Source organism: Lytechinus pictus, chromosome 16 (genome assembly GCF_037042905.1).
Source record: "Lytechinus pictus isolate F3 Inbred chromosome 16, Lp3.0, whole genome shotgun sequence".
Classification (NCBI taxonomy): Eukaryota; Metazoa; Echinodermata; class Echinoidea; order Temnopleuroida; family Toxopneustidae; genus Lytechinus; species Lytechinus pictus.
This window is the reverse complement of record NC_087260.1, coordinates 16,236,561-16,379,700: the sequence shown is the minus strand read 5'-3', so window position 1 is coordinate 16,379,700 and position 143,140 is coordinate 16,236,561. Positions and strand designations below refer to the sequence as shown.

The 143,140-nt window shown below is 36.7% G+C and overlaps 5 protein-coding genes across 17 annotated transcripts in view; 2 read left to right on the top strand and 3 right to left on the bottom strand.

Moving 5' to 3' along the window:
- LOC129279222 (ATP-binding cassette sub-family C member 5-like) overlaps nt 1-12,604 on the bottom strand; it is a 34,742-nt gene extending 22,138 nt beyond the window's left edge. The window contains exons 1-8 of one of the 8 annotated variants that reach the window (XR_010296029.1): nt 9,929-10,071; nt 7,965-8,066; nt 7,135-7,321; nt 4,728-4,886; nt 3,779-3,929; nt 2,907-3,140; nt 2,168-2,344; nt 196-343 (exon numbers count right to left, since the gene is read on the bottom strand). Coding sequence is in view for 7 of the 8 variants with exons in the window: in XM_064111112.1 (XP_063967182.1) it covers nt 196-343; nt 2,168-2,344; nt 2,907-3,140; nt 3,779-3,929; nt 4,728-4,886; nt 7,135-7,321; nt 7,965-8,055 (1,147 nt within the window). In the remaining variant the exon portion in view is untranslated. Of the gene's footprint in view, nt 1-195; nt 344-2,167; nt 2,345-2,906; nt 3,141-3,778; nt 3,930-4,727; nt 4,887-7,134; nt 7,322-7,964; nt 8,067-9,095; nt 10,228-12,288 lie in introns of those variants that run through there. The other 7 variants (XM_064111112.1, XM_064111116.1, XM_064111111.1 and 4 more) reach the window with 7 other exon arrangements.
- An 8,876-nt stretch (nt 12,605-21,480) lies between these two features.
- Nucleotides 21,481-70,743, bottom strand: LOC129279106 (MLX-interacting protein-like). Of its 5 annotated transcripts, none has more exons than XM_064110913.1 (18): nt 70,293-70,743; nt 60,616-60,743; nt 60,100-60,170; nt 51,377-51,487; nt 43,307-43,487; nt 40,720-40,818; nt 39,336-39,469; nt 36,524-36,985; nt 35,488-36,199; nt 34,876-35,069; nt 33,591-33,687; nt 31,741-31,808; nt 28,650-28,706; nt 27,849-28,005; nt 26,296-26,395; nt 25,689-25,812; nt 23,842-23,971; nt 21,481-23,273 (listed from the first exon to the last, which is right to left on the bottom strand). In XM_064110913.1, the coding sequence occupies exons 1-18, from the start codon at nt 70,640-70,642 to the stop codon at nt 23,146-23,148; spliced, it is 3,303 nt and encodes a 1,100-aa protein (XP_063966983.1). In that variant the 5' UTR covers nt 70,643-70,743; the 3' UTR covers nt 21,481-23,145. The 5 variants fall into 5 exon arrangements, with proteins under 5 accessions (XP_063966983.1, XP_063966980.1, XP_063966982.1 ...); XM_064110910.1 differs by having other exon boundaries at nt 22,461-23,273; nt 39,336-39,472; nt 70,293-70,730; XM_064110912.1 differs by having other exon boundaries at nt 23,046-23,273; nt 34,876-35,072.
- Nucleotides 70,744-81,681: 10,938 nt separating this feature from the next.
- On the top strand, nt 81,682-105,932 carry LOC129279043 (importin subunit alpha-3-like). Its single transcript, XM_064111004.1, has 11 exons — nt 81,682-81,856; nt 87,145-87,270; nt 88,251-88,432; nt 90,258-90,430; nt 91,571-91,785; nt 93,025-93,156; nt 94,111-94,239; nt 96,544-96,648; nt 97,656-97,890; nt 98,199-98,287; nt 100,283-105,932. Exons 1-11 carry the CDS (start codon nt 81,779-81,781, stop codon nt 100,382-100,384), a joined length of 1,566 nt encoding a protein of 521 aa, XP_063967074.1. The 5' UTR covers nt 81,682-81,778; the 3' UTR covers nt 100,385-105,932.
- Nucleotides 105,933-121,978: 16,046 nt separating this feature from the next.
- Nucleotides 121,979-129,751, bottom strand: LOC129278643 (aristaless homeobox protein-like). 2 transcript variants are annotated; one of them, XR_010296021.1, is made up of 5 exons: nt 129,056-129,751; nt 125,870-126,916; nt 124,450-124,495; nt 122,690-123,581; nt 121,979-122,498 (listed from the first exon to the last, which is right to left on the bottom strand). XR_010296021.1 is itself a non-coding variant. In XM_064111095.1 (5 exons), the coding sequence occupies exons 2-5, from the start codon at nt 126,508-126,510 to the stop codon at nt 122,491-122,493; spliced, it is 1,401 nt and encodes a 466-aa protein (XP_063967165.1). In that variant the 5' UTR covers nt 126,511-126,916; nt 129,056-129,220; the 3' UTR covers nt 121,979-122,490. The 2 variants fall into 2 exon arrangements, 1 of the variants encoding a protein (XP_063967165.1); XM_064111095.1 differs by having other exon boundaries at nt 122,876-123,581; nt 129,056-129,220.
- A 7,523-nt stretch (nt 129,752-137,274) lies between these two features.
- Nucleotides 137,275-143,140, top strand: part of LOC129279701 (protein artichoke-like) — a 13,492-nt gene continuing 7,626 nt past the window's right edge. The window contains exons 1-2 of the mRNA XM_064111324.1: nt 137,275-137,702; nt 141,417-143,140. The exon at nt 141,417-143,140 is cut by the window's right edge and continues 7,626 nt beyond it. Of these exons, the coding sequence (XP_063967394.1) occupies nt 141,501-143,140 (1,640 nt within the window). The 5' untranslated portion in view covers nt 137,275-137,702; nt 141,417-141,500. The remainder of the gene's footprint in view (nt 137,703-141,416) is intronic.

The following is a 143,140-nucleotide window of genomic DNA, read 5'->3' as shown; positions in this document are numbered from 1 at the left end:
TACTTTAAAAAGAGTATATACATGAAGTTTTTATTTCAGTAAAAACCGTTCATACAGCGTCATAGAAAACGCATTAATTAGATTAAAAGCAAGAATACATCAAGAATAAGAACGACTAGAATCAAACGCAACGTTTCGATTATTTCGAAAAAGTAGATTTGATCACGTGACGCTCTAAATACTATACCGGCCTACCTCCTATTGCCTTTGAGAATGGTTTCTCCCAGGCATACATCTTAATGAGCTTGATAAAGGTCAGGAGTTCATTCATTTTCTGAACACGAACATCGATCACCTTGATACATTTCATCCTCAGCTTCGAGATGGCCTTCCCTGCCACCGCCTGGAGATCGATTGAAAATAGAGACTTAAAATTTAGCATTTACTACGGGGGAACTCTCTACAACGCAATGCAATAAAACTCTTTTTTTTTTTAATTTATTATTTTTTTTATCAAAACGTCTTTATACAGGATAGCATGTTCTGATAAAATTTTCAACACGGTCCTGTTACACTGAAAATATCAAACAACAATAAAAATTCATACGAACTTAAGTTAAAATACTGGGTATACTTAATTTACAATAAAAGTTGCAAAAAATAGAAAGAGGAAGAACATATAGAGAGAGGTAAGATAGAGATAGTGTGGCTAAGTATATGACAGAAGTAGAGAGTGAGAGGGAGAGGGAGAGGAAAGAAATGAGTGCAAATCACAATGGAGAGCGGAGAGGCTTTTGTCGAAAGTTGGCGGACTGAGACAGCAGATCATCTGAAAATTTCATCGGACGAACAATTGCAAATGTGTCGGTGTCCAGAGTCAAGAGATTCCGTCGCGGTTCACCTACTTTCGACAAAAGCCCCTCAGATCTCCATTGTGATTTGATTTGTATTTTCAAAAGTATTGGTGCGTTGTAGAGAGTTTCCTAGTAGTAAATGTGAAAAGTCCGATTAATCATTTTAGTGACGTAATAAAATAAAATTGCATGTAAAAGGATTGTTTTTTAAACCAACGTTTGGAAAGTTGAATAGTCCAGTTTCAGTTTGGTTTATTCTTCATGTCTCACAAAGTATAACATTCGACAAGAGAGAAAAAAGTGCAATACATTAATTCAATATAAATAAGACAATAGCAATAACATTTGAAGATGCAAATTGGATACACAGCTATGAAGACGAGGATATAACATGTAAGACGGGGGGAAATTGTCAAAACCAGGGATTGTAAATGGTGGTCATGTTTATTTATGCTACACCACTGAGATCTCCCGTTTTTATGCTTTTCTTCTAAGTTCCGTTTTCTTCCTCTTATTTCCATTTTATGTCTCCTCGTTTTTGAGTGAGAGGGAGAGGGAGAGGAAAGAAATGAGTGCAAATCACAATGGAGAGCGGAGAGGCTTTTGTCGAAAGTTGGCGGACTGAGACAGCAGATCATCTGAAAATTTCATCGGACGAACAATTGCAAATGTGTCGGTGTCCAGAGTCAAGAGATTCCGTCGCGGTTCACCTACTTTCGACAAAAGCCCCTCAGATCTCCATTGTGATTTGATTTGTATTTTCAAAAGTATTGGTGCGTTGTAGAGAGTTTCCTAGTAGTAAATGTGAAAAGTCCGATTAATCATTTTAGTGACGTAATAAAATAAAATTGCATGTAAAAGGATTGTTTTTTAAACCAACGTTTGGAAAGTTGAATAGTCCAGTTTCAGTTTGGTTTATTCTTCATGTCTCACAAAGTATAACATTCGACAAGAGAGAAAAAAGTGCAATACATTAATTCAATATAAATAAGACAATAGCAATAACATTTGAAGATGCAAATTGGATACACAGCTATGAAGACGAGGATATAACATGTAAGACGGGGGGAAATTGTCAAAACCAGGGATTGTAAATGGTGGTCATGTTTATTTATGCTACACCACTGAGATCTCCCGTTTTTATGCTTTTCTTCTAAGTTCCGTTTTCTTCCTCTTATTTCCATTTTATGTCTCCTCGTTTTTTCATCACTTGGATTTTTTTAAATTTCAACTGTGATTATTGCAGCAATAATCGTATTGACTTGTATTGACTCGACTGTATTTCCTCGATTTCTATTTTGTTGTAAATGAAATAAAATGAAAATGATTTTGAAAAGAGAAGTACTGGATATGCCGGACAAAGATGGTCTTACCTGAAGGGGTATGAAGATGATGAACGTCGCTAGGGTCCCGATCAACGCACCGACACCGACGATGAACTGCGTGGCGAAGAGCGTCGATATGAGGAGGGCCGCTGACGACACGAGGAAATTTCCTATCACACATACATCAAACAGACGCTGGCTATCGTTAGCGCACACGTTGACGATCTGCAGGCATGAAAGTAAGAGACGATTTAGTGGATTTAGTGGTTATTTTACCTGTTTGTTACAAAGACATTAAACATGTTGAAAGAGATTAGAATGTAAATATCAAACTTACAACCAAATGTCGTTTCCGAGGGACGTGCTAATAAAGATTAATAAGGTATTAACAAATCCACATTTCGTTTTCCTCCTATATAGAGGAAAAAGTTATATATAAACTATCTATGGGTATGCTTAGACTTCTATGGGGAAACTCTTCTCTGTATTTGTTATATTTTTCTTTCGTTCACTTCTCTTTTCCCCTAATGTGTTGCAAGAAAGTTACGTTCAATTGCAAATAAAGCGTACATAGGTAGAATAACAAAAAAGGGTACTGAGGAGTTGTAAGAAAGTGGAGATGCAATTGAACGGAAATTAAATACAAATTTGCATTTATTCAATTGACTTGCACATGATTTTGGGACTTACTTTCGCTTTGAAAATAAATGTAAGTTTCTCGCACCCCCCCCCCCCCATCACTCTTCCTTTTTTTTGCTGTTCCAATGTGGCTACGCGACCAGCTTACCTCACCAACACTGTGCTGCTTCAAGCTTCTGAGGTTAGCCAGCTTCCGGAACGCCGCCGTGAGAACACCGCTCCGTAACCGTGTGGCCGTACGACAGCTGAACGTCCAGAAGAACACGTCGCCCGCTATTCGTACGATCTGAAGGAAGAAGATGCAGACGACGAGGACGATGCCGTACCACAGATCGACTTCCTCCTGCTCGGTGTATTCCAGAAGCCTCTGGACGACGACCGCCTGGATGAGAGAAATATGGGAGTAATAAAAAATACATCCAATTAGGGGTTAGCACTTATGAATAATTTTTTTTGTATACCACCTATTTCATTCTTTAAGGATTTGTCAGTATTAGACGGTAGTTTTTACGAAAATAATAATGAACCTGGCGTTATTCGTTATTATGATAAACAAACCTTCAGAACAACGAACCTTATTCATTTTCGGAATAACAACTCTTCATACGAACAAACGTTCAGACTAATGAACTACGGACCTGCAGGTTAACGATCTTTCGGTCTAAAGAATCTTCGGATATACGAACCGTCGGACTGGAATCTTCGAAATAGCGATATGTAATTTCACACCAACGAACCGACTCCAAACCGATCAAACGTTTTGCATTTGGTACACTGCAAAAACTCCGGTGTTGATTTAACACCAGCCCGGAATCTATACACCAGAAAGTATTGAAACAACACCACTTTGGAATCAAACCGATGCTGTTTTAATACTAATTGGTGTTGTACAAACACCTATCTGGTGTTAGACCAAAACCAAACTGGTGGTGTTTCAAGTTCAACACGTCTTCTCTAGATACCCGACTGTTGTTAAATCAACACCGGTGTTTTTGCAGTGTAGCATAGCCGTTTACTCACCGAGGTAAGGAATGAAGCCATCATTGATACGACCAAGACCGACGCTGATATGATCTGTCTCGTCCGTACAAACCGAAATGCTACTTTGCCCATGGATGCTTCCTCCTCGCTTCCCTTCAATGCAACCTCTTCAGCCCAAAGTTGCTCAAATCTAGAAAGAAAAGAAGAATTTTGTTTCATTTTGTTCCGGTTCTTAATTTGTTTTTTTGTTTGTTTCAATTCAATGCAATACGTTCTGGTTCTTTCTATCATCATCATCATCATAATCCTCCTCCTCGTCATCATCATTATCCTCATCATCATCATTCATCACCATCATTATCATCGTAATATCATCATCACTGCCACCACCTTCCCCTCCCCCGCCCTACCCGAAATTTTGAAAACTTTGAAAAATATGTTTTCACTGAAAATTTTAACAAAATCCACCAAAAGTGTGAATGAAATCCTTCAATTTCACTTTAGAAAATACAAAAGCGCTCCAATTGAAAGCTCCACTCCCTCGCTTTTTAGTTTTTTTTTAGATTTCTTACGCGTTCTGCCACCCCCCTCTCATGAAAAAAAAAATCTTCGTAAGGCAATGGTAGTGTTGTGGTTGTGTCGATGCACCTCCACATTACTACGAACACCATTAACATCAACATCACCATTCCAATCACCATCTCCACCACCACCATCACCGCCACCGTCATCATCATCATCATCATCTTTCTCATCACCATTGCCATCATCATTATCACCATAATCATAATCATCATCATCATCTTTCTCATCACCATCATCATCATCATCATCATCATCATCACCATCATCATTATCATCATCATCATCTTTCTCATCAAAATCATCATCGTCACCATAAACCATCGTCACCAACAGCACTATTGAATAGAAACTATGACCATATTCATGCTCATCGTCGTCGTCACCATCACTCTTCCCTTCCTACCTGTCGCCGTTGTAATCGCCTCTGTCGTAATCCGACATCGTCCACAGGTCCGAATACTCCAGCGTTCTCTTGTAAGCCTTCATGAATAAAGACGACATCCATGAAAGCCAAATGAACGATATCAGACCGCTGTGATCCATCGGTGAAAATTCTTCGTTTCTGTGAAAATTCCAAAGTGAAATATTTCTATAAATTGTGATGTTGACAAGTAGCACGTTTGTTAAGGTCTTAAACTGTAAACTCATGCTATAGCGTAACTCGCTCCCTAGCTTATTGAAAATATGTCCAGTGTGTGCGCGCACTGCCTCTGTGTTGTTTGGTACCATTTGTTTGTACACCAACGCACCGGATGCACGCATATGATCCACTGCATGTACACGTACACGATCGATCACCTATGATTTTCTCTAAATGAAAAATATGCTGCACTTTTTTTAAATCTCTTATTTTGTGATAAATAAGATGTTTTTTTTTTAATGGACTACAACCCCCCCCCCCCCAAAAAAAAAAAACTTAACCAGTTGAAAAAGCATAACCCATACAGAGTGTTTGTGCGTGAATATTTTACAAATTAGATTAACATACATTTAAAGAGTAAAAGCAGGGGCGGCTCTGAACATATTTTCGTTTGGAGGGGGGGGGGGGCAAAGACAAAAAGAGTACTTAGTATGTCAAGATTTGCATTTTGGTGCAAACATACATGTTACCATGACACTACCCTCTGCATGAAGTAGTTGGATGTTTTGTAGTAATTTATAGGTCTTTTGAACTCAGTGATTTCTGAGATATATAGGCTCTTTTCCGCGAGAGAGTATAGCATGCAAGCGCTTTGGAAAAATGTCAAATCTGAAGTTGCAAAATCCGCTTCATGGTGCTAATCAGTTATAAAATAAAAGGGCATTATTTCGAGTTATTTAAGTGCGAATCGCGACCTCAAAATTTTTTGTCACCAGAAACATGAATACCTTTGATGCTAGCGCGAAACGCGAGAAAAATTGTAAATAATAGAAACTTAGACACTGGACATTCTAAACATTTTGAAAACCGTAAACAGGATAAGTACTACCTTACTGAATAATGATAATTGATGGAGCGCGAAGCACGAGCCAAAAATTTAGTGATTTTTTAACCTTAAATGTATTATTTTACTTCTTAAAAAGTATATTGTTAGAAAAGGACATATTTCATTTAAAAAAAGGCCTCCATTTTGATGGTACCGTGTACGGTACTGAATTGATTTTCTCGCACAAACTCCCCATTCAGTGCGCGCGCGTACATTATATTTGCAATAGAACACTTTTTCGCGAACTTACCCGGCGAGTTACACGTTAAGCCCGAGTCGCTTTTAAGACCTTAACACACGTTGTCGGAGAAGGGTCGTCTTCTTTTAAGGGTCAGCATCCCATAACATATTTCCCATCATTTTCAATTTTCATTTTCATTTATTGATTTCTGTAACTTTCTCATAAACATATCAACAAAGAAAATACAATAAACAGAGTATGTAACAAAATATTTGACAAGAAGAACAATGGCCAAACTTATATTTTCTCTGAAAAGTTACAGGGTTTGCCACTATATAAGCATGAATATTATGTCAAAATCTATCAATAACTTGGAATTTTGTATTTAAAAAAAAAAATCATTTTTTGCTCGCTCGCTTCGCTTTCGTGCATAGCAACCCTGTTAAATTATCATGTGAGCTATTGTAGTCGAACTTCACGAACGCAACATGATTCTTTTCTTTTATTTGTTATAATATTCTTTTGCTGTAATTCATGATTGACTGAAGGTTTATCAAGTATAAATTATTTTGATCTGTCTCTATTTACACTCATAGCTGCTCACCGATGCAGGGAGTCTAACACACTTTACAAGCTTTGATATTTGGCTGATTTCCTTTAATTTTCTTCTTACTCTTCCTGTTTTTATCTATTAAAATTATATCTATTGATCTATTGTTTATAACAAAGTATAATGTATTATGTCTTATTTGTTGTTAAAGAGGAGAAATAAATCGAAACCAAAACTGAACATGATCATTATCAAATTGATCTCACATTTAACGGAAGTGAGCAAGACTTCCGTTTAAAAATATAGAATTCTTCAATATTTAATAGGCATTTAAAAAAAATTATAGTCTAATGTTACTACATTTTCTTTTGGAATTAAATTGAAATGTTTTGAGGCGTAAAAGACCCAAATAACTTAATATCATGACGACAATAATCGTTGTTTTCTATCACATTCTTTGAAAGAAAGTTAGTCGGGATTATTGTTTTTTTTCTCCTAAAGATCGCTGTCAAAAGGTTGTCTACAGATCATTTATTTTTCAAATCATTTCCAAACCAAATTCATATTAACCCTTTGAATGGTTTAATGGAGAATGATTGATGAATAAACTCACGTAGGCTTGAGACGAATTGGTATAAGAAGCTTCATGCTTTCTTTGTATTTGAAGCCCTCTTTCTCTCCATACTTAAGATGGGTCTTCTCAACGTGGTCATCATTGGAGTTGATCACCCCTACGTTGGTCGTTGACGCTCCTATGGTTGCCAAGGCAACCGCTGTGTTGTGAACTCCATCATCATGTTCTGTAAAGCCGAAGCCAGGCGCAAACACAAAAACTTTTCATAAATCACTTAACTTTGAAGTACTTAAAAAAACACTATCCAGTTGGGTAATAAATGGCCGGGACTTTCCGTTTCTTTTTATATTTCCTTCAACTTCAACCCATTTGGGAAGCAAGCAACCCTTCCCGTATACATGCTACAATGTTATTACAAACCCATAATTATGATAAGAAGCCAGGAAATATATATATATTTTCCACTATAAAATTATTTTAGACATATAATGTATGATAATCATTCGTTTATGTTTCGGTGGTAGTACCAATGTGTTAGTCCTCGCAATGGGTTATTTTTATTTTCATAAAAATAATTATATAAAGAACATTCTTAAAATAGTTGGGCAAAAAATGCCCAACTTTTAACCAACCCTGGGCAGCATACTGTCCACACAACTATTGGATAATAATTGCCCAGAATTTAAATATTTTTTACCAACATACATTACCCAAAACAGTGGACAGTATGTTGCCCAACATTTTAAGTGTGAACGAGAAATATACATGTATATATAAGTTGCAAAGGAACTGGCTGAACTCTTTTCGGGTGAATTGTAAATTTAATTTGTCGATAGTTTTTGTTTTAATTGCTGGTAGTGTTAACTCACCAGGTAACGTCACATCAATTCCGTCTGACGTCATTACATCTATCCTTTCTCCTCCTCCTTCTTCTCCTTCTTCTATCTGAGCATCGGGCATTTCTTAAGATTCTAAGGTAGATTGAGAAACATGGACATTGAAAATAACCTTAAACAGTAAAAGAACATCAGTGGTAATTCAACATCAACGTAGCTGGAAACCGGGTCATTTTCTATTTCTTTATTTGGAGCCACAAACTTGAGGCGTGTGGGGGGAGAGATGGCCCCGTGCCTAATCACGCAGGCATACTTTGTTTAAAGAATACAAAATTCTTTCCAGTGAAATAGCGAGATAACATAAACCTAGATATCATGAATAGATATGTATTAAAAAGATTTTAAAAAAAATGTATAACGTACTCATCCGTTCATCAACAGATCAATGTATAGGGGGCCTACGCATGGCATTTTGCTCAGTGAATTCTGCAATAAATACTTTCAGTCCGGACCATCCCATTAAGTCCATCGATAACCATTATGACGAATAATGCAATTAGCGACTGCGACACTTTATAAGAAAACCATGCACCCAAATTGATTGATTGATTGATTGATTTTATTCGTCAAGAATATCACAGGAGATTACAATGAAATTGAAGAATACCTTGACAGGATAGCCCATGAAAGCCGAAAGGCTTATTTCCAATGGGGTCCTATAGTTAGTATAAAACATTAACATATTGTAACAAAAAGTATAAACTACGACAAGTACTGGAATATGGAGAAAAAATAATAAAATACATACATATCCATCAGTCAAGTAATATGCAAACATCTGAAGCAAACAACAATCTTCCTAATATATGAAACAAGATTATATTTTAACTTCATATATATCATTCTAAAATAACTTCGTCGGGGGAAATGAAATGTCATATTTAACCTATATAAAAATATAGGTAGGCAATATCTAGGCCTATTATAATTTCCCCACCAGGGATACTAACATAATTATCTTATCATAATGACGAAACATGCTTTAAATCATAATTTCGACACTTTATGAAAAAGCCTATAAAAAAAATCCCTGCCCCGAAAACATATATGGTCTATCCCGGTCTATCATTAGTCAGATTATTTCAAAAGAAGTTAACACTATACCTTCTAAAGTTCTTGAGCAGATAAAATTCCAACGTCGATAAAATATCATGTAATGAAAAAAATGTCGCATGTGAGTGATATACCGGCAACCCGTAGAGTACAATTTCGAATTATTGTACAGACTTTATAAGTTCCTAATTATTCGCTTTGATCTGGTCAATTAGCTTCTAACTTGTAAAACTCATCCGGTCAGTTTTATTTGTCCAGTTCGCTCTGGACATACGGCTGGTCAACGTGTCTTTCCTATCCAATCTTGTTAACCATATAACTACATTTTAGTCAACCTCGATCGTCAGACAATGTTTTCCGTCCATTCTTTCTCTCTGTATAATCACAAGCCTCATACGGTCGCCAAAGGACTCCGGGAAAGGACTTTGCTCTAGTATGCTTCTGCAGTAGCTATAATTATGTCGTCATCTGGATAAGATTACATCATACATAGCGTTAAACTTGATAAAAACATATTGCGCTGACTCATTCAACGTGATCATAATATGTTAATGATGTGCTGCGATAAAAAAATTAATTATACCAGCAGAAATGCGTTTTTATCCCAACCGTATCATGATGGCTATATTATATACCCTTGTTCATTAGACTGTATACGGCTTATTTGTTGAAGAATTACGTAATACTTGTTATACAGTTGTCCATGATCTATAATGAATTCTCTTTACAAAATAGTGCGATCCGAGGACAGACGTAATAATCATCTAATCATTCATGAACTCTTATATATGCAGGTCTGTAGTAGACATACTGTGGCCTACTATATAAACCTACTATGTCGTCCTCTGGTTAAGATAAACTTGATAAAACAAAAATGCGCTTACTCATTCGACGTGATGACAGATAAACGATGTGCTGCGATGAAGAATATGATTATGCCAGCAGAGATGGGTTTAGAACAACCGTATCATACTCGTCCTCATTGAGCCGTTGTGGTAGGTCATATGGTGTATACATGGACCCCATGCATGGACCCTACTACAGGCTTCTTTGTTACGTAATGATTGTTTCTCTTTCTACTATGCGATCGGAGGGCAAACGTAATAATCACCTGATCATTCGAGACTTTAATATGCAGGGTAGTATCACTGGTCAGCATCGACCCCTATTCTTGTGCGAAGCCAATTTTAGTATACGGTACGGATGAAAACAAAATTAACTGTCTACCAAACATTCCGTGATAATAGCCCTATTTTAAAACTGTATATATTTTTTTCAATCATCTTTTATTCATCAAAAAGGGGAAATATTACAACAATATGAGCCCAGGTTATCTGTTCTAGACGAACATAATACAACAGGGCAACCTAAAATGAATACAGTACGGTAATTTACATAAACAAACATAAAACAGGAGATAATGATTATGTACATAAATTATCAAACGAGTCGATGCATGATTCATAACAAAATTCATAGTAAAGTAATGAGTAGGGGGAAGGAGGGTATATGCTATCTCGTGGTTTATGTTATGTTGTCGTGATTTTAAAATGAGTTCATGATAGTACTACAAAAATATATAAATTATGCATATATAAGTATATGAAAAAAATAAAGTGCAGATTCACATAAGTAGGCCTATATCCTGATTTTTCATTATATATATATTAGGTGTGATTTTGTTCGGTAAATTATAGTGGCCTACAATGTGGCATGCATAAATGAAATAAGAATGGTTGGAATGAAAAGAGATCACGATGGGGGAAAATGAGGAAGCAAGGACTGATAGGAAAAGAAAGAGTGTGGATCATGTAGATTGGGAAGAAGAGAGAAAAGAGGAAAAAGGGAGTGGGGAATATAGACAAAGAGAGAGAGAGAGAGAGGGGGGAGGTGGTCGAAGGACAAAGAGAAATCAGTCCTTACGCCATACTAACCTTAACAGCATAATCATGCAGGAAATTTAATAATTAATTATTTCTAAATTAAATGCCCAACAATCATATTGGGGAAATTCAGAATGAGAATCAGTGAAGAAGTGTGGCTCACTCCTTGGGTTATAAATCACTTATGATCCAATTAATCAGTGCCAATTTACTCGTTACATTATACCAAATAAAACAGATACAGGGAGGCAATGCCGCCGGTACATAATAGCCATTAATTCAGGGGCCGCGGAAGCGGGGGGGGGGAGGCTTCAGCCCCCAATTTTTTCTAAAACCGTGTACAAAAACGTAAAAATTACCATAAGATTGTGTTTTGCATGGTCAGCCCCCCCCCCCACTTTGAAAACCGTTCCGCGGCCCCTGAATTATAGCTTTCCGCGTGTGAGGGTGTTGGGGGTGTGTGTTTTAATCAATCGTTGTACTGAATATCGTGATTTTCGTTTAAAAAAAATCTGCACTTAATATCTATAGTTGATAATTATGACTTTCTAATCACCAATTCGTTACAGAATGCAATATCAATATACAAAAAGTTTAATACTTTTTGCTTGCTCCCATTTTTTTAAAGGACTCAGTACATCATATCCAAAACTCTGCTCCCTCGAATGGATCGATCTCTATGCAGAGAGAATAACGTTTGTTTTGATCTCATCAACTCCTTTAGTAGTCAACATTTTCATCAAATTAGCCTAATAATCTTTATTAAAATGCACCAGAAACACTGTGAACCAAGTCTGAAGTTTAATATTTCTATATTTCACCAATTTATTAGTGTACTTTACTAACCTTGTGTCTTTTTAATCAGTGATCAGTATCCATTGATACTTTCAGTTTTAACTATTCCTGTTGTTTCTCAAAGTTCACTTTACGGAAAATTTCAGTCGTGAAACAGCTAGACTTTTGAAGGACCCCCCCCCCCCCGAAAAAAAAACATACTCAACCTGTAAACTCTGTATTGGATGATCCTGATGATATTCTATGCTAAGTAAGCTGAAGTATCAAGTCATGTTCCAAAAACTGAAGTTCCCCTAAATAATGTATGTTGGTCTTTGAAGTTAACTTAAGATAGAATACTACGATGATCCTCTTTCATTTTTGTATCACTCGTATCATACCACGATATGATAATCACGATAACGGTTGCGAATATTAAATCATGTTTAAAAGCCAGACCAGAAAATATTGCATTTTGGCAATTAAAACTTTATCTCTTACAAAAAAAGCAGTTTGTAAATCAATACTTGATAAAAAGAAATAAAATAAAATAATAATGGACCAATATAGATCCATGAGGTACTCACATAATTTAGTTCCTGTAAACTTGATCGAAGAGCTTAATTCGTCGAATGCGATACCTAAATTGTACAGATCACTTCGAGCTCTCGTAGTTTTATAGCATTTTGGTGCGTAATCCCCCAAAATAAAAAAAAATTGGATGATGAAATAAATGTTCTGTTCGAGCCAATCAAAATATAGGCCTACCTTTTCGCTCGCTTACTAATTTTTTTCGTTTTTTTTTTAATAAAAGAAACTTTATATTTTTGTCCAGAGAATTCCAAAACCTCATTAGATCACAGTCACGGTGCTTGCTCGCGATATCCCACCTCCATTCAAAATAAGAATTTTACAAAAAAGATTATGTAATGGTTGCACACTCTAATTTAGACATACAATTTGACCATCAAACAATGATTTACAGGAACCGGGAGCTATAAACCAATTGGGAACTGGCACAAGTCGAGGACTTGAGCCGGGACACGAGCAATTATTACTATTAAGCCCCATAAAGTCAGACCTGTTTGATACACGTTTGGTGTGCCCCACTACCCTCATCCAGATCCTGCAGATGTTTTTGTTGTTTTTTCCAAGGATTTTCTTTTGTTTTCCTTTTCAAACTCATGTCTTTTTGTATCAAGCACCATTAAAAGAGCATATAGTCAATAATATATTCTTTTGTAACGATTTGCTTGAAATCAAGTTTTACGATGATAAGAATCGTATGCCCCATAACAGTTATCAAGTTGATGTAAATTTGACTTCAGAAATAAAGACAGAGGAAAATTATGATCAAGGTAAAAAAAAATTAGCATGATAAATGAAAGTTGGGAGAAAATCTATCAAATGAGTAGGGTTTTGATTAACGACGATTAATGTAAAAACGTTGATCTTTATTTTTGATAATGATGATGATCTTCAACATTTACGTTGCTCCATATTTTTGTTAGAAAAAAAACATTCAAATGGGCAGGTTCATCCATTTAAGTTAATCACGTCACATTTGCTGAAATGAGTTTATCAGTTTTGAAGGAGGAATTGTAGAGTTCAACGGAGCGGAAAAGGGAGGGAGTTTCAAGGAGGTGTACATGTCCCGAGATTCTGCTTTCTGTTTGTGTTCGTAATGAATGAACATCAATAAATTATTTTGTTTTGCGAAAATATCGAAAATATAACTTCATCATAAAATCGATTACCCTTATTTGACACGCGATTTCTTTTGAAAATCGCGTGATCTGTTCGTGCCATATGAGAGAGATTTCCTTGATGACTGCTATATACTTAAAGGAGTAATAAAATCAACTAATGACCATCAAACATTGGGCGTTGATTGCTGCCTTGGTCAGTCATTGCATGGAATAATTATTGACCCTGGTCATGATCAGATCTAAATTTAGTTGCCATTTCTGTGAAGAGCCCGAATTTACTATATATACTCATTATTATCCCGAACGTCGGGGGTATATAGTTTTGATACTTCATTCTCTTTTTATGTCCAATGTTATTTATTTACTATTTACACTTTGTTGATGAGTGAGACGATCTGGTATAATTATTTTGGCCGGAAAGCAAAGCAGCAAGTGTAGATGGTTTGTTTACCGTTCCCCACCCCCCGCATGAAAAAATGAATAAACAAACACATGAAGAGAGTCATATGTGTTAATCGAAAAATACTGAGCCATCATAATCGCAAAAATGTTTGTTTTTTTACTACAAGTTTACAAAGTTCCTTGGGATAATTTTAAGAAATGGGAGAGCTGAGATGCATTTAAGAAAATATGTAGGCCTATGGGAGAAAATCAAGAAATGATGGCAAAACTATGTTGCTATACAAATAGGATTGGTCTTAATGATCCAAATTATTCTTTTGTCAATTCAATAGAGAAAACAAGGGATAGATTTATTGCTCTCAACAGCCTTATTTTTAAAACGTTGTGAGGATGTTAGGGTGTGTGGGTGAGCGTGGGTGTGTGTGTGTTTATCTAAGGTGCACGAATTTGGATTCGCAATCATCGTAGAAGAATATCTTTACTTCACGATCACTGATTGCATTGATTTATACGACAACGTACAATCAATCGTAAAAATCAAGCGTACGATCAATCGCTAACCTTTGTGTTACTGGACCCAAATCGGATGAACAGAGAAAGACCATGAAAATGTGCAAGTCATGATATACGGTGAGTTGACATGGTGTGTACATACACGTGACAATGTTAACAACTAATCGATGCAAGTTTTATCTTATCTCTGTCTTCTTGTCTCGTTATGGAGTAAATTCTGTCAGAATTGAAAGGATCCGTGCACGTGACCCTTTGAATTTTCGAAACGTCCGCTTTTCTCATTCATTCACTTTAGAAAAAAAAATATATCAAATTATCCCTCAATTGTTTTCTTGCTTCTCCAAGAAATCAGATCATACCGCCATATTACGGGGCTTCTCGAACGGAAGTTTACATATTGAAGCCCCTTTTTCTGACAGAAGAGTAGAAGACAGGGGGAGGAGGGCTGGGGGAGGATGCGGTTCGAGAAATATCTCAAGACCAGACCCCCCCCCTCCTTCCCCCTCTAAAAATCCAAACCAAACTACCCCCCCCCCCCAAAAAAAAAATACAATGAAACTACCTAGCTTACTTTCAATCATGGTCGATGCAAATGGATTTTGATAGGATGGTATGATGACCTAAAGAAGCATCCCTCTAAACTAAATCCTCTTTTCAATACTCTTCTTTTACCTTTCTTCTTTTTTCCCTTCTCTTTCCTTCAATACAAAAGATTATCTTGTCGCTTATTTATACGAAGCAAAAAAAAATTACTAGAGAGATATCACTTTAAAATATAACGTTACGACAAACAAATTACCAATCATAACCATTTGGAAGGCAGGGCTGACATTAAATCAGATAATGAAGGCTCCGCCCCGAAAACATGTTTATATATGCTATTCGCTTGACTATAATGACAAATATATAGAGACATCGTAATATTTGATTGGCTAGTTACTGTTTTGTCAAAGAAATTCTGCATTTTCATACAAGACATTGATCGTCTAAATAAATGAAAATACATATATTTACGTAATTCCTTTTGTTTAGAAAAGTGAATTCCTTTCGATCCATTTTTTAAAACTATTAAAGTGAAAGTTCACCGTTATCATAAGTTGGAGTTATGAATTTTTAAACTCTTGATTTTATGTCATCGCAGACGAGCAGTCCCTCCGTATGTCGCGTGATATAAATCCCCCCAAAATGACGTTTTCTAAAAAAAATTGAAAGTAACTTTGTGGTGGATATGTCATCAGACACATCATTTCATATCCCCTTTATGAAAAGTACTTGTACCATTTTTTTCAAATTTATGGAATTTATATTGCATGATTTAGGGGTAAGCTGCTTGCATAATTATGATGTCACAAAGTTCAAATGTTAAAATTTCAGAACTCTCTCATTCCTAATGGATTTTCATCAAACCTTCGCCAATATTAATTTATTGGTTTATGAAAACAAACTTATCTTCAGGGTGAATTTCCCCCCTTTATTTAGTCTCATTCTCATTTAAATGTCCATTAAGTTTGTCTTCTTCCCTCTTGGTCCACATTGTTTTACTTTGTCAAATGAAAGTATGGTTCTGAAAGGACAAGTCCACCCCAACAAAAAGCTGATTGGAATAAAAAGAGAAAAATCCAACAAGCATAACACTGAAAATTTCATCAAAATCGGATGTAAAATAAGAAAGTTATGACATTTTAAAGTTTTGCTTAATTTCACAAAACAGTTATATGCACATCCTGGTCGGTATGCAAATGAGGAGACTGATAACGTCATCCACTCACTACTTCTTTTGTATTTTATTATATGAAATATGAATCATGCTAATTTTCTCATTGTCAATGGAAATAACGATTAATTCCTCCCTGAACATGTGGAATTTGGATGGTATAATACTATGTGGTTCAGTCAAGTTGGTCCTTATTGTCGAATAAGTAAAAAATGAAAAATTGTATAATTCAAACAATAAAAAACAAAAGAAATAGTGAGTTATGAACATCGACTGACCCATTTGCATGTCACTGAGTTGTGCATATCACTGTTTTGTGTTAGGCGAAACTTCAAAATGCCATAACTTTTTTATTTTACATCCGATTTTGATGAAATTTTCAGTGTTGTTTGTTTGATTTTTCTCTATTTATTCAAATCAACATTTTTCTGGGGTGGACTTGACCTTTAAATAATTTACATAACCATATGGTCTAAGTGGTGTACGATCATATCGATAATAGACAAAATGAGTATATCCAAAATGGAAATTATACAAAAAGTCAGTCAGATAAATGTGCAATATATATGCTTCATATATTGATTGATATAGGTTCTTACAAGAACAGATTAAACTTAGAATAAATTTCAATTAATGTACACCTACATTAAATTCATACGCCAACTCCATTCTTGAGGGATCCCTTCCCTCCGGAGTAATATCAAACTTTACACTTATGCACGTTTTACACTCTTAACATAAAAAAAATACAAGTAGACCGTTCACATTCACAATCAAGTCTTTTCTCCTTTTTTATTATAATTGAAATGGCATTTCAACAGTGCTCACAATAAAATTACAGGTGTATTTATTTCAACGCAAAACAATAATACTATAATGACGATACATTTCACATCACATACAGCATGATCGAACCGCCATTTCCCCGCTTTGAAATAAGGGAAGAATGGCACAAGAAAACCAAAAATATATTGCTATTTTTTACATTAGAAAAAAAACCCAAACACAGCCCCCCCCCCCACCCAAGTCCAAAACAATCAAAATCACAAATGCATATTAAGACATAAATACACATGCAAGCTGAAAACAAGACCGAGGCATGTTGCATGTTATATAACACTTACGCGGATGATATGAGTTAGGTTTTATCTTTCATTTTCGTGCACGGATCATCCAAAATTTTACAAACAATACTCGGTTTAATTGCAAAACGGGAACGATTTTGGTTGCATGTTGATACTAAAATATGTACAAATAAAAAATGTACCAATGAATGAATCACGATAAGGACAAAAGGGTATGGCCGTTTCTTTCGACATGGACAGAAGACTGGTCTGCGTACATTATTGATTAAGAGTAAACAAGTTGCAGTGATTTTTCATCCTCATGCATCACATCAGAGATGCAAAGAGGAATGGATATTAATATACAAATGCTGTTTATAATTTCAAGCATGCTGTTTAAGCCCATCACTCTAACAACTGCTGTTCAAACTTTTTAAACAACTGTTTAGACTTTTAAACAACTGTTTAAACTTTTTAAACAACTGTTTAAACTTTTTAACAACTGTTTGAACTTTTAAACAACTGCTTAAACTTTTTGAACAACTGCTTAAACTTTTTAAACAACTGCTTAAACTTTTTAAACAACTGCTTAAACTTGTTAAACAAGTTGTTTAAAAAGTTGTAACAACTTGTTAGAGTGACAGGCGTAAACAACGAGCCATTTTTTTTTTTACTGTGTAAGCGATAACATACAATTTTTTATTGTCTAAATAAAACACATTGCATGAATGGAAGTTTGGTGCTGGTGGTAGGTATTGAAAGCTAAGATCAGGCGACCGAATCAAGCTTGGGGGTTTAGAAAATTATCCCGACACAATAAATAACTAGGGTGTAAAATAACATTAAAAAAAAAAAACGATCTTGTACCCCAGAACGTATTTAACAAAAACCCAAGAGTTACAATTTTTGAGTGAAAAGAGCCATTGTAAATTGCAATTGAATGCAATGAATATATAATTGAACAGGTGCAGGAAAATTATAAATAAAATCTTCCTTTTTTGACTGCTGGGTATGTACAAGCCATGGGATGCTATGATTGGAAACAAAACTATGCATATTTCACATCAAACTATAGTTATGGCACATGATGTTACAAGCGCATACGTGAGAAAAGAAACCAACAAAATACAAAACGGGGTCCTGCATCACCAGGCGCAGAGACTGATTGTGGGGCTTGACTTGTCTTACTGATTGAATTTACTATTGTGTATGATCGATTGCAAACATCGGCCCCAAGATCAATCACTAAGCTTCATGACACAGGCTCAGGAAAAAAAAGGCGTAATGTGAATGACAACACATATATGGCACTGCAACGGCAAAAGAGAGAACAGAAAAAGTATATGTTGTTCACACTTACAGCAAAGTATGCCATGTTCACATGACAACAAAAAGTAAATGCAGCAAAATAATGTAAAAAAACCCCAAACCCCGCAGCACTGACACTGTTAGAACAGGTCTAAACATTTCATGTACAGGTAACTCTTAGTTCGCTTGGGGGAATGTCCTAATGTTATGACTCCGAAAAGGCAGCCGATCCAAAGTTATTGTCTCATGAATTTCTTTCCCGTCTTGCGCATCTTTATGGGCAAATGGACAAGGGGCCATCACAAGGTCAAAGCTCATTTTGAAATGGCATGTCAGATTAAGAATATCTTTTATTTTTTCTTTCTGGAATTTGTGCACCAATGAAAGAAAAATACTGATTTACATAAATTGCACTAAACACTGTAAATTTTATATTTCAAGCCATTAGACTTGACTTTCTCATTTAAATTTGAGCAACATTGAATTCTATAACACATTTTGTCATGAAACCAATGTAAAAGAATATAGAATAAAATAAATAAAAACCAGTATAATAATTTACAAAAGAATTACTTAAGTTTGACATTGCTTCGTAAACAGTAATGTTGGAAATACTTCCATCAACTTTTTTGTAAAGTTTTGGCATCTAGACACTTAAGATTAGGGAAATCAACCCCCCCCCAAAAAAAAAAAAAGGAAAAAATAATAATAAAAATAAATAAAATACAGGTATTTCATTTGAATAATTAAATATAATGAAATACAACAAAACAATTTTTCAGCAAAAAGAAAAAAAATATATCTGTTTCCTTTACCATTGTCTTAACATCTCAGGGAGAGGAGGGGTCTAAATTAACCTAAAGCCGGAATAATAGTATGATGCACATTATTATCATACCTGGAAATTACTACAGATAAATTTACTGTAGTTGGTGAAGCCATAAATTTGAGGAGAAATGAGAGGAATGACTGTCCGAAATAAATCAGTTTTTAGGCTGTCAAATGCCCCATCTGGCTCTCGGCAAATGAAATCACATTAACCCATTCCCTGCCGGAACTTGGTAGATTGTATCAACTGTGCATTAAGATTTCAGAATGTTGAAAGTGAATGGACTAAAACAAAACACTGCGAATACACAAGCTTGCACACGATACACAAATGATTTTTGCGCACCAAAGAACCATCACTCATCGCTATACAGCGCACATACGCAGCCATCCAAACACACACACAGGCAAACATGTACTACATACATGACCAACAAATATATATATATACATATATAGATATATCTCCACTCCTTTATTCCTCCAAAATATATAGTACTTGGAAATATAACTCTCTCTCTCTCTCACTTGTTTTTTTCATCATAGATTTTGCATGCATCTGTACATTATGATAAAATCCTACAAACGACAAAGATCAGACTGCAGCATTTAATAGCACAGATAAACTAAGCATGATCCCGGTCAAGCTAACGATCTTTGGTTTTTCGTAGAAGCACAAGTTATCCCAAGGGATAATGCTCATCTCTCGCGCAAGAAATACTGAGGGAATAGGTTGAAACTGATCGTTTTCCTTCCACTTTAATATGGGGAAAAGAAGAAGGGCTCAACCTTGTTCATAACATTCACTGTAATAACAATAGAAAGGCATGGAAGTGCAAAGCTGTGATTAGACTTGACCGAAAAAAGGAGCTTTGGTTAATACAACAGAAGAGAAGATCTGCTGTAACTTACTGACAAAAATCATTACTTTTTAGTTGAATTCCTTGAATTGGCAACTTCACGATTTCTTAAAGTGATGTTGTACCCGCATTCATCTTTCCTAAACATCGATATTTCACTGGCAATGGTACAGACACAGTGCAACTACCATGTAATCACTTGCATTGAGCTACTTCACAAACAGGGTAAATTTTTGTCTTTGCGCATATTTTCATTTCCAGGGGTGTGAGTGGTCACAAATAAAAAGATCTGAAAAAGCTGAAGAGTGTTGAAAAAGTCTGAAATAGAAAGAGCTCCCATACTTTTTGTACAGAGGAAAGCCAAAAATAAGCTAAAATTAAGCTGGAAAAAAAAAATCTGAACTCTCACACCCCTGCATTTCACAAATTGTCCAAATATGACATGATAAACAGGAGTTTCATTACAGTGCATAGTCGAGCTTGTCCATTTTGGGCTATCCACAGAAGAACCAAACTATGGGCCTAGTCTGCTGTGCAAACCCTTCACTCGAGTTAAGTTGTCTGAATACGTAGCCTACAATGACGTGTACTGAGGGCCCCCTCGCTCAACAGCAAGTTTTATATGTGCTAGTCTTGTGTGAAGACCCACTTGTTCATCAAAGTTTCAAACAGGGTCTGTGCCTGCAGACTACAATGGGCCAGCTTGGTATGTCTATATATGGGCCTGCATACGGGTAACTTTGGACTAGAGAGGGACTAGTCTTTTTCCATGTCATAATATGGAGGAAAGACTATGGCTGCACAATATTCCATATTTGATGACCGTTAATAATGCCACAATGTGGAGATATATTAACCCCCCCCAAAAAAAAAAAAAAAATAATTGCTATATAATGTCCAGCAATGTTTACATATTATTTTTTCTTCAGCCAAGGCCAAGGCATTTCACAGGAGCCCATCTTAGAAAGATACAACAGATTCGATTCAAACTCAAATTGCCATTGACCTAAATTTGTGTAGTTAACAAATAGGAAGTTAAGATCAATCACAATTAGAGTTTGATCTAATGCAACTCTTTGTAAGACAGGGCCCAAGCGTGTAGATGAGGTAAAAAAAAAAATCTGTTAGCGTTGTTGTTTTTACTTCTATCCCCCTTGGACCCTGACAGGTTAGATTTTGGTAAAGGCGATAACCTCTGGGATTCTCTACAACTCAAAGCAAATATCTTGTCTGAAACGTACTAGCCTCTTGTCGAGGCCCTGTCGGCTGCTTTCCGAGCGAACATGGCTAAGCGAGGGAGAGAGCGAAGCAGAGCGGCGCGAGACAGGGCCTCTTGACATCTGGGCCGAATTTCACAGACTTTCTTTTGTTTTTTGTTTTTACCAATATTCCGACCAAGAACAGGTCAGTGAAAATCATCCAATGAGAGCGCGGGCCGCTATGACGTCATATTGAATATTCATGAGCTCATCTTGAATGGCGACCCGTGGATTCTTGGCGAAGAGTGACAACGAAATATCAAAGAGCATTGAATATGCCTCTAAAATGCTGATTATTGACCGATTTAAAGATTTGCAAGTCGATGAAATTGAATCTGCACTGAAAGGAAGAGATGTTTTTATAAATCTACCCACAGGATATGGAAAAAATGTAATATTTCATGCGATTCCACTATGCGTTGATCTCCGCTGTGCAGTGAGGGAATGCTGGAGTGGATCGCTTCCCCTTGACTCGAGTCTAACCAGCAGCTGACCAGTATCTCCCGGCAAGTTTCAGGGCGGTGATGGGTCTGTACTAGTAGAAGCAATAGTAGTACCACTACTTGTAGCATTTTGCTGTTTATATCCCATTTAGTGTCCCGCAATTAAATGAATCCCCTGCAGAATAGTGGACTACTATAGTATTCCGAACCCCGGACGAAACAGCTTTGACATTTTATTGGTTTACTATAGGTGACCGGTAATATCATGACTCATGTATATTCATTAGGAAGACGTACCTCATGAATATATAATTCAGCTCAGATGTCAAGAGGCCCTGGCTCGTGCCAGGCCTAATTTGCTTCGCGAATTAGGAAATCCCTCACTTCGCTCGGGAAGCAGCCGCCAGGGCCTCGACAAGAGGCTAGAAATGTACATTCATTGGAACTTCAATCATTTACAATCTTGTGACAGGTGATCGTGGACATGATATTGTCTATTCATTACCTATTTACCTATATTAAATGCATGATGGTTTGGTACCTTTTATAATATGTATGCAATATTTAGGCACTATGTAAAACTCTAAAAATTGCACAGTTCAGCCTTTGGGCTCCTATGCAGTGGAATTGAAGTGAATTCTTTTAAAGAATAGAATGTCATAAATTTTTCCAATTGCGTGACTGATGATCAATTCCATCCACAACGGAATGAAACAAATAACACATCCAATGGAAATACTTCACAATAAGATCATAAGCATTCCATATGTTATTTCTTCTCAAAATTTTACTTAGGTAATAACTGATTTACTTCCCTATTAAACAATGATAAAACAAGAGATGAAGAGACTCAAGGTAGATTACCCCCCTGCTGTGTACATGCAAGAGGCATAGATTAGAAAATATATTTGTGCTCTCTCTCTTAATGATGATCATTTCTTGGGGTGTAATTTCCAATGCAGTGTCACTATGGAAGTACATCAACCTCGATAAAAAGGATCAGCAGTCTCCTTGGGTTCATCTCATGCATATAGAATGAAAAGGTTCACCTGCCATACTATGCAAAAAAAAATCACTCAAGCATTGTCTCTATTCTTTTCTGGCTGCAGCATTTTTTAAAGAAGTTTGGCGCCCTCTTGTGGCACAAAAATGTATAGCTCTCCCTCCTCGTGGTGTACATGCAATGCAGAGAGGAAGAGCCTGGCATGGAATTATAACCCGTCGACAACTAACATCCTTGGATTCCCATAGGCTTTGTACAGGGATCACTCTCTCCCGACATGCAATTGGTTTAATAGCTTTTATTTAGTCTATCTAGCACTAAAGCTACGAGGGTAGTTAATATCATGAGTGTTCCGAAGAGGGATTCTCGATCTCCTTCTTGATGATCTCGCGCACTTCCTGCGGCAGCTGGACGGGATTTTGAAGGACCGAGGTCCGGGTGCTGACTTGCCTGACGATAGTGTATACCACTGCAATGACGGAAGATACAGGGGGAAAAGAGAGAAGCATTTCATTAATATTGGTAAAAAGATTTTTGTGAGAAACGAATAAACTTCTGGGTATTGGGGACCCTCGCAGAAAGGTTTGCAATCAAACGCAACTCTAAAAATCCTATGCATCTTGACTTTCAACTAATCACATGCCCGCATCTGGGTCTTGTGTTTGATTTATTCAGTTGCATTTAAACGCAAGTTTTCCTGCACAAGGCCCTCTGATGAAACAAATCTAAGGAGGAGTTTTTATCCATTTTTCTCAGGATGTCAAATGATTAATACTCATAATATAGCAGGACAATTTCGATAGATTCATAACCACGACTTTGTTGCCATATCAAACAAAAACCAGTTGATACGATAATAAAAACAGGAAATCATTTATGGTGCAGTTAAAAGGATACGAGTAATGAGTCACATGACACTGAAAAGCAGTCATGTGATACTGGTAAGGAGTCACATGACATGGGCAAGGAATTACATGATATTGACAAGAAATCACATGGTATAGAAAAGGTGTCACGTGATTTTGACAAGCACTCACATTTTCTAAGTGGCTTGAGTCTACAACTTTCCTCGACCCAGTCTACAACTTCTTCATCAAAGTTTGCCCCTGGATTGGTGCACACTGCAGCGACGTATGAGACGAACAGTGGTTTAGCTATCATACTGAACTGTAAACAAAGTGCTCAGGAAAAGTAGAACTTCAAATATGGTGCAACAATCACCCTCCATTGTAGATACACAATGTCATACTTGTAAAATGATTCACATTTATTTGTTTCCAGGCAATCCCCAAAATGACTGCAGTGACAGAATGTTGCTAAGCTTTATTGTACTATGAGATTTGACTTCTTTGACCCAGAAATTGTGATTATTGCGTTTTCTGTTAGGTGTGTCGGTAAACTTTTGGTAAATATCTGCACGATCCATGACGAAAACCTTTCATTTGAGAATACTATACCCCAGTTTCCCTCAATCAATTCTCTTCTCCAAGTACGACAAACCATAACTGCCCCAAGCAAGCAATTTAAGTATCAAAACACCCGTTTCTTGACCTCGGTCCGAAGATAACACAACAGCCCGAGCAAAGCATGCCGTCATTTTAATTCACTTACTTTCCTTATTTTGAGGTCGATTTTCTTCGTTCGAAATTGAAAATGGACTAACATTGGATTTCTGAATACAATATGCCTTTGAAAACGTGATTAAATATCGAATACAATAATTTCATTCCGAAGGTCCTACTACAGGCAGAGAAGTCTTATGTAATAGCACAGCTGTTGTTTATCATTTCGTCCTTGGCTCAACGCTCATAATCTGGCCTGTGGAGGTAAAATTGAGACAGCGGGGATTACCTGGCCTAGCGGGGTTGATCAGGCGGGTGTTTCATAAAGCTGTTCGTAAATAAAGAGCGACTGGTGATCCTGTCTTGCGGTAAATGGTACACACCATTGGCAATGATTTAGCGCGCAAGAAAGGATCACCAGTCGTTCTACAAGTCGCTCTTAACTTACGAGCAGCTTTATGAAACGGCCCCCTGGGCTTGGAAATGATTTTGGGATTTACAAACGCAAAATGGGGTATAGAACCGCAGTTTGCAACCTGAACTGCGGTCTTTCTCCAAACGGGGGTTTGACGTAATGCTAAGAATTTTATGATTATCACATATTGTAGTTGTGCAATTTTCTACCAATTTAGTGCCATAATTTTGTAATTATTTGTTACAAATTATATATTGTATTCATAACCAACAATCAGAATATGGTTTTTATGCCAATATTGATTCACTTTTTACTTTGGGCATGACAATAGATTTTTTAATATCTGAATATACATATCTGAATATCTGAATTGGAATATGTTCTTCAGTGCTACGACAGCTCTATACATCATTTAGCACAAGAAAGGGTCACCAGCAATGAATAAAGTCATTTGTACGTTACTACGAACAGCTTTATGAAACACACACCTGATGTAAATAACTAATTTCCTACAAAGGTGAAGTTTCTTTGAGGAAAATTGTTTAAAAATCGGCAAACTTAGAAGAGAAATTACACAAAATAGGCAACAATTTAGGTTTGTTTATATTTTTTCTCTCAAATGTGAAGCTGCTGTATGAGGACACAACAACAGAAGTGCAATTTAATAACATAGTGAAGAAATTAACAATTTCACTTTGGCTAAAGCTAATCAAAATGATTATGTATATGATTTTGCATATAAAAAGGATTCAATAATTTGTAGCCATGCTCATGACTTCACAAACATCTTCATGAAAAAGCTTGTTCAGATATACAACTTAGCGCGTTAATAGGTTTCGGTCATTCATAAACTCATGTCCGATTTACAGCTCTAAATTTCCATTTCATTTTGACACATCAAGGATACAATCCACCACTTCCAGTTATCTTGCATTTGTTGATTAATATATTCATTGCACATCTGCTGGAGCTGTCTCTCGCTCTGTGAGTTGACTGGTGCTCCGGTATCAGGTAGACTGTCCTGACATTCACTGTAATACAAACACATAGAAAAAGGATACCAGTCTTTAATGGAGAACCCAAGGGGAGCTTATCATGAAACTAATAGTCAGTGATTTTATTTTGACTAATGTTATAAGCTACTACAAATTTTATGATTGGCTTAGAGATTGGTCAGTAAAAATCACGGATAAATTTTTTCATGAAACGCTCCTCAGTTGTTACACAGAAGATAATGTGGATTGTAAAATTTCATTAATTTCATTTAAAATTTCATTATTTTCATGTAACTTTAGAAAAAGTATGACATATTAAAATGATCAATTGCAATAGTATTTCTTCTCTAAGCAATCACATTATAACTATGAGCCAAAACAGCTAACATTGTTGATTGGCTCATAGAAGGGCATAAAGATTTCATTTAAATGTAGCTATGAGGCCGGCCTAACTCCATCCCTGTCTTAGAGTAGACACTTCTTCTTTGGTACCAATGCCAACAAAGAAAAGAAAATTACCATATTTCATCGTTGACTCTCTGGATCTCCTCTCTCGTTCTGTCCATTTCTTTTCGGAGGTTATTGGTCTCTTCCTTTAGATGTTGGATGTATTCATGAGCTGCAAGGAATAAGAATCAAAGGTATTGTCTGATATTCCTCAAAGTACATGCATGGTTATAGCTTACTGCCTGAGTGTATCATAACATATCATGTGGGGGCGTTGTGGTCTAATGGTTACGACTCTCGTCTCTCAATCTGAGGGACGTGGGTTCCAATCCCAGCCATGGCGTGGTTTCTTCAGCAAGAAATTCATACACATTGTGCTGTACTCAACCCAGGTGAGGTGAATGGGTACCCAGCAGGATTAATTTCTTGTAATGCACTGAGCACTGGAAGGCTGCTTGAGCTTAAGCCGGGGTAATAATTATAATAACAATGTGCCTCCGAATAGATTATTTCTAGCTAGATGGCGCAATATAAATGTCTATTATCATCATCATCATTATTAACAGAACCAGAACTATTTTCAATGAGGTGTTAAAGCCTTGTAACCAAAATTTACAAATTTTGAGGAGAGCTAACAAAAAGCTTGATATATGATCCTTCTTTGGCCTAAGATGAATTCTCTACAGGAATCAAAGGACTGTTTTCAGACAATGAGCTGGCCACTATTGCTATATTTCTAAAACATGGTGTTTTCTGAGCTGCCCTAAAAGGCAACGATATGGTACAATGGTATACTGACATTCAACAGCCAGTTCGTAGGGGGAGCAGAATCAGCCAGCCCCAGTATTTTTAGGGATTAAATCTTCTAATGCAAGAGATAATGTAGCCCTATGATATCTCACGGTGATATCTTTTTTAACATATAGCTGGATAAAAAGGTTTGGCTAAACTACATGTATGTAATGTAATGTGGAGCGTTGTGGCCCAATGAATTAGTCTTCTGACATTGAAACAGAGGGTTGTGTGTTCGAATCCAAGCCATGGCGTAATTTCCTTCAGCAAGAAATTTATCCACATTGTGCTGCACCACTCGGCCCAGGTGAGGTGAATGGGGACCTGGGCGCCGTAACACAAAGGTTAGCGATTAATCGCTAAATGAAATGACCAATCAAGATCATCTTTGCATGCGCATTTTTCTAAGTAGACTTACTATGAACCATTCAGAATTGTACTTTGAAATTAGCTATCACTCGCTAACCTTTGTGTTATGGGACCCAAGTAGGAAGAAATTCCTCGAATGCTTGAGCGCAGCCCAGCAAATCTACTGGAGGGAAGGCTCCCAGAAAGCAGTTGGCAACCAAGGCGGCCAGGAAGAGTGCCCCAGCCACCGGGGGAGTTAAAAAGCCACATAGGTACAGGCCTGGAACTGTCGCCCTGAGACAGCCTAGCTACAGCGGGGGTAATGATAATAGCAGGGCCCGCTGGGAGAACAGTTTTCAGAATGGAAGATGCTTCCCTGTGTAAATATACCTATATTGTTATCATTATTACAATGCTATTGGCGGTTTTGGCATGTGAAAGGTTACTCTACTACATGTACTCATTTGTCACTGTGGCTTCCTTACCTTTCTGTAGCATAGTTGCTGTGCTTATCTTTGAGGAGTTATCACTGCCGCCGTTATTCATACCCGGTATTAAACTCTGTATCTCATCCAACCCTGTCTGGATGTGATACCGTCTTTTATGCTCAGAGTGAATGTGCTTTATCCTCCTACGAGCCTCCTGAAATTCAAAACGAAAGTTAGAAATTTCAATTTAGTATAAAATTTTACTTATATCCCTATTAACAATATTAGTGCAGAGAAGCTCATTCAACTATATGTTCCAACTCCTACAGTGGGAAAGATGTATACAATCATCTCAATGGCCATACCAAGCTCAGTAGGGGGAAGAAAGCTGCCCCCCAAATAATAATGATAATAATAGTTAACAATAATAATAATAATAATAATAATAAACAATAATAATAATAATAATTAATAATGATAATAATAGTAATAATAAACAAATTTTGAAACAAATAATAAAGAAAATAAAAATTAAAGGAAATATAAATAAATAAAATGAATAAATAAATAAAAATTAAAAAATTATAGTTTCTTAAAAACCTGAACGTTTCTGACCTGCTAACAAAATTTGTGTATGGCCCTAGATGTAGCCCAAAACTTGTGACATGAGCCCAATCTCCCTCACCCCCAATCCACAATTGTGTTCGGTATGCCTGAGGAATAGTCTATACAAATATTGATAGACTTGGAAATTTTTCACTCTATTGCCAAGCAGTCGATAATAAGTACTATGACTGCAATTTTGACCAATCACTGGCCTAGAATATCAACATGCAGTGAAAAGTAAAAAGAACTTGCCTTGTCCTTTGATCCTGACTCAGGTGTCTTCTGCTTCTTGGCTCTGGGTGCATGGAACTACAATGGAATTACAAAACAAACATAACCCGTCCATAAAAGTATAAAATAAAAGCTATTTCATTGTAAAATGACTACAGATGATGGAAAGTAGAGGATAAGACAACATGAGAATAATAAGTAGAGAACAAAAAATATGAGGGAAGAAGAAGTCCTGCAGTCCAATGACAAAAGTAATTCTATGGAATTATATTCTAAGTAAATGAGGAAAATAGATTTTTTTTCGTGGCTACTTTGGAGCTCACCAGCCAAATCTTGCTACATGGTATTACAGTTTGTATTGGACTCTATAGGAACTTCAGGGGCTCTTATATTAGTTTTCCAGGGCCCTATCAGGGTTTTTGGGGGGTGAAAATGTGTCACTTTTTTTATGTGCCAATATATAGATTTCAATGCTCTTGAAACGTCCATATTGCAGAAAATCGAAGCCATGTGAATCCCATTCTTTAGCACCATGTTGAGCACACAGAAATTATCCCAAATCGAGAGAAAGAAGTATATTTTGAAGAACAAAAAAGAGTCGCTTCCTACTATTATAGGAAAGGGAGATTCAGAAGAATGAAAAAGAGGTGGAGGAAAGGAAAAATATGGAGTAGGGGAAAAAGTATTAAGAATCAGAAGAAATTGAAAGAGAAGGAGGAAGAGGAAAAAGGAAAAGGAGAAATAGGACACATTGTTAGGATCATATATGGCAATGAACTTGGATCTTGAATGGCAGAGCATGCTTTTTATAGGAGGGGAGGAGAGAAGGGGAGAGGGAGGGAGGAGAGAAGGGGAGAGGGAGGGAGAGAGGATAAGGAGGAGAAAGGGAGGCGAGAGGGAGGGGAGAGGGGGGATAAGTAGGGGAAAGGGAGGCGGAGGAGGATTGAGAGGGGAGAGGGACGAGGAGCAGGAGGAAGATGAAAAAAGAAGAAGACTCCCTTTTGACTAGACATTGAAAGAGGATGAAGTGGAAGAAGAGAAATAGGACGCTTTGTTACGATCACATAGGGCAATGAACTTGGGTCCTGAATAACACAGCACGTTATTTATAAAACAATAACTCTTTGCGACATTCTATGTTTACATTTTCATGGGTGTGCCCACAACTGTAAAATGCCAACGCTTCAAAAAGTCTTATCACATCAGACCAGTTGCTCACACACTCAATGATCATCTTTCTGTTTACTCAGCTTTCAATACATGTCAATCATCAAGATATGTTGACATTAAGCACCAATATAGACAAAACACAATAAAAACAATGAGGAATGGGGACTGGGATGGCGTGGGGGGGGGGTAGAGGGCATACATTTAAATCTAAAACAGTTCTCTGTTATCAAGTATTGAGTCTTATTGGTAGTTGCTTTTAATGACTAATTATGTTTTTACTGCAATAGGGTATAATTTTGGATATTCTTATATTTTGGATCTATTTGCTTATTATTTCTAAACACTCTTTTTTCTTATTGTTATCTTTACAACAAAATTTCTTCATATACTTAGTCATGGGCATCAAATAAATAAAAACATTTAGAGTACAAAGTTATCAGAAATAAGGTTTAAAAATTTTTGTTTTGCAGTCCAATAAAAGTGTGGGAAAATAATTCTAGCACCCTTTAAGACGTTATTGACAGATAGTAATTTGGCAGAATATACATTTTTGATAATACTGCAAGTAACACTCGGTGAAGAGCTGGGCAAAGTTCGTCCAGGGATAAAGCCCTCTAGAATAGACCTTGAACCACTGTACTTTCATAAGATGATTTAAGATAATATTGAATGTCTGAAATGGCCTTGTACATAATTTGGGCAAACATATATATATATCACTCGACCCAAGTCTACCAATCTATTGTATTCTCCATTATTTCATGCATATTCTGACTGGTGAGAGATGTGGCATGTCAAAAGTGAAGAAAGGTTTGCTTTTATTACAAGCAACGTTGCCAGAACTGGCATAATTATGCTTTCTGGCATAATTTCGACCCTTTCAGCAAAATTCATTATGCTGGCATAATTAGACTTTTTTAAGCAAAGAATCTGGCATAATAATAGCATATTTAGCATAATTTTGATCGATTTTTTTCCCCACATGTTCTTTTTCATTTTTCACATTTCTACTAACTAATGAACGGCGCCAGCACCGACAGAAGTGGGGAAAACGTTCACATGCATGCATCCACTCCTTAGGTTGATAACCTTTTTTTTTTTTTTTTGCTTGTCAAAAAATTTTGGTTTGCCACTCCTAAAATTTAGGTTGATAACCTTTTTTTAAATTTATTTATTTTTAATTTTATTTTTTTTTTGCTTGTCAAAAATTTTTACTTATAGCCACTCCTAAAATTTAGGTTTATAACTTTTTTATGATTTTTATTATTTTTTTTGCTTGTAAAAAATTTTGGTTAGCCACTCCTAAAATTTATGTTAACCTTTTTTTTTTGGGCTTGTCAAAAAAACCGGTTTGGCATAATTTTTCGCGATTTAGCATAATTTCGCTGCTCCTCTAGCATAATTTGATTTTTTTCGCTGGCAACGCTGATTACAAGTGACACTCAGGTGATATAAAAGAAGCCAAGGCCCTGAAAAAGAGAGAGAGTTGCGTTTAAAGGTAACTAAAAAAACAAAACAAATAATGCACAAGTCCCTAATAAGCCCATTTCATTGGTTAAAAGTCAAGACGTGTTTGTTTTTCGGAGTTGCGTTTGATTGCAAATTTTTTCCTGACATGGGCTCCTGAGACCAATATCACAAAGGTTAGCCATTAATCACTATTTTGCAAGAACCATTCTGATTGGTTCCTGGTCAGTCTACTGACAAAAATGCACATGCAACGATGATCGAGATAGGCCATTTCATTTAGGGATTAATCACTAACCTTTGTGTTACGGGGCCCAGATCACTAAAAAGAAAATAAAGACAAAAACTAAACATTGACTGAAACAGTATACATACATCATACATTGTGTAAACAGTTAACAGTTGCTAACAAATGTTGTCTAGTAAGACCTCTTTTATAATAAATAAATAAATAAAAAAGTGGCTGAAAACCAACCTCGAACTCTCGCATACTCGTGGGAGTTTCGGGATACTCTATCTGGCTGCCGGGCGATGAAGCCGCACCTGGAATATCCATGAAGAATCACGGAAAAGGGAGGAAGGACGAAAGAAGGAAAGAGGAACGGGAAGAAAATGGCGGAAAAAACTTGTTATTAAGGAGGAACCATCTGAGATACCATACATGCTAAAATAGATACATTTAGCATAAAGTAATGCAGGGATATTGTGCTGATCTGAAATGTATGTGACATTGTATTATGTGCCTTTAATAGAGGGAAGTACAAAATGATTGAATCGAGTGGGGAAAGATATGTTCTGGAATTACTTTCCATCATGTAACGTAACGTTTGTGATGAGTATATGGAAGATTGCCATTTGGTCTAATAGTGCTTTTTGGTCTAATTCCCGGTTGTCTAATTCAACATGGTCTTATCTGAATTCTTCAGTACATTGATAGTTTTCCGAATAGCCAGCTGTTCTAGTGTGCAACCACAGATATTTTGAACAGTGTTTAAATTGATATTGGAATACATCCTGTTCCTCCAATTCCCACTTGGTCCAATACCACTTGGTCTAATTGATTATGCAAACTGGTAAAGGACCAAATGGTCATTAGATGATGCAGACCAATGCCAATTAGACCAATTATTACTTATAGAAAACAGGTAATAAGCTGATCGAAAGGAAAGGACCAGGTGGCAATTGAACCAATATTAGCCCAAAACAATAGTAGCCCAAGTAAGCAATTCCTTTAAGAAATCGCTTTCCAATAGTCGCATTAAACAATTGGGAATTAGACCAACCAGTTTTAGACCAAAAGGATATAACCCAAACATTGGGCTTATAAAAACAGAGGAAAATGGAAATGGTTGTGTGTGAAAAATGTCAAAAATTATGTATATGTTGGCTTTTAGGTCCTGAAAAGCAATCAAAATATAGGAATCAATCTGAAATTTAGAGTATGTTTTAATAATAAAGTATAATTTTTCCTGTTGATGCAAAAAAGATATTCGGTTAGTGGGTTTTAAAACCTGTGAAGATGAACAATTAAAGAAGCATAGATATTAATGATTGTCATTAAAATCTCACAGCAAACGTACTGTACAGTGATGGGAGAACTTCATACTGAATCAGATCATCTGATCAACAGTTTTTTATAATAAGGTTTTACTGTTTTTGTCTTTGTAGCAGTAATTTTCATTCATTGATTCATAAAACAAAAATCCTTTTTGCAAGGCATTTCAATTGCTTCTTCTAATGCCTAGGAATGAGTAAAAATAATAGTGTCGTTTTGCTATTTAGAAAAAGCCTTCGTAATTTTTTGTGGGTTATCTTTGAATGTTGATTCTGTAGCTTAAATATGAATCGGTAAGGGTTTATAACTTGGAGAATGTTTGGTAAACAGCAAGTCAGTATATGCTGTTTTTAAAGGAGGATAAATGCCAATTTTATTTTCATGATTTATTACCGATCAAATATTGACAATAAGGAGCTATATTTATACCATTGGCTTTAGTTGTACTGAAATTTAGCACGTCTCAACATTGCAATGCATACTCCTTAAAGCTCTCCCATCACTTTGCAGACTGTGATAGAACAAAGGGAGTGCCACGGCGTCGACACTACGCCGCGGCTATACTTGCCGCAGTGCGAACATTTCAACGATAAACATCTTGCATATTAATCATAGGAGCACAGAATGCCGCCCTGAGCGAGGGTTGGCTAAGCGAGGGCCGGCCTGACTGACGGGACCGAGGTGAAGGGCTCCCCCATCTTCCCAAACATGGCCGCCTGTACTTTGGGAGGACCGCCCCCTCTCGCTCAAATTTCTTTTGTTTTACTCACTAGATGCAGCGGAGGCCTGGCAGGATGACGGGACTGATATGGTGAGATCACGGTCGGTGGAGGGACTACGCAACAAGCCAGGCTCTTTCACTTCAGACTATAGATCATAAAACATACATCACAATAGAAGGGGGAAGGACATAACCTTGTATTAGAACTCACAAGAAAGGGAAGAAGCGACAAGGGGATCGAGGCCACGCCCTTTACCTACCTAACCACACCCTTAGATTGGCCAACAACCCTTCGAGAAAGGAAATGTTGGTAGAGTTTCCAAGAGATTTTTGAGAGTGATTTGAGAGGTTTTGTTGGAAAGAGGTTTAATGTTTGCAGAATTGGGACGAGGGCAGGCCACGATCCCCACTTACAACTACTTACCCTAAAGGCTTACCAAAGAAACGCATCCCCTTCTGTGTGGTTAAATCAACCATCAACGCAACTCTGGCTATACGCCATGATGGCTTGCCTCTCATGTGAGAAAAACAATAAAAACAGAGAATCTCGAAACGTAAAAAAAAAAGGAAGAAAAAGACGTGAAACACCCATCTGCTTTTACAGTGCAGAGATGAAACAATCTTCGCAATGATGGTATGTTTTCTCATCAAAACATTATGCTAAATATTCTTTCAAATGTATCTTATAGACCACTAACATGAACATCACTTCTTCATGTCTGTTCTTTCTATCCTTGCAAGTGTGTGTTTTTTGTAATTTAAATGTATTTCCAAAGGTTTTTCTCTTGAAAGCAAAATTGCTGGTCGTGACTAAGTACAAGATACTCAATAGATGTGTCTAACATTGTAAAATGTTTTACAGTTTTAATTTCGATCAGAAATTGTTATGTCTGATTCTGTAAAGATTTTCCTGACCCTAACTAACCTCAAATGGTATTTCTACCTAAGGATTTTTTTTTTTTTTTTTGGGGGGGGGGTTAAAGAGGGATAGCTGCGGAGAGCAACATGAACTTATGAGGTACAAGCCAAAGTCTCTTCTCTCATGCCAATCAATAGGCTTCTGGAATATCAACAAGCATTTTGTCAATGTACTGAGTTGCATTGTACAAGAAGCCTTTGTATTTCTTGATGACTTATATCTCTAGGTCCCTGCAATGAACATCGTTATGTTAGGAAATAAACCTGATTTTCAATTTTCCAAAAGAGAAATATGCGATGTGACATCTGGGTTCAAAGGTCATATTGCTCTCAGTACGTCCCTCTATATCTTTTCTCATCGGAAGTATGAGGAAACCCAAGTCAGGTCCCTCTTTCCTGAGGCACACACCACCTACCTTCCCTTGCAGTGCAGCCTGGAGAGAGTCCTGGAAGTGGCCCGACAAACCAGCATAACTAGCCCTGGGGCTATTAGCCCTACTGCTAGCCCTGCTGTTGCCCCGGCTGCTGGGGCGGCTGCTGGGACGACTGTTGGCTCGACTGTTGGCTTTGCTGTTACTCCGACTGTTGGTCTGGCTGCTGTGGGTGACTTCTGCTGGGTAGGTGGGAGAGAAATTTGCAGTCCCAAAAACAATTTAAATGATGAGGGTTTAGCATTGGCATGGTTTGACAGATAAAAAACAATGACAAATTTTAAATCTGAGCACATGCTCTTAAAAAAAGAGAGGTACAATCTACTATTAAACATTTTTTATGAAGAGTGCAACAAAAGACAATGTATGCACATTTTAATGGTACACATCATCATGTTCTTGATTATTGTTGTCTTGTTCTGAATTTTTTTATCAATTCAAAATTTTCTGTTGAGACCAAAACACATCTACAACATAGGGAAATTAAAATTCTAAGAAGATTGTTGGATGATAATACCCATCATTATCATGTTAACAAGATGATATCATAAAAGAAAATAAGTATGTCAACCCTTAGGTGACTCTTTCAAATCAAACCTCTTTTAGGCTGGCGATAGGCATTCAGTCCGGACACTCCCACAACATTCAGGGCAGAATACTGCTCGAAGTCCATCAGCTCTTCCTGGGGCTGCGGAGATGCCACTTGATGCGACTGCGGAGACGCTATCGAATGTTGCTGCGGGGATGGCATCGAATGTTGCTGCGGGGATGGCACTGAATACTGTGGGGATGCAACGGAATGCTGTTGCGGGGACGCTACGGAATACTGTTTGGGCGACGGGACCTGATGCTGCTGCCCCGGTGATGGCACCTGATGTTGCTGATGATGTTGATGTGGTTGCCCCGACGACATGTTGCCGCCATACAAACTATGACCCAAGACGGTACTCTGGTCCATTTGGGCCATCGGGTCCATGGTGCAGCTGAGATCTGTCTGTATCTGCTGGTAGGTTAGAAACGTTGCATCAGACAGGGACGTCTTCAGCTGTTCAGTAATGTCCACATTGCTTTGGCTAGTTGGTGCCCAGGACGTCGTCCTCATGGGATGGGTGTACTGTGTGGTCCAGTCTGGGAGGATCTTGGATGAGGAAGAGGTCATCTGACTGGACAGGAGGTCGATAGCTTCGTTTATGACACCCATTGTTGTTGCATTGGGACCTTGGTTCATTGGTACATTCTGGATGCAAGCTGGGGGAGATGTTGGAGTAGGGCTTTGTGCTCCAAGTTTAGTGTGAGAAGAGGGATAGACCTTGACAAAAGAGAGAAAACCAGAGAGACTAGCTATAATTTGTTAATTAAAAACAAAACGAACAGCACACCAATTACTATACATTCCAAATTCAATGAAAGTTTAAAAAGGACTTCCCATATTTTTATGACGTAAAACTGATTCCAAATAAAACACCTCCAGTCGTCAGAGGTATAGAAATACTGCATTTGAAAAGCAACTCATATGATAGTGACAACAGAAAAGTAATACTCCGTACATGAGTGGACCTTGATTGCATCTAAAGCAAAGAATGTGCAGTGTACATTTCAACAAACGTAATTCTCTATTACAGTTCACTCCTACCTGGTTACTTGCCAGAGAGGTGGTTAGATGAGAAGACGTGTTGGGTTGTTGATAGGACAACGATGCCATTGGCAAGGACTGCTGGCTGGAATGCTGCCCTCTACTGCTGACACTGCAGGTCACGCCTTGCATTGGAATGTGGACCTGGGAAAGGTCAGGCAGTTGCATGTTTCTCCTACTGGCAGAAGACTGACTAGGGCTCTGTCCCTGGACCTGTCTGGGAGCCTGCCCAGACACTTGACCTGAAGACACTTGTCCTGCAGCTTGGCTGTAGGTCTGGTTTAGGGGTGACTGGGTGAAGTCTGATAGAGGTATGCTGCTGACCATAGGGTCATACTGGCAGGAGACGATGGTGGGTGGGGCCGTTGCAAAGGTCACGCTGCGTTGGTTGAGCACTTGCTTGCTGTTGTTGCTGCTGCCATTGCTTCCAATGATGGCGATGGGATAGGCATTCAGCAAAGACTACAAGGAAGAGAAATGACTTTACGGCTTATGCACATTCAAATGAAAAGGAAAGCAATGGTTCAGAGTTCTTTACAACATGTTATCACCCTGGGCAATGGATACCATTTCAAACTTCATTGTATGCACTATATAGCATATTACTGCACTGGTCAGGTAATCATAGTTAGACCACTGATTTAACCCTGTCGTGACCGGCTGCTCAGCGGATGTTTCGCCCTGGCTTACCGGGTCACATTCAGTGTTACATGTGCAAAACAACTCCATGATTTCCATGATGGATAGAGTGGTCAGAACAGCAATTTTGGCACATGTAGTCAACATAATATATATTTAGTACTCATAAACTTCTATGTCTTACCTTGAACAAAATGTATTTCCAATTATTTAGGTCAGGGGAAGGAAAATAAACATCGTTTTACCTCGCGAAACGAGATATTAACGCGTCTATGGGATTTGTGTACATTACGAAAATCTGTGCGAGCGACTCGATGCGACCTCGCACACAGAAACGATGGTGCTTGAAAACGGAGTAAAGACTCGAGACGCGTTTGATGACGTCACTCATAGCGTGGGCTACGTGTATTGTATGTGTACGTTGCCTGCTCGGACCAGGCAGAGTGCCTAATCCATCATCCGAAGAATCCTGAGTCCGCTCGTATTCAGGCTTTTCAGCAGCTCTCCGCCGACGTGCATGGAGTCTCTTCGGCGGGGAATGGCCCACAAGAAGTTCATCCTCCGAAGAAGTTTCCATCCTTTCAAACTCGGAATCACCATGAATTCGATCTAATGCGTTGTCAGAATGATCCGAACTTGATTCTGACATCGTGTCCGCGAAATACTCTCCGCGTTGCTCCGCCATCGTGGACCTTCTCAACGCTAAAAAGTGAAATTCTTCGATAGTTTCTCAAACTTTGATGAAGGATTGCGTAAAAACTTTCAATAGAAGTGTGTGTAGCGACAGTCACTGAACGAGAGGCCGGACAATGAGCTTTCGGATGATACCAAACTCGACTTGTAGGGGTGTTTGGTTCGTGAAATATTCTTTTTTTTCGGAGGGACTGATTCTCGTCGCAAAAATGTGACATTGGTAAATGGCGCGGGGTTGCCGCTTGTCGCAATTTGGCGACAATGGTCACGAAAGGGTTAAATCAGTATCTCAAGTTAGTACATGTTTGTAGAAATGGGGCTATGGGGTTTATGTCAAAAGACCAACAGCATCTCTAGGCACCGTATCGTGACACATCTAGAAAAGGACTTCCACTGATTTGCTCTTAACCAATCCAAGACAAGGATTTCAGCAGCTTACAAGAGCTACCATTGAAAATCATTGAAAAATTGTGACCTTGGGAGCTATTAGCCTGAAGAACCCACACTAACCCTGTCTGGGATATCCTGAAGTAGCCAATCAAACTAATGATTCCTGTCTCTTCTCTCCTATTTGCTGCTATACAGACTAATGACATAAGCTACAGAAATCCCGCAATTTGATTGGCTAAGTGTAACTTATCACAGCATTTCTCTAAGAGAACAAGTTTCATGAAAGAGGGTCCAGTTGTTACTATATTCCCAGGTTCAAATGGGATTAATTACCAAGGCAGCCAACAATATGTTGGCATATTAACAGATTTTAAGTTTTCATAGATGGCTCAATAATTTCCACATCTTCCTGTTCCCATAAATGTAGAGCTTTATCTTTATGACCTCAATAGTTGCACAAATTGTATGCTTATTAGGAAAAGGAGAGGAAAAGGGAATTCCAGTCTGGCCATCGATAAGGATTTATAATGGCCTATTGGCCAACAAGCATGCAGATTAGGATCTGAGGAGGTGCTGAGGGTGAGCGGTCTAACTTACGAGGCACATGACAGTCTAGGGTTCAATCCCCAGTACAACACTTACACCCTTGAACAAGGCATTGCATCTACAACTGAATGAAAATACTACTTTAATGGAGATCATGATCTTTTAGTAGAGTTGGGATTAGGTCTTGTTTCTCTGGCTACTAACAAAGTATGAATGCTTTAGGAACTTCTTAGAACTTCTCAAGTGGACTTGGTAATGAGGATCAATAGTGTACGGAATGGCACAAGCACATTTTGTTTGTTTGTCCCCCCATCATGGAATCACGAGACAAATGCAATGTCAACAGCGCTTTATCACACTTTCTGTAATGTGCAGAGGCAGATCAAGGCGGGAAGCAATGAAAACATGCCCCCTCTCTATTTCAAGAATCAGTCACTGAACATACATATTTATATCCCCCTCTATCTCAAAAACTCGCATCTAGCAATGCTTTGGCAGACAGAATGAGAAATGTCAACCAAAATGAAGAGAATGGATGACAAACCTTGGTCGGGTCTGTAATCTCCATGGCTTCGCTCAGTGAACCTAGAGAGGTGTCGGAGAGGAAGTTTGGTGGTAGACTGTAGTTCATCCCCAGGCTATCCGTGTCCTGTTTGGTAGGAGTCTTTGCCAAGATATCTGCTTGGAAACGAGGGCAAAGAAAATGATTCTTTTTTGAGAGGGTATCGACATGCAGTACAACATGCTCCACAAGATATCTGCTAGGAGTTGAAGGCAAAGAAAAATGATTTTTCTTTTTTTCTTGAGAAGGTATCATCATGCGGTAAACCATGCTTCACAGGATCTTATGAGGCTTGCTGCATGCAAGTCAGTGGGTCGTTTCATAAAGCTGTTCATAAATTAAGAGCGACTTTAAAAACTGGTGATCCTTTCTGTTGGGCGCTTTTGGTAAATGATATTCACCATTAAATGTTCATTGGTGATTACTAAGTGCGTAAGAAAGGATCACCAGTCGTTCTTAACTTATGAAAAGCTTTATGAAACACACACCAGGTGGGTGTTTCATAAAGCTGTTCGTAAGTTAAGAGCGACTTTAAGAATGACTGGTGATCCTTTCTTGTGGTAAATATGCACCATTCAATGTTCATTGGTGATAGCTTAGCGTGTAAGAAAGGTTCACTAGTCGTTCTTAAAGTCGCTCTTAACTTACGAACAGCTTTATGAAACACCCTCCAGGGGCCCGTAACACAGAACTTAGCAATGATCGTAAAATATTTTGCTGCAATTGATTGCATTGACTACAATGTACAATCAATCGTCAAAATCAAGTGTACGATTAATCGCTAACCTTTGTTTACGGGACCATGGTCAGATAAATATTTTCACATTTCATTAGCTGTACAAGTAAAGACTATTCAAATCAGGGGCCTCTTCCATAAAGAGTTACAACAATTATAACTTTGCCAAATATGGCGACTACCATAGAAACAGGGCTCTGCTGCAAATTAAAATCAAGATTTTCATGGAAGTATAATACACTATTTGGCTTTTAAATTTACAATAGTCGTGAGGTTTTATGAATGAGCCCCTGATCATCAACATGAACGTAAGTTAGGGATGTACATTTAGGTTTCGTTTGAAAAAATCTAAATTGCTAAAGACAAAATATGCAAACTTGTCAGTTGTCGAGAACAACTCATGAGAAAATATGAATAGATTTCAAAATGGGTTCGTGGACGAGTGAAATATCAGCAGCACATGCGAACTGATGCAACTGATAGAAAGAGCATACACAAGCTCTGATTGGACAATCTAGTCTAGTCACCAGACTTGATGCAATGAATAGGAAATATACACACACAGAAATACAAATATACAAATGCGTGGATTGGATGATCTAGTCTATAGTTCCCAGACTCAATACATACCTTGAAGAGAATCCAGGGTTTCCATGAAATCTTCATCAAAGTCAGGCTCCAGCTGCATAAGTCCGGGCTGTATGATATCACTGTTGTATACATGGCGAGCTGAAAAAAATTAAATCAAAGAAAAGGAGAGAGTTTGGTAAAATTCTTGTCTGATCACGTGATTTCCATGCTAAGGAAACAGGTTACATGAACATATACCTAGGTAAAAGGAAACCATTTTAAAATAACCTATATGTAACCTTTTTCACACATTATAGTACAAGTATGACGCTTGAATTATATATATTTTTTTAATCTAACTCAATTTCAACTAAAGGCACTGTGCTACAGAGAGAAACAAGTACATGGCACTACACATAACTCCCTGGTGCAAGTTCAGTTCAAATATTTCAGATCCATTTTTCGTCTTATATTCTTTTTGAGAGTATTTGAAGATCAATCATTCTATCATGCATCATTTAACTACATGTAATATTACATTCATAACAATTAGCATGAAATGATCTGTAAAATCCAATGGTTTTGAACAATAGCATTCTAATTTGCACCCACCACTACTGTTTTTAAAGGGGAAGTTCACCCTGAGAAGCAGCAAAAATCATTAAAAAAAATATTGGAGGTGCAAGAAAATCCAAAGATTAATAAAGTTATTCAATTTATTTTCATTTTTGGATTTGTGATGTCATATGCAAGCACCTCCCCCATACATGTACATCGCGTGATTTTTTATTTTACTGTCAGTATCTTAAAGCCCCCATCACACTTATTCGGAATCAGCAGGAATCAAGCAGAAGCTGGAAAGAAAAAAATATTCAAAAAATCTAGAAATTTTTGGGAGGAACTTATGAATTCACCAAACTGGAGTTGAAATTCAGTAAATTGACCAGGTGTATCATCATACACTAGTCAAAATGAACCGCAATGGAGTCAGATTGATAATTCGTGCTACGTTCTTGGACATTCTAGGGGCATTCTAAATATCCTGACTGCATTCTGAGTGCATTCGAAATATTTTTGTCATTTCTTTTGGCCGTCCCGAAGGTTTTGGTCATGTTCAAAACATTCGAGGGATATTTTCGAACGGTGTTCGAAGTAGATTTAAAAGACCAACTGGTGGTCAAACAATAGTCCTTTCATTCAGGCCAATTCTGCTTGATTCGGAATAAGTGTGATGGGGGCTTAACAGACAACTCATTTCACACCTACTACTGAAAGAAAAAAAAAAGGTTGTGTAATAATTAACATTTAAAAATGGAAAATTTGCATTTTATATTACAAAACATATGAAGCAGCTGTTCGTATATGACATCACAAATCAAAAACTTACAATTCTAATAACTTTCTTAATATTTGACAGATTTTCCTCAAACTTTCACCGGTATTTTAAAATGATTTTTTTTTCTGATATTTTTCCACAAACTTTTCTTCAACACAACTTCCCCTTTAATGCCAATTACCTTTTCTCCAATTTGCAATTGTACAATTGAAATAAAATTGAATGCAATGCAATGCAATTGACTTCCAGATACAATACACTTAGAATCAATCATATTTCAGTTTAACACAATACAAAACAATACTTTATTTCATTCCAACTCTTGAGGGTATCACGTTCCGATCCTAAGTGCATTTCCAGGGTGTATTTTCCTTGCAGAGACACAACACTATCAAAATCTTGCTTTTTCATAGGAGAGCACCACAAAGCTAGTCTAGAGCCACAGACCCTGATTGATACTTGTTCATTAAGAGGGTCTTGAGACAAGAATAGCATAAGTATGTACAATAGGATGTTGCAGAGTGTGCTTGTAATACAAACTACATTGCGGAAGTTACAAATTGATGCAGAGGTTCAAGGTTCAAGCTCTGGTCACATCTTACAGATTGTGACATGAAAGTTCTGTCCCAAATGTAAATAATCATGTCTGATTAACACACATCAGTAAAAACTTGATCAAAAACACAAAAAGTCCCTGCAAACGACCTAAGGCTGCATATTAAGACCACTTTCCTTGGGCAAAGGGTTGGCACAACAAACTAACATGAAGCAATCATCTCAATTTGTATCAGGTTTTCATTGGGAAGTGATCCCCTACTAAGTTCCAACTGAAGTTTGGTACATGAACTCGCTTCATGTTCATGCAAATGTTGTGGTTTTTTTTTCAAAGGTGATGGCAGGAAACAAAACATCAAATTACCTCCTGTAAAATCTAGGTGAGCATTGGAAAAACAAATGACTTCATATCAAGGTTATTCCGTACAAATACCATGATACATGGGCATATTATTGGAATGTTCTCATCATTATTTACATATCGAACAACATGAATCGGGTTGTATGTTTAAATTTACTTCTAAAGAAGTACTTCTTGTCTCTACAGTATTTCAATTTTGTTTCTAAACTTCCCACTGTAAGAAGCAAAGCAACAGTCAATTGCTAGTAACTTTGAGATCCCTGAATCAATTCAAATCTTGCAACTGATTGCTGCGCTTCCTTGTACAACATTAAGTGGAAATCAATTTCATATTCTATTTATGATACTTGAAACTGATAGAAAGGAAGCTTCTTGGAACAACCCGTAAGACTTACTGATCTTCCTGGGTGCAGGGACGGTGAAGTTCTTCCTCTCTGTGCTGATAAAGAGGGTGTCTGAGAAGTCTTTGAGGGTGTCATCGTTCATCAGCTTCTGAGCCGACATCGGGGAGAGGGGAGGGTGGGGCATGTCCAGGTTGATGGCATGGTCTTCCACTGTCCTTTGGGCACTTTCCCCCTGTACAGATTTAAGTCATTGACAAAGATTGATTAAGAGTTCTTTAAGGAAACTGTCCTTTGTTGGCTTTGAAGCCAACATGGGGTAAGGGGACGGTGGGGCATGTCCAGGTTGATGGCATGGTCTGCCACTGTCCTTCGGGCACTGTCCCTCTGTGTAAAGAAAATGAACATTGATAAAGGGAAATTCTTTCAGGATGTCTTGGGAAGATGGGGAGGAGGTTGGGGCATCTCAAAGTTGATAGCCTTATGACAGTTGTTTGTTTTGGTTTTGTTTTAGGCAGTTGAGTTGCGATGTGTGTTGAATTTCCTATATTCCTTTCAAATCATTTCCAACAAATATGGCTTCTTACAATAACATAACTCAAGAATTTTGATGTTAGTGATCACACTATTTCATTTAATCTGCTTGCCAAGAGAACCTGATGGTCTATGTGCTTATTCTCAAGGATTAAGATTCAGTCAGTAGCAAAATGATTAATAACAAACTGGCTTTGGTTAATCCTGATCATTCCACAACTAGGCTGTCAAAACTGCTTCGACTACAGGATATCCTAATGAAGGGAACCCCTAGGCTTCCGAGACATGTACTGTACATGGCAGGAGTTGACAGAATTTTCAATGTTTAATAATAATTACAATGTGACTGCAAAAATAGGTGACCTTTTTGTAAATCATCTAGGTTAAACCAGCCAACACTGGCAATCGAAATATTAATAAGGACTATTTTGTAAGTTCTAGCAGATGACTACACCCTTCATAACAGGATCTACTGAAGATGACAACATCATTGTCAACCGATTAAAGGTGAGGATTTCAGTAGCTACCATTGAAAATTGTGTTAAAATGCTACATGTGCATGTAATTCTTGGGCAATAATTGATTAAACTATTTAAACAGGACCAAGTATTTATGGGGGCTCTCATGAAACTTTTCAATAAAAGAAGGTATTTCTTATATTTTATGATTTTTCAGTGTCAAATCACCTTTTTATGCATTTTCCTCTGATTAATGATAGTATTTAGTACTATTAATGATCCTAATATAAAGATTAGATTAAAAAGATATTTCGAAAAAATTATATTTAAAAATTATGAGAGGGTGTTGTATGCCAAATGAACAATTATAAAAGTAGGCTATGAGCATGTACATGTAGCATGAGCAGTCTTGAAGACGTGCCTGTGGGTCTACATGCGACCGATAGATATTACCTTGACTTGTGAATAAACCCCCGGAGGATAAATAGGACACAGCAGGCAACCCAAGATGGTAATCAAAGACATCTCTAATGATGTCATAGCCAACCCTTTATAGTCTAAGCACTTAATATTCTATGACATGACAGGCTTGGGGCACCAAACGGCAGCATCTGATTTATACCAGGGTGTATTAGATAGATATATGATTAATATTTTACAATCCATTTTAATTGTTTTTGTACATAGTTGCTATAGAATAACAGTTACGTAATAATAATTGTACAATAGATTTTACATGAAGGGCCCACGAGGTGTAACATATTTATAATCAACCGTAACTTTTTTGTACATGTGTGGTTGCTAAAGAATTGTATATTATATAGAGCCAATGAGGTGTGACAAAAAGATATGCAATTAATATTTACGATCAATGGTAATTTTTAGTGCATGGTTTGCCATACAATTACAGTTACACATAATTGTAGATTGGATCTGAAATCGCCTAGGAGGTGTATTACATAGAGAGATCTATACAATAAACATGTAGAATGAATTGTGACTTTTTGTGCATGGTTTGCCATAGAATTAGTTACACAAAATTGTACAAAATATTTATCGTATAGAGGGCATAGGAGGTGTGAAAGAGATGCAATAAGTATTTATAATCATTTGCAACTTTTTGTACACTGGTTTGCCATAGACTTACAATTTCACCTAACCGTAAATTATCATGAGCAACAGTACTTTTCACAATATACAGTACTCCTGAAATCTGCAACATTGGATCTTCTTAGTACTCAGAATTTTAATAATGTTGTCGTTTTATTATTCATTGAATTTTTACACAATTGTGAATAAGGTATTTATTTATATTCATTTTATGTTTCTTTGTATTTTGATCGTGTGCAATATCAATATTTATCTACCAATTTCAATACAGGAGCATTCTTTTATTAAATGTTGTAATATTCAATCAAAATATTTTACTTAATGTATTCCCAATTGCATATTTTGTTTAATCACTGAATGAGTTCAATTTATAATTGATTACGTTTAATCATGAATGATATTAATTTTAGCACAATTTGAGTAGAGATTGCATGACTTTAGTTTGATTTTATTTTTACCATATTAACCCAGATCATTCAATTTTATTTTAAACCTGTGCAATATCAATCTACAAACAACCAATTTCAAAATACAAGCATTCTTGTATAGTAATATTCAATTTTAATAACTCTCTAGTAATATCATACTTCCTAGAATGCATTGTCATTCCCAGTGAATACACTTTTATTTCTCATTAATAATTGTTCCAAAAAGTACTACTTTCAATTGTGCATGCATGTAACTATTTCATTTACTATTTATTTGTCGAACCAAATGTTTAATTGTATTATTTATTTTATCTTGTACATACATTGTAACCATTGCAATTCAGTCTTTGGACTGCGAGAATGGATATTTTCAATAAAATCCTTCAATCAATCAATCATGAATAACCTTTATAACACTGCAGCGAATGGAGATTTCTGGGACTTTCTTTTTCATTTTATAGGGTTCTTTTGAGCACTGCAGGGAAGAAATTTCTTTCCCCGACATATTGTAACAGCCAGCAAATTCAAATGTTATTAATGGTGCTTTACAAAATCTGATCAGCATCATCTTTTTGTTTGTCAAATTTTTAAGGAGCCAGTAAATAGGCTTAATAATTCTCACATAACAATTTTGGTCATGGAAAAGATTGCGACAAATGGTGTAAAAACCTGCTATATAGTTATATTTTGTGTAGCGATCATATGAATGCAAAAAAGAAAACGGCGATGCAAGACCAGGTACACATAAATTATCATCTGTGAGCAATATCTTGTTCTCGCATGTCTCTGTTGAAGGTTCTTTATTAAATTCAGAAGAAATAATCCTATTAAACCAATATTGTGATTTGTAAAAGTTATTAATGCCTTTGTTAACACAAGTTTCAACATGGATACATGTACACATATCGAACACTGCAGTTTGTAATTTTATAATGAACACGTTTAATAACAGGTTTGGAAAATGGAAACTGATGACTTTTTAATCAAGACATGCTAATCGCAGACCAAAGAGCCCCCCTTGGATGAAAACAAATATGACGTCAAAACCAATGAGGATAGCAGACATGAAAGTGTTGATGGATTGATAATACACTATAGGCCTGCAAGCGAGACTAACATATCCACAGCATACCGGGGATGTCACAGAGATCATAACAAAGTATTTTATTTTGTTATCTGACAGTTACATAGCATTCACAGAGTGCTGCAATCGATTTGCTCTTTGACATCACATTTCTGTCACTGAAAACACTGCAGAATCGTACCCCAGTTTCCAAGGTACATGTATGTGACCAACAAGCTCAAAGCCGAAATAACGGTTTGTTTTTGCTTACCATGTCCAGGCCTAAATCAGGCTTTTTATTAAAGGTAAAAGAAAGTACATGTTATTGCAGCAAACAATTATTTCATGAGAAAGTCTTTAAAATCAAGGTTAATTGTGACCATATTACCATAGATCTCGATCTGGTACATTGAAATCAACTCATTGTTGTGAAATCATGAAATCTTAGCTGAAAACCGATAATTCTGATGATAACTAACACAAAAAGGCATATGTAGGACAGTGTATTAATATTGCTTGGAGAAATACCCAGCATTTTATGGAATTCTGTGCTTATTTTGCTCATTTCTCAGCAATTACACATTTTCTTTTCCAAAGCAAATTGACACATTTTTCTGGTATTTATCTTTAAGTCCATCACTTCATCGTTTAGGGTATGCTTTTTAATACTTTATTATTAAAGAACCTTAATATTCTTTTTGACTGATTAAGTGTTGACTTCGACCTGGTCGGTATTAACATAATACTTTTAATATCATATCAGAAGGCTCTGAATGTATGCACTCGCATGTTGCATGGACGCTATCTGCTTACAAAGCAATAATACTAAACAATACAAATTGACTGTATTGTGAATTTTTTAAATGGAGAAGCATTTGTAAAGAACATTGACCTCGCGTCTGTTTATTCCTACACAGACATCAACATTGATTTCTCCGCCCCTGCCAGACAGTGCCCTACTTTCAGACTCAATTCAAAAGGCCAGCAATAACTTTGTCCCAGACTTTGAATATGTGTACCATTTGAATAACTTGAACATTTGAACCCAAGTTTGCTTCAGGGGGGGGGGGGGGACTGTTTCATGCAACTTATCACAATTGTTTTAAGGAGAAATATATTGATTATGAATATGACCTTATTATATATCAGTGCAAAGGTCATGATGTGGGGATTATCATTTGGTCATTCAAAAATAACGAAAGTAATACATAAGGTGGAAATCGCCAATTAAAAAGCGCTAAAATGCCTCTCCGAAATACGCCTCCCATCGGTCTCTGAATTGACTCGAATTTGATGACGTGTATAAGTGTACGAGATACGTGATTGGCTCTCCCACGTCAAGCTTCACTTGCATGCAAAACCTGTTGCGAGGATACGTTTTCTCCACACTGTCCCTGAATACTTCGATCACGAAATGAAAGAAAACCCAGAAGTTTATCTAGATTTTTGATTTTCAAATTGATGATTTTGAAGATGAAGAGAATGATGATGAAGTTTCTAGCTCTAGTGACGTGGATGGAGGTAAATTAGGGGAATTACGTCTATGATGATGAGTCGGACAATTCAACTTGCATGCCGATTCGCTACCAACTCATGCAGCTGGTAGTGCAGTGCTGCCTACCGCGGGCCAAAATAAATCCATGAAAATTCCAGCCTGCCCAGCCATACAGAGTCTCTTCCCTCTGTCAAGGCTCTAAAGAAGGAAAATAATGATATAACTGTACTTACAAACAAGTGAATATATCCGAATCTGAAGGCAAATCAACTCAACGAATAGCAGCAGACGATATTCATCGACGATAAAGTTCACGTGGCTGGGATAAATTTTTACTCGTTCTGTTAGATATAATTTCTATCTCATTATTTTGACAAAATTACGAAACTCGGGGAATTATCTATCTATATAAAAATATAGCAACACCTCGTACTATTTTTAAATTACGATAAAACCTTTTTTGAAGCAAAAAGTTGAGGTAAAAAGATCATCCCCAACATGCGTAGCTCGTATGTGATTGTAAACAAACCTTCACAAACACACATTGCTTGCTCGCCTTGGCTGAGAGAGTGTAGATGCACGTGTTACACAGCTCTCAATTGGCATTTTGGATGGTTTGTTTACAATCACATATACGAGCTACGCATGTTGGGGATGATCTTTTACATCTAATTTTAATTTACCTCAACTTTTTGCTTAAAAAAAGGTTTTATCGTAATTTAAAAATAGTACGAGGTGTTGCTATATTTTTATATAGATAAATAATTCCCCGAGTTTCGTAATTTTGTCAAAATAATGAGATAGAAATTATATCTAACAGAACGAGTAAAAATTTATCCCAGCCACGTGAACTTTATCGTCGATGAATATCGTCTGCTGCTATTCGTTGAGTTGATTTGCCTTCAGATTCGGATATATTCACTTGTTTGTAAGTACAGTTATATCATTATTTTCCTTCTTTAGAGCCTTGACAGAGGGAAGAGACTCTGTATGGCTGGTCAGGCTGGAATTTTCATGGATTTATTTTGGCCCGCGGTAGGCCTATACGTGCAGCTAGCACTAGCAGCTGCATGAGTTGGTAGCGAATCGGCATGCCAGTTGAATTGTCCGACTCATCATCAGACGCAATTCCCCTAATTTACCACCATCCACGTCACTAGAGCTAGAAACTTCATCATCACTCTCTTCATCTTCAAAATCATCAATTTGAAAATCCAAAATCTAGATAAACTTCTGGGTTTTCTTTCATTTCGTGATCGAAGTATTCAGTGACAGTGTGGAGAAAACGTACCCTCGCTACAGGTTTTGCATGCAAGTGGAGCTTGACGTGGGAGAGCCAATCACGTCTCTCGTACACTTATACACGTCATCAAAAAAACCCAATTTTGCGGACGTAATTGAGCGTGTTTGAAGCATTCAGAGAGAGAACTTTAAAATATCAATTAAGTGAGTTTCATCGGTCTCCATGATAAATGATGTACACCATAGTGTTCTTCCTTTTTTCCCCTTTAATTTGATATATAATTATTCATTTTTATGATTTTCAATATATTTCTACTTTAATACAAGCTGGTAGAAGCAGCTTAATAGAAAGAGCATAATTTGACTGGTCGAGAGCATATCTGCCACAGACATTGAACTTCATGAAACAAGTTCCATTACCTCTTCATGTAACATCCTACTTTTCATGTATATTTTCATGGGACTCCTTAAACTTGACTCCAAAACAAACTTTGTTCTAGAATTACATGTATGTATTGATAATGGTCAAATTTAATTCAATATCTAGGCCCTGCAAAGTGCTTTAATAGCAGTTGATTTGTAATTTAGCAGTCACATCTGATTTGTAAGATTAACAGTTTATTACTTTATTTTTATGATAGTTACATTGAACATACTTAATCAATCAATTAAAAGTATGAATAAAAGCTTTCTTATGGGGGCCTATTTATTTAGATGTGATAAAATCTAATAAGGAATCACTTGGGTTTAATATTGTAACTGATCAAAACAGTTGGTAACTTTACAAATAAAACTGATCTTTTGTGATTTTTTTTGTGTGAAATCAATTGCAACATGACAATCAGTTTTATGAAACCCCTTTTTTGGTGCCCGAACCACGAAGCTTAGCAATGATCGCAGAACATTTTTCTACAATTGATTTCACAGACTACAATGTACAATCAATCGTGAAAATCGAGCGTACGATGAATCGCTATCCTTTGTGTTATGGGACCCTGGACCCTCTAACATCAAAGATCATTTATTAATCATACAATGAAGCATAACTTTAAGTCTAATACCCCTTTCATATTGCGCTTTTCACCGGCGAAGTTCGCCAGAGAAAGGGAAAGTGTCCAGTATGACAGGTACACAGGAGAACTTCACCGGTGAAGTTCGCCGGCGAACTTCTCCACCTCTAGAGGTGGAGAACTTCGCCGGCGAAAAGGCCAGTATGAAAGCAAACCGGAGAACTTCTCCTCTTTAATGACGTCAGAGGTCAATTTTTGTCTCTCCCGAAGTCCCCTGTACCGAGATTCCACGCGCAATAGTTGCAAGCTTAGCTGAATGCTACATGGCCAAGTAGATACCCTCGAACATAATTTTTTTTTTACAAACAATATTTATTAAAAAGCACTTTTTACATGTATAAAATGCGCTAAAATATAAAAACAAGGTGATATTGTTTGTTTTTATCGTAATACTTCCAAAATATGTTGTAATTCATTTTTTGATATCTTTTTGTAATAGGTAAGAAGTAATGTTTACAATTTTCTTTCGTTTGTTCTGCAATCGCCCGTTAACTTTCGGCGGGGAAGAAATGTCAGTGCGAAAGAGTACATTTTTTTCTTCGCCGGGGAAGTGAGGAATGCGAGGCGGAGAAGATCGCTGGTGAAAAATGAAGAGGGCAGTATGAAAGGGGTTTAAGACAAACCATGTACAACAATTTAAAATCAATTGTAAGTATTATAGGTATCACTTTGCGAAATCCCTCCCCCCCCCCCCCCCCCCGATCTACTACTACTACGTCCTCACCATGAACAAATCCCTGCCGAAGACTCTCCATTTGTGATAGTCCCTGACAGCCGAGCCGAGCTGAGATGGATTCCATTGCTTATTGATGGGTCTCCCCTGGATAACATCAGCCTAAAGAATAAACAATGGTGCAAAAGAAGAATATTGTTATGGGTGATGATGGTGTAAAGGCCTGGTCCCACTGGCCAACAGACAAAAACCTATTCATAACGGATAAGGCGGACAAGCAAAATTTCAGGGTGGCTCCGCCCGTTTTCATCCGTTCCAGACAATGGACAAAATGGGTAAACAATGAAATCACAGTGGACGGATACTCGATGGATATAGAGCGTATGAAACATGTACATGTATGCAAAGAGTACACAACGGGTATATAACATTTTCCAATGGATGGCAAGATTCTTTTCCATTTTACATCCTCTCTGCATCTGTAAGTGCAGTGGGACCAAGCCTTCAGAGGCAGTGCAGTGATTGATAGATGATGTCATTCTTCTTTCATGTTCCATTCAATCAACACTTTTTAACCCTAAATAGATGTTGGTCTGTATTCTTAAGTCTCGTTTAACTAAGAGTTAGACCATAGTTTAACTTTGTACTGACATTACAGGAAACTGAAAATGTATATAAAAATAATACATTGTAGGTTTCTTTAATATATTTGATATTTTGATTTCCCATGCTTTAATGAAGAAAACTATTTCAGTTCTTATTCCAAGGAAATAGGGGTGAGTCAAAATGTTGAAGCGCTGTTCAGACAACGGTTAGAAGCATAACATTGACTAATTTCCACAACCGTTTGATCATATGGTTGAAAAATTTCAAAAATGTTGCTAAAAAACAATTTTGTTTTAATAGTGAAACAAATATGAACCTTTTGGAAATAAAACTAGATCATGAAATGCTAAAAAATTGTGTTTTGTTTATAAAACAAAGAAATCTACTTCAAATAAATGACCTGTATTGGCAGATATGCAATAAGCAATGTAATTTACACAACAAAAGCTATGTAAATGCACATGCGCGCTTTAAAAAATAATTATGATTTATGATCACCAGTATAAGGAGTAGGCATTAGGTAGAAAACTTTATACCCCTTTCATAAACCCAATAAAACCCAATTATGCGGCTAATAGCAGCATAATTTGGTCGTAAAATCAGAGGAGGACAAGAGTTATCCGCATTATTCTGATGCTGCTATTATCCGCATAATAGCGGCATCGGGACAAGATTTTGAGTTTATGAACGTATTTCCAAATAATGCGGATAATTGCCATGGTGCGGTCACAAGGTCACCCTTTTCCAACATAACCGCATCGGAGGGGGCGTGTCCAGTTGTCATGACGATTATCCGCCTTTTTCAGGACGGGCGCTCGTAAAAATAATGCGGATAATTTTCGTAGTTTGTGAACGCAATTTTTATTGAATTATCTGCATTACTCTTAGGCGGCTAATTGGAGGATAGGTTTTATTGGGTTTATGAAAGGGGTATTATATAATCAAAATATTATTTTTCTCATGAGTACATGTAGCTATTAAGTTTTTTTTCCTTTCTGCTTCCAAGAAATCTAAAATGAAGATCTCCATATTTACATGTAAAATACCTGATACACAAGGTCCAATGTACATTTATAGCCTGTACAGGGACATGTACAAATACCTGTATATTAATCTGAATGCAAACTATAACAGTGTTCACTACCGTGCCTTTATTAAATGGGAAGACCGCACTGAGGTCAACTTGGAAATAACTTCTTAAACGACTCAAAGAGAAATGTATCAATCAATGAAAAATTAGCTAAAATCCATCAAAGAATACCAGCATTATATACATTTTGGATTAATTTTGTGTTCAAGCGTATAGGCCTACATCATAATCGAGGACCATGTACGCTTATATTTTACTGTAAATACATTTCATCACCATCAGTCATCATGATAAACTAGTCCATTTATAGAATTTTTTATGACAGATGACAGCTTCTTGTACTGTATGTGATGTTACATATTTGAAAATAAACTGTCAAACCTTCATTCATATTTCCTTTCTTTCTTTTTTTTTTCTTTTTTTTTTACTCCCCTTTGAAAATGCCTACTGGATACTAAAATGTTTACTACATACAACCAAATTGCAAAGAAGATTCAAGGCATTGTGCATGCATCAAATCCGGTCCCTTGTTCGTCCGCTAGCACCATCAAGAAAGTGTACATGTAAATTGAGAATCTCTATTCTCTGAAATAGAGGACAAATGTGCAGTTTCTTCTTATGTGATGAGCGTAATCTGAAAGGTTTTATCTGGTGTGAATTGGGCCATTCATAAGGCCACTCAACTACATGTCCAATGACACAACCAGTGGACGTGCTCGTTGCTTGTCCACACATTCTACAACTTATTATTCTATAAATGTTCCTGTTAAATTATATACTAGATTGGCTTTAAATAAATATCTGCTGTCTATGCAGTTTATATGCAATGGAGAATTACCCTTTATTTTGATTCTCTTTTAGGACATATGATATATGATAGAAAATCAACAGGCCTGCCTTGAAATTTATCATATAATGACCATTAAATCCAGGTCGATATTCGTCCTTTTTTTTTAATTCTTCATTGATAATTATGATGAATTAATACAGGTCAGCATACGAATAAACCAAAGTCCAACAGCAAATCCTTATTGACCATCTACTGACCCGCCTTACTTTTAGAATGAACACCATTGAAAGGCATTTATATATAATTATCAAATCAGCAGTCATTTTACATGCTGCTCTACTTTTGTATTTGAAACACTGCCAAGACAAACATACAGTTATGCTGCCTCTATTTGACAATTGGAGTGCTGGGCCAATAAAATGAGGCTACGTGATTAATACAATTAATTGATATTGATCAATTGTAAAGATCAACCCCGTGATCAATAGCTAAGCTTTAAGTTATGAAGCCAAGACATTGAAAGACCTGGGCCCTGTCTTACAAAAAGTTGCGATTGATCCAATCAACCACAACTATGGACGGCCAGCAAACTCAACACCTAAAAATATTTTCTAGATATGATGTATACATTCATTGTTCTCTTGAAGATTCAGTGTGATTCTCTTTGTTTACTATTAGAGGAGATTGTGCAAATTTCCTGTAGAAAAAAATATGGTTATGTATGGATTTCCATACAGTTGAGACTGATTGGATCAATCGTAACTCTTTGTCGTTCAACTACAGGTACCACCTGGGATACGAGACATTTACTTTCTTAATTCTGTCTTTAGGTGTTTTATATTTTTGGATCTACATGTATCTGGGTCCCTTAACATAAATCTTTAATAGTAATTGATCATGGAGCTAATTTCTACGATTGATTGCCTTGATTATTGTGCATGATCAATCACAAAAATCAGCCATGCAATCAATCGTTAAGCTTTATGTTACTGGACCCTGGATGAGGACAGATAACCCTAGCTTTTCTTGAATTTGAAAATGTTAAAAATGGACTTTAAAGGTATCGTTTAACTTTGTGAGCAGCCAATTAAAAAAATTCTCAAACCAAGATGAAACATGTGTACATGTACAAGTGCATGTATTAGAACTAATAAACCCTGAAAACAACCATTATCAGAGCTGCCAACATTGGGAAGATAGAATCCAGTAGATTTCGCGGAGGTATGGTTTTGTGAGGGAGCGGCGGAACGTTGTCCCACGGATGGGAGTTTTGGGGAGCAAAAACACATTAAGAAAAAAAAAAACATTTGATTTTTTAAATAATTCATAAAAAAATGGATTCAACAAGAAAATACCTTTAATTGTCCAGAGGCAGAGGGGGAAGGGGCTGCAGTAGTGGTAAACATACATGGTAAATGAGCTTGCCTGGCCCTGCAAAGACTTATATTATAAACTCTTTGTGGCCTGTTTAAAGTCTCTGAGGGATTCCTGTGAAAATTGTCACACAGTCCCATTCCGCTTGAAAATTATCTTTATATTTCGAAAAGTATTTTGTCGTCTTGGTCATGGATGACTCCATCTCCATGATCTCCATGGTCACTGACAATGCGATTGTAGTGTGGATGAATCAGGACAGGGCATGCTTCGCACATGCACGGCTCAGCCAGCAAGCGCCAGGCTAGTTCACTCCCGAAAGAGAAAATGTTCGAATCCGATCAACCCAAGTGAAAGTAGGGGAAAAAATCTCCACTTTGCTTCTGTTCTTCAGGATTGTCAATAAAATTATTCCTGAAAGTAATCCACTTGTTAATCCCATGATTGATCCACAGTTTCAGCTCGAATAAGGCGCACACAAGCTTACGAAAAACGCCTCGCAGCGCTCGTGGACTTCCCTTCTCCTGGCGCGCGCGTGGAGGCCAGGCAGGGCCGGCTGTGCCGGGGAGCATCGGGGGAGCATGTGCATGGAGTGCCGCTGAAGTGTTTCCGTCGCACACATTGCAAAACCCGGAAATAAATGACTTGTTAGACTAGTTCACCAGTCGTTCAGTAAAATTATCTTCATTTACATTGGAAATCAATGTACGATTATACAAAAACTGGTAAAAGCTACTTGGTAAAATGAAAATGTGATAAGGAGTTTCCACGTGGGTGTTAGGGAGTTGAACATGCTAGACTCGTAAAACAGTCGTTTGTATGAATTTTACAATTTAACAGCTAAAAATCCTGATTATCCGGGAGATTTTGGCATGGGGTCGGGAGAACGGGAGATTGGATCGCAATCCAGTATTCTCCCGCAGGATCCGGGAGACTTGGAAGCTCTGCATTATTGAGAATGAAAAGCTAAAACTACAAGGCGAACCCCGATTTTGTAAATAGGCGTCTAAATAGTACACATAAGTGTATGGGATGAAATTAAGATGGTGTTTCCGGTCACTTTATATTTCAATTTTTGAAGCACTAAATAATTATTTTCGAACGCGATTTATTCTGGGCTTCATTTTTGTAACATATCACAGACACAGGTGACAAGTGTGACCTTCTAGCTCAGATTTTTTAAAAGTCAAACCAATGTTAACCAATCACTTTAACTCTTTGTGCGCTGGGCCATAAACCCCTCTGTGCTGGATTATTTTCAGGGAGGGAAACAATGCATCAATTGTTTTCTTTGAGCGTAAAATGCAAAGTTTGCGCGGCACCGAGTGTGCATTGGTGTGAAGTCCGTGTGGAAAGAGTTAAGCCCGTCTGATGCCGCATGACAAAAAGTCAGAGATCGTAGGCAGTTTGTTTGACAGCAATATATTGTAGGTGACAGCCTACCGTAGTCTCTGAATGTTATTTTTTTTCAATTGGATTATTTCCCTGCCTGAATTTAAGCTCTAAAATCATATCAATTGAAGCAACGTTTTAGTAATTTACAAACATTAACGCTGAAAACAAGTATTTTGAAACTTGAAAGGCAATCATACAGAAATATAATCATCTATAATGCTGAAAAGGATGTTTTGAAGGGAAATTCCAAAGAAACATGGTGACAAAGAAGGCCGAAAAAAGAGTATTTCAAAAAGGCAATTCGCAGAAAAATACTCCCTTTTCAGCATTTTTTTTTAAAAGACAATGTTCCTGCAGAATTGCCATGAATTGCCATTCAAAACATTCTTTTCAATGTTTTATTTTAATGATCATGCTATTGCTTTACACGCTAAATTTGGATGAATAAATAACAGAACATTCATGAGACTTCTTTTTTTTCTCAAAAGAATGAACGAGACAGGTACGTGCACATTGTAGACCTACATTGTGTTACTGCTGTTATTATCTCTAGTCTCCTCTTTTCTGATCGTATCCAAACAATCTGATTCATATCCTTTTACTATTATTCTGAGGTCATACAGTGTATGATTAATAGATAGACGAGGCCACATACACATAGATGGCTTAATATGACAATTGATACAACTAATATATGCGACTCACTTGGCGACTGGCTGGGATACTCCCCAAGGAGTGAAGGATGTGCATTTGCTGTTTGCGGGAAAGGCTGATTGAATTCGATGAACTGAGTAATATCAAATCTGTAAGCATTTTTGCAACAAATTTATGCCTGGATTTTTTTACCAAATAGTTAAGTGGAACATAAATAATCCCAATTAGAATTTTGGATGTTTATACTAAAATCAGGACTTCAACCATGACTTGTCAAATGTTTGCTAATGAAAAGTAAATTTTGAGCTGATTCAACATGTACGGTGCATACGACATGTACCTTTCGATGTAGTGTGCTAATGTACATGTAGAGTGCTAATTAAATTTGTGATGAGAATGCTAAAACGTGGGGGATATTTGACTGGATTTTCTATCAAGTGAAACTTAATTTTTTGTATGGTCACTTCACGGGACTATGTTGGAGTGTGCAGAGGGCTTTAATTTTACATGATATCCTTATCATAGAAATATATCACACCCCATCACTGTAGCTTTATTAAGCGAAGGGAGGTCCAAGTAAAACTGCAATTCTACTTTAATTCACGAGGATTTCGACAGATGGCCATGATTGAGAATTACATGTACATGTTATTTTTTAATATCTCAATTCCCATACTATGATTTTATAACATCCAAATGAAAAAAAAAATGTGAAAGAGTTTACACATAAATTACACAGATTTTCACATTTTAATTGCATTTTTTGTTGTATTGCATATTGTTCTTCATACACTACAATCTGATATCCCTATATTTACTGTAAATCGAGATGTCAGAACACAATAAATGATATATGTTTTCAAATACAGCCATATGAAAAATAAAAGGGATGTCCCATATGTTGTGGATTCGCCCAAAAGCACCGTAATGTAGCTACATGTAACTCACAATTCCACTGCACAGTCAAAAGCTGTGTAAGTAGTCCTACCTGTAAAGGGCAATCTTTAGACTCTAAACAAGCTCTTTAAAATTCAGTGAAGATGTAAGTCAAGTGCATGGTTGCTCATGGTTGAATGCTATTAACAATTTACGTGTACTGCATGAATGATTGCCTGAACGGATAATATCATAAATCTTATGAGTTTCTCTGAGCAGTACTGCAGCACTGCCCTTGGGGATCTTATCTCCAGAGACATAAGATTAATTGTGGCTGATGAAAAATGACAATAATACAGCTCATACAGCTCATGCGCAAAATGTGAATTGTCAATTGAAAGCGCATCATTTATTTCCAAGATTTCAACATGCATTTTACTCAAGCTGTAATCAGTCCCCCATTTTTTAAACTTTCCTTTTAATAATCATTTCAGCACCTGTCAGCTTGACGGGAATATAATTGAATCAAATGTAATTGTGATTGATGGACATAGTTTTGAAATATCAATTTCTTTAATTTTCAACCAAATTTATTTAACTTGTACTTTTGGAAGCCCCCCCCCCCCCAAAAAAAAAAAAAAATACACTGTATGTACCTTCCCCAAACTTCTTATTTCCCACATAAAAGAAAGCCTCTTTAGACATAAACCAATAAAAAACATGATCATTGATGCAATTATACTGTATTTTGAGCTTGACAAAGAAACGGAAAGATAACAAGTCATCACAGAGTGAGAAGAGTAAAAAGGGAGAGAGAAAGAAAAAGAAGAGAAAGAGAGGGGGCAGGAAATGACCAAGAAAGACAGAGCAATGAAGGATAACTAAAAGTATAAGAGATACATGTAGAAAACAAAACAAATAAAGGGATAAGAAAATATTTTTAAAAATACAAAGAGGAGGCAACTGCCGGTGCATAATACAAAGGGGAAAATATTATCAATACCAATACCATACAGAAGAAATAAGAAAGAATCAAAAAGTACAGACAAGATAAAAAAAGAAGACAAGAAGGAAAATTGTTTGTGGATAATGTCAAAGGATCGTCTACAGACATGCATTAGGAATACCTGGAATTAAAAGAAGTTTGGTAGCACCGACTACCGGTAATATAGGAAGAATCCCAGAGAGCAGGGAGAGAGGAAATGCCTCAGTTACACCAACGAAACGGACTCCAAACCGACCGATGGTATGTTATTTCTATGACATAACATCAGTCGCAGTCGAAGTCGGTTTTGCCTGTGCGACTGCAGCAAAACCAAGAAAGATGAAGACAGACGGAGAGGGCGAGGCGGGGAGAGGAAATACAGCAAATTACGGACAGGTAAAGTGAAATCCATTAGACAAATTTCATCCCATTACAGCAGTAGTGCAAAATAATCATCCTCTCTCCAATGCCATTATCAAGGGAAATCTACATCCGCGACCCAGTCTTAGAGGATCGCAATTATCTCCTTTCTACTAATATGCTCCCACTTCAGGCTCTACGCCACATTGCTTGATAAGCCAAGCAAATCTCTCCGACTTATCTTCTAAATATAAAGTATTCAAGGAGGCACAATAGGTCAGTTGGTCAAGCACACTGGTCTTGTTATCAGGTAAATCAAGTTCAAAGTCAAATCAATGCATTAGTGCCACATGGCAATTAATCAGAGTGGATCTAAATCTGTAGGTCCCTTGTCTGCTCCAAGGTGGAGTAAAATAAAAACAACGCCCAGGCAAGTGATGAAATCAGATCTCCTACATGTACCAACAACAGTTGATACATCTAATGCACTAGCCCTGAAATTGTGTCCCTTCTAACTTCTCACACTGGGGGGCATGCCCAGGGCCCCCGTTTCATAAAGCCTTTCTCTTTCTACATGGAATGGCAAATTGAAAACTTGCTACAAGATGAATCCCCTAGATTGGTTTAATTTCAGATATACAAACCTGCAATCTCGGTCTTGAATCTGGAGCGGGAGCGGAGAACTGACAGATAACTGGCTTTTTTCCTTTCACATCTGAATCAAAATAAAGAATAGAATAGATTTATAAAACACTCCGTTCACCTTTCATTTTATAGGCATGTGGCCTTAACATTATTTTTTTCCTTTAAACCCATTATAAACTTTTATATGTGACCGGGTGGGTGTTTCATAAAGCTGTTTGTAAGTTACATGTACGAGCAACTTTACGAACGACTGGTGATCCTTTCTTTGGATCTAAATCAATGCTTTAATATGAAAATCTAGGTGTATTACCAGTCGTTCTCAAAGTTGCTTGTAACTAACAAAAAATCTTTATAAAACACCCACCAGGTACCACAAAACCCACAAAAGCTCCCCTAGGACGTGTAACATAAAGGTCATTGATTGACCATGTCGAGTATTTACATGTATATGACTCATTACATTGATTATTGTGTATGATCAATCGATCACAAAAAAACAGTTTGACTGTACTTACATTGCATATGCCAGCTTCTCCAAATAGCATGGTTGATCCTCACTCTCTCCTGCCAACTCCATTTCGGATGACGCAAGGGGCGTGGCTTCGGGGAGAACAGATGAATACCTTGTCCAGTTCCTTCACTTCTGAAATTTTAGAAGAAATAAAGAATTCATTTCATTTTTCATTTCATTTATTTATTCCAAATTCTCATTAAAAAACATACAACATACAAATCAAAGAATACACTATATACAAATAAAGATACAAAAATAGAAATACATTTAACAAGAGAATAAATGTGATGATCGGAATAATCCACCATATTCATGATAAAACTACACAAAAGAAAAATAAGAAAGCAAGTACAAACAAAATAAGCAATTCACCTTCTGCCAAGTCATTCTACTTTCAGACATTATCATCAATCAAACACAAGGTCAATGTACTTTTACAAAACGATTTCCGGTGCTGAAACTGATCATGTACAGTGTATATACCGGTATTTATGCCTGCGAGGGCGTATATACAGCAGAAAACACAAAGCATGCTATAAATGAACAATCATCTCTTCGCAGTTCCCTGGAGATGTCTTTCACAGCTTTATTTGTAGCGCACATGGACGTTTTGTTCATGCATGCACCTACTTGAATACTGAAATTGGTTTACAGGTACATGTACATATATGGTGGTGTAGAGACAGTGATTTTCAGTTTCTAAAAATTGCCTTTTCCGTTTCAGAAAATCTTGAATTCCGTTTCAGCATGTCTGAAAACGGAAATTCCGTTTCCTCATAGACTTTGTGTACATGAAAAAGTGACAATTCCGTTTGCAAAGAAAATCAATACACAACGACTGTAGCGATGTCAAAAATGCTCACGCAGGTCAAGGAGCAAGTTCTCAGAGCAGACAATTTCTTTTTATTTTTTACTTTATTTTTTTTTTTGGGGGGGGGGGAGGGGGGGGGCTAATTTTCACAACTTACTGCCTAAATCTGCAACTATGGATAAGCTTTAACATTGCAATGAATGGAAACTTTCCAGGGCATTTGTGCATTTCGAGATTGAAATAGCCAGAGGTTTCCTTCTCCGAGAGGGCACTGGTATAATAGTGTTTATGGGTAAAATGAATGCAACAACGTCAAATGTTCAAATAAATGCAAGTGTAAACTGTGAACATGTAAAAAATATATTTACATGTATGTAAATACCTGGCAGTGGTACTTGTACATTTAGATGAACACATTTCGGTATCCAATGTCAAAATCCTATTTTTCTCCAGGACAATGCATACATGTAGTTTGCCACCCTTCGATATAGACAGTTGCCCAATTACAAATGGGTATCTTAAAAAATTGTGGATTTCTTGAATTCCCATGGTGCAAAATTATTGTTATATTCTTAATGTGGGAACATGAAAAACAACCTTTTAGAATTATATTGTTCAAGCTCTGATCATGCAGCAGCATAGTCTAGATAACAAAGTACATGTACATGTATGTAGTTCATGAAAGTAACATTCATTTGTGTTTTTGCTACCATGAATTTCATAATTGAAAAGGGCTCATGACCCAAGGGGAAAATTTGGAACTTAAAAAAGGGGAAAAGAAGACAACTAGTCTTGTAGGGAGACAGGCTTGGCCTTGTCATCAATGAACTTTTTAAAAATTAAATTTTTCCATTTTAATTTCCAGTAATAATCCATACACTTCTTTTTTATTTAAAAAAAATACTCCATTCGAATGTTGACCGAATCTGCAAACACAAAGGAAATTCCTTACCGAATTCAAAAAAAAATGCAAAAAAAAAAATGTTTGGTTGCATAGACTAGCTTGCCGTATAGCACGGCGGTGCCCTCTTCCCCACATTTGACAAGTGGCTGTGCGCATGTGAACATCATGTGAAAAAGACTGTCTCTGATAATATTGTTTGGCTATGGAAAATATCAGACAAACACATGCTAGTGATACATGTTCATCATGAATATTCATATATGGATATCGTCACGGAAACAGGTCAATTCCTCTTTCTGATCTACATCTTTTTTTTTCCACACTCCAATTGATTGTATAGGTGTTTTGATCTTGAACACTAATAGCGCATGTAACATCCCCATATTGGGATGCAATTATCATTTGGTGCAAATATATTGTAGTCCATCAATTTCATTACTGAAGTGTTTGGACAATAAAAACTGTTCAAATACACTGTACTGGCAGTAACCTTGCAATTTAGGGTATATGTTCTAGCAATAATATACCGGTAGGCCTCTATTCAATTTTTTTTCTCGCTATGATGCTGTTTTAACTCAATCATTTCCTTCACCAGTAATTTTCAGTCTCGTCAACATGCTAGATAACTAGTCTGAAAGCACAGACCCTGATTGAAACTTTAATCAACAAGTGGGTTTTAAACAAATCTGGCACTTTTTTTTTAAAGGTTTCTTGGCCTTCAATGCACAAGTCTCCGCCAGGGCTTTTAATAAGGGTACTCCGGGCTGAAAATGGTAAGATCTAAATATGCAAATACATTGCAGATTTATGCCGGTACATGTAATCTCATCAAATCGGGCAATTAATAACATCTGAAGTTTGGCGTTATTATTTTGGTGATAGGCCTACAATTCATTGAACTGTTAAATGCACATATTCAAGATTATATAATGAGTATTCGGATGTCATACCTCCAATTATTCTTTTGTATTTTATCATATGAAATTATATTCATTAATATTGTCATATCACAGTGTTATTAATACTTAATTCAAAATCCCCTAATTAAAAAAAAAATGGATTGGCTCCTGATTGAATGAGTAAGATAATCATTGCTGTAACTCTTGTTTAACAAGGAAGACATAGGCCTACGGTATCACACACACTTTATGATTTGTATAAAAATATGAAAAATTACTATTTTCAGCCTGAGGTAATCCTTAATTATAAAAGTTCAAGAGCCATCAATTAGGAAGCATTTTAAGCAGTCTTAAAGAGTATACCCTAGAGGAGGCCTAAATCGCGACATTCAATGATCTTGTTAGCCTTTAGACAAGGCTCTGTGTCTGTTATGATATATCAAATTCGACCGAAAAAAAGACTTTTGCGAATGGACGGGTGAATGCGAGCTCTCATCCTCTCTGTGGCTCAGCCAGTCTTTAGGAACCTGACTTGGATTTCTTATGTACTTTGGGCTTCTGCCTTCATGAACATTACATGTAAATGTAACTTTGAAGTGACTATGTACATTATAAAGTTTGTTTGAAAGGGGTACCATTTTATCAAACTCCTCTGTGTGAGCATGTCATTTGACATTCCACCATTGTCAATTTAATCAAAGTTGCACTCCATCACATCGCAAGCATGGATCATGTATTTGTGGTCACAGCGGGTAAATAATATATCTATACCATGTAAACCTACACACTGTACGAGGAAAGTAGTTTGTGCAACCTTTAAAGGGAAGGCTCTTTGTGTATTATATACAGTACTGTACATCAAATATCCAGGAACATTGATCACAACTTGTTTTCGATAAAACATTCTACAGGTATGAAATATCACTTTTCAAAAAATCAAAAAAGTTCTTTGAGGTGCTTCTGTTATTACAATTTTGGAGAAAATATCTGCCATCTCTTAAAATCTGTGTGTGCTTTTAATAGAGATTTGAAATGATTTAGTCCTATATCAATGTGCATTTTGGGTAATTGTGTATGTTTTTAGTGGTTTTGACCCTGCAAGATCTGCGATAGAGTTCAAAGTACCATAAACATTTACAGTGTACATCTAGACTAGGACTACATGTACGGATGACAGCAGTACACACGGGTAAATATATTACACAAAGACAGGCTTAAATTATACGTCTTGGGAAGAGTTGCATACAAATCTGCACAAGTTGAATATCTAGAGAAGTGTGTTTTTGAGCTCTAAACTCAGCACACTTTTAAGATACAATTGAAGCATCCATTCTCAATGCCAGCATTATTATTAGAACCCAATGAACCACTCAAGTTTATTTGGCCATGCAATATCTTCATGAAGTACAGTGCTGAGGAATATATTGTAAACAGGAATACGTGTATAGCACAACTTCAAAGGCATGACCATTGTTTGAATGACATGCCTCTCTGTTCAAGCAACCATTAGGTTGTAGTTCAACAAAGTGACATGATGCAACATGAAATAGAGATGACCCAAGTTCTCGTGATCATTGCAGGCCTCGAACGTCACCAGTTTAATAGGGGACAGGCAATTTGGGGTTTGGGAGGCACTTTCTCTCAATATTTTTTTTAAGGGCAGCAAGGCAAGTTAGTTAGACTTAGGCTGCGTTTATGCGACCTCAAGCCAGAATCATGATTTGAATCATGATTGAATCATGATTCAAAACACAAACATGAATCACAATATCACAGAATCAGCGTTTAGACGACCTTCATTCCAATGCTGTTTCTCCTCAGATTCGGGCCAATCCAGTGCGCATCACTAGTGCGCAGTTTGACAGAGGAAGTTTTTCGCACGTGTTTCGGCTCTCGAAAAATCATTTGCTTCCAGAATTCAGTCTATACCTCATTTTGTTTACTTCTATCATAGGGTCCATATGCTTCTATTCATCTTGTTAGTTTATCCAAAATGGTGTTCGGAAGTGAATTTCAGGGTAGATCCAATTTAATGTTGATACTGTAGGCCTATACTCAACAACAACTGAGATCATTGTCTGTCCAGTTAATTCATTTACTAGAACTTGAAGTTGAAGACATGACCAAAAAATGAAAAGTAGTGGACGATGCGATGACCATCACAGAACTTGAACATGACAAGAAATGCATAGTACATAATCATGTACATACAATGAGCATATAGAGCACCCTGAGCTTGGCAAGAGTCAAACCGAAAGTAGCCCGACACTACAAGTGAGGTCATAGAATCATGATTGTAATCACGATATCGTTTATTCGAACAATTTCGTACGTGATTCTGCAGAAACGTCTTTCCAAACGCCCCTTTTTTCGTGTTTCATGTTTGTGATTCTAATCATGATTATATTCAATTTCGACTAAACGCAATCGTGATTCTGCAGAATCATGATTTGAATCATGATTCAGATCATGATTCTAGGGTAAAAAAGTGGCGGATAAACGCACCCTTATAGGGGCGCCAAGGCAAAATCAAAGAAATATGAAAGGGCACTTCAGCTTTTTCAGTATTAGATTTTTCAATACTGGTATAAATATCACATTAAATACTGTTATAGCCTACCGACTAATACCATCTCTATTTCAGAGATGATTGTTTACAAGTCGCAGAGGAGCACAAGCAGCTGATCTTTCATTTTTCATTGCTTTATCTTTTTCAATAAGTTACCAAAACGTTAACTTCCAAGATCCTAGTTTTGGAAAAAGATCACAAGAAGTGAAAATGTTTTTTTTTTAAGAACACAGTTTTGCTACTCACAGGATCTTTTCAAAATATTAATACGATATTCATCACGATAAAATTTGTTTCCATGGCAATGACTGCTCAACGAACATGTCACGAGTCTGGCTCATGCTAGCAAGTAGATACATGTACATCTACATTATACATCTGTGCCATGCACAATGCAATCGACTTGCACGAGATCTGGGCATGCGATATATTGATTGCGCAACTAAGGGTGATCCCACATGCATGTGGCGACCTACTGTACAGTAGCTTCATCATGTGCAAGCTCCGAGGGTGGGGGAGGGGGAGGTGCATTTCTAGTTTATTGTGGAGAGGTGTACGATTTGAAAATCGTTCTCTTGCGCAGCAAAGCTCATCACCAAGCCATCAATATTTGTTGTTTTGTATGAGTTTTTATACGTGAAAGGGCATCATGGCAATCTGAAAAGGGACGGCAACAAGCTGCCACAAAGTATCGCAATTTTGAGAACTGGGCCTCGCGGCAAGTTGGGTGGGCATTGCGGCAAATTGCCAGCCGCGTAATTCCACCCCTGACATTGTCAATCAATGTACATGTAGAGCTGCTTGCATACAATGTAATAAAGGCCAACTGCCAGTTGAGTATCACAATATGAACTGGGTTCCAATTTTCCAAAAGAAACTGAGCAAACTTTACAAAGGCACTGCACAAATTCCACTCAGTCACAATGAACAATTATTTTACACCGGCTAGCTTCAATCATGTTTACAAAGCACACGTATCTATAATTAAGAGATTGGTTCAATCACAGAGAGGCTATAGTCCCTCACATCAATTGGTTTTAGCATCCAAAGTCACAAAATGGCAAAAGAAAGACCAATGAAAATGAGATGGGATTAAACAAACTTCAAATTTTTTCAAAAATATATTTCATAGTGATAGGAACTAAGAAGTTAAATTCAAGTTTTATTACTTAGTCAATCACACAGCCATACAAAGATCCCTGGGTGATATCCCTGTAAGCAGGGGGTGGAGGAGATTGGGGTTTGTTGGAACGTGGGGTAAGTTGAAACATTGTAATTTTCATTAATGCCTATAGATAAATTTATGCAATACTGCCCTGATTTATTGCCATTTATCAACAGCCATCCACCATATTACAGAAAGCACATGTGCAACAAGCCTGGTGAAGTTAGAAAGGAATTTTCGTTTTTTCACCTTCTGAGTTATTTTTTTTCTTTCAGAAATATTTTATTATCTCAGAGAAGTTTACGGATCAAGTTGGCCGGTTTGGGGGTATAATAGGGCGTGTTTATCCTTCCATTGCCAGGATAGAATCAGCATTGTCAAACGTCGTTTCAAAACGCCAATCGTAAACATGGTTCTAGAAGTGCTGTTTATACTGTACTTAACTTTTCAGAGGCAAAATCACAATCTCCAGCTGGCTTCGCATTGTAATTTTCGTTGAGCAGGAAAGCGAGGTCAAATTGGGTGCGCCCTTTTTCAAAGTTTTTTTTCCAAGTGTTGTTATGGTCGACTATTATTTAAACATCGAACAATTTCCGATATTTTAGTAAGTGCATTGAGCTACATGTACTTGCGTCTATAGAATTTCCACCATGGTGAGAATAATAGTGAGACAAAATAAAGAATATTATAATAGTATACATAAGAAAATAAGACATCTATTGCTACTGGGGCTCCTGGCTCAGCAATTTGTCACCTCATCATAACTTATGTTTCGCGTTTTTTGTGTGTAAATCTCTCAACATTCATCGTGACAACAAATGAGAAGAGTAGTACTAGTGATAGTACTTAAATTAATAACCACACATGCAAATGTACATTGGTCAGATGAGAGGTAAGTCCCCGTTAGAAATTTTCTCACCAGGCATACACTAAATGACGTCATTAAACACGTTTACGATTGTGGTTCTGTTAATACTTCCCAGGAGCACTGATTCTGGTCAAACGACGTTTTGAAACATACCCTTTTGTGAGTTTACAATCGGCATTCTAAAACGTCGTTTAAATGAAAACATGGACGCAACCGTGTTTTGGACTAATCACGTGTGGAAACGCTGATTCTGGCCTGAAAAGTGGAAGTATAATCACGCCCTAAGCCACTTGTACCAAGCTACAAAATACATGTAATGGGCCATGGTGAAGCCCCTTTTGTGTCCTGTAAGCTTACATATATATAAATGTCACATGGGCCTCTGGGGTTAGTTGGAACAAAATTGAAGGGGCAATTTGGAACATGTTCCAACTTTATACCCAAACATGTATTGTAAAATGTAAATCATGCTTGTTTACATACATGTAGTTTCTCAGTTAGGTCTGAGTGTGCATTTAAAGGGATGGTCCGGGCTGAAAATATTTATATTTTAATACATAGAGTAGAATTCACTGAGCAAAATGCCGAAAATTTCATCAAAATCGGATAACAAATAATAAAGTTATTGAAGTTTAAAGTTTAGCAATATTTTGTGAAAACAGTCGTCATGAATATTCATTAGGTGCTGGTGGGCTGATGACGTCACATCCCCACTTTCCTTTTTCTTATGTTATTACATAAAATCATATTTTTTTCATTATTTCATACTTGTGTGAATAATATGTCTCCCTTATAATATTAAGTTGCAGCTATAAATATCTAATGCACTAAATCAGTTGTCAATCCAATTTTTCTAGTTCTTGGAGGAAAAAATTTGAAAAAACCTAATTTCATATAATAAAATACAAAAGAACAAGTGGGGATGTGACATCATCAGCCCACCTAATGAATATTCATGACAACTATTTTCACAAAATATTGCTAAACTTTAAAATTCAATAACTTTGTTATTTGTTATCCAATTTTGATGAAATTTTCGGCATTTTGCTCAGTGAATTCTACTCTATTTATTGAGCTATAAATACTTTCAGCCCGGACCATCCCTTTAAGGCCTAATGTACATGTAGGTTCTGAATGAATGCAATATTAACCCTAATCAAATTGGGGGGGTGTCAATTTGATTATTTTTACTTTTGTTGGTTCTAACAAATGGATTTATTTTATGCCATTCATGATCGCAAAAGGGTCCCCAAAGTTCATCGGGAAAAAAACCCAAAAAAAAACAAAGGTTAAAAAAAAACAAAGAAAAAAAAAAATTAAATTAAAGGCAAAAACATACACACAAACAAAACTAATTTAGGGCAAATTTTAATTAGCAAATTTCATATGCTTATTTGCATAGTCCTAATTAATTAATTAAAAATATAAACAATTCATTTTTGTCAAGTAAATTTTGAAGAAGTTCATGAAATTGCTGATACATAATTGCATGTAAAATAAAATGCACACAAATAATCTGCAGAATTCTACTACAAAGTTGGCTTGCGTGAGTGGCTGTATAATAAATAACATAAGCTTCAACAAATCAGAAAACACACCTTTAATATTTTGAACTTGAAAAATAAAGCAAATAGGCTAAAACCATGTAATATTACAGTTATAAGTAGTTTTAGAACTTTTAGTATGATTCTTAATTGAACATGCAGTGTTCCAACTTACCCCGTATGAGGTTGGAATGCTTGTGATGGTCTTGTTCAAGGTGGATTTTTTTTTCAGTAATCATTATACCGAGTTAAAAATTTAATGGGGTACATTTGAAGCCCTTACTATGTGCTTTTTAAGCTGATATTGATTGTTTCTCGAATAAAATCTATTTGGATTTTACAAATTACAGCCTTCTTTGTCAAAAATATTCCAACATCTCTCCTAATCTGAAGTTTGCTCTAAAGATATCAAGCTCCAGTGGAGTTTGAAACACATTTTACCATTTGAGGATTTTAATTTGTTTGATTTTATCACATCTCATATTTTCTAATATTATATGGGACGGCTGTTCATCTCAATCTTTAAAGAAATTGTTCTTATTACAACAACGTGCAATTATTACTAAAGTAAACCCAATTATTTAGCACTTAGGCCTAAATAATTCATTCAACCTTTATTCAAAAAATTAAATATATTGAATATTTGAGATTGATCTAGGCCTACATGTAGACCTGTCTAAAAATTTACAACTTGCATATTTATGATTTTTCTTTCTTTCTTTATTCTTCCTTCCTTTCTTTCCTTCCTTCCTTCTTTCTTTCTTTCCTTCTTTCTTTCTGACCAGACGTAAATATCTTCTCAATCTCATAACTTTTCTCTGTAATTGTAAAATTACAAAATTTGTCTTTCTAATCATCACTGAGCTGATATCAATCATTGTGCTGTGGGCCTTATCTTATAACTAGATTAGAACTTACATTATTTGACCAAACTGCAGGGTCATTGAATCAAATAAGTCGATGATAGATTCCTGGCTGTTTGACCTTGACGCCAGTCTCGACCCAGGAGTGGAACCGCATCGTGAACCAGGCAAGGAGCTCGGTGCAGATCGGGGAGAATCGCGGAAACTGCTGGCTGAGAACTCACTAAAGCTCCCGCTGCTCGATTGTCTCGTCCCAGTGCTCTTGCCCGGACTGTGTACACGCACGTCCGAATTGTTGGCATTTTCATTACAGTTTTCTGTCCTTTGCAGCAATTTTGTCTCACAATTCTCGATCTGATCCATTTTAGTCATTTTGTCAAGAGGACAGCCATCTCGCTTTGTCATAATGGTTCCGTTTTGATGATAATTTCCACAAAATAGTGCGGATGCACATGTAGGATGGTCATGTCCTCACCGGAGTCCGCCATGAAGATGGCGATTACGTCACGGCAGCAAATTCCATTTTTCGACAGGGGTATAATTTGGTGATAAGACATTAGTGTGTAAATTAAATGTTTCTTGTCATTAAGCCGAATAATTTACACCAATTAAGAAACATATATATTCCAAAATAAGAATTGATTGGATTTTTAGCCATGATAAACTTGTTATCAAAAGAATCTGGCTTTAAAAAACAAATTAACAATGATTTACTTTCCCAGTGACGAATGGAATAAACCACTCGAGAGCCTTTCTTTAATTCTTTCTTTCTTTCTTCCTTCCTTCCTTCCTTCCTTCTTTCTTTCCTTCTTTCTTTCCTTCTTTCTTTCTTTCTTTCTTTCTTTCTTTCTTTCTTTCTTTCTTTCTTTCTTTCTTTCTTTCTTTCTTTCTTCCTTCCTTCCTTCCTTCCTTCCTTCCTTCTTTCTTTCCTTCTTTCTTTCCTTCTTTCTTTCTTTCTTTCTTTCTGACCAGACGTAAATATCTTCTCATAACTTTTCTCTGCACAAAAATTAAAGTAAATTCTTCTTACTAATCATCATTAATATTAATGCTGTAATACTAGTAATTTAGGCATATAAGGCATATAAGGCATTTCTGTGTCAACGCAGCTCAATATGGGGGGGGGGGGTGAATCACCCATACCGACTAGGGAGTGGTAGGCCTTGACTGACCACCCACCCTCAAAATTTATAAAGTAAATAGAAATATAATTATACGCGTACGTACTGATTTGTAACTTGTAAGTAAATGCTGTCATAGACATCCTAGACGTATACCAGGTTTAAAATAATCATATCCAATTAAATAGAGTAGAATTCACTGAGCAAAATGCTGAAATTTCATCAAAATTTGTTAAAATTAACAAAGATATTGAATTTTAAACTTTAGCAATATTTTGTGAGAACAGTTATATATGCACGTCGTCATGATTATTCATTACCGTGGGCTGATGATGTCATATCCACACTTTTCCTTTTTCTCATGTATATGAAATAACAAGAAAATACTTCATATTTTCATACAAGTCATGTGTGTATGATGTATCTCCCATTGAAAAATAATGAGTGCACTGAATACCTAATGCATTAAATCAGTTGTCTATCAAATTTTTAGTTCTTGGAGGACAACATTTCAATAAACACAATTTTATATAATGAAATACAAAGAAACAAATGGGATATGACATCACTTTGCTCACTGAATATTCATGAAGACATTCAAAGAACTATTTCAAAGAAATAATACAAATCATGAAAATGTCCTAACTTTGCTATTCCTTGTCCAAATTTGATGAAATTTTCATTATTGTGTTTGTCTGATTTTTCTTTATCTTTCTAAATCATAATATTTTCAACCTGGAGTACCCATTTAAACTCTAATGCTCTAAAATACAAATTTAACTCTTCAAAACTTTACATTTTCTCGGTTGTTGTTAGTTCCATCAGCACCACATCAGGGTTGACGTCACATGGGGGGCAGAGCACTGACCCGCTCTAGGGGCGGGGGCAGAGGTATCCCCCCATTATTCTTCATGTAGTAAAATAATAGAAGAAAGAAGGATACAAAAATCAGAAGAATGGGAAAAGGGGAAAGGGAGTTTAATAATCAGTTCGAAATGACATCACCTTCATTTTGCCCCATACTCAGGGGCCGTCCCTGTAGCCTACATTCCTAGGTTTTCATATTCGCTACCGGGCTGACATTTTCTTATATATACTTTTTACCAAGTATAGATGATAGCTTTATCAAATGATTAGTATCCGCAGACATGTTCAAATTTAATACAGGGATGTGAGTAGTCTACTTAATTGCAATAGGCATATCACCAGTGGCGTTACAGGTTGGGGGGCTTGCCCCCCCCCCCTCCACCAATTTTTCACGACCAAGAAAAAAAAAGAGAAAGGAAAAGAGAGAAGGGTGAAATATGATATTATTTTGTTTAATCATGCCAAAATCTATCACAATCACAACATTGGATTTATGTAATAAAGATATCGGAATTTTGGCTCGCTCATTTCGCTCACTACCAACTTTTTTTTAATGTTACTGCATATCACCATAATAAGCACTGTGATGAATATTGGCTATATAAACATCCACCTGATTTAATATGGATGTTACAGGTTTCAGGGGCCGCGGAAGCGGGGGGGGGGGCTGGGAGGCTTCAGCCCCCCTTTTTTTCCAAAACCGTGTACAAAAACGTAAAATTAGGCAGACATGTTTTGGCTCAGCCCCCCCCCCCCCCCAACACTTTGAAAACCTTTTCGCGGCCCCTGTGTTTATCAAAGAGTGAATCTTGCACTTCGTGCTGAATTTGAAATAAACAACTGGATAAAAACACACACAGATAAATAATAATGATAATAATAACGTTTTATTTACCCATGCAGGGTAGCCCACTGCATGCAATCATAAGACTGCTCTTCCAGCGGGCCCTGCATAATTATAATACATGTATGTTATCATTACCCTTCTCCAGTCTAAATGCTGAGCGCCAAGCAAGAAGGCTGAAGGTTCCATTTTTATTAGTCTTTGGTATGACTCGGCCGGGGATCGAACCCACAACCTTCCGTTCATGAGGCGGACGCTCTACCACTGAGCCATGCACCATGCCCAGATACAAAAATATTTTTAATATTCCGAGGAAAATAAAAAAATTCTTCTATTCCAATTTTTTATATGAATGTATAAAAAAATATAGCAATATATCAAACAAGCAAACAAATTACTGAGAATTCCATCGAAATCGGATGAAAAAAAAAGAAGTTCCTGAATAGAAGGGTTTTGGTACCCGTTCGATATGATGGCGCTCTTCACTATATAATGCAGCTGTGCTGGTGCTGTTTAATACAGCACAGCTGCATTGGAGAGATGACAAACTTTTTCCACCCATCTGGCTGTTTCCTTGAAGGGTAATGGCGGCATCACTGGTGGATCCATTCCACGGGGAAGGGGGGGGGGGCAAAGCCGGCCCGTGCCCCCCCCCCCCTTGAGAGGCGCAATTAAAATTTGTAATGTAAAAATGTCATTAAAACAGAAGTGTGCCCTCCCCTTTTGAAAATGAAATTTGTCTAATTTTTCCTCGGGAAAATGTGCCCCCTTACTGGAAAATCCCAGATCCGCCCCTGGGCGGCATGAAGGCGGGGGGGGGGGGGGGAAAGAGGTTACAAGATCCATGTCATTTTTAATAGTTTTGCTTTTTCTTCCCCTTTCTCTTTCTCCCCGGCCGTTTCCTTGTTTTTTTTTCTCTACTATATACAGTGCGTATAAAAAAAAAATTTACACTTAGAAAAAAATCCTTTTAAATTATACAGTTGTAATATCCTGAAAAATTTTCCACATTTTAACATTGGTATCCATTTAAGCAAATGACGATATAACTGTCGTAAAATATTTCCGCTTGAGTGAGCACCACTTACTTTTGAAAAGCTAGTGAAAAATGATTTGCGCAGAACCTTGAAATAGTTATGCGAATAAAAGTAGACCTTAATCATGAAGAACACGTGGAATTTAGCTAGTAAAATTGATTTAAAGATATCTTTTCCCTTTTTAACTTGTTTCCTTGCCCAAAACACTTCGAATTTTGCATTGCGCCCCATCCCACACACCAAGGCCATCGTGACGATATTTGCTTTACACTGAGCTGCATGATTTACATGACTGGCTTAGGCTTGATTTTCATTTTGTTAATCATTGTCAAGCTTGGAAAAAGTATTAAATGAAAAATGAAATGTAAACCCACTTTAAATGATAAAAACTTAGTGAAAAATGATGGAGATGTCTGATATAAACTTTTGTTCAGATTCAGTTATGTCCTCAGATCCAGCTGGCACAAAATGGGTAAAGGTTGTGCTTACTAAGTGTTTAAATTTCAATTTAGTTGATAAAATTGTTACAAAATGCTTGAATGTATCTGTTTTATTTCAATTGACTAAAAGTGCAAGGGAAATGTATGAGAAATGTTTCGCATAGAGTAAGTTTAATTTAGCCCTTTCCCCTTGACACAGCGTGAAAACGAGCATTTTTGCGCAAACAGATCTCAGCGAGCTTTACAAAAATGGACAGTGCTCACTCAAGACTTAGTGTAACATTTGGTCAAAACTTTTACTTTCATTGGATAGATGAGACCCAAACCCAATATTATATGTGAAAAAAATACCCACATGTTGTATATTTTTTAATTCCCAGGGTTTTTTCAAAGTGTAAACTTTTTTTTTGATACGCACTGTATAAAGCTCCTACTGGAAGACTAATTTGGGAGCTGTTGCCCCATGCCTCGGAGACGTCGGAGTGATTCTCCCTAACTGGGTAGCCAAGATAGGGGTAGCTCATTAGGATAGAAAAGCTTCCAATCGATTTAATAAAGAATCGAGCATCAAAATTTATAATAATCATTTGATCGTCCAGACATTTATTGACAATAGTAGCAAATCTATTGGACATTGTGAAATTTTCCCTTTCTCACATCCACCAGCTTTTGCTGAATCAACCTGTATGCAGCCATCATGTGCATAGGCCCTATGCAACCATGCATTATGTGATTATACCAGCACGCATGCAGTATATCCATTATGGCACCACCCTTTGGTTGTACATGACATTATGTGCTAATTTATCATCCTTTTCACGAACCATCCTTATGTTTTCAGAGGTCATGAACTAATTTTGAGAAACTTGTGTTTAATTTCTAGCTTTTAGAATTTAATTTTTATTTTGAATACCAACACAAGTGATCGATCAAGAAAAATAAAAGACAGAAATTTTACGAGATATTCAACAATTGACATCTCATTAGATTTAACAAATTAAAATTATTATTTGATTCTGTATTGACTCTGACCTCTGAGACACTTCGTGATGTCGATGACCAATTATATCAATATATATATAAATGTATATTTTTATTCGATAGGATCGAAACCTTTATTTTGTATCTTTATTATTTCAGTGCCACTGATACTTTGTGTTTAAAAGGTTCCTTCGCATACAAATCATGGCTGAGACACTCAGAAATAAGAGTGTTCATTACATTTCGATTATGAATATTCATTATCAGGTTCAGGTTGTAGGATTTCAATTCTACAATCATCACCTCCATCATCATTGTCATCATTGTCATCTTTTTCATCATCATCTTTTTCATCATCATCATCATCATCATAATCACCAACAGCAAATTCGATTTCACATTCATCCTTTATTAGTTTTTTTAAACTTCATCCTCTCTTCATCTCATCACCATTACTACCACCATCTTTCTGTTATGACACAGAAAATTTACACACAAATCACATATCATACCAATAATCTTAAGTTTTTGGTAATATCAAATTATCCTCCTGAGTAATGACATGGACATTTTTTCTATTTTCAATACAAACAATATATCATCTGATAATAACTATTACTCAACCGAAGATTTTACTTCTAGATTTAGAGACATGGAACATAAATTCAGTTTGCTTCATATTAATGCTCGTAGTTTGAACAAAAATTTTGAGTCATTGGAATCATTACTTTTCACTTTAAACAATTTCAAATTTTCCATTATTGGTGTCACGGAAACATGGCTTCACAATACTTCACCTAATATATTCAGTTTGGAAAACTATAATCTCATTAGGCGTGACCGGGAAGATCAAAGAGGAGGAGGTGTAGCATTTTACATCAGTGAACATTTACAATTTAAAGTAAGGAAAGAAATATCATTAAAACAGAGTGAAACTTTATTCATAGAAATCACGAAGCCAAAAAGCAAAAATATAATTATTGGATTGATTTACAGACCCCCTCATGATAAAGTAAATTTATTTTGTGAAGACCTTGAAACGTGCCTTCATACTATTAGAAAAGAAGAAAAACAAATATATTTAATGGGTGATTTTAACATCAACCTGTTATCCCAAAATAATGAACATGATTTATTCCTACACACAATGCATTCATTTGGCTATTATCCCCATATAGATAAACCGACCAGAATTGATAGCCATTCATCAACACTTATCGACAACATTTTTTCAAATATATTAAACAGAGATATTACCAGCGGATTGTTAATATCTGATATATCGGATCATTTGCCGGTTTTTTCATTTTGCGATAATGATATTTCAAAAGAAAATATACTCAAATCGACAATGTATAGAAAAGAATCTCAAAATAACATTGAATCGTTTAAAAGGGATCTTGCTATTGAAGGATGGTTGGATGTATTTAATGAGTCTAATTCAAACATTGCATACACAAATTTTAACAATAAATTGCAAACATTTTACGAGAAAAATTTTCCTCTGATACCACTGGTCAAAAGAAAGAAGGCAAAAATGCCATGGATTTCTAAAGCAATTTTAAGATCCATACGTACCCGAAATAAACTTTACAAGGCATTTTTAAAGAACCCTTCTATTCAAAACAAAAATAAATACAAAACTTATAGAAATAGACTAACCAATACAATTCGAGCTTCTCGCAAATTATTTTATTCCGAGAAGCTTTACAAAGTCAAATCAAACATGAAAGCAACATGGGAGATTATAAATGATTTGATTGGCAAGAAACCCAAAATATTACCCAAAGATAATTTCACAGCTCATGATGTTGCGATAAATTCAGAAGATGTAGCTGATACCTTTAATTCCTTTTTTGTTAACTTAGGACCCTCATTGGCAAACAAACTTGACAGAACTTATGAAAATTTTGGAAAATTTCTTCCCACACCCATTAACACTTCTTTATTCTTTAACCCAACAAATATTCAGGAATTAATTGAAATAACAAAAAATCTCAAATCAAGCAAATCACAGGGAATTGATAGAATTAGTACTTTCCTTCTTAAGCAGATCATACACTATATTGCCTCTCCTTTGTGTCATATTTTTAATCTGTCGATTAGCACCGGATTATGTCCTGATTCCCTAAAAATTGCAAAGGTAAATCCTGTTTTAAAAAAAGACAATCCGCATGAAATAACAAATTACAGGCCTATTTCTATTCTTCCCAGCATTTCCAAAATATTAGAGAAGATTATTTACAATAGACTTTATAAGTTTCTAGATACTTTTCATTTTCTAAATTCTAACCAATATGGATTCAGGAAAGGACATTCGACTGATCAGGCGTTAATACAAATATACGATAAAATTACAAATGCAATGGCAAAAAAAGAACATATAATAGGCGTATTCATGGACTTAAGCAAAGCCTTTGACACTCTTGACCACCAGATATTACTTAAAAAACTTGAAAATTGTGGAATTCGCGGAATTACACTATCTTGGTTTAAGAGTTATTTGTCCAATAGAAAACAATATGTAATTCACAATAATATTCCTTCTGATTTTCAGTTAATACAATGCGGAGTTCCACAAGGATCAATCCTAGGCCCCTTGCTTTTTTTAATATATATCAATGATTTGACTTCTGTAACACCTTTATTATCATATGTATTATTTGCAGATGACACCAACATTTTTTGTTCACATAATAGCTTAGAAACTTTAGTAGATATAATTAACCGTGAATTACCAAAACTATCTTTGTGGTTTAAGTGTAATAAGCTTTCACTCAATATAGATAAAACAAACTTTATATATTTCAAGCATACACACTCACATGATAACGAATTTCCTTACAATATAAACATAGACAATACTCCTCTCAAAAGGAAAAGAGAAACAAAGTTTTTAGGTGTCACAATAGATGAAAATTTAAATTGGAATGAACATGTACGTTGTATAACTACTAGTATTTCTAGAAACGTTGGTATACTTTACAAAATGAAAAACATTATTCCACATACAACTCTTGTCATACTCTACAATTCATTAATATTGCCTTATATATCATATTGCAACATAGTTTGGGCAACATGTGCAAAAACTAAAATTAATACAATATACTTATTACAGAAAAAAGCAATTCGAATCTGTACTGATTCCCAATATTTATCACACACAAATCCATTATTCCATAAACTAAAGACTCTAACAGTATTTGACATAAATACTCTTCAAAGCTTACTACTTATGTTTAAGTACGTACATAACATGCTCCCACCTTCATTCCACAATTTTTATACTCTGAATACATCAATTCATTCTTACCCTACCCGTAACTCTTCAAATTTCCATTTAATCAACCCTAAATTGCTTATTGCGCAGAGATCCATAAGACACCATGGTCCAGATTTGTGGAACTCTCTACCAGAGCCTGTAAAACAATCTTCGTCTCTTCACTCATTTAAGGCAAACGTTAAATCTATGTTATTATCAGAATATTTGAAGTAAAATTTCTGTGTCATATCCTTTTTATCGTGAATTTATTCCTCCTTCAATTTAGTCATTACCAATATCTTCATCATGACCACCATCATCTCCATGGCCTTCATCATCATCATCATCATCATATCACCGTCACCCTCAGCTTTATCATCTTCATACTATAATATTGCATGAATTCATGTTTCGTATTTGAAAATGTATGCCCATTCTGCTTTATAAATGTATTAATTAATTCAATTAGTATAAGTTTGGGATTGTCATTTTTTTCAAGCAATCTGCTTATGATGACAATCCTTCTCCTGCAAATTGTGAATATCATATAATTAATCATTTTTGTCTGAAATTATCTTGTTAATACTCTTTATTTATGATTCATGCCAAAAATGCTAGCATATTATGTTTATTATGTTATGAAAAATGTATTATACGAATGTTATGGATGCAGAAGAAAACAATAAATCAAAATCAAATCAAAATCAAAATACAACCACAAATAACGTCTTTGTGCAGTACAGTACGTTGATCAACAATTTTTTTTTATTTTTGCATTATAATTGATTTTATTTCATGTCAGGGGCAGCACCAGGGTTTTTGACAGGGGATTGCCCCTTTTTGTTCCTCTTACCCCCCCCCCCCACTACTTTAAACAATTTGGGGTAATCCGCCCCTATACACTCACATAATAGCTGCCCACGTACTCCGGATCTGAAATAGGTCGACCATCTCCGCAACGCATGTAATTATACGAACTAGAAAAAAAAAACGATCGAATTTGAATTATTTTTTTATTTGTTGATAATGTTGCATGGGCATGGTGTTGAGAACTTTAGGTAGTTCAGCTGACACGCCGCCCCTCAACCTGAAGCAAAATAGAAAAAAAAATAAGAAGAGGGTTCAGACCGGCCTGCCGGTGAGCAGGGTAATCACCCGCTTGCCAAAATAAGAAGCGGGGGGGGGGGGACTGTGTTATTAACTCCTGCCCATAATTGTGATGATTAATTTCAAGTTGTTGCTATATCAGGAAAAGCTTCTACATGTAACTGAACTGAACAGCAGTGGCGTACCTAGGATTTTCCAAAGGGGGGGGGGGGGTAATTTCGTCCGCAAAAAAAAAAGGTCTTCAATTAAACCGCAAGTAAAGGACATTTCACACCAGAAAAAAATTGACAAGCAAAAAAAAGTCTTACAACCGCAAGTAAAGGACATTTCGCACCAGAAAAAAATTGACAAGCAAAAAAAAAAAAAAAAAAAAAAGGTCTTCAAAGTTCAAAGGAGGGGCCCACTTAGCTCGTCAGGGATCAGTTTTGACTCGTCAGGGGGGCAGAGATATGTCCCTTGCATGTGTTGTGACTCATCATGGGGGCAGTCTGCCCCCCCCCCCCCCCTTAGGTACGCTAATGCCGAACAGTAAACTAATCCAACTTCTTGACTGACAATTGGACTCGGGGCGGGGCCAAGAGAGAAGTAGGACCCTCTTCCTTTTCTCCTTTTTCTTAATAAAAAGTCCTTCTTCCCCCCTTGTTCTCTTTTTCCCCGTGCCCTATAAGGCAGGGACTCGGGACTCGGGACTCGGAGTAAGCTCATTCGCTCCATACACAGGTATTTTATTGTATTATCAACTTATTGCCATTTAACAAAAAAGAATGAAAAAAAAAAGATGCAGGCCTATTACACTCTTCTCTCATTTGATGACTAAACGTAGGTCCATGTCCATCAACTACTTGCTGGACAAGAATAATATATAGGCCTATAGTACTCGACCTAACAATGGGGGTATATAGGTGCAGGGCCTAGGGGTGGGGCGCGACCATTATATGCAGCATAATATTAATAAAGCAATACAGCATAATAAAGCAACATTGATAATAAAATTTGAGAGAGAAGATCTCTCGTTTCATTTTCTGTGGATGAAATAGGGAAGAAAAAACACACAAACCTATCGATCTTCCCTTTTAATTCTCCCTTCATGTCTCGCCCAACCCCCCCCCCCCTGTTGATTTTTGTAAAAAAAATCTTTGATTTTTAATTTTTTTTTTTTTGGGGGTGTACACCACTCGGCCCACCGCCCTAGCCGCCTGGCTCCTATTAATAAGGGTCTGAAAAAAAATATGCGTGGGGTTCGAGCCCCCTCCACCCCCTCCCCCCTCCCCCCTCCCCCCTCCCCCCTCCCCCCTCCCCCCTCCACTCACACCCCGGACCCAAACTTGGAATTTGATAGTTGCACTTGCAGTTTGCCCATTTATGATCCTCAATATCAAACAAAACGTACGACAAACGGGGAAGTACCCCGGGGAAGTACAATTTTTTGGATGAAAGTAAAAAAAAAAAAGACAAAAGTTGAAAAGAATAGACTTCCAAGTATTTTCTAGATTCTTGATGCATGTACACCACTATATCCCACCGTGGCTAAGAAAACGTTCTCTTATTGGTCAATGTAATAATGTCTATTCATGTGTTTTGTATTTTGAAATTAAGGATAAGGGAGAATGCATAATAAAAGACATAACAAATTTAGAAAACTGTTATTTATTTCATATAAAGATACTAACAAAAATGATAGTTGCTAAATAAGAAAGAAATAAAAAAATTAGTTTAATGATGGATTTTTCAATCAGCCAATCACTTTTATTCTTTCATTTTACAAGAAATGAACAATACGTCTATGACGTCATAGTGAGGCCGGCATTTTGGAAGTGAATGCGATTGCCGGTATTATTCTCTCAAACTCGAACGGGAACTACCGTCAAATACAGTGAAAATGTCGAATTTGTCAATAAATGATCCGGCAATGGCCAGTAGGCTGAAGAGCTTCAAGAATAAAGGAAGAGATCAAGAGGTTCGTATATATCTTTGATGCAGTTTTAGCCTGAAATTTTGCTTCCGTGAAAGAAATGTCATTCACTAGAAAAGTATCGTCATCAAGTTGAATGTGCAGTGGAGAGTGTGTTTCCAATGCGGGAATGCGCATTGTGTGTGTGTTGGCATGCGATTGCGAATTCACGTCGTTGTTGCTTTTGACTTGGTCTTGGAGAAAGAATGAATGAACAGTGCAGTGCGAGGTAAATTGATGAGAAGCAAAAATAAAGTGGGCTTTCATATAAAATCATAGCCTGAATGAGTGTGTGACTCGAGATTTCGGCATTAACACGAACAGTTTATAATTTTTAGCATGGTTGCAGTTTTGCACCGGGCGACTTCGTCTTCGACATGTTCGAGCAAATAAATTTCCCCACCAGAAATTGTTCGCAAATTAAAAAAATAAAAATGAAATGGCAAGTCTCTCCACATTGAAATGTTGCCCACTGACTGAGTAGCCCAAACTGCCAGGCTCCGCACAGATCACGGAAGCGATTTTGGAGACCGCTGATTGGTTCATTGCGGAGATCACACCACAAAAATAATTCGGCAAAAAAATATTCAAAATTATCGATGGCGATATGCAGCCTCGTATTCCGCACTTGCAATGGTCTTGGCTCGTGAGCGGATCGCTCAAGTATCGTTTGAAAATTATCGAGATTTGGCAATTACTTGCAAATTCACTGTGCCCTCCGAAACCCGCAACTCCATTGGCATTGACTTTGTAAATTGTAGATCTACACGTTGCAATAGATTCTGTAAACTCTGACGAACACGATGTGACTATTGCGCTGTTCTGTATGATTTTAACGGAAAAGCGAGAATTAATCAAAATACGCTTACCAGTGCGGTATACTATTGGTGAGAAAACAGATCCTCTGAGAATACCTTTTATAATTTATATAAAATATAGGAAAATGAAATTCTAGGTCGATTTTGGTAACAGAGAATTGCACAATTTTTTTGATGGAATGCTGTATGGGGCACTCAGAGGCTTGCAGTGTGCATGCTTACTATATTTTCATTCATAAATTGGCTTGTAATTGTAGCTGGCTGAGGTCATGTAATATGCTGACCGTTAGCGGCGAACGTTATGTTATTAATGTAGGCTATATTTCGATTAGACAGGAATAACCGTCGTTTCTGGGGATTTCCTTAACAATTTTTGACATTTCACTATAATCCCCATTCACCTCGCATGTGTTATCACGGCCACCAGTTTGGGCGACTAGTACTGTCAGACTTCAATATTTAAAAAAATCGAATTTACAGTCTAAGGATTTAGAAACTACCTAAATAAGGCCAATTTAAAGATAATATGTTTCTTGTTTTTTCAAATGGAAAAGAGGGGCTTTTTTTTTTAATTTTTCAAGATGGCGGCCATCTGAGATTTTTGTCAATCCAATATGTTTTCCCAATCACACAAAATATGGAAACAATGGAGACATTGCTGTATGTCACACAAGACCTGAACATATTTACAATGTTTTTAATCACAAAACCCTATCAAGTTAATAGAACATTTGATATAAAACTGATACAATAGTAATTGCAGAAAAGTTTCAGAAGTAATCTATCTAAAAAAAATTCACTGTAAACAGAATATAAAACGTTGAGGGGTTAGATGGGACTCATGCCATGAACTGAGGCTAAAATAATTTGAAATTCAGATGTGGTGAGTCTCACCAAATGAGAAAAATTACAGATTTTGATATGGCACGGCAAGTGTAGATCTACGTTCACAACATGCAACTCGTTATCTGGTTTATCCAGAGAGCTGCCGCTGCAGCTGGGTTAGACCGGTAGCTCGTATCGTACGTAGGTTTACCTTCGTCGTCTGGTAATCTTGACCGAGGGGCTTCCCAACACCTTCGAATTTGCCAGTAGAACTGGGAAATTCTGCGAAAACATAGTTCAATTTTGCACATCCATCTATTGATCTGGCAAACCATGGCTTCAGAACAGTGCACGTTGGGGTCCTAATACTTAAACATACAAATGTCTTGCCCATCCTCCTGTCCTGGTTATTTAATGGCAAACGTGATCGATCATATTGTGCACAGCGAAGCGGCAGCCGTGCCGCTTGCCTGGGCCAGGGCCTCGCCTGGCGCCAGTACAGCTACCGGTAGCTGCCGAGCAGCAAGTAGCACGCACATGCGCGGTGTTGTAGCTAGTCGTACTACGTAACGTACGCTGAATGTTTCCCGACGGACTTTTTCATTGTTAAAAATACATTTTCCCTCCCTTTTTTTTAAATAAAAAAATGAATTGAGGCGGCCTCAAAAATTGAAGCGGGCGGGGCAAGAAACATATATCATTTTTTACTTGGCCTAATGTCTTGAAAATGTAAAGAATCAAGACATATGAAAAAAAGAGATTAAAAGGTGTTGAAATAGTACGGTACTGATGTTTACTTGTCTTGGTCTCAAGAATCACCCCCAAAATGGCAGCCAAAATATGAAGTATTTACCAACGAACGGAGAGGGCGTCAATAATTTACGAATGAGATATCGATATTGCTTTCGATATTATATGATCTGCTCCACATGCGAGCTAAACCGCTATGATCACAGGTAGCAGACGACATTCGATATATCGAGACACTAAAAAGTTAATAAGGATAATGATAATAGATAATGACGTCATTCAAGATGGCGACTTGCAAGAAAAGCCGTCAGCTTAGGTGAAAATGTCTTAGATGAAAGATTTCTCAATCATCCAGAGGATTTTTTTCAATAACCCGGTCCAAGGTACGCAATTACTTAAGTTATTTATATTTCCCTGATAATGGATACCATGAAACTGTAAATTTCGCTTAAAAACAGTTTTAAATCGCGACCTATAAAACGTTAGTTTAGTATACGTTGTCTATAGGTACAGGCAAACAACTCTTCAGTCTATGTATTGGTGAGTGGAGCCAACGTAGTTCAGCGAAACAACCAAAATACAGAGACCAAAGCTTTTGGTCTATATTTCGATGTGCTCTCTCGGCCTCATTCTCATTTACTTAGACTCAGACACTCAGTCACATTTCAAGGTCAATATGCCCAAAGCTTTCCCAAATATCGCGATCGGGAACGGCTGTAGACCCTATTTCTGCTTCGAACTTAACGTCATTATTGGAATTCTCTGTCAGAAATCGCGCTTTGCTTGGCTTTGCCAGTTAGCGACCAAAATCATGCGAACAAACAGTTGAGCTGCCGCAGGCAAAACATTTAGTCGATAAACTTCAGTCCATATCAAAATTAAGGCGAAGCCAAGCAGGGCGATGTTTGGGAAAGCGGTGGGTATATTGTTTAATGACTTTGAAATGTGACTGAGAGACTTGTCATTGATTTGCAAACAATTTCCAGTGGGGAAATTTGCTCGAAGTCGGCCGGTACAAAACTGCATTAGCGTAGAGTTTTCTATTTTAAAAGGACAAAAAATGGGGGATAAGCATTGGGACGACCCTCGTATCGTGCATGTCAAATTGTCATGCCGCAACTCACGTTGGCGTATGCAGCCATAGCACATTCATTAAAAATCATTGGTAAATACATTTACGACCTCAATAATATCTAAATTTCTCCATTTGTAATAAATACTACATCAAAATAGACCTCAACATCTACTAAGACATGAAAATTACTTAAAAGTTATAGAAATTCCATATTTACTTCTGAAAAGGAGCAAAATAGATTGTCTTTATGTGCTGAAAAATGTACATTAACATTGCGGGACCTCAGCTGATTAAAAAAATCAGTAAACTTTCGAAAATCAGACCCTTAAAAATGATCAAGAAATGCAGCCAAACTTGAAATGAGCTTTCAAAGTCTTTGAAGGTAGTCTTATCAACAGATCTGAGCTCATTTTGAGCGGATTTTTTTGGATTTTGGAGCTACATTTAAATGTGATATCTTATTCTGTCCGAAATCCAGCCGGATTCGATGTTGTCATATTCACCTTACAGGGTTATAATCACAGAGGGGGGAATACAAAATTCTTCTGCCCTGCCAGAGACGTAACCGTAGCGATCCAATCAGCAACACATTGAAAATCAGGCCAACATGCGCATTCAAATTTCATGCACATCTGCAAAAGCATCATCTAGTGCTCATGAGCATGCCTACATGTATCATTGACAAATGTGAGGTTACTCTCAATGTAGATGTAAAAAAATTAACTTCATGTTATGTCTGTATAACTGTTTCCTGCTAGCAGATGGTAAACTTGTACCTTCAAAACACTATAATAATCATTCTGCATGTTTGCTAGACCAAAAGTTATTTATTGTAAATGACCGCAAGAAAACTTTGCCAATGGTTATGCTGGCATCCTGGCCTTTGTCATGGAAAACAGTTGCGCAAAGTCAACAGGCCAATCCACCAGCAGGATGATTTCAAACACTGCATGTCAATTGTCTGGCTGAAAATCAGCCAAGATCATACAATAGCTGGCTATATTTACGAATTTAGATAACAAAAATTCCTCAAAATGGAAAGAATCCTTCCTAGCCTTATGAAAAAAATATAATATTGCTGTGGGGATGAAAGATTTATAGAGCAGAGTTATAATTCCTTTTGAACACTACATGTACATGCATGTAGATTCTACTGTCAATTGCTCATTTTTGAGTAGTCTTAGGAGATGCCAGGTTAAAGTTCTTGGATGCACTGTTTTAGCATAGATTCAAATTCCACTCTTTTTGGTAATCTTAAAAAAAATGAGTATTTGAGTTATAAATTAATTACAAGAACATTAATTCTTTTGAAATCCAGACTTTAAAGAAAAGGAAAATTGATGCGGGCCTGAAATAACTAAATATTCACTTGGTCTGGTGAATTTAATGGCTGCTGGGCATAATAGTGAATTGGGCCTAATAGCCAAGGTTATTTAATGAAAGACCAATCATAAATGGATGCGATTTTTTTTGTTTTGTTACAATAATAATTTTTTAAAGAACTTTTTTGTGCATTGTCACTGTTGTGTGTTGCATAGACTCAACGCAGACAGGATAGTTGTAGACTGCAAGTTTAATGCTGACAGAAGACATTCAAATGTACCAGACACATGACCATAGAGCTAGTTGAAGATATTTCAATCTGGAAACGACTATTATCAAACTTGTAAACATAATTAATAAAACTATCCACTTTCATCACCCAACTTACTTTGATGGGGAGTTTTCCTCATTTGTGGAATGCAAGATTTAGACATGCAAGAGGTTGAGACCATCTTTGAAATGATTTTCAATTCTGCTTATAAATATTTTTCCTTTATCTACAGGAGATGAGGAGACGCCGGACAGAGACCACGGTGGAACTGAGAAAGAACAAGAGGGAAGAAACTGTTCTAAAGAGGAGAAATGTACCCAACCTTGAAAGTACCGACTCAGAAGAAGAGTCGCCTCTTGTAAGTTACACTATTGCATGATAAACAGATATTAAATTAAACATAGCATGACATTTTAACGTCAATGACTAGACAATATTGGCTAAAGAAGCTGTACAAAAGAATGCACAGGTGCTTTGTAGCCTTTGATTGCAATGACTGCCAATCTCATAGGAGAACTGAAATGGGATATGTACTTAAAACAGATGTTTGGGAATATTTCCCGTTTCATTTGACTACAAAACATGGATGTTGTGCACATGACAAAATATATATGAAAGCCATATTTTGTGTTTAGATTTGGCCTAATACTCATGATAACAGTTTCAATATTTGAATTAGGAAAAATTTGAGCATTTAAAAAAAGCAATGTTTAGACAAACTTCTAACGGACAAAATCTGAATATAATATTGTTGGGTTAACATGTATTTGTGATATTGCATGTTATACATGTAGTTGTGGCCACTTGCGGTCAGTTGTGTCATTTCTAAGCTTAGTAATTTCAAATTATTATTATGGAGCGTGGTGGCCCAGTGGATTAGTCTTCGGACTTTGAAACAGAGGGTCGTGGGTTCGAATCCCAGCCATGGCGTAATTTCCTTCAGCAAGAAACTGATCCACAATGTGCTGCACTCAACCCAGGTGAGGTAAATGGGTACCGGTAGGAAGTAATTCCTTAAAAAGCTGTGTGCGCTATGAACGCCTAGCTTAGCCGGGTAATATAGGAGCGCCTTGAGCACCTAACAAGGTGGATATGTGCGCAATATAAATACCCTATATTATTATATTTCAAGAAATATTAAAAAAATCATTTTGGCTTGCCGCTGTTGAAGTGAGCAATAAGAATTGTCTATTTTATCTGACCAGAGGTAGCAAAAAAGATCCTAATGAAGCAAGATGCCTAACATGTTTTATCCTTGTGGCATCAAACATGGCTACAAAGGAAATATGTTGTATGGTACTCCATGTATATAGCTCTTTGATCTTTTTTTCCTTGTAGATGAACAAATCTATATCAGAAATTGTCGTGAATGCTGCCAACGCTCAAGAACCCAACATACAACTCGATGCGGTCCAGGCAGCCAGGAAACTCTTGTCCAGCGATCGCAATCCTCCCATAGATGGTTTAATAGAATCTGGCATCCTCCCTGTTCTAGTAGAATGTTTAGCGAGAGATGACAAGTAAGCAAATACTGAGTTTGTAATGCATTTATGCTTGAGACGTTGATTAATTATAATGTAATTCGGTTAAAAGTCAGATGTCCATAAGTGACATCACTTGGGAAATAGATGTACATGTGTTTCTGCTCTTTGATTCATGTATAGGTCCAATATTATACTATTTAGGTACCGGTAATTCAAACCCTTTAGACGTATCTTGGTAGGGGTGATTCTTTCATGTGTTGATTGATACATATCACATCAAATGTACTTTTCATTTTAAGAAATACATGTATACATGTATCAGCATGAGATGAAAATAATCATTGTCTCTGCTAGCCAATGATTTTTTAAAAGTCTTCAGCAATAGTGAACCCAATTTCTATCTTCTTTTTTCTGTAGCTTTAAAGGGGGGGGGGGGGTTAGTTCTGGCCATTTATGCAATATTATGTAAAAATGTGTTTTTGAGCATATTGGATAGATACATTCTTTGATCGTAAATGCATGTAGATGTGTCATGTGATACATAGGTATCATTGGAATAGATTTTTGTCTCATCTGCATACATGTAGTAGAGCGAGACGACATGTACAGTATACATGTAGGCGCCGCTTTACCAATGGTGGCGTCATTGTCAACATTGAAATCTTAACCAAGGTTAAGTTTTTGAAATGTCATCATAACTCAGAAAGTACATGTATATGGACATAGTTCATGAAACTTGGACATACATGTAAGAGTAAATAAGTATTACTGAACATCCTGCCTGACTTTCAGGTCACATTACCAAGGTCAAAGAGGTCATTTAGAGTCAATGAACTTGGACCATGTTAGGGTAATCAACATTGAAATCTTCACCAAGGTTAAGTTTTTGAAATGTTGTCATAACTTTGAAAGTTTGTGGATCTAGTTCATGCAACATGGACATAAGAGCAATCAATAATCACTGAATATCCTGTGTGAGATTCAGGTCATATGACCAAGGTCAAAGGTCATAAAATTTAGGGTCAACGAACTTTGGCCATGTTCGGGGTACATGCAGTTGTTGTATCGCCATCATTTCTTTGAAGGTTTATGGATATAGTTCATGGAACTTGGACATAAGAACAATCTAGTATCACTGAACATCCTTTGCAAGTTTCAGGTCACATGACCAATGTCAAAGGTCATATTTAGGGTCAACAAACTTTGGACATGTTGGGGGTATTTGTTGCATTGTCATAACTTTGAAAGTATATGGATCTAGTTCATGAAAATTTGACACAGAGTAATCGAGTATTACTGAACATGCTACATGAGTTTCAGGACACATGACCAGGGTCAAAGATCATTTAACTCTCACCATGTTGGGGGTATTTGTTGAATTTCCATTATAATATTGAAAGTTTATGGATCTACATGTAGTTCATGAAACCTGATAATATAATAAGGGTAATCAAGTACCACTGATCGTTTTGCACTAGTCTTAGGTCACATGATCAAGGCTAATTTAGGTCATTTATGATCAAGGAACATAAAAATTGTATTATCATATGAATTGTTGTGAGTAAATTTATTCAAAGTCAGCACTGCTGCTATATTGAATTGCGTAATGCAGGCGGGACTGCCAGAAGCGTTCAATTTGTTTTAAAAAATGGCTCACTTTTGTAATTCATGATTTGAGATCAATCTCACTTCCAGTATGATTAATCTACATGTATCACTGATCAATCATAAATTGATAAAACTCATGAATGATATGAAATTCCTTTAATTTCTGGAAGCAGCTCTGTTTTGAAATAAACACACTGACATGCTATGTCAATCAATTAAATCCCTTTCGATTTCTTTTCTTTCTCTCACCCAGTCATTTATTACAATTTGAAGCTGCCTGGGCCCTCACAAATATCGCATCTGGAACGTCTAAACAAACGATAGAAGTAGTAGAAGCAGGAGCGGTACCTTATTTCCTAAAGCTGCTTAGGTCTCAACAACACAATGTAGCTGAGCAGGCAGTATGGGCCTTAGGAAATATTATAGGTAAGTAGTCTGCAGATTTTTTTTATCATTGTAGCACATACATGTATCTCTTAAATGTAATCAAGTAAGTGTTTTTGCATTTTGAGTGTGGAGTAATCGAAACTGTCTGTATAGACCACCAAGGCAGTCATGAAAACTGGTCTTTTTTTTAGGAGGTGGTCTTTTTATGCAGGTTTCTGTAGTACATGTTTCAATAATACATGTTTCAATAGACTATTCAAAGCAAACTGAACTTGTGGGCCCAGATTTTGAAGTCGGGTTTGTGCTAAAATTATGGGAAGCCAAACATGTCAAACTTTGTTTACATTGTCTGCTTCATATGCTCACTGTGCTCTTCCCTTATTCTTTAATAGTAGTGAGGACAACTATCTCATTTTATCTTCCCAGATACATGTAGTTAAGAATGAATTCAGAGTCAAATGAGCGGATTCGTTGATCCTCTACTATTAGAGATTTATGTCACTATTGGCTATCCATAGTCAACCACAACTTCATACATGTACCAGAGTTGAAATTAAACCAGACTCCAGAATAAGGGCCACAGTCTCTATAGACAGGTGTTCATTGAAGCAGGTTCTACTGCAGTGCAGTGTTATGGACAATACGTCGCATTTCACAAAGCATTTGAATCGATTTAAACTCACAACTTAATTTCTTATGTACATGAATGTTTTGGCTAGAGTAGGATATTTGGCTGTATCTTTGGTTGGTAATGTGTACTGAAATTCCAATTTATGCATGCTTTCTGTCTATTAATTTAAAACCCAATTGAACTGGAAAGACCGGTTTTGGCATTACATGTATTGGTAAATTCAATTCAGTTTATACTGAAAATCCTTTTATGGGGGCGTCATGGTCTAGTGGTTTATACTCTCGTCTTTCAATCTGAAGGGCATGGGTTCGATTCCAAGCCATGGCGTGTTTTCCTTCAGCAAGAAATTCACCCACATTGTGCTGCACTCAACCCAGGTGAGGTAAACGGGTACCGACAGGAAGTAATTCCTCAAAAAGCTGCGCGATCCGCAATCGGTAGACTAGCTTAGCCGGGGTAATAAAGGAGCGCCTTGAGCACCTAGCAAGGTGGATACATGTGCGATAAAACAAATCATATATTATTTATCAATTATCATTACCGTAAAGGTGATGGACCAAGGTGTCGAGACTATTGCATAAAGGAAGGAGTTGTGGGACCTCTTCTCAAATTCATCAATCCCAATATTCCGTTGTCCTTCCTGAGGAACGTCACGTGGGTAATAGTCAACCTTTGCAGGAACAAGGACCCACCACCACATCCGGAGACAATCAAACAGATTCTACCAGCGCTCCTCGTATTAATACACCATTCAGACACCAATGTGAGTACAAATAAATGACTGAATGGGTGGGATTCCGATAGCCATGGTATATATACATGTAGTTTAACCTGGGTTAACTGACACTTTTATTTATTTATTTTATTTCCAGGTAAAAGACAACAAGAATATGTACAAGAGGAATAAATTACCACCGACTAGTGCCTGAGGATGACTAAAAGAAAAACTAGTATCTGTTATGAAGCTCTCCTCACTAGTCGGGGTTTACAAATATACAAAAATAAAATCGGTTAAAATGGCAATATATGTTTAGATGCATTACTTATTGAAACAAAGAACTTAATAATAAAGAGCGTTTGTTTCCATGTGCAATTTTTATGGAGTGCCAGTTGTCAACTCATTCACCAATTAAAAAATGATTCTTATCCTGCTGCCAAAAGTTGTCAAAAACTGATCGAGTCCTGAAATTAGAAGGATAGATATAATGAATTTTGATTAATAATTGATAAAATTATAATTCCCATGAAAATATAGAAGAACTTTGATGAAGCTCAGCATTCCATAGAAGGGTGGTTTAAATTTCTAGTTTAGTCTAGGGTTAAACCTAGGTGTAATTATCAGATGACTACCCAATGAGTTTATTACCGCAAGCAAACAAGATTATTCCATGTACATATAACACATCTACAAATTTAAGAGCATTACGACTTCATGTGAATTAGAAAACAGAAGAAGAGGACGCAGTAGTTTAAAACAGTTGGCATGTTTATCATGTAATCTTTCGTGATTTTCAAAAGATGTGTAGTTGTATGTAAATGTTTTCTCAATAATACTAATAGTAATGATAAAAATACCAAAAATGCTTAGGTAGTACTTATCTCTGCACTCATTAAAGAAGACAGAATATTCAATAGTTTTAAAAAAGATGAAAGAAAATTGCCAGCAGTCATTATACTAACTGATTCAAAATACTTTTTTTAGTAAGTGTTGTTTAAAGGTGGATTTTAACGTGGGTGATAGTTAACGGGCAGAATGGGCAAAGGATCGTTCTCTATAAAACTTGGTCGGAGAACTAGGACAATGTAAAAGATCCTTCCAAACTGATCTAATATTGTGAGGTAGTACACAATTAATCAAAACTTTCACTGAGATTGTTTTAAGCCGTTGCCCGGAGACACTGGTACATGTAGGTTAGAAGCAGTATCTTAAACATTCCAGTGACTGACTGGACTGGCAACCAATGTAGTGATGATTTTATGCCTTTTTGCGTCTTCTCTACAGATACTAGTAGATACAGTGTGGGCCCTATCGTACCTGACAGATGGCGGTAACTCACAAATTCAGTTGGTCATAGAGTCAGGAATTGTCAACACACTAGTTCCATTATTAAGCAGTAAAGAAGTTAAAGTTCAGGTAGGTGTTTAGTTTCTAGTCCTGTTAATATTTGATGTATTGCCATTGAATGTATTTGAAATATACCATATTGGTACATTTATTTTTATCATGTTGATATTTCTATTTGACCATGTTTTATGAAAGATTAATGCAATAATTTGAAATGGATGGAACTTTGGAAGAATGGTGCAAGAAGCGCTTTGGAAATGTTGATGATAATGTTGTTAACATAATAATTTGCTATGAGTCACACACACTATACAGGGATGCATGTTTTGGGGACTTCTTTTAAATCTTTTGCTCAAGCATTTTACCAGTAGACCATCTTTCCATAATATTCTTCATATCATATCTCATAATGTTTTTTTTTTTTCATCTGTAAAGACATTAAATTAAGCGAAATGGAAATGAAACTCTCTTGTTGCAATGTTTTGCCAATTATCAATTCGCTTCTTTAGGCTTATGATAAATCTGTTGATAGGAAAGTCCTTGTAATGTACAGGGGTGTGAGAGTTCAGATTTTTATCTGATTTCAGATTTTTTTTGTTTTGATTTTCAGCTTAATTTCAGCTTATTTTTGGCCTTCCTCTGTACAAAAAGTATGGGAGCTCTTTCTATTTCAGACTTTTTCAACATTCTTCAGCTTTTTTCAGATCTTTTTATTTGTGACCACTCACACCCCTGAATGTATGAGATTGTGCAGATTCTGTGCATGATGGACTGTGTTCAGGTGCAGATCTAGGGGGGGGGGGGTGAGATGGAATGTCCGGGCGCACCGTTTTAAATTTGAAAATGTAATGGACAGCATATAGAATGCATTATTTGCACACGCAGTAAATGAGTAACATCTTTTAAGTCTGGCTCTGGATCCATGCCTGATGTTCAGCACACGTTTTGAAATCTCCCACAATTTTCCTTATTTTTATTAGTCTTAATGCATCTTGTATTGTAATTGTATTATTTTTTTTACAGACGGCAGCATTAAGGGCAGTAGGCAACATAGTAACCGGTACAGACGAGCAAACACAAGTGGTCTTGGATCACCATGCTTTAGAACACTTCCCAGCTCTCCTAGATCATAGTAAGGACAAGATCAATAAGGTAGGTTCCCTCATATTGGATGGTGTCAGTATTGTGTTGAGTGTTGGTGTTAGGTGTTGAGAGACACAAGTGGTCTTGGATCACCACGATTTAGAACACTTCCCAGCCTTCCTAGATCATAATAAGGACGATCAATAAGGTAGGTTCCCTCATATCGGATGGTGTCAGTATTATTTTGAGTGTTGGTGTCAGTATTATTGTGAGTGTTGGTGTTAGGTGTTGAGAGACACAAGTAGTCTTGGATCACCATGCTTTAGAACACTTCCCATTCCTCCGAGATCATAATAAGGGCAAGATAAATAAGGTAGGTTCCCCTCATATCGGATGGTGTCCAGTATGGCGTTGAGTGTTGGTGTTAGGTGTTTTATTCAGTATTCAGGCTGGTGAGCTGAGCTCTAAAATATTAATGGATTTCAGGTTGTAAAAAGCATAGGAAATACATCAGGACAACAGGCAATTTTGCCCTCATCCTGAAATTTTCAAAATGGAATGCTTTGGGGCGACCATCTGTTCTAAAGTTGATCTAATATCTGCCACAGGCAATATTAGAGAGCATTTAGAAAAGCAATATTCTACATACAGCAGGATAATGAGATATGCTTTCACAGCATTGTTGCTTTTTTGACCAAATAATAAAGAAAACAATAATAATAATAGGCCTTAAAATGAAAGAAATAGCCCCAAAAATTCATCAGTTGCCCCATGTGGCAAAAAAATACCCCCTGAAAATAAAAATTGTTTGTTTTTATTTTTATTTTGGGTTTGAAAAATTGATACTTATTTCTTTATGTGAGAACTCAACACTGAGTGATATTAATCCTAATGTCAGTCTTGCTTTTAAGATTTTAACATTTGTCATCTGACATGTTGGATCTGACAACCTCTTTGATTTTGATTGCCTTAGAAGTACAAGTGGTAATTGTTGGATGAAACAGGCTTTTCGGATATAACATTTGGCTAGTCTTCTCATGAAATGCAGTTTTCAGTTAATGTATTTTTAATACATGTCAAAGAGGGAAATAAATGGCCAGTGAGGGGAAGAACAATTGTATGGACAAGCATTTTTTTTATACAAAAAAAAATATTTTGAATACAGAGGTTTGATTCAAAATCTTTACCAACCATTCTTGAAGTGATGAAACAAGGTGTTCTGTCTGATCTTAAGTGTGAATGTGGTATAATGTAACGTAGTTCAATTTAAGTTAATGCAAAGTAAAACTTAAGGTTAAGGGTGTGTTTGAGTAGGTCCACTTTCCCTGCGAAGGCATACGGCGCAGGGCTGAATCAAGCCGACAGATGTGGCTTTGCTGATAAAGGAGTGCATCTGAGACTCGCAGTCTATATTTTCAAGCTATCCCATTGTGCGTTAGGGGGCTGTTGGCAGTCAATGATGATGGTGGCAATTACCCCTGACGGTATGCCTTCGTCCCTTCAAGACAGGACACCTTAACAAACCATGTAGGATGTACATGGTTTGTACACTTCTGATCAAGAATTCAAGCTCTTTAGGGGTAATAATATATCTGTATTAAAAGAGCTTTGACACATTATTGCGATGTATTAAGCGCTATATACAAATGGAGTATTATTATTGTTATTATTATTACTTATTATTATTAGATGGTTGTTATAATTATGTGTTGTGTTGAGAGAGCTCTGAAGATGACGGAATAGGGTGCTTCAGAAAGTATATTACACCCTCCCCACCAAAAAAAGACCACTTAAAGAACAGGGAGAATGTTTTTTGTCTTTCAACAAATTGAGGGAGGCAACTTTAACAGAATTGTGATTTTTTTAGATTTTCCCTCTAAGTTTGGTTACAGAACACATCCATGTACATCCTTTGACAAGACATCAAACTAGATTAGCCACTCTCAACTCGGGGTATTAATGGGGCACTAGGAGACAGGATATTCTTGATCACTGATATTAGTAAGCGAGTTATGCAGAAAAGGGACTGGGAATGCCTTATACAGCCCCACTACCCTTTCCAAGACTAAAACATCTTCATTCTAGAGACTGCCATAATTATCCTGCCTAATTGCTCACGATAGTGGTCTCCTACATTTTTGTTTTAATGAGTAACACATTATTAAAAAAAAAAAATATTATTGATGCAGTGCTTATACTGTAACTATATCATCCATTTGTTATATATTACATTTGTACATATTACCTTGTAAACTTATATCTGATATATTGAATGCAGAAATAAAAGCAATCAATCAATCAGTGGATATTGTGTAATATTAGCCTATTCTATTGCTAATGTTTTTATTTCTTGTTTTATTTTTTTTTTTCCAGGAGGCAGTATGGTTCCTATCAAACATTACAGCAGGTTCCCAAACTCAAGTCCAAGAGGTCATTGAAGCTGGTCTAATACCTCAGATTATCAGACATCTTGACACGGTAAGTGTAACATCTTAAAACAATATTTCAGAGTGAAGGAAGAGGTGGATATTGTAAATGTAAATGGTAGTTTCCGTCTAAATCAAAACATTTTCAGGGGAATGTGGAAAGTAGATGGCCATTTCATGAATATAAAGATGCTAAAAGTAAAATATCAGCAACTTTTTGGGAAGGGTTTTTTCCCCCTTAGGCTCTAGATATATCTATGGTTCAATGGTTGTCAAAATAGGTAAACCTTTACTCTTTAAACAGTTGTTTGGACCGTGTTGAAACGTTTTGACTCTGCCGTAGCAAAAATGTTGAAACATTTGGGAACTTATGCCTGTCCCCAACAGCAAGGCTTAGCTATTTACAGGAAAATGAAACCCTTGAAACAGGATAGCTTGTGCAAAAACAGAAAAATCAAAGAAACAGATAAACGAAAGTTTGAGAAAAATTTAATGAATAATATTAATAGGAAGTTATGAGCATTTGAAGTTTAGATCATTCTTGTAATGTAGATCCTCCCATTGGCAATGCGACAAAGATGTGTGATGTCACATGTAAACAACATTCCCATCACACTTCTGTATATTTCACTTATAATGCCTCTTTTATCACATCTATTTGAGTAGATCTTGTATTCTTCCTATAGGGGTTAACTTAACCTAGGCTCATATAATTTGGTGTGTATGATACTAGCATGGATCCCAGGAAGCTTATTGGTTTTGCGGTCCAAAGGTCAAGGTCACAAGGACGTGTTTTCATCTTTCCCTTCTGCAGTCCTTGTGAATGTGATAACTTGAGTTTAACTTAATTTTGGCTCATATAATTTGGTGCGTATCATACTAGTATGAATCCCAGGAACTCTATTGATTTTGAGGTCAGATGGTCAAAGGTGAAGTTGCCACCTTCCACTTTTCTTGCTTGACCAATAACTCCATTTTCCGTGTTACAGGCGGGCGTATTATGTGCTTGCCTTTGCGACACTCTTGTTATTATTATCATTCTCAATATTGTTTCTATAGAGTGACTTTCAGACCAAGAAGGAAGCGGCCTGGGCAGTGAGCAACCTGACCATCAGCGGTAACAAGAAGCAGGTCGGTGTGTTGGTAGACGAGGGCGTGGTCCCACCCCTATGTAAGCTGCTGAAGGCCCAAGATCCCCAGGTGGTCCAGGTGTGCATCGATGGAATCAACAACATCCTCAAGCTGGCAGGAGATAACTACCATGACATCGCGGTCAGCATCGAGCTCTGCGGAGGTAAGTTGACGTTCGTGTACTGTAAAACGGTCCACTGTTTTGTCTTGTTTTTGGTAGGTTAATTCCTAGACTTTTGGATTATTTGGGGTTCAAAAGAGCATGTTTCATGCTATAAATGATTACAAGTGGGCATTCCTGATTCTAATGCTGTAAAGGTGCATTGCCATCTTGCCCCCACCCAATCTTCACCATGGCTTAATAGCATTGATCGAACACTGATTTTCAAATCGATTTGACTCAGGCTTATTTCGTATGTGGTTTTATCGTAGTCAATATTTTCCTTTTTCTTCTCCCTCATCTTCATGTAGGTTTGGATAACATTGAGTTCCTCCAGAACAGTGAAATAGAAGAAATCTATAAGCTAGCCTATGAGATCATTGACCAATACTTTTCAGAGGTAAGAAAAAAAAAAAACTTGAGATGAAACAAATTTCCTGAATGGGTGAAAATAGCCTTCAAGAGAACGGTTTTGTTGACTGTTGACACAAAAGGGACATTTCATCATTTTGTGGTACTGGGTAGGGGAATTTGGATCTTGATGTCATGAACTATTTTTATTAAAGATTTAAGAATAATGAAATTCTGATTGGATGGATCATCATGTTCAGTCCAATCTCTCTTATCCGGACACGTTGGAACCAGGACCAATCCGGGTAATGGATTTATCCGGATCTGGGAGACCCAATATATTAAATACACGGAGCTGCCTCCCCAACGCACAGTAGCGACATGTAATCTATTGTAGTGGGCGTACACAGACAGTATTCACTGCAGTGTCAGTGCAAATTATAGGCGTTTGTTACGGAAATGAAATCGATTGGTTACCAAAACTCTTGGATAATTTACCTGCTGAAATGATTTAGGTATACATCGAGCATACCTGGAAAAAAAGAGAATGACTCAATGAAACTAAGTTTTAAAATTGGATCAGCAATCGCAAAGTCAGCCATTGTTGTGACTGTAGGCGCAAACATGATAGATGGCGCTGTCCGTATTGAGGCCTAGCGCTAGCTAGTGAGACATACATTGTTTTTTTTCCCGGAAGAAAAAAGAGAACGTGATAAAATGGTTTCGCTGCGCCCTGATTTACTGGAAAATTATCTTGTCCAAGTTCTTTTGGTGATTTAGGTAACATATTTTCATAAAAAATAATGTGCTTGTAGGTAGACTATATTGGAAAATGGAAGTAATCAAAGTCAGTTTGCTTGTAGGAATTTTGAGTTTAGATTGAAATCTAATTTCCCCAAGTATTAACTTAGATTGAAAAAAAAAATCTCAGCAAGTGTGCGTCCGGATAATAGAGAGATCCAGATAAGAGAGGTCGGACTATTCATACCAGGTTACTTGCATATCAACATAGCATCTTCCCTAAATTCCTTGCGTACACTAGCCCTAATCCAAGCAAAGTCCCATTTAAATTTTGTTTGCCTCACCAGAAGTGAGACATGGGTGCCTCTCTTTATCATACGATACTTACCAACAAGTGTGACAATTTTATTACAAAGTAAGCATCAAATTATGTTAGCAGCATGGAGTAGGCACCCTTGGAAATCTTCACTACTTCAGCAATTGCAGATCACATATTTTGATTGTACATAGTGTTCCTGATTTTCTTTCCTCTTTTCATTATTTCTCTCTGCATCTGTCTATTGGGGTGTTGAAAGAAACTTGTGATCAATTTGTTGGATTCACAATACGGTGCGCCATCCATTGGTTGGCAGCGGACAGGCCAATTTGTAACTTTTGTGTTGACATCAGGCGCAGCCAGTGCATAGTTCTGGTGTTAAGATGTTCAAAAATGAAAACCACGTGATAAACAGAGGAAGAATTCACCCAAACGGTCCAAATTTCCCACAGACATCTGCAGCAAATTTCTCTCCCACCTCCTAGACCCTGGAAAACAGCATAATTTTATGCAAACCGGCCGAGCTGCGTCGGTCATACAGCATAATGCACCCGCGCGACCAGAAGATATCGACTTTTTTCCCGTGAAGCATTGCAAAGTTCGGCCCGTCCGCTGCAACGATATATGGCGCACCGTACTGTGAATCCACCAAACTGAGAGTAATTCATCTCATTGCAAATTTGCAAGCCATTAATTGTCTGTTTCTTGCATCAACGAGTACAGATGGATTTGCTTTAGTTAAAATTTATCAATCACTTGTAAATTTGCATTTGAAATTTGCAAAGGATTGCAAATATATTCCTGCAACACCCCCTTTGTTTCTCTCTTTTCTTTTTATCCTCCTTTGTTTCTTTCTATCGTTTTCTCTTCTTCATCTCTGTCTTTCACTCTTTCTCACTCGGTCTCTATACCTGTGTCTGTGTGGATATGTGTGTGTCTCTGTCTCTCTCCCACTCACTCTCCCTTTCTTTCTCTCTTACTCTACAGATTGATGATGAAGAAGATGCTGCTCTGGCCCCTCAAGCCAACGAAGAGGAATTCCAGTACAATACCAACACCAACATTCAAACCGATGGCTTCCAGTTCTAAGATCACCCGACCCCGCCCAACCACCCATCCAACCACCAAAGTCTACTTGACCCTCACATTCACCGATCTGATAAAGTCATCGCAAAGTCATTCCCCTTCAACCTGGAGATGCGATATTTTGGATTCATGTAACGCAAAACTAATAAGTGGTGAAGAAGGAAAAGTGAAATGGGTAGTCTGGATGTGCTAACCATGAAGAAGTCGGATAGACGACGAATGCCCGTACGGATGTTGATCACCCCTGCCATAGGAATGTTACATGACCTGGCAGCCTGGGGAGTTCTGCGTACATACCTACAAGTTACTTCAACATTGGGGGAAAGATTGATGAGGTGTATCGATCCCAAGGCTGTTAAGTATTTCATTCCTGGATGCATGCAAACTGTAATTCCCATTGCTCATCAAAAACAATCAAGAAATTGTAATGCTTTACTGACCCACACACTGGTTTAGTGGATATGGAATATGCCATTGCTACATTGACAAATTTCAAGTGCACAATGAAGATTGTTGTTGTTTTGATTGGTTCCCATCGCTTGGAGACTAGTTTGTTTTGGAATAGTGTATCGTGTGCCTTTGTGAAGTGAACATTCTAAGAAGGCTTTTCTTTTGTGTGTGTGTGTGCGTGTGTCTGGTTTGTTATGACATGTGTCTTGCACAGTCGACAGTGCCATATAAATAACTACCGGTACCACAGTGCATGCTTGTGTAATAGAGCTATAATTCAGATTATTAGACATGACTTTTGGATGGACAGTTCAATACTTATGTACTCTTTTGCTGCCATGTTGTGACCTGTGTTAATCAGGTTCTTGTTTTAAGTAGGTCCCTATCTTCTTCTCTGCTTGGTTTCAAAGAGACCTTTCATAAATAAATGTAGGGGGAGAAAGAACAATATTTGTGTATTCCAGAAAGGCAGCCATGCCCATGCCCTGGTTCTGTATATACTTGATAATGTTGCAAGCATACATGTTTTATGAATTGTTATTTGAGGGGGCAAAATGCATTTTACAATTTCAAAGGAATTTTAAGAAAACCAAGTACCTCCTTTAATATCCAGTACGAAAAGTTTAATTGAAACGAAAAAAAAAATGTGCCAACTGAAATAATTATACAGACAAATTGAAAGTAAAGTGTATTTCTCTATGTCACGTTGATTTACATAATTTTGTCTTCTTTTACCTTTTCCACGTGCTTTGTCCATTTTTTAACAGCAAATCTTTAACATTTATCCTATTTATTACAATTTTGTGAGTTTGTATTTTTTTCCTTTGGTACCGATCTCTATTTGATTGTTGTATTTTACTAAACTTTACGAAACCTCCACCAGTTGGCGAGGATGTTTTTTTTTCTATGATGCAAATTTGATAAAAGAATCTTTCAAGGAAATGCAATAGAAGCCATATATGAGGCTCATGTGTGATTATGTAAACATTTTTTGACATGTAAGAAGAAATAAATATGATATTTAGACATGCTATGATTCAAAGAAAAGCATTTTTGTTAGTTGAAAGTATTGTACTAAGTTTTTTTGGACAGATTAATTGTATTTCAAGATGTGACAATTGTCAGCAACTGCTTATTTTATTTTTACTTTCTGCTGGACAGATTAACTGATCAAAAAAAAAGTTGAGAATTTGTTGTTTTAAGTTTTAATTTCTGATAGCCCTTGCCAACTAACATAGATTCAAATTATTGGCACATTTCTGGGTGAAAACAATTTTTGTTACATGTTGCATTTTGTAATTTAAGAATTTATTGCTTTATTACTTTTCTCGGTCAACATTTTTTTTTTGTATGCTGAATTGATGAGATAGATACACAGGATTTTTGTAACTTGATATATATAAATCTGTACATATGTACAAAAGGCAGATAGTGTTATGGACGGAATGGAGCACATACAATTATTAGCTTCTTGAGTATTGACAGATGTAGAATACTTATCTCATTACTTAAACATGTATTTTTTTTTACCAACTTTCTCAAAATGTATATGGAAATGTTGTTTGGGGGATGTTGATTTTATGGATAAAATAAGGAGTTTGCACCAAGATTATTTTTTATGTGTAATAGATATCAAAATAGAAGGCATATTGTTCAAGGTTGGATGTTGGTAGTCCATATCTGTCTATTAGTCTTTTAGAAAATAGTGTCTCCGCTTCATTATCTTTGGTGAAGTTCTTATGTTAAATAGATAGATACGTTTCAGCAGATTTTGATGTTATTCTGAATACTGACATAATATTGTGATGATAGATAACGAAAAGCATACAAATATTCAAGAAATAAAATGTTGTCATGGTGTGTAATAGAATAGCATCATTTACATTGAGAAATTGTTGATAGATTCCCCCTTCTTTAAATATGTATCAAATTATTGTGTTGTTCTTTTCTTCGCATACTATACAGAAGTCAGTAGGATTAGCAACTTGTAGAATGACAATAGAATAGTTTAGATATATATTTATGCAGAATGGTCTGTTCATACATACCATTGGCGGAGGTCTGTGTACATTTTCTGGCATGGATGCAAAACAAACTTATTACAATGTGACTTCCCAAACCATTTGAACTTAAAGGTTCTTGACTCAAAGCATATACATGTATAACCATGCCCTTCTGGGATCCATTAGGGTCAAGATCTGCCGTTTGGTACTTTTCTGGGTATTTTTTTTTCTTATTATTTTAACTTTAAAGGGCAAGCATGGTCTTTTATTTAATTTTTGTCGGTGCGAGTATTGATGACAAATTACGAATGTCCCACAGAATTGCATTGTGGTTGTACTTTATGTATAATTGGTTGCCTCAGCGTAAATGTATTATTCATTTGCAGCGAAATCAAATTTAGTTACGTGACATTGGTCCAAAGATATATGAATTACGCTTTATATCAGCGAATAAACTATGTATTTCAGGTCTTCGTTGCGTTTCTTCTGGTCAATACTTATAATTTACATTGTTTTACAAGGAACTCTACGCACATCAAATAATGTGCAGGAGCAATTGTTTGAAGTTATGTATCGCAAGGTAACTCCCATAATAACATAGAACAAAGTAACCTTTTTAAAGTAAAAACTTGCAGCAAAATGTTATACTTGTATGAAAATGTGTGATATAAAGTTGTATTTCCTTTCTTTCTTTTCTTTTAAGTATATCGGTTATTGATGTAATATATTTTCATGATATACAGCATGTATATGATACAAGACATGCAGCTTTTATTATCCACTTTACACAGTCATAACACTAACAGTTGAAGGTTTTGACTTGTAGTTTTTGAAATTTTCTCAACCAAGTTGTTAGCATGAATTTGTAAGCGAAATCACTCTATTTAATCCTCACAACTTGTTCCATTTCCTGATTTTTGCGGATGTACGCTTAACGCAAGTGAGTGCATGTCAATTTTTTGCTCGAATATATAGTCAGAGGAATACTGTAACACGATGCGGTGTATGAAGTTACAAGCATTTTCACATTTTTGCTGTACAAAATATTGCTCCACATTTTTGTCAACTGCATATCTTGGATTGTCATATTAGCTTATCCAGTTTGCTTTGTAAATTTCTTCTTTAGGATAGTTTTGCTGTCAAATTGTATATATTTGCAAAGTTTCCAGTAGAAAGTAATGTGAATGTTCAGTTTGATGTGGAGATATACATTGGAAGGTTAGAATTACTTCCTGATCGGCAAAGATCTCACCTATTTCTACATGAAATAGTTCTTCATGTACTAAATCAGTGGAACTCTTCTCGTTTATTTTATCAAGAAAACTGTTGACCCTTGATTGTAGCTTCACATTTCAGAAATTTTTTGTTTTGTTTTTCTTTTGAAGAATAGTGTGATTGGAGATTCGCTTCTTGTTTTGTTGTTGATATATCAGAAATGAATTACATCTTTTTTTAGACCAAAGAAATTGAGAAATGTAAAATAAGTGACAGAAATAAAAATGGTCTTGTGTGATTAATTGTATCAATGGTTTTGAAAGAGAAAAATACTTGCATAACCCACAAATATGTTTAGTTATTTACATGTATGTCACTACTACTCATTTTTTAAAAGAAATTGTTTCAGTAGTTTAAGAAAATATAGTAGAAAAAGATATGAATTGCTTTGTTCATTGTTTATATTTCCTATTCAATATCAAAAGTTGTCATTTCATTATGTATGGTTTTGGTCCCACATTATAACGGCTGTAAAATTAAGATGATACGTTAAATTGAAATTGCAAATGTTATATATATTGCTTTTTTTTTTACAAATACTTTTTGATAGAATCTATTTAGCTATTGACATTATTTATTTTTATTAAGCTCTTTAAAAAGTGTTGTATTGAGACATTGCTTGTGTTTTATGAATGTTGGGATACAAAGCTATGACATAATGAAATGATTTCTTTCTTTGGTAAGTTATCATAACTAGACTTGTTAGATTTGCATTACTATGTATATGCTTTTATGCTTATCGGATTGTCGGAATTGTTATAAAATATTTAATTCTGCATTTCCTTTTTTATCATTATTAATGTTTAATACACTTTCTAAGACATTTGGTGTATGAATGCAAGCTTTTTAAAACTGTTGAAGTTGTCATCCTTATACATAAATCATAGAATGATGATGCTCCTATTTGCATACGAAAGAAATATTCAGATTGAACGGTGTGCTGTCTTTTGCCTAGGTAAATGCTTTTATTTATATTTACGAATGAAAGAAAAAAAAATTGTCTTAGACTTACAGAAAATAATATTGGATGCCTTTCAACGTCTAGGCAAGCGATGAATTCAAGAAAATGGATACCAAGGCTGCAATGTAAATAATATACTCGCGGTCAGAATCTTGTTCCATCTCAGGAACGCATTCAGTGCTTTGGTGCAGTTTATTAAGACGGAAAAAAAATAATGTAATACTTTGAATGTTCTTCCAAACAAAATGTACTGTTAACAAACAAAAGATTGATAAAGAAAAAAAATCAAGGTATCGGCCTTGCTATGATGTATTGCAATATAGTAGACAATTCATGGTACTTATTCATGTTTTATTATAAGTGATATCAGATGAAAACATATATATTGTGTGTACTTTCTCTCATCTTTTAGTCACTCTTCGGTACTCTTGTTAGTCAAACTTTGTTTAGTCTGTACAATATCTGTTATTAATGTTAGCTGCTTGTACACTTATCTCTCGTAGGAGGAGAAACAAAGAAAAAAAGCTTAACAATGACTTTTTATGAGAAAAAAATGTGTGAAAAATACAAATACAAAAATAATATGTAAAAACATTGAGACTGCTTACGTCACATGCTTCAATGATTTTTTTTTTGTATTTACTTATGTAAGAAAACAAATCCCATGAGAAAATTTTTGTGTGGTAAAAAAAACTTTCCAATTTGAGGATATTTAAGACATCTAAATGAAATGCATATTATTATTGTTATTACTATGAAAAATGTGTATCTGAAGTGTAAGATTATTCCATTGTATTTGGCCATGAGAATGGAGTAATCTTGCAAAGAAAACGAGAAATAAAATATTGAGCCTTTCTGGAAATTTGATTGTGTATTATATGTCTTATGTTATGAGAGTAGTATGAATGAGGAGATGTACAAGTATATCAATAAATGGGTGAGATAATTTAGGATAGAAATTGGGGCTAGGGGAGAAATTAGTCTTGCTTTGCAACCCTTCACTCAGGTTAAAGAGGTCTGAATGCGTAGCCTACAATGACTTTTGTACAGAAGGCCCCTCTCGAACTTCACCTTTTCTTTATGCTAGTCTTGTTTGAAGACCCACCTGTTGATCAAGGTTCATCCAGGGTCTGTGCCTGCAGAATAGGGATATGTTTGGGCGAGAAAGAGATTTGGAGATGAAGAGGAAGACAGAGGATTAAATTTACAACAAAATTTTTTGGATCATGGAATATTGCATGTGCTATACCTCAGTCACATTTGCTCTACGGTGGCCTTGCGGTGAGTCGAAAACAGCCGTTTTAACATGTTTTGTATACCTGGGGTCCGTTGCAGAAAGAGTTGCGTTTAAGGACGTTCCACAGTTAAAATGAAGTCCATGTCATTTTCACCAAATTTTGCAGAGAGTTACTTTGGTATCTATGCATTATGAAAATGCAAAAAATAATATAGGCTCATGTGCTTACTTTTTTTCTACGGGTCTTCAAAGTCGCCGTATTTGAATGATATGCAATCTTGCGCAATCAAGAGAATTATGCCTCTCTTAGACCTCACGAATTCACCAAATGAGTTTAAATCATCTTTACTCAGTGGATACCGCATCAAACTTCATCAAATTTTCAAGATATATAACAAAGTGTATACCAAAGTAAGATAAAGTCTTTTAATTGGTAAAACTATATCTAGTTGGAGTCAGCAGCGCCCTCATTTGGCAAGAATGGTGCAAAAACTCGGAAAAAACAAATCTTCAAAGACGTGAATATATTCAAAAATTAAAAAAGTATTTTGTAAGCTGCACTTTCAAAACCCATGTCATTTTCATCAAATTCGGCTAAATTGTAGAGGAATGCAAATCAAAGGTATAGGGAAGTTAAAAATATGGGGTCCATGTGCTCATTTTTTAACTATGAGTGTCCAAAGTGATGCTAGTTGGCATGAAAATCGCCCAAAATGCGCTCAAAACGTGCAAAAGTCTATAATAATGCCGTCTAAAATACGAATGGTTCCGTAGTTTTGCCCCCAAACAATAAAAATCCATGTCATTTTCATCCTACTCTCTAGATTTGCAGAGGAATGTATTCTGCTGACGTTAAAATATTAAAAATATGGGGTCCATGTGCTCGTTTTTAAATTATTGGTGTCCCAAGTGTAACAAGTTGGCTTGAAAATCGCCTAAAAAAGCGCCGAAAACATGCAAAAGTCTCTTAATACCCTCTAAAATGCAAATGGTTCCATTATTTCGCTCCCAAACATTCAAAATCCATGTCATTTTCATCATACTCTCTAGATTTGTAGAGGAATATATTCTAAAGGCATTAAAATATTAAAAATATGGGGTCCATGTGCTCGTTTTTAAACTATCAGAGTCCAAAGTGTTGCGAGTTGGCTTGAAAATATTGAAATCCACCTAAATGCTCCGAAAACGTGCACACGTCTAATAATACCGTCTAAAATGCGAATGGTTCCGTAGTGTTGCTCCCTAACATTCAAAATCCATGTCAATTTCATCATACTCTCTAGATTTGTAGAGGAATATATTCTAAAGGCATTAAAATCTTATAAATATGGGGTTCATGTGCTTGTTTTTAAACTATCAGTGTCCAATGTGTTGAGTTGGCTTTAAAATATTGAAATCCACCTAAAGTGCGCCGAAAACAAGCAAAAAGTATGATAATACCGTCTAAAATGCAAATGGTTTCATATTTCGCTCCCAAACATTCAAAATCCTTGTCATTTTCATCATACTCTCTAGATTTGCAGAGAAATATATTCTGATGACGTTAAAATATTAAAAATATGAGGTCCATGTGCTCGTTTTTTAACTATCAGTGGCCAAAATGTTGCAAGTTGGCTTGAAACAGCCTAAAATGCGCCGAAAACATGCAAAAGTCTAATAATACCGTCTAAATGTCTAAAATACGAATGGTTCCTATAGTTCTGCTCCCAAACATTCAAAATCCATGTCATTTTCATCCTACTCTCTAGATTTGCAGAGGAATATATTCTGATGACGTTAAATATTAAAAACAAGGGGTCCATGTGCTCGTTTTTAAACTATCAGTGTCTTAACGGTTGCGAGTTGGCTTGAAACAGCCCCAAATGCGCCGAAAACAAGCAAAAGTCTGATAATACCGTCCAAAATTTCTAAAATACGAATAGTTCCGTAGTTCTGCTCCCAAACGTTCAAAATCCATGTCATTTTCATCACACTCTCTAGATTTGTAGAGGAATATATTCCAAAGACGTTAAGACATTTAAAATATGGGGTCCATGTGCTCGTTTTTAAACTATCAGTGTCCAAAGTGTTGCGAGTTGGCTTGAAACAATCTATAATACGCCTAAAACGGGCAAAAGTTTAATACCGTCTAAAATAGGAATGGTTCCTTAGTCGTGCTCCCAAACATTCAAAATCCATGTCATTTTCATCATACTCTCTATATTAGTAGAGGAATATATTCTAAAGGAGTTAAGACATTTAAACTATGGGGTCCATGTGCTCGTTTTCAAATTATTAGTGTCCAAAGTATTGCGAGTTGGCTTAAAACAGCCCAAAATGCGCCGAAAACAAGCAAAAGTCTGTTAATACCGTCTAAAATGCGAATGGTTCCGTAGTCTTGCTCCCAAACATTAAAAATCCATGTCATTTTCATCATACTTTGCACATAGATACTTTAGCACCTGAATATTCCAAATATGCAAAAAATTAACATGGGTCCATGTGCTTGATTTTTTGCTATAGAGCTTCAAAGTTAACCCAAAATGGATGATGTTCTTAAAAATTGCGCATCCAAAAGAATTTGGCATTTTTAGACCTCACAAGATCACATCAATGAGTTTAAAGCCCTATTACTCAGTCAAAATCTATGAAAATTTCATCAAATATTGCAATATGATAAATAATTGTATCCTTAAGATGGATAATCTAGTTACATTGCTTTCAATCGTTTGCTCATTTAAGTCTAAAAGCAATTTTAGTTCTTAGAAATTGCGGGAAAGATAACAAATACTCTAACCTAAAAAAAAAAAATCAAATTTTCATAACAAACTTGAGAAGTAAAATAAATGCTGCACTTTATTCAAAACCCATGTCATTTCCACCAAACTTTGCAAAGTTGTAGAGGAAGGTATACCTAAGAGGTGCAAACATAAAAAAATATGGGTTCATGTGCTTGTTTTCAAACTATCGGCACTCTTATTAGAGCTAATGTGCTTCTTAACACCCCAAAACGCGCCAAAAGCTTTGTATAGTATGTGAGGAAAAATTCCGAACCACCCTACCATTTATTCAAACTCGGGGTCATATTCATCATACTTTGCAGCACTACAGAGAAAAGTAATTGAAATTGTAGAGGAATAAACAAAAATGGTCCCTGAAATAATTCCAGTTTATTAGCTTCATAAAATAATACATCAGATCTGCAGTTAGTGCAGATAAGGAGAAAAATCAGCTCACATTACCTCCAGCTGATTAAATCACCAGTTCATCCATTGTGACGTCAGCGCGCAGAGAGTAAAATATGCGCAGATCATGATGCGCACAAACATAACTGTGGAACGTCCTTAAACGCAAGTCAAAAAATCAATCGCAAGTCCCAAATGCGCGCTGTTGATTACGCATGATTTTTAGAGTTGCGATTGATTGCAACTCTTTCTGCAACGGGCCCCAGATACATATTGGAATAGAACGGCTCGCCGTATGGGAAATGTGACATAGGTATTTGGTGCTCATCAAAGCCATTAATTGAGAATGAAGTCTGGTATCTGGTTCTATGACATTTGCTCCGGCGACAATTGCTCCGCTGTAAAATTCCATACACAGTCATAAGGAATGACCATAATAACCCTGGATTTAAACACTATACCCTATCCTAAACCTAACATAAAACACTACTGCAATCCTAACCCGATATCTTAATAGACGATGTAAAGCCCGGAGCAATTGTCGCAGGAGCAAATGTCGTGTCACCCTGGTGCTCCCATCTTACGTTCCAACAAGAAGGTCAAGGGTTCGAATCCTGTAACTGTCTGACAGCTACAATGGTAACTGTCAAATAAAACGGACTTCATCGGATAAAACGTCCGAAAAGACCTTTCATGAAACACTCCCCATGATTTGGGGTTTAGTTATTTTCACTTTTTTTTAGAGTCAGATATATAGAAATAATACAATCATGTTTGGAGTGATAGCATGCACCTTTTTAAATCACCTTTACCCCCCCCCCTTAAATTATTTTTCGGGATTCTTTTTTAAATTTGCATTCGAAATGAATTGTTTATGTGAGGGAGGGGTTCGTTTCTCAACACGCATACCGATAATCGTTTTTTTGTGTGTGAATAGCCACCGTCCCAAAACACGCTCTATGTATGCGCTTTATCCAATTAAACCTTAACAATAGTAACAATTGTCCTCATAACCCTCCCAAACTCAACTATCGATTTCATTTCCGTCGTAAAACGTCTGGAAGGACGACCTCCCCTATATTACATCTAATTTTCAAATAGTTTTATCGGTTAATTTCATTTGGTCCAATACCAATTCGTCCAACTGCCATCTTAATTTTCTAAAATCATTTGGTCTATATCATCAGTTCTTCCAATATACACATGGTCTAATTGTCATTTCGTCCACTCACCATTTCATCTAATAACCAGTTGGTCCAATAACCATTTAGTCCATATACCATTTGGTCTAATTAGACCCATTGTTGATTGGGCAAAATGAATGATATTAAAAAGACTATTAGACCAACTGGTCATGAGACGAAATGGTCATAGACCAATTGGTGATTAGACGAAGTGATGATTGGATTAAATGGTTATTGGACCAAATGTTGATGAACGGAATGGCATTAGACTAAATAAAGGTAGACCATGTGGTGAGTGGACGAATATTATTGGCAATTTACCGTTTTGTCAATGTTCGCTATGACTAGAACTATTGATAATGATGTTCCGATAAAAAAAATCAATGTATGCGCCAGCTTGATTGTAAATTATATATTTATATTTGATGTGAAATATACATTTATATCAATGGACAAACCTTATGAAGTTTAATAGATCATCATGATCCATGATATCTTTTCATTGATACTGAGTTGATACAAACTTGACCACTGCCAGTGATGTATCTGAATTTTGATTTTATTGGGGGGGGGGTGCCAAGTAAGTCTACCGAGACTGGAATGTACCTGCCAAACATGACGTCATAAATTCCGTAACACCTTGAGGGTGAGGATTCAACCTGTTATGACGTCTATAAAATAAAATAAAATAATATGACTATATAGCTGAAATAAAAATGAGGTCAACATTCCTTGGAATTGTAATGTTTTGCCATCAAGATTTGAAAATAAAAACCCATGAAAAAATGACGAAGGTCCCTTGTTTTCTTCATCTTGGAATTTCATGGAGATTTTCATGGAAAATCATGTGGAGGAGAGAAAAAAAAGGAAGGTACCATCACATCGCCCTTGGCGACCCCACTTACAGTCACACCCAACCAAACCGACTACAAACCGACCGACGATATGTCATTGGTAATAACGTTATAGCTTTGATCGGTTTGGAATAGAATACGAAGGTGTGACTAGGTATCACGTCTTGACGGAAAACAAAAAAGGTGGAAACATAGTGGATTCCCCTGGGTGGGACAACATCACAATGGATCAAGGTTTCGATCGATCTCAGACGATTCTTAGACCCCCTCTCTGCGATTCCCTTCAATCATTTAAGCTAATAACACACGAGTTACCAGAAAGAAAATTCGATACGTCGACACCTGTAGTTTGTCTATGTACGCTGTGTGTTCTATTGTATTCTGTCAAAGCAGCATTATGTCTTCATGACAGATAATGATCAAAGAACAGAAGGACTTTTCTTCTTCTTCTTTCGTTTTCGTCTTCTTCTTCTTCTTCGTCCACTCCCTTTTCCTCCTCCTCTTCTTCTTTTTGCTATTCGAATGCAGAATATTTCAATTCGTACAGATCTGACAATAAGGAAGTTCTGCATCACAGTATAGAAATCCAACATGTTCATGGAAGTGTTATTCATAATGAGCAAAAATTATAAAATTCCTTATTTCATATGTAAAAAATAAGAAAGAAATAAATAGTGTGTGGAATATGGATGATGTAATTGGTTCTCTCGGTTGCATACCTATATATCCAGGATAAACATATTACTATTTAAAATGTCACAACTTTCTTATTTTACATCCAATTTGGATGAAAATGTCACTATAATGCTTGTTTGATTTGTATATCTTTGTTAAAATAAATTGTTGGGACGGATTTGACATCTAATAAAGCAACCCTTTGCTGCAGTATTATCTCCATGTTCATTAAAAATTAATTTCGCCGCGTGTTTTTTTTTAAATACTTTCTGTCAGTTTTCGTGAACTGGTTTCTTTTTGCATTTTTTCAACGTGTCTATATATCTTTACTATTCAAAATTAGAATAATTACTCTTCGATCTCATTCTCCCTCCCTCTTCCTTTATCCATTTTTTATTAATTTTATTTTTTAAGTTTTCGCTTAACTTCACAAACAGCTATGCACATCGTGGTCAGTATGAAAAGGATGGAACTAATGACGTCGCCCATTCGCTATTTCTTTTTTTCTTCTTCTGTTTCTTCTCCTCATCCTCTTCACCCTGCTGATCATTCTGTTCCTCGTTTTTCGTCTTACTAATTATCTTGAAATTCCATTTCTCGTTTACTTGTTTTCCTCGCTTTTGGCGGGGAGGGGATATTAATTTTCGTTAATTATCTAACCCAGCTGCATATAGAAATGATCGTCCTTGCGGAATAAACGTTCTTTTATGTTTAAAAATACTTAATAACCCCATCGTCGGCTTTTTTTCAGTCGCATGCTTATTTTTCTCTCAAATATAGATTTCATCATATCAAGATCCATTTAAAGACACGACATTTCATTTCGCTTGTACATTTAGTCGATGATAATACTTTAAAGCAAAACGAGTATATATTTCAAAATCATCAAACATTTATAAACGTATCTACCTCAGGGTCAACGTGCATGCTAATAATGACATGAGTCTAATTAATGTTCTCTAAGAAAAATGGATATCCTTGGATAATAATTGCGATCTGAGTACGATAAGAATGATTAGAATATTCAGAAAACGTTTTCATTTAAGATTCTTTGGGCACCTATCGATCTTCGGGAGAGTAATTGACGGGTTATTACCGTATTAGGGCGCGTTTCCTATTTACAACTCGACAAGTGACCTTCTCACGAAAAAGACTCCATAGATTAAAACGAAATAGCTGTTAATTCTATTTCAAATGATTGTATAAAAAGATTGCTAAATACAAGGGGCTGAAGAGTAATGACAAACCGATCTATTTCAACACAGTATCATCATTGTTGAAAAAGGGGGCGTTGATGTGCCATCAGTCTTACAATGATGAACAAAAAAGGCCATCACTCCCTTGACGTAAGCATGGAAAGTAGTAGGTAATAAAATATTTTTTTTAAAATCCTATATATGACAGGCAAATCCAGCTTAGCTTCTCAATAATTGCATTAATACTAATACAGTATATGAGCTTATAAGGTGTTACATTGGTACCAGGTGCGAATGCATTGTGCATTAAAGGAAGGGTAGGCTTACTACAAATTGAAAAAAAAAATAATAAAAAATTACTGTTCTATGAAACAAAACTTAAAAAGTAATGATTAGAATTTTCTAGCACGGAACGAAACTGTGATAATTAAAGAAAAAAAGGGGGCTCTGAAAGCGGGGGCAGTCACCCCTTCCACATTTTTCCTCTCCCTCCCCTAAATGGGCGAAAAAGACGGAGAAGAAGATTTTGGAAGAAAAATCTAATTTTTTTTGCGGCGCGCTTCGCGCAAGAAAATATTATCTCAATTGACATTCCATATGAAACATCAAATATTAATGAAGCTTTCCGAACGCTATGTGAAAAGGCCAAGGCCATTAAGCAAATGAGTCCGCAGCATAACCTCCAGAAGGCGAAGGCCTATAGGCTCGGAAACAAGAACTTGTATTTATGAGTGAGGAGGGGGCAGCATCAGTCCCAAATACTGTACTAAAATGGATATACATGTGGGATTAACTCTTGTTTTTTATGCAAATGTTACGTAAATATCGGGTCACCTCCACGAGTACATGGTAGGCATTGGTAGGGAGAAGAGGAACTTGTTCCAACCCCCCCCCCCATGAAAACACTATATTTTGCTCACCAAAATTGTGCAATAAAACCTTAATTTCACCTTTTAAAAAGGGGTAAAAGTTCTTTCCTGATAGGCTTGGTCACTGCGCTCTCTCGCTTTGCTCCACAGAGAAATCATGCATTTCGGGCCCTACTTGCCTCTAAAAATTTGAAGCATGAACCCCTGGGATTTTTGCCCAACACCCATCCAAAATAATTATTTTTTCTCGCTTTCCTGAATGTTAATTTAGTCCTTATCCCTGTTTATTTTCCTGAATTGAATAGTTTGCCTGAATCAACATTGGTCGTTGCAAATTTCAATTACTATTTGTACTTATTTTTACGAGAAATGTTCAAAATTATTTTAATTCATAATTTCATTTTCTCCAGTTCTTAAATTTCGGAACATTGCAATCGTGACAATAGACTTTTGATTCAATAACAATTTTGATGATTATTGATGATGATTTTAACAAATAGATCTAAATGCAGACAAAGGAAATGCCCTACTGTATTTCTTATCATTTCCTCCTTTGTTCTTCTTTATATACCTCTTCGTTTGACTATACAGACCTCTCTATTTTACATAGTCATGATATTTAGTCGTCCCTCTTAAAATCAACCGATATAGCAGACGACGGCGATTGCCTTCGTAAGGAGAGATCGATACCATGCCATTGTACCGCCTAAATCAAATTAATTGCCACATTATCTCCAACTGGGGCGGTTTGTACACGTTGAATGGCAGGCAGAAATTGAAAACGTGAGTTTCAGACAAGTGTTGAATGCTTCGTCGAGGAATTGTTATCGATTTCAACTTCTTTTACTGACAAGAAAGCAAGAAGTGGGCAATGTTGGCTTGGCAGGAATAATGCGAAAGGGGAGGGGACATTTTCTTATGTAGTATTATTGAAGCTTCGCTTTCCGCCAACAAGGTGCGATGTTTGAGTATCCCTCGCGTCAAATGCAGTTCCAGGTGTCATTTTACCGATTTTGTGCCAATTTGTTTTTAATGAAAATTTGCTTAAGTTTTTTTGTTCTTTTCTGCTGCTTGTATAATTTATGGAATGGGTAAATCGACTAATGTAATGAGCGTCATTAAAGTGACTATTTATTCCCGCATTTATTTGAAACTAGCCGTAGTGAACCAAGATGAAAATGTAAATATTGTCATTATTTAAAGGAATGTTTGAGTAATAATATCCATCGATGGCATGTCAAATATGTCAAGCAATTCAATTTGGAAAATTGAAAGTCACCATGATGCGTCAGCACGTCAAAATGGCGGAGATAATTCTAGTTATTGCTGAAGAGGCTCAAAACCAAAAACACCAACAACGCCCAAATTGTTTAACTGACTTCTGTCTTAAATGTGACTTCGTGGTCTGAATGTGCCATTCCCTAACCCTCCCCATAAATAAGCATAATTAAACGCCATTCCGGAAAGGGTCGATAAATATAACGGTTTTATATGTCCAGTGAATTTTAATAGGTCCTATGTACATATTTTTTTTTCACTAAAAAGAAGCAAATACTTATGTAGGTTAAATAAAAACTAGTAGGTATAGCTTCCAACTACACACAATTTCCAAGAAAAAATGATACATTAATATTATTGCTATTATTATTACCCCGCGGTCATCGGATCCTGGCATGCCCGGATGCGTCAATGTATATGCACTTTCTCCACTCCCTTTCTAAAACCATTGAATACAGGGTTCGGTTCTGGAACAAAACATTTAGGGGTGGGAGGGGCTTGGCATAAACGAAAAAGTAAAGGAAATACCTATACACTGCAAAAACTCCGGTGTTGATTTACCACCTATACCCGGAATCTATGTATGTGCACAGTCCACACCAGAGAAGAATTGAAACACCAGTTTGGAATCAAACCGATGCTGTTTTAATATTAATTGGTGTTGTATCACCTATCTATTGTTAGACCCAAATCAAACTGGTGTTGCTTAAGACTTCGCTGGTGTGGAAATATTCTGGACTGGTGGTAAATCAACACCAGAATTTTTGCAGTGTATCACGGGAAGAGGGTTTGGATAAGGCAAGAAATGCAGAATGCGACCATTGATATTTCTAACCGAATATATTTGTTTCCAAAATCACCATAAAATTTGTGATCGACCAAGATACCTAATATTTATGATGGTTGTTATCGTGGTTACTGTCGAATGTTTGCCGCCCAAAACATTTTTGCTTTTATTATAGTGAGCAAATCGGGCCACCGAAAACTTTAAAATTATTATTTTCTATACATGCGTCCGAAAATATAAATCAAAAGGCTACGTAAAGGAAGCAACTTAAAAACGACATCGAGAAAGAAGAGCAAGCAAGAAACATTCAAAGTTAGCACAGAGTAAAGTGAATATAAGGGATAATGGAGAAAATTGGACGAAAACAATAGCACAAGAAAAGAGAAAAAGGGGAAGGATGGAGGAAGAAGATCAATAGATGTGAAGAAACAAGAAGCAAAAGAGATTGACGGAGTATTTGATAAACATTTTAATTCGTCCACCTAACCTGTGTAAGGTATACACTTCGAAATGAAATGTGGACTGCTAATGTTTGCAATTGGCGCCATAATTGATTTACCGAAAGCGAACACTGTTAATTTAGTGATATTTTGCACGCCTCCTCCCATGAAAATCAACCACGTTTCGGTCTATACCGTTCCCTGAACTAATTACGCGACATTAGACAAATAATGTCAATTGAAGGGACTAATAAGATTCGCATTGCTAAACCTGATAGGGAATTGTACCCCGAATGAACGGTTTTAACAAAATTGTCGGCGTCAACGAAATACATGGAGGAGAGCCCGAGGACATGACAAATGTATACTCAAATACCCGAATTGGCGGGAAATATTAAGGGCGGGAAAAGAAGACGTTATCTCGCTGAATTTCGCGAGTTTTCTTCCACATCCGCGGGCTATAATTTTGTTGTTGAAATTTGTGGATTGATGAGAAATCTTTAGCTGTCTTAGATCTGTTTTGGGGGAGTAAGAGAATGACCTTTTCTCTTACAAAATAGCGGATCGGTTACGTGAATTAGTCTTGGCCTTCAAACAGAAAAAACCTGCCTCCAGTGATTCTGAATGTATAGTGGTTCCTATACGGTGTGGTTATCATCGAAGAAAAAAAAGAGGTTTGGTGTAATAAATAGGACGCTCGTCATGTCTGGTAAATAGAAATGCCGGCCATGGAGATTTTATCCCGGATTTTATAGTCTCGAAATACATTTTACCATAATTTTAGTTTTAGTAATGATGTGGCATTGACAAAGTTTAAAACGTTGCAAAAATGAACCTAACAGCTTGATACTCCCATTCCTAAAAACCCATTTCAGAGTAATAGTATATAGTTTGCAAACTGAGATCACCCACCTTAAAGTTGATGTGTACCGTCCAAAGACGGTACCGCCTTTTAAATCAGGACCAGAAAGAGTCATTTTGGCTACATTTTTGTTACAGCCTGTGAATTCTACTGTATTGATTTTGATATAAATATTTTCACGTATTTTCAGTCCGGACCATCCCTTTAAAGTTGGTGTGTACCGTCCAAAGACTGCACCGCCATTTTTATTTTTTATCAGGACCAGAAAGATTCATTTTGGTTACATTGTTATGAATAATAGCCTGTTGTAACAAATAAATATCTTTACATACAGGAGGTACCATGTTTTTTGTTTGTTTATTTTTTTTTTAGAGAGAGAGAGAAGTTGGCAAGATAACTGAAATAATTATGATGTCATACCGGTCATAACGATGTGCTTGCTCGGTTGGTATAGAGCGTCCACCTCACAACCGGTATACAGGTCGGGAGTTCAAGCCCCGACCGCGTCAGACCGAAAAACGTTAAAAGATGGGAAATGCTGGCATACATTTTAACTAGTAGGCTACCCTGTTTGAAGTCCAATCATGGAGCTAAAAAACACAGATGATGTAAGCTAGAGCAACGGTGCGATCTTGCGCTGCTCAGTGCTGGCTGCGACCCATTATTGGGCAAAATGATTTCTATTTCCGATTTCTCTTGAGGGCAATAAAATATGGACTTTCCTTTTCCATTTTCGTTTCTTATCAAAAGCAGAGACCTTATACATCATTTTCAACATGTTCTCAATCCCGTTCTCCTTTTCCAACATTTCTTCTTCTTCTTCTTCTTCTTCTTTTTCTCCAACTTCATTCTTCCTTTTTAGAAAAAAAAAACCCTTTCCTCTTTTTTATCACTTGAAAAGGACATTCAATAATCCCCACTATATACATGATATTTAATTGTTCTGTATTAATCTCTTCCATGCATTCTTTCAAGCAAAATTTTTTTTTTCACAAAGAACTTTTTCAGTTCAGAAAGGGTAAAACCCTCACGATAAGTTGGTTTTTAAATTAACAAAAAAAAAAGAAAATGGAGAAACAAAAAGAAGATATATTTACAAAAACAACATTATAATAGTTATGAATTTTTTAATGAGATTTTATTGAAATCACATATGGGACAATCTCCATCATTGTCATGTCATGTAATATCAATTTTTATACAATTCTTTTTTCTTAGAAAACTGAAAATATAAGTTCCAAGTACCATTCGGTCTTAACTCCATTGCGTGATACAAGTTCATTGTTTTGTTACCAACCTATATTCCATACTTTTGCAATAGTGTTAGGCCTATTAGAGCCCCCTTCTCACTTTTTGAGTATTTATATACACAAATGTGAAAATGATGATCTAACTGATTTTAGGAACGTTTAGCTCCCCCCCCCCCCTCCCCCAACTTTCGGCTCCCCTCACTCTTAAAACCGTTCCACAGCCCCTGCAGTACAGACTCTTTTATAAAACTAATCCATATTTTGCATTTTCAGAATTTCCTGAAGTTTTCCTTTCACAATCACATCGTCAAAACCCGTTAACTCTATCTATTCATGAGTGGGATATTCGTGGGTACATGAGCGCATAAAATGAATTTCCCGGGAATTTCCCGGATCAATTTAAAGTGTATAGGTCTACACTGTTATACGTGTTGTATTTCAGGAAATAGTGATCGAAAGGTTTTTGTATGTTTGTTTCTTATATTCCAACCCCACTGTCAAAAACTTTGCACGTCTCCTCTTCTGATGGCATTCTATTTAATTAGGTACACTGCAAAAACTCCGGTGTTGATTTAACACCAGCCGGGAATCATATGTCCACACCAGAGAAGTGTTAAACAGCACCAATTTCGTTTTGGTCTAACACCAGATAGGTATTTATACAAGACCAATTAGTATAAAAACAGCATCGGTTTAATTCCAAACTGGTGTTGTTTCAATACTTCTCTGGTGTGGACGTACAAGTATATAGATTCTGGGCTGGTGTTAAATTGACACCGGTGTTTTTGCAGTGTATAAGATTCATTTCGTGAAAAAATTGAATTTCAAAAATAAAATATTGGCAAAGAAAAAAAGTATACCTAATCTATGTCAAGTGAGTCGAATTTTACGTACAATTGATCTCATTCGCTATAACCAAAAAATACGCATTCAATTATGGGTAGGTCATATACTTGTAGCTCGCACTATATGATAATGCATGAATAAAATGGGGCATTTTTCTGCTGCTTTTTTTTTCTTTTTATATTATATATATATTGACCCTCATTTTTCTGGTTTCCGGTTTACCGCCAAATTCAGTTTGCGCGCGCTAATAAGTGATACATGAACTGTGTGAGAGAATGGAGTGATCAGGTATGGAAAGAAGGCGAGAGGTGCGGCGATGACACGTCCGAGAAACCCGACGCATTATTAGCGACAAACACAGCATTTTATCGGGCCGTTGCTGATCTAATGGAAGATCCACTGTCTTAAATTGATACAAAGAAAAGTAATAGGTGCTGGGAGAATCTACCTAATTTCGATTGATGTTTGAGGGATAACATGGCCTCCAGTGTGAAGTTGAACCGTGGTTGGAGAGAGATTGAGAGATAGAGAGAGTGAGAAAAAGAGAGGGGGAGATGAAGAGAGAGAAAGAACAAGAGTGCATAGACATGATAGAGGGAGAAGAGAAAGAGAGAGAGCGTTAGACATGTTAGAGTTGTTGGAATTACTCCAGGGATCTTCTGAAAAAATTACCTTGGAATCGAACCTTTCATTGTCAAGGATGTTTTTTTATTCATATAGCCAATTATCTCGGTCAGTGGAGGGGGGAGGGAAGCGAACCTCTAGATCTGTTTTAAGAAAATGGGGATTTCCATTGCAGTTTTCAATTTCAACACCAAGACCAGAGGTCGAGGAACGGCATGAACGGGGGGGCTCAAGCTTCCCCACTATTTTTTTCCAAAAAAGGTGTCGTTGCCGAGTGGTCTAAGGCGCCTAACTATAGGCCCTACATGGAAAGTCTGGGGTTCGATCCCTATCCGCGGCACCTATGCCCATGAAAAAGGCATTTAATCGACAATGCTCTTTTGTCCTGCATTCAAATAAATGGAAATGCTTTACGAATTCTTGGTAATAGGAGTGCGCTTTAAAACCCCTTCCCCCCCAAAAAAAAAATGTAGAAAAACCTTCACACTCTAAAAATTGGGTAAAAGTGCTCCATGAGGGTAATCAATATTGTGTCCAACATTGGGCATTTCTTTTGGGCATTTTTTTGTATCCAGTGTGATGACAATTTTGCCCATTCTAAAGTAATTGCTGCTTATTACTTAACCTCACTGGACTCTATGCTTCCCGCAATGGGTAAAATACTGTCCCAAATTGGTTGGACACATAATTACCCTCGTGGTGGTAAAATGTTTACCCAATATTTTTTTTACAGTGTAGATGACCAAGATTGTTCCATTTTGCATGGTCGGCCCCCACCTTCAATTTTAAAATCGTTCTACAGCCCCTGCAAGACGACCTAAGGGTGTGTTATCCTTTTAAATTCACTCAATCATCACTCTCTCGCTTAATCAATCAATTTTTATTAACGATCAATTAATATTAATTGATCAATCAGTCAACCAAACAACCGATCAACCAATCAATCTAACAATAAATCAATCAACCTATCAATCAAGCAACCAATCAATCAACCATGTTACCGATCAATAATAAATCAATCAGTCAATGAATCCGTCAATCAATCAATCAATCAACTAATCAACCAACCACCAACCAACCAATCAATCAGTCAACCAACCAATTAATCAATCAATCAACCTACTAACCAACCAACCAAGCAACCAACCAACCAATCAAGCAACCAACCAACCAATCATCAACTAACCAACCAACCAACCAATCATTTATTAAATCAATCAACCAAATAAACAATCAGCCAATCAATCAATAATCGATGCATTCAACCAACCAATCAACCATCAAACCAATCGATCAATCAATTAATCAGTCCATTTATCCAACCAATCAATCAAAAAATCAATCAACCTATCAACCAACCATCAAACCAATCGATCAGCCAACCAACCAATCAATATTAACCAACCAACCAACCAACCAATCAATCAACCAACCAATCAACTAACCAATCGATCAGACAACCAACCAATCAATTTATTGACCAACCAACCAATCAACCAACCAATATCATTAATCAATCTATTGATCAATCGAATGCATATAGGAAATCAAACGGTCATTCAATGCATAGCCTTAATTAATCACCAATCATTTGGGTTGTCAAACTGAATTTAACAATAAAAGGGTAATCTGAGAAGCAATTAAATTGGCAAAATTCAATCAAATTAAATTCATTTATTCAATTTTATACATACATTTACATATTTGCAAGAATTTCAATTTCAATTAACAAAATAATGAAAGCTTAGTGAAAAGCAGAAAATATTCATAACTTGGTTATAGATCGAATTAGAAAGGGTAATTATAATTATGAGGGAACATCGAACATAAAAGATTAGTGATAACGCAGGCGCGGCTCCAGGATATATCTTTAATGAATGCACTCAAAATGACAATCATTTTGTGATGGTCTTCAGCTAACTTCCAAAAGCCCACATTAGGGGGTCAAAAACCTAACCGAGAGTCAATCCTTAAAGGAGTATCTCAATATGCTTATGGTTAACACTAACAGCCTGAGGAAAGAGGGGGAGGGGGGGGGGTAATTATAACGCTCTTTGGTATAAACACCAACCGATATCAACTCTTATAGTGTAAACTTGTTAATATCTTATGATGTAAAGATCTGAAGGAAAGGATCTGGGCCTGGTGGTTGTTTCATAAAGCTGTTCGTAAGTTAAGAGCGACTTTAAGAACGTTAAGAACGACTGGTGATCCTTTCTTGTGGAAAATGGTATATTCATTGGCGATGGTTAAGCGCGGAAGAAAGGTTTACCAGTCGTTCTTAAAGTCGCTCTTAACTTACGAACAGCTTTATGAAACGGCCCCCTGCAAAAGGTTACTATAGGCCCTAGACTTGCCATCCGATGGTCATTGTCAATGTATTACTGCTCAACAGCCGATCAAAATCGAGGATTTCAATGGTAAAGTTAAATTCATTGACTAGGTATTGTATGCACAGGATATATTTTGCTTTTCAGGTGGATTCTTCACTCAGAATTGAAAAGGATCAAACCGCCATGATATGGGTTCACGGGGACACCTTTGCGTTCGACAGGTTCGACACCCGCTGCGTGTTGACGAGCTTTCAATCGAAGTGCCGCGATGCTTAACGCTCGTCGTTCGCTCCTTAACCACATATCTTGCTTCAGTCCCTTCTTAGAACTCGGTCCGAACGGGTCCAGGCCCAGGCTACCTCTACTGATGAGTCCAGGACTCGCTGGCATTGATGGGTCGTGGTCCTGGTACTTCCGTGGGACCGGGAAACACGGTGTGAGCAGTGCTGGACCGAGATGAGCGAGGTTTGATTGTGACTGTGAGTTCCTCGTGGAAGCGAGACTCGCCTGCTTGGACCAAAAATCACAAAATGGCGTCGGATATAACATGCTTGCCGCGGCGACCGGAGAAGCATGATGCAGTGGTAGCAGTCCATGAGCAGGAAGCTGGTAAGTAGGCCTCGGTAGGGACCCCGATAAGACGGTGGTCGACGTTGCCGTCGGCAAACATGAGGTTGTAAATTGAGGCAGAGGATGTGGTGGTGGTTGTGCTGGCGGCGGCGGTGACGCCAGTAACCCTTGCCGTTGGACGCGGTCGATGCAAGCAAGACGGCATAGATGAGAAGATACAAGGTTCGAATCCGTGATCGGACCACCGATGATAGGGCAAAACGATGGATGTGGATGGAGTCGTGGTTGTAAGCCGAGCTTCTCTCTTTTTCTCCACTTCGCTCGCCGATTCTGGAACCAGACCTACATCAGATCAAATCAAGATTTCAGAATATTTTAATGTATGGAAAATTGCCATACTGTTCTCGAATCTATTATTAATATTAAAGACTGGAGGTGCAGTGGCGGAGTGATCTGAGGCGTCAGACTACGGTACACACAATAAAGCTCGAGGTTCGATTCCCGAGTACACTGCAATTATTCCCCGAGGAAAGGAGTTTATCTACATTCTTCGTTTTCGAAGGCACGCGAATGATACATGAAAATACCATGCACAACCGATACAATGTGTTGTTGATCTTTTTAGATTTCCAGATTTTTTAACAAAGAAAATTGAATGGATATACATGGTCTTAATTCGAGATTTACAAGTAAATAACGGTACTGGCATACTTTATAATCATATAAATTGTCTAGCAGTAATCAAGCACAAATATCTTACAGAAGAAAGGGACAACTTAAAAAGGATGTATATGTAATAGAAAGTTTAAACCAAGTGAAAAGTAGCCGTATATATACCACCCATCGATTGACGTTCATTTTCAACCCTAATGCATAATCATATTCTATGCTGTTTTAGAATGTAAATATGTCTGTAATTATTGAGAGACCCTTGGAAGACCACTAATTATTGGCGAATGTGATACCCTGACAAATGTATGTATTTACTAATGAATAGATAAATCGTAAATGAATAAGTTAATTAATGAATTAACAGATTAATGAATGAATAACTAAATGAATGAATAACTAAACGAATAAATAAATGTATAGATGAAATAATAAATGAATGATTGAATAAATAAATAAATAAATAAATGGATGAATGAATGAATAACTAAACGAATAGATCAATGAGTAAATGAATAAATAAATTAAAAACGAATCTTACCTGGACCCTCGCTTCGGTTAAGTCTACTCTCATTGCTAATTCTTCTCTGAAAAATAAAAATACAAAAGAAAAACAAAATAACAATAATGAAATGTTCATGTATCTGTATGTTATGTTGCCCTACTCAGTTAGTGACTTTATATCAAATTTTTCAAATTAGGACCATGTATTATAATTACATGTTCCAAAATGTGTTACTTTATATATTCATATTTCAAGGGAGAACATATTGGGCCAAATGTTTATATTATCATGTACAACTTTTGTCCGTTCAACGAGGACTTTTCTATATAGTTATTTATGCAGATTTGACAATTGAATGTGATTTGGCCATAAATTAATGATGTTTGACAAATTATTGATGTATGTTAAACACACATAATTGACCCCTTGTCGAATAATACTCATAATCTGCTTATTTTCAACAATGTCAATTTTTAATCAGAAGACTGAAGGGCTTATTTACAATTACATTCGGGCTTATTTACATTTTCTGCAGCCATCATAAAATGAGGTCAGGAAATGCTTTCTATGCTTGTTTGCAGAGAGATTCTATTCTTTTAAACACAAAAATACTGCTATAATAATAGGGAATGAAATTATATCCCCTTCTGCCTTATTATGCTAATTACAATAGGAAGCATTTTAATGGATTAGAAATTCAGCATATTTACCCCTCCCCCCCCCAAAAAAAAAAAAAACATTTTAAACTTGCACCGAGACTCTTGAGGAAGCTCTTTTTGCTATTTTGTATAATCTATTATCAAGTCCTTGCATTCTAAAGAAACTCCGGGTCAGATTGACTCGGAAATCAGTCACTTGTCATGCTTGTGGGTACGGGATATTTTTTCAATTGCATAAGAAGGGGAGAAATGCATCATAATTCATTACATTTCGTTTCTTCAATCCAAGGCAATAACTTTTTTTTAAATACAACATTGGTCAAAACCTTGGTCCTAATGGGGTTATAATGCGATAAAAAATGTATAACTTGCAGAAAACTACTTTTTGAATACGTCATAACTATAGTTTAACCAAATTACTTGATAATTCAAATTAATGTTAATGTGATACCTTTTGGTAAACATGTCATGGTAAAGTGGGATTCTATGCACTTCCTATTTTTTACGTGATGTGCATATATTATAAAAGTCAATCTATTTAATGCAAACTATTTTTTTTTTTATTGGCGTAATATAAACACAAGTAGCTTATTCACAATGGTAGGATTATGCAGAATGATTACAGCTTTACTCAAAATTGTTTTTCTTTCTTTTTACATTCATCTGGTGACAGAAGAAGAATACCTTTTTAATTAATGAAGAGTGTTCCTTTTTCAAAATGCAACAATCACAATTTAAGGTGCAAACACAATTATTGAGTTACAATCGAATGTAAAAAGGGAAGGGGAAATGCTTACCTCGTAAATACATCAGGATAATGGGTCTTACAGAAGGCGCGTTCCAATTCTTCTAGTTGAAAACTGGTAAAGGTGGTCCGATATCGACGTTGCTTTCTCTTTGTCGGTTGGTCTCCGACATCGTTTCTGAATTCATCTTGATTCTCGTCATCATCACTTTCAAAGTCGTCGCCGTCGAACCGTGATGAATCTTGCTCTTCGAGCTGATCGTCATTGGGTCTCCAAATTCTAGCAGCTTTTGAGACTGGCTCGTCAACGTCTTTCGACGTTTTCCTGTCATTTCCGTCTATTGCAGGCCTCCAAATGTGGCCACTAACTCTCACTGGTTTATCTGTCTGTTCATCCCTGTTAAGAACGTGTGTCTTGAGCAAGCTTGTGAGATCTTGCTCCTTGTTTTTCGTCCTGGCGTCATCTGCTCTCGAAATGCTCACCCAAGAGCCAGAATTCATCGCATCGCTGCATTTCTCTACACTGCCAGCAGCGGAGGACTCTCGGCTCGTCGGAGAGTCATCTCGTGGCCGCTCCGGAGGAGGGACGATCGCATTCCACCTGTTGTCCGCATCCATTGTTCGAGGCGTCACCGGCGTGCAACACACAGCGGATTCCATCGCAAACTGTGGCGCCTCCAAAATTTTCTTCATTCCGATCCGCGCGCCACTTCCGAAATAGTCGACTCAGTGTTGTCTGCTCAATGATTGACGTTCAAAATGGCCTTAACTTAAAGGTTCGCTCCACCTCGCGTCGGTTTTTCTTTCCTTGATACGTGTCAAATGGTTCGATTATCAACACCTCTTCGATGGCATCTCAACACACTGAAGAGATTACCAATGTCCCGAGTTTGATTGTCATTGATAGATCTCTTTGACAATTTTTGAAGCGTGCTTTTGTTTCCTTAATTTGATTTCGATTGACTGCTACTAAACCTCGATTTCGATTGAAAAGGCAAGAGACTTTGCTTGAATTAAATTCGACTGGGAGGTTCCGTTTTCTTTTGTTTCACTTATTGAGGCAGACTTTTTGCGGTGACAGTGTCAGTGTTTCCAATTCCTGTAGGAAATAGATTAAACAAGGTGATTACAAAATATTCAATAATGAAAGAAAGCAGCTTGGATGAAATAAATTAGCCAAAAGGAAACAATATGATCGACGTATGTAAAATTAAAAAACATCCAAAAGTCATCTCGTAGCGTATATAATTGGCCCGATTGCCTAAGTTACATTAATTTTATCTATGTATACTTGTCTTGATTACATTTGATTTTATTTATCTATGTATCAGCAATTATAACATTTTTACAGGTTATACTGGAACATTTTGTACAAAAGTTACACATTATGAAACATAGCTTTAGATAGTTACTAAAGTATTAGAGTAGGTAAATTTTTCTTATTACAATGAAAAACACTTTGTTAAAATAATTTTGCTAAGAAAATAAGCAATTTTATATAAAATACATACATTGTCATGCAATTAATACAGCAGTATTATTTGACAGCGAATAACCAATTGCGGACCGATAAATATTATTTCTCATTTGAATATCCTTAACAAAAAAACACACAAACAAACAAATATGACGAGCAGTTAGTCTATTCTTATATTATATGAGTAGAATGTATGACGTACATTAAAATAATGTTAGTGAAACTTATTCCTTTGTCATGTCTTTCATATAAAATAATTTCAATTTAACCATATCGGATGACTATGACTATATACTATGTTTTCTTTCGCATACAATTCATATTTCAAAATATTATGTTAATATATATGCAGGAGCTAAGCCAGGGAATTTGGTGGAGGGGGCGGACAAGGGAACCAAAATATTAAATAACTTCTTATTTTCGGGTATGGTCGCATTTCTAAAGATAATGACAAATGTACATATTGATGACCCAATTAACGTTCCCTTTATGATAACGCCCTTTCTTCTCGTTTCTCGTTTAATCCCCTTCTTCCTCTATTTCCTTTCATATGTTCTTTTTTATTATTTGATAGATCAGATGGGGTTGCCGCTCCTTGACCCGCCCTGCCCTTTTTTTAGAAGTCCTTACTACATTACACTCGATAAGAAGCACAGTGTATGCAGGTTTTAAACGAAATATGGAACAGATGTTTATGGAAATGAGTTTAAAACAATATTATTATTTTGAATCAAGTCAAATTGCAATAATTTATGAAGCCATGAGGGGTTTATTTATTCATTTGCTCCGGCGACAATTGCTCCGCTTTTTTCCACACACTAATCGAATGACCAACTTCAACCCTGGGTTTAACAATATACTCTACCCTAAACCTAGCATAAAACCCTATCATGCCTATTGCAACCCTATAACCCTACATCTTAGACGAGATTAAACTCTGAGCAATTGTCGCAGGATCAAATGTCGTGTCACCTATAGGGTCGGTGTTATAAGGAGTGACAGCCCCTTGTGATTTACAAGAACCAAGAGGGGGGGGGGGCAAATCAAAAGATAGAAAAAAATTAAAGAACGAATACTTTGAAAAATAGCGATAAAGGAGATGAAATTCTATTTCTGAAAAAAAACGTGAAAATAGGCAACAACCCCAGTGATTTTCATGGAGCCAAAAAAGTGCTATAAAAAGAGGACAACAGTACTGTTCCTTGTTATATCCAAGGAGCGAAAAAAATAACCAGAGTGGAAAAGATAAATTCAATTTATTTGGCAAAATAAAACAATCAAGAAATAAAGTAAGAATTAAAGAAAGATTACTATCAAACGAGAGATAAGGGACTTGCAACTCTGTAATAACCCATAACTCTTTCTATTTGATGGATTTCTATCAAACCTTCACAAATTTTTAGTATTTCTTCTTTTATTAAAATTAACTCATCTCCAGGATGCATTGTAAAGATAATTTAGTTAAATCTTTATTTTATAACTTATCGAGAAAAATCTAATGTAAAACAAAATGTTGAATTATTTTTGTTCATTTTTTTGTGTTGTGAGTATGGGTAGAATATAATATATCAACAATCTATAATCATGTTTTCAACTGGAAGGAATTTCATCGTTTCATTGAGTTTCAAAATGAATTATCATAGAAGTAACAAAATAACATTTGTTTCAAAATTGATGATTGAAGAATAATGCCACTCAACAAAGCTTATGCTACTTGATATGTGAATGCTATCAATCAAAATGAAGAGGAAAGTAAATTACCTTGAGTTTGATATTGGTTCAGCTTTCTTGAAGAAATTGATAACTCAGCTAGTTTGCTGATGAGTGATGATAGACCAAGCCTAGATCTGGTGTGTTCCTCGACTGACCTTTCTAGACGTAGACTCTCTTCTGGTCCAAGTTCTCGTGTGACATGTTCTTTTAAGCGACACGAGACCCACAGGGTCCACGTAAAATGACGAAGATATGGGGTGGTCCTTCTCCCCCTCCCTTTGAAAAAACTCTCATCCGTCCACCCAAACACCTTTTCATTCACAATATTTGGCACACAAAAAAATCACCAATAAGCGTCAATCTCCCCTAATTCTTATGACAATGTCCTTGCTACTATTGTGGAATACACCGCGAGCTTATAATTGGATATGCAAAGCCTCGCGGCACGAGATCAAAGGCGAGCGCGTTCCTTCAAAGGTAGTTTTGTAGTCCAAAAACGATTACCAAATACCGAAAGTGTCAACAGGTGAATTTTCGTAGCAATTGGTAGGAGGGGGACTGCTCGCCCTGTCCGCATTACCGCGATTAGTTCGTTTGAAGAGGGTAAATAAGCAAAAGTTTCTCCTTCACTTTCTCTTTAACGAATTCCCACTAAGATGCGGCGCATATAGCCACTTAACACCCATATCAGAAAGCCTCAAAACACGTCAACAATGGCGCCCATTGAGATGACAGGGTTTGATCATTGGGCAACAAATAGAAGCTACATTTGCAATTGTTTGCGATATGGCGTGTATGTTTGCTCAATTAATTATTGACGTGCCCGCTGGCCGGTCTTCTCGCCTCGCTCCCCGGCTAGGTCGGGCGGGGTGGATTGGCGTCGGGGTGTGAATTGAAAACGGCCGACAACCCCTAAGTGTCGGGCATATTCCTGAAAAGGTAAACCGGAGTTAACGTGTGCCGAGGAATGTTAGTCCTGTTAGTATTATGAATTAGAACTAATCAGCTGTAGGAATAGTTTCTGCAGTCTTTTCTTGGTTTTTCGCATGGCACCGTTTGTTCTCCCTAAATTGGAACTTAATTATCGCAGAGATGTGATGGGCCCCAAATCGAGGAGGAAATAGAATGGCAGGGAAGAAAGAGGCATAGAATGAGAAAGAAATGATAAGGGGGAGGAAAAAAATGACTAAGAAAAAAAAGAAAAGGTTTGAGAAAGGGGATAATCATTTCATATCCTCATAAACCGTTCATAAAAATGAAAAGTGTTGCTATAATAGAAGACGGGAACACTATTGTAAATGCCAAAAATATGTTTAATTAAAAAATTATATAATTCCGTTTGCATTACTTTTCCCATTTTGAAAATATTTATGTTCAAAGACTTAATTTCAAGTTTAATTCCGATTATTTTATGTTACATATCAAGTGAAGTATGATTGTACCTCAGGACTTTTTGATCTAATTTCAATTTTCCTTGGTGGCGCAATTAATGTCAAAATGGAGGGATGGAATATAATAATATATATATCGGCCATTAATATTATAAAGAGGATATAGTATACGGGAAAGCAGGGGCGGTTTCGGAATTTACAAGTGGGGGGGGGGGGGGGCAGTGGTGTAAATACACAACTCTGCCAAGCAAAAATAAAGAGATCAAACGTGAACACTGCAGAAGTAATTGCAAATGATAATGATAATAATAATAATGATGATGATGATGATGATGATAATAAAAATAAGAATGATGATGATTATGATGATAATACTGATAATGGTGATGATGATGATAATAATAATGATGATGATAATGATGATGATGATAATATTAATAGTAATAATGATAATGATAATAATAATAATAATACAAATAATGATAATAATAATAAGAATCATAATAATGGACAAGAAAAGAGAGTATATTGAGCCAGCAAACCAAAGAAGAGAGTATTTCTCCTCCCAAATTAAGGCAATTTTTGAAAATATGGGAACAAAAATTGCTTTTGGGGGGCGGACCTAGCTTTTCGGTTGGGGGGGGGGGGTGGGGTTGATGAGTCACCAGTTGGTTTTTACTAATGACGATGAGCTGCGACATATTCCGTCTTACATCCTCGTCTCTCACGTCGACCGCCACTGTTATGCTTGCGCGACCCTCGTCAGCAGGGAGGGGGTATTGGAATTCGACAGTTGCCTTAGTTTGTTTTATTCCTGCCGTGCGATGTTTCACATTCCGTCATTTTTTAAAGTCCTTTAGTATGCTTTTCACACTGCATTTCCTTAACCCCATACTATCCTTAACCCCGGACTATCCTTAACCCCATACTATCTTTTTTTCGATTCACACTGTCTTTCTTAACCCCGTACTATTGCTTAGCCGGACTTAACGCCTTAACCCCGGGCAATCACACAGCTCATAAATATTGATGATTTTACCATACAGAGCGCGATTAATGTGCAATTTCGACTTCTGTGATTGGCTAATACTTAGCCCCGCTTTTGCTTAGCCCTGTTTCGTTTCACACTGCATCTCTTAGCACCGCAATTGTGGTGCTAGCACCACAATAAGCCGTCTAACCCTGCTTTTTTGCAGGGCCAGATAGTACCGTACGATTTACCGTGCTAGCCCACTTTGCTAAAACGTAGTGTGAAAACGAAGTGGGCTAAGCTTAAAGGGGAATCCAGCCTTGGCCATAAAATGTTGTGATGGGAAGGAGAAAAATGAATTAAACAGAATGGTGAAAATTTGAAAGAAATCCGACAAGCAATAAGAAAGTTATAGCTGCTTTAAAATTGAGATCACTAATACTATGTAGATTTGAAATTGGCAACTGGGTAAGTAAATTTTGACAAGGGGCAAGGACAACTTTCCCATAGGCCATGTACTTTATTATCAGGGATTTGTGGTTTTCTTCTAAGTACCCATTCCCCTGGGGCAGTAATCTAAATATAACCCAGGTAGTATATTGTTTTATGTCTTCATGAAAGAAAAATATAATTTGAAATAAAACTTTTGGGGAAAATGACATTTTAGCCATAATATGTATTGGAGTACATGGAAGAGTAGTCCTTGCCTTACATCACTTTGACATCCCATATGCGGCCAATTTGAAGTCTCCATGGGTATAGTGATTACCAATATTTACAACTTTTCAAAATTCATAACTTTCTTATTGTTTGTCCAATATTGTTCAAACTTTCACCTATCGACTTGTCTGATTTTTCTTTTCCTTATAAAAACAAGTTTTTATTTGGGTTGGATTCCCCTTTAACCCCGGGAAATTGGTGTGGCTAACCCCCCCCCCCCCCTTAGCCCCACCAATTTAGGACAAAAAGTGCAGTGTGAAAAGCATATAGGTAAATAATTCATAAAAACACATTCGGACGGGTAGAGTAAATTTGAAAGAAATCTATATATCAATGTACGGAGAAAAATGAACTGTGTTGGAACTAGGGTGATTGAATAGTTTTATAGACTTAATATGATACTGAAAATAGCCATCCGAGCTTGGGGTCTGTGACGATATATACGCGAGAGACTGTTACAGTGATCGAGAGAAAATTTTATTTTTCAAAGTGAAATTTTGCGTTAACTTTCGTTTGTATGTTTTCGCCAGTGAAAATTATGCAATATGGTCTATAAATTGCAGATAATATATTTTAGTGTATCAGGAAACTTGGTAAAGAGACAGCATAGCGACCGAGCGAGAAAATTTGCTATTCTTTATAGTGAAATCATGGAGCAATATTAACAACCGATGTCGTAGAAACATAGTTGACGAGATGGCGCTGTTTAAATTATGCCAATTTGTCATGATAAAGCTCTACAAAGCAAGTGGTTAAAATCGAATCTAAAAAGTGCATCTCGATGAGATTTTTCATGCACTGGCGGATCCAGGGGGGGGGGGGGACAGCCGACCCGTGCCTCCTTTTTGAGAGGCATAATTAAATTTGTAAGGTAAAAAAGCTGTTAAAACAAACAAGTGTGCCCCACCCCCCTTTTTTTGCATGTAATTTTTTTCCGTGGACGAATGTCCTTAATTTTTGGTTGAAAACCTTTTTTTTTGCCTGTAAAATTTTTCCTCGGGAAAATGTGCTCTTCTCCTTTGGAAGATCGTAGATCCGCCCTGATTTCATGAGGCTATTTCTGAGTTTCTGAAAAGAAGAAGGAGGTGGAAGAGGAGGAGGAGAAAAGAAGAAGAAGAAAGAAGGAGGAAGAGAAGAAGAAGAAGAAGAAGAAGAAAGAAAGCAAAAGAAAGAGGAGATGAAGAAGAAGAAGTAGAAGAAGAAGAAGTAGAAGAAGAAGAAGAAAGAAAGAAAAAGAAGAAGAAGGAGGAGGAGGAGGAGAATTGTACTATCGTGGCTCAGTCTGCCTACTGGCATGGTATTTTTTGTATGATAAGTGGAGACTAATTTTCCGCTGTATGGACTTTAGACACTGTCCAAAAGTCACTTGGCGGGAGCGCCGTCGCGTCGGACTAATGCGCGTAGTAACGGCACAGTGAGTAACGAGTTTCTTTTAGGAAGTTAGGACCATACTCAGTCGACGTAGAATAGATGTAGCGGACACATGCATTATGTAGCAACAACTCCGTCCATGTCTACAGTGCATATCCAGTTACCAGTATGTCCAAATAGATGTAGGTACAACGATACTCGATCTCCAAGAACATAGTGGGGATTAGCGGGAACCGTTTCGGTGCCGCATGGATCGCTTCTGCGGGCACAATGGACTTAGTGGAAGCACATACCAACGCAGCACGAACGTCGTCAAGGCGTGGCGGGGACGTACCATGCACGTGACGATTTCATGCCTGTTTGTTGTTGCTTTTTTTTTAATAAACAACTAAGTTGGCGCATCGTCCTAGCCTATGGTACACTCATCATGCTTAGAATATAGTGACATGTAAGAAATTATTGTATGGTATTCAGCCAAGACAAGAGACAAAAAGAAATAGCCTTGTCTTCTATTATACCTTTTTTATTAAAATTATTGGGACAATTTCGGGTCGACATAATGAAATCCACATCTTGTCGTCAATTTGTTGACTCGTCTCATCCTTGGCAAATTGCCAATTCGTCTATTGCAAACTCGTCCACTCATCACATGGTCTAACTTACTTTAGTCCAATGCCATTCCGTCAATCAACATTTCGTCTGACAAACATTTTGTCCAATAACCATTTGGTCCAACAACTTTAGTCTAATCACCAGTTGGTCAATAACCATTTCGTCTCATAACCAGTTGGTCTAATACCCATTTTCTTTCATTCATTTCGCCCAATTAACACTTAGTCCAATTAGACCAAATGGTATGTAGACTAAATGGCTATTGGACAAACTGATTATTAGACGAAATTGAAATTAGATCATGTTGATAGTAGACGAACTAATGGTAGACAATATGGTAGTAGACGAATTGGAAGTTGGACGAATTGGCATTAGACCAATAGAAAATAAACCTCATCCATTTAGGTCAATTTGACTTGACAATAGCTGTGTTTTCATTTTTTCTTCTTTTACACTTTCTTTCATTCTATCCCTCATTGCTTTCTTCTTTCCTCAATTCCCCTCCATCCCTCTATTGCTCTCTCTCTTGTTGACGAAAATTTCGATCGGGAGTTGTTACGTCCCTCTACGACCTTGTTGCATGTGAGATTGTGCATGTAGGCCTAACTGATTTGTATTCTTTTTTATACACTTAAAAAAAAAATCAATATCTTTGTCTGGTCTGGTTTCCCTTTGAACGTTTATCATTGCTTTTTTTGTTGCATTCACAATATTTCTTTAGAGACCCCTACTGCGTCTCAAAACAGTTTTAAGAATCTTTCGTTTATTTCGTCACTACAGAGCTTCCTTATAATGATCCCTTTTGAATGACGGTAGGGGCCGATTTCATAAAGCGTTTCGCGTCAAACGCGACTTTACGGACAACTGGTGACACTTTCTTGCGTTGAAAGAGATGTCCAGATTACGTTTCGTGATGGGAGTGAAGGTGAATTCCAACCATTGTCAAATTACAAACAATACATTCGGTTGCTTGTGACCATCAACCCCCCCCCCCCCAAAAAAAAAAAAAAATTACAAACACCAGATTTCAACTTTATCTGATGTGAATAAAAACGATTGGTACTAGTGCGATTGGTCACTACTCGCTCGTAAAACCATGCGTAATTTTCGAATAGCTTTATGAAATCGGGTCCTCATTAGGGGCATTATAGAGGGACGATTCTTTGGAATATAGAGACGTCGGGGTTAAGAGCTCGCAAGGTAAAGCGGGGTAGGGGGGCTAAGCTATTGAATATATTCTTTTTTACTTTCTCCTTTCTTCTTTGAAACAAGGATTTGTAGACGAGTTCTCATCATGCTTGATTACACGAGAAACAGAAATCCAAGTCCCCTTCACTGTCCTATGGTGTATTTTTCAGTTACCTTACGTAAATCGGCTTTATCGTTTAAAGGTTAATTTCATGTGAATATATAAATATCAGTACTGATAATATGTTATATATAATATTATAATAGTTTATTTATTTAATATCAACATGATGTAGCTTGTCACATGATATATAATTGAAAATCAACAGAATTTTCGAAAGAACAGTGACAATGACAAAAATTCAAAACCAACATATAATATTAAAAAAAATACCCTTGTAACGTAATAAGCTACAGCGATGTAATCTAAGACATATATATATCATATGAAAACAATTGTTTTAAATTTTAAACTACTGGTTCTTAGAGTGACGGGCTCAAACAACGTGCTAAAATGTGTGTATGCTAATGCGTGATACGTGGAATCTTGATTCGTGATTTTTTTTTATCAAGGAGATGATCATCCTTCACAGTAAAAAAATAGCACATTGTTGAAGCCTGTCACACTAACAACAAGTTGTTTGAACTTTTTTGTAATTGTTTAAACTTTTTAAACAACTTGTTTAAACATTTCAAACAGTTGTTTAAAAGTTTAAACAGCTGTTTAAAATTTTAAACAGTTGTTTAAAAAGTTTAAACAGTTGCTTAAACAAATTAAACAGTTGTTTAAAAGGTTTAAACAGTTGTTTAAAAAGTTTAAACAGTTGTTTAAAAAATTTAAACAGTTGTTTAAAAAGTTTAAACAGTTGTTTAAAAAGTTTAAAGAGTTGTTTAAAAGTTTAAACAATAGTTGTTAGAATGACGGGCTTTAACAACGTGCTGAAAATTGTAAACGGCGTTTCTACAGCGTATTTGGTATTGCAAAAATCGTGTCACAATCACACAGACGGAATCGACTCCAAACCGACCGATATAATTTCATTCGAAATACATGTAATGTGATAGATTTGGTCGGCCTCGAGTAGGCCTGGGCCCCGTTGCATAAAAGTTACCATATGGTAACTTTGCCATCCAATGGTAACGCTGGTCAACAGCTAATCACAATCAAAGATTACATGCAAGTTACCATTGCATCATGCAATGGTAAGCCATGTCAATGATGCAAATGGGGCCCTGGTGGGTGTTTCATAAAGCTGTTCGTAAAGTTACGAACGACTTTACGCACGACTGGAACATGTTCTTAGGTCATAACTCAATTACATAGGGATATCACATAGCACAAGAAAGGATCACCAGTCGTGCGTAAAGTCATTCGTATCTTGCGAACAGCTTTATGAAACACCCACCTGGTCAGTATGACTGTGCCACCAAAACCAGCATGGGGCGAGTTTAACAATCATCATTCTCTCAATAGATTCACTAGTCTGCTGGGCAAACCCTTCGCTCGAGTTAAGGGTCTGAATGTGCAGCCTACTCATGCCTTGTGTACTGAAGGCTCAACAGCAAGTTTTGTATGTGCTAGTCTTTGCGTGGAGGCACACTTGTTGATCAAAGTTCCAATGAGGGTCTGTGCCTGCAGACTACAGCAAGTTTTGTATGTGCTAGTCTTTGCGTGGAGGCACACTTGTTGATCAAAGTTCCAATGAGGGTCTGTGCCTGCAGACTATAGATTCACCGCCAGCACCCCCGCTTCCTCGGGCCATGATAATCTTTCTATGACCTCACTTGGATTTTCTTTTTTTCCCCCAAGAAGATATAAAAGCTTAGCTGGTGTACTGCATTTGAGTTTCAATAAACATGATAAAACGTTTAAAACGCGTCAATAACGCGATTATCTATTTTCTGTTTAGGCATCATCCCTTTGAAACCAAATAAATGACCTTTAAATGTTATTTTGACATCTGATGGAAAGACATAACCCTGCCCCACCCACGGTTAATGATGAGAATAATGACAGTGGTAGAAGTAAGAAGAAAATAAAAGGTTTGGGTCGTTTAACTACATAAAAAAAATCTTCTAGTATTCATTTAAGAAAAGAAAGAATGATGTCATCTTAAGGGCGTTTAACCCCCCCCCCCTCCCCGCTCTCGACAAACATTGGCGTCCCCTGTGGCTCGTCTACATACACATACAAATTATGATATTGTGTCATTTTTGTTTCTGTACCCCCCCCCCCCATAAAAAATCGAGTTAGCCCCTCCCATGTTTGATGAATTGCATCGAAGGAGGTCAGTGAGAGGGGGTCTAAATTGACCTATCGTTTAAGCTTATCCTTGTCATCTGCTTATGCTGCTTCGAGAGGGAGTGCGGTCGAAACAACAACGAGACGACTCATCATTCTGTGGAACACCGTGTTGGACGACTTGCAGGATTTTTAACTAGGGTGAGTTTAAGCTTGTTTGCGGGTTCGTGTCGGTGTTCTAGTGGATGATCGTGTGGTAATAATAATTATTCCGCATTTATATAGCGCTTAACACATCGGAACGACGTCTCTAAGCGCTTTACAGATATATTATTACCCCGGTCATCGGATCATTGCATGCCTGGGGAGCATTCCAACAAGAATTTCAAGACTCAATTGCTAGGCATACTACATAGGCTTTCGCATCCTACCGGGTACCCATTTAACACCTGGGTGGAGAGTGGCAAATTGTGGATTGACGCCTTGCCAAAGGACGCTAGGCCATTGTGGGATTCGAACACACGACCCTCTGATTACAAGGCGTCGGAGAGTCAGAACCGCTACACCACGGCGCTTCCACCACGGTGGTACGAGTGGTGTGTGTGGGTGTGCGATGTGTATGCGCGTGTGTGTTTATGTATCGATGTTTTGCGATTCGACGTCCTGTGGTCGAGTTATGCATCTGACGAGACACGTGAAAGTCTGGGGTTCGATTCCCAGCATGAGTAAGCATCTCTTTATACACTCCTCTTTCATCACACATCTAAATGAACAGAATAAGCAATATTGATACATACTTATTGTATAGGCCTACATGTTGAAATATGCATGTATATAGGCCTATAATTGTGTTGTCGTTATTAAAAAAAATAATAATGATAAGTAGCTAATACAAAAAAGAGTTAATAGGGCTACGCAAATCAGCGTAGGCTGGTCTCTTATTCATTCTCTCTCTCTCTCTCTCTCAGAGAGATAGTTCATATAATAAAATATACAACTAATACTAACATATATGAAATTAAGCACTGTTTACAGTAAAAACGAAGAAAAAAAAAAGGGGGGGGGGGTATTTCAGGTTGCCTTCTGTTGGTAAAGCATCAAAAGAACTTGAAAAGAGAATTAACAATATTGCAAGGATCTCCACATTACTCTTAATTTTTCAAGTTAAAGGACAAGTCCACCCCAACAAAAAGTTGATTTGAATAAAAAGAGAAAATCCAACAAGCATAACACTGAAAATTTCAAAATCGGTTGTAAAATAAGAAAGTTATGAGATTTCAAAGTTTCACTTAACTTCACAAAACAGTTATATGCACATCCTGGTCGGTATGCAAATGAAGAGACTGATGACGTCATCCGCTCACTATTCCTTTTGTATTTTTGTATATAAAATATGAAATATTATAATTTTCTCCTCATTGTCAGGTAAAACAACGATCGATTCCACCCTGAACCTGTGGAATTAGCGTTGTTTGATACTATATGGTTCAGTCAAGTTGGTTCTTATTGTCAAATCTGTAAAAAAAAAATGAAATATTGTATAATTCAAACAATAAACAACAAAAGAAATAGCGAGTGAAGGACATACTCGTATGTCTCATTTCCATGTCACTGAGTTGTGCATATCAATGTTTTGTGAAAAATGAGCACAACTTTAAAATGTCATAACTTTCTTATTTTACATCCGATTTCGATGAAATTTTCGGCGTTATGCTAGTTTGATTTTTCTCTTTTTATTCAAATCAACATTTTCTGGGGTGGACTTGACCTTTAAGTTCTTTACTTCATGTCAAGGATTCCATTCCCCAGGAGCTCCGTGATCGTGTCATATACCAATTTACATGTGCAAGATGTAATGCTCGCTATATTGGTCAAACCAAACGTCACTCTCATGACTGTATATGACACGAGTACAGGAGCCCGGGGAGAGACAAAAACTCCCATATCTGGAAACACTTACAATCGTCTCCCCAATTCCTGTCAGAATCCAACACTCATTTTTTCCAAGTCCTCGATAGTGCCCAAACAGTCTTTCAACTAAAAATCAAGGAGGGGACTTTCCATCAAAATGGGGGAAAGTCCCAACTCAACCAACAGGTGTATAATTCAAATTCAACTTTATTTCCACAATATTATTAGAAAAAAAAATATGTATACAAGTCATAGATTGACTTTACAAAATATTTCACATGTGGAGGGGTCAAAGGAAGCACAACTGCTTGTATTTATCATGTTTATAAGCCCCATACTGATAACAAAAATCATATTTAAATTAGCAATTGAACGACAACCATATAATCATAATCATAACATAATTACGAATAAGTCCAAGAAAGAGAGGGGTGAAAGCAAATCATTACAATGGAAGGAAAGCCGTGTTTAGAAGTGTTCCGTCCCGGAGACATGCACGTTTAATCTGATTAAGAGATTTGCATAATTTAACAGAATTAGTAATATATATATATATATATATATATATATATATATAAATGTGTGAAGTTATACATGTACAACAGCTTGGGCAACTCTTTTATTAAATATTTTGTGAAAGAAATGGATGAAGAGAACAATGGTATATATATATATATATAAACCCAGATCGTTTGGTTAAAGATCTACCTGGCAAAGGAGGGTGGTAATTGTTACAATTTCTAGTTTGAAATGAATAGTACAAACTATTTATTTTAACCTAATCTTGGATAGACATTGGTAACATCTGATTGTGACATTGGTTAATGAATAACCAGGTCTGTTAGTAATGAAATACTATTCTGAATCGGTAAGATTATATTTCGTTGGAAAAGAGGTGCACTTTCAGATAGGTAATGACTAAGGTATTAGACGGATTGCTCGTTTTCGTAAAAGAAAAAAAAATGTATATTTCTTTTAGTTGTGAATCCCCATGCAATCACTCCCTCCATAGTTAATGGTAGATGTGATAAAAGCACGATATAACATTTTAAGAACTGAAATAGGCAAACATTTAAGTTTAGCTATTACCCCAATATTTTTTGACAATTTTATTACAGACCTGTTTAGTGTGAAAGTTCCAAGACAAATTGTAATCCATATAAACACCTGATAAATTTACATTGTGAAGTTGACTAATTTCGAAGATATTATAGTGTAATTTCTAGTTATCTGTCTTATGCTTGCATGTACTAAACATCATCTAATTGAATTTTGAAGTATTCACAATTTAATTTTTGACTGACGTCCATGCACTCATTAATCTTTTAAAGTTGTAAATTCATATCTCTAAACAGAAAATCAACATTGCTACCAGACATAGTCACACACGTGTCATCTGCGATTAAAACAAAATTAAGCATATTTGAACGTTGGAGTAAATCATTTATAAATAATTCAAAAAATGGAGGGGCCGTGGATTGAACCCTGGGCACTCCAGATCTCACTGTTCTGGAGCTTGATTCACATTTATTAGATATAGTAATTTAATCACTATCGGTTAAAATAATCTGATCAATTTCAGTGGCAAGCCTCCAATTCCATGATAATCCATTTTAAAACAAAATAGAATGGTCAATAACAACAAAGGCTTTAGATAGATCAACGAATATTGCAAGAGTATGCCGTTTATCATAGAGTTATGTATCCATGTGTGAGCTCCAAGACCAAATAATGCTTTCTTTTTATCAAACTCACCCATACTGACCTATCACCGACATATTTTTATTATCACTCCTTCTTTTAAAGTAAATTCGCCTTGTTCCACATACCTCTGTATTTTTTAAATACATTTTTCAAATTTTTCCTGATCTAAAATGTATAAATAGCAATGACGCTGTTTATGATTTTAGGCTGAAGATGAGGTGTGAACTTTAAAACATGTTCCGTTTTGTTCTTTTCATTATATTTATAACATATCTTTTACTTTTACTCTTTTTTATACAGATATACCAGTGGTATATCGTGTAACTACAGATCGTAACGGCTCAAACTGTAAGTGGATAGCACGTGGTGATCTAGTTATTCACCATGGCGTGCACTTCTCTGCGATCACTGATGATAGTGCTCATCACGTTGGCAAGTGGCGTCACCGCATGCCCGGAGAACTGCAATTGTTACAGGAATCGCCTGACATGGACCAACACAATGGACTGTTCCGAAGGCGGATTCCACGATATCCCCTCTCAGCTGCACCCAAGCATCGGTGAGCTCAGGATGGATAACAATTTCATCAGAGAAATAAAGCCGGGTAGCCTTGCCGGGGGTAGCTATCTTCAAGTCCTCAGCCTTACGACTAACCTGATCGAGCGTGTGGATCCTCAAGGACTGTCCGGACTGTCAAACCTTAGGGAGCTCACCTTTGCGATGAACAGAATCAAAGACATCAGCTTCTTGTCTGGAACTTTCCTCCCAGCATTAGACAGTTTGATCCTGACTCGAAATCCAATTTCCATCATCCCTCCGTCAGTTTTCGAATCTTTACCCAACCTTAGAGACTTTTCCCTCAACAAGGCTAACCTTCAAGATCTGACCGATGCCCGTATTACAGCACAGCGCATTTCCGTCTCGGAAAATGATATTTGGCGTTTTGGGCGTGACGCTTTCGCCAGGCCTCACGAAGTTCGAGCCATTGTTTGTGACCGATGTGCCTTTCGTCATCTACCCTACATGGGAAACCTGACAGCTTTACAAGTCATCACCCTGCAGAACAATCGCATCGCTACCATTGATGATGCAGCTTTCGCGTCCTTTCAGAGCATTGAAACGCTAGATCTTACTGGAAACAAAATCACGCAGGTCTCTTCCTTCAGAAACCTTCCCACATTGCGTCGTCTGGATCTTACTGAGAATGTTATTTCCCACATTCCCTCTGACTCCTTCGAGGATATTCCTAAATTTGAAGTTCTCAATCTAAGATCGAACCATCTCACCTCGTATTCTTGTCCTGTTTTCATCCGCCAATCATTGCTACTCAATGGCAATGATTTAAAAGAGTTCAGTGGGGCAAACCTTGACCTCACTACAGTGTTAATTATCAATCTGATGAACAATCAAAATCTCCGAAATGTTACGATAGCAAACGCGACTTCTCTTGATTACTTGTATTTGTGTGACTGCGCGATTCAAAACATTGAACTCACTGACTGTCCCAATCTGAACTATGTAAATGCCCAAACCAACGATCTTCGTAGTCTATCAGCATTTCATGATCTACCTAAAATGCACTATCTTATACTTAAAAACAACTTCATTGATTCCATCGGGGAGAATGGCCTGGATGGTCTTCCCGAATTATACGCACTCGATCTATCTCACAACCGATTCTCCGCCATTCCCTTGCTTCCAGAACTGCCACTGCTGACAGATCTCGACCTCTCTTACAACAAAATTGAAAGCTTGACATTTGAATTCGTTGCCAATCTACCAAACCTCAAAGAGCTGATACTGACGGGAAACAGGTTAAAAACCATTCCGGTGTTCCCAAACATACCGTTTCTTGAAACACTGACTCTCAGCGAAAATGGCATTACATACATTGAAGAAAGTCCATTTGATGATTTGCCAACATTGACCAGACTCGAAATGACCGATTGCAATCTGACGTCCATGGCTTCACTGGGACCGATTCCACCTTTGCATCTTTTGATACTGAATCAAAACCAAATCAG

What these genes read in the sequence shown, in the direction of transcription:
- LOC129279106 (XM_064110909.1), bottom strand. Translation starts at nt 70,642, where the DNA reads ATGACAAAGCGAGATGGCTGTCCTCTTGACAAAATGACTAAAATGGAT. An exon ending in ATTCAAGACCGAGATTGCAG is followed by an intron (nt 51,488 to 60,099) that starts GTTTGTATATCT and finishes TTTATTCTTTAG; the next exon opens with GCTGATGTTATCCAGGGGAG. An exon ending in AGAGTCAACGATGAAATATG is followed by an intron (nt 25,813 to 26,295) that starts GTAATTTTCTTT and finishes TTTGTATTACAG; the next exon opens with TGAATGTCAGGACAGTCTAC.
- LOC129279043 (XM_064111004.1), top strand. Translation starts at nt 81,779, where the DNA reads ATGTCGAATTTGTCAATAAATGATCCGGCAATGGCCAGTAGGCTGAAG. An exon ending in ATAAAGGAAGAGATCAAGAG is followed by an intron (nt 81,857 to 87,144) that starts GTTCGTATATAT and finishes CTTTATCTACAG; the next exon opens with GAGATGAGGAGACGCCGGAC. An exon ending in TACACCATTCAGACACCAAT is followed by an intron (nt 91,786 to 93,024) that starts GTGAGTACAAAT and finishes TCTTCTCTACAG; the next exon opens with ATACTAGTAGATACAGTGTG.
- LOC129278643 (XM_064111095.1), bottom strand. Translation starts at nt 126,510, where the DNA reads ATGAAGAAAATTTTGGAGGCGCCACAGTTTGCGATGGAATCCGCTGTG. An exon ending in TATCCTGATGTATTTACGAG is followed by an intron (nt 124,496 to 125,869) that starts GTAAGCATTTCC and finishes TTTATTTTTCAG; the next exon opens with AGAAGAATTAGCAATGAGAG. An exon ending in TAACCGAAGCGAGGGTCCAG is followed by an intron (nt 123,582 to 124,449) that starts GTAAGATTCGTT and finishes GATCTGATGTAG; the next exon opens with GTCTGGTTCCAGAATCGGCG.